The sequence below is a fragment of the Lygodium microphyllum genome, chromosome 18, assembly GCF_053477565.2.
Source record: "Lygodium microphyllum isolate KBCC chromosome 18, Lygodium_microphyllum_v1.1.10, whole genome shotgun sequence".
NCBI classification, from domain to species: domain Eukaryota; kingdom Viridiplantae; phylum Streptophyta; class Polypodiopsida; order Schizaeales; family Lygodiaceae; genus Lygodium; species Lygodium microphyllum.
The window spans coordinates 129,990,426-130,134,604 of NC_141152.1; positions in this window are offsets into that span (position 1 = coordinate 129,990,426).

Here is a 144,179-nt window from a genome sequence, read left to right on the forward strand (position 1 = left end):
TCTTCTTCCTGATCACAACTAGCGAACACCATTCAGTGTGCTGCATAGGGAAGATCAAACAACCCGCTTTCCATAATTTCTGTAACTCCTTGAGCAGTCCATCCCGCAACTCAAATGGCATATGCCTAACTTTATGTCGCATAGGACGGCTTCTTTCCTTCAACTGAATTGTATGGATACTGAGGCTGGGAGGAATGCCCCTAAGTTCATCGTAATTCCAAGCAAAAATATTGTGGAACTCTTGGATTAGAGTAACATAATCCTCCTATTCCTCCGCACTAAGCATAGACCCTAGCTTTATTGGCCGCTCATCATCTGGCATACCAAGGTCTAGCTTGATAACATCTGCATATCTTATTCTATCTTGAGCTTCTAATGGCTTGTTTAACGTTACTTGATAGATGTCTTCTGTGGTCGATCCCTCTTTGGATTCATTAGGCGACGACATCTGTAGAAGATAGGGGAGCTCCCTCACTTTGAGGTGATTCAGGATATGCATCGACTACCACACGTCTAGCACCTCTACCAAATATCAATCTACCAGCATGTATATCTATTTGACAATATTCTTGTAAAATCCAAGGTCAACCAAGCAATACTTGGTAACTCGGACGCCCTGCAATCCGGATTACCCTAAAGTCCAATAGGCATTCTGCGTTGGCAGTTGTCACATGGACTTTAGTAATGCAACCCTCCGGCTATCGCAGACTATCATTAGCCATTCTAAGGATTGTGGAGGCATCTTTCTGAATCGCAAGATCCAACCTATCCATCAATTAAGAACTCATAATATTAACCAAGGATCCTATGTCAACGATAGCACTATCTACTAGAATCCCATCAATATAGGTTACAACCCTTGGGCAGTGCTTTTCGGCATGTTCAAACCAGTCATCCCCTACCCACGCTATTCCCAAAGGTTCTATGATATAACCCATACACAAGATCTTTTTGAATTCTTTACGTACTCCTGGCGACAGCTTGATTAGCTGCAAGAGATTCACATCTAGCTTAACATTGCAAAGGGAGCTAGTTAAATCAAATTCGTGATAATTCGCTAAAGCTCGCTTCTCGCACCAAACCATCCGCTCTTTAGGATGTTGCACCAGCTTTATTACCTCTTTTTTAACTCTCACCTTCTTTCTTGATACCTCTTTATCTCTCTTGGCTCTCTACAGGCTTCAAAGATCCCCCTTCCTTATCAGGATTTATAACTTGCATTCCTTTATCATCCTGCCTAGGGTTTTTGTCGACAGGTTTTACATTATCTTTGTCACCTTCTCTACGTTTTTGGCCTCTTGTTACGGCACGTAGATTAGAAGCTTTAGTGCTATTAACCTACACAGCCTCGATGAGGCTCACCCCACTGCTACCTGGCAGTTCCTCGATAGTAGCCTTACCCCATGTTGCCCACCATACCATTTGCAACTGAATCTAGAGAGTGCACCCTCTTCAGGGTGTCGACTCCCTATCGGATTCTATTCTTTCTTTAAGAAATTAATGTCAACGGCTATTTTTTGATATTGTTCAAAGATCATATCTGTGTAGTGCTTTGTCATGTCCTTGACTTTGCTAAGGACATTTGACAAACTCGACTCATAGCCCTGATCATCTCCCTATCAGTTCCTTGGCCGCACAATTTGATTAGGCATTGGTTGCATCGGTTGTTTGCTGGCCGATAGGAATGACATTAGGGTTCATTTCTTGGCTTCTCACATTTGGAGATATCTAACTAGCCATAGGCATAGTCACACTAGGCAGAGCTGGCAATAAAGGCACATTTGACACCACATTCCCTCTCCCATTAGGATGGCCATCCCCATCCTTTCGCTTCCACTCCCATTGATCAATTGCAAATTATTTCCCGACGCTAAACCCATATTTGGATTGATCCAAGAAACATAGGCCGCTTGTAGACATGACTCTATTTCTTGCGCTCGTCTAATGGTAGTGTCTATATCCGCCAAGGTGACACTACTCAGCTGCACCTGGATATTAAAATCAAGACCATGCAAGAAGTATTATAACTAGGCAGCAGGTGGAATAGGGATAGAGGCATCCAATTTATGGAAAATCTATTTGATCTTCTTGGCATATGCTCGTATATCTTCATGTAGTTCTTAGCGTGTCAAATTCAACACGTGCAGTCAATACTGGCCACCTCTCTTAGGGGCGAACTCCCTTTGGAAGGCTTCATATAATAAATCCATGGTGGTTATGGTTCCTCAAGGCCATGATACCATATAGCTACCCTTCCCTTCAGGGTCATATTGAAGAACATCATTAGATGCCCTTCCTCTTGGATGCGGTAATTAAACATTAGCTTCTAGAACTCCCTTATATGAAGCTTTGCATCCTCTTTCACTAACCCATTAAAAATGGGTAGGGGGAAACCTAAGGCTTGCAAATCCGCTGTTCCCACAGGGATTGCGATAGGTTGCGCCATGGCAATGATCGGATTTGCTAACGGAATCAGGATAGGCAAAGGTGTCACGCCACTCAAAGTGGGTAGATTAATTGGGAGGGGGAAAGTACTAGAAATTCCACCTCCTGATAGACTTTGATTCAAGCTAAGGGTACTAAGACCCCACCCTTGAATAGGTTCAGGGCTACTCCTTGTAGGAGAATAACGCCTATTGATTTCGGCCCTCCATCTAGCCCTCTCGGCTCTCTCCTATTTTTGGAGTTCGGCTTTACGGATCTCTTCAAAGGACATCAACTAACAAATAGGTCCCAAGAGACCCTAGATTCGAAAACCACCACTTTGAGGCGGCTCTCGGCAGATGCATCACTGATGGGACCAAAAATGGGCCAGCATTGTCTATGGCACTAGCCGGACCTCATAGATGCAACAGACACCTCTACCACCACTCGGCCTTGTGTGCCAGGAGCATTTGTGATAACTAAATGCACACTAGATACTTCTAATATTGCATTTGTAACTAGATAAGAGTCCAATGGCACCTTCCCCAAAACCCCTCAAAGGGGGTGTCCCACACATATTGGAAATAAGCACCATGTATCACAGACATAGGAGGCACCCCACCAGCTAATTACCATGGCCCCATTGTGGCTCTTCTACATCTTGGGGATTGGCCCCTAGATGCACTACTTTCACATATAAATACATTCACACAAGAATCCTCTTTTTTTATCGAGATCCAGGAGATACCATGTTTCTTACCAATAAAATTTCCCAAGAAACGAATGACTAACCTACGGCAAGGGGAATCTCACCCTCTCAAGCGTAAGTCAAGTATAACTCAAACAATTGCTATGCATTTCTAGGATTTGATACCACATGTATGATTAATACAATAGTGGATGTCTCATTGTGCACAAACAGTTATGTTTTGAAATCAACCTATGTGCTAGTATGCAAACAATCTTTCCATGAATTTCAACTAATACACATATGCTTCATTGCAAGAATCTAGAACCAAGGCAAACCTTTTGCTACTAGAACCCTAATTTTCAAATAAACTATTTTCTAAATGTTATGCATAGAAAAAACAATCCGAATTTGTATTATATCAGCCCTCAAACTGTTGCACAAAATTCTACTCCTTCGCACCGTTTAAGATTTGCTTCGTTGCATAGGTGTATAGAGGTCGTTTTGTCATGATTTAGTGTATAAATAACAATAAATCACCCAATATAACAAAAATATAGGAAAAACTGAGTCCAAACCTTGTGCTTTGCCCCACCATACATCCACAACCACTTATTATATTTTTTTGTATTTTTCTAAGGAATATTCCTATTTTTTCTCTTATGTTTTTTCATTTTCCTCTATTTTTTCAATTAAAAATTGATATATTTTTATATTTTTGGCTCTTGATTCTTAGAACAATAGAAGTATAGATTCTATTAGCATTTTATCCCATGTGTATTGGTTTATCCCACCCGAAAACACCAAAAACCCTATTTTCCTCATAAATATCGTGTTTAACGGGTTTTTAAAAAATATTTCGAGTATTTAGACTTTATGTTTTCTGATTTTTTCATCATGGAAGCATAGAACAAATAGTGAACATCATTTCTACCAATTTTCACTCCATAAGAATAACATTGACTCAATTAAACGTAAAAAACAAGCAATTTTCCTTTGTAGAATAGAATTACCAGTTTTTTTTCTTCTTTGCAGTTTTAAAATCTTATATGGGACTACAAATCAGCCCTCATTCAATGTTCAGCCCACCGCCAAACAATGAGAGCGGAGTTTTGAGCCCGGGATGTGCCTAAAATTCACCAAAAAATCCGAAATTTAGGGGACAAATATTTAACATCAAAGGCAACGGCTCCAGCTAGGATGATTTTAAGCACCAAGTGAAATACGACTTTTAAAAGGCACCCAAGCGACACTTGTTGATTTTTGATAAATTTTTAGACTATTGTGTAGGATGTCAGGAGTTGCTAGCCAATGCGGGATGTCAAGCCGGACGCCTAGAAATTTACAGCACTCAAATCGGAGCCAGGACGGGGAAATGGCCACAAAATGGTCAAGATATGAAAAGGTGGACACTTGGGAGGCCAAAATTAGGCATGCCTTTTGAGTTTGGACCCCCCCCCTTCAAAATTTTAAGCATACAATATGAAAAAACGTGGAGAGAGAAGATGAAGAAGGAGGAGATGGAGGCGCCAACATCACGCCAAATTTTGCACCCTCTCTCCTCTCTCTCATGATTGGGGGGTTGCATACAACCCATGGAACAGATCTTGGGCCTTGATTCCCCCCTGTGGGCCGAGCATATCGCCGTCCTTCGCTCGCGCAATGATGGCCTGGATGAAGGTATCTGATTTTAGTCTTTCTCTCTCCTCCCTCTCTTTCCCTTAAGGGGCTGTTCTTGTGTGGAAGAAGACAATGAAGAATGATGGAGGAAAGCTTGTCCAGATGAGACCGGATTGCTTCCCGATGGATGAAGACATGAAGAGTGCTGTTCTTGAAGATGTTGAGCATTAAATGCATGCTGGAAATTAGTCCCGTAATCAAGAACAAGAAACCGAGACCTGAAAATAAGCGGTAATGCTATTTTTATAAAGAAAAATGATCTTTTTATGCTATTTGCTTTATGAAACCTTGTTCATATGGGATGAAAGTTCATTATGATATTGTTTCCCATGAGTTTCAATTGTTTGCAACCTGAAAATCAGAAAATATAAAAGCTACATGGTCGGAATTAGTGTCAAAATACATGAAAAACACGCGTTTTAAGGGTAAAATTTGGGATTTTGCTATATAAATGAGAAATATGATATATCACACCAGCTAAATCTGAGTTTTTGCTATTAATGAACCCAAGGGCCAGATCCCACAATCAACTTTCATTTTCAGTCATTATTTATTAAAGAAAATAGGGAAAAATACCCAAAAAATAGAAAAAATGGGTTTAAAATTAGGGAAAAATAGAAAACGGGCTGGGAAAAATTAGGAAAAACTATATCTATGTTTGTGCAATGTATAACGATGGCAAAGCATGAGGTTGCCCTCAGTTTGTCCCCGTTTCTATGTTTTGTGCGTATTTATCGTTCTTTTAAAAGGAAAAAATGCATAAAAACCCTATCTAACTGATCAACGATGCAAAATGTTAAGAGTTGGATGAAGAGGGGCTGAAACATTGAAAGATAAAGAAAAGATTTGATTTATGTATTACACTTGGCATATAGGAAACGATTTGAATAAAGAGGATGGTAGCATGAGCATATGGCTCGGTGCCTCCTTTCAATGGACAGTTTGTCCTTTAGCGTTAGATTGACGTTCCTGGTCCGCGAGGCCGTGAGGGTGTTTGTGTGTCATGAGCATGAGGTTCGGCTAGTACTATAGCCAGTGCCGGCCCATTTTAGGTCACATCAGTGGTGCATCTGCAGGGAGCTGCCTATGCCTATAAGTGGCAGTTTTCGAATCTAGGGTTTCAAGGGACCCTAAATTATCCATAAAATGGGGTTTGTTCAAGGATGGAAAAACTTGGCTTTCCCCATACAAAACTTACAAATGGACTTAGTCAGTTATGTAGAACATGAGTCCTCTGCAGGAGATAATTTATGTGATGAAAAGAGTAGCCAATTAGTGGTTACCCCATCCTCTAATATGATGGCATGGGCCGAGGTTCGCCCCTGTGTGGTCTCTACCCAAGAGAAATCATGTTTAACCACCCATCAACCTAGAGGGCATGAAACAAGCATGTTGGAAACTAGCGTAGTTATGGCATCAACAAGTTATCATGCTAAAGCCATGATGCCATGGGAAAGTGCTGATATACGATGGAATATGCTTGTGGTTAAAACATCCCGTGTAATGGGCCACCATGATGACATAGTAGGCATCACAAGGATGTTAGAAGCCCTAGCTATCAAGGGAAAACCATTGCTTAAAAGGCACGGTTCCCAAGTTTTAAGAAGTGGTAATGATAAATCTGCTTTAGATAAGGACCAAAAGCTCTTATATAAAACCGTTATGGACTTTCCTTTTAAAGGAAAAGGTATGGAAGACCCTCTAAGAGGGGATCAAAAGGACATGTTGAAACTTATAGGACTCCCTAGACCACTTAGTGAGTTAGCAGAAAGGGATGTCAATGAGGATATTAACCCCCCTACACCGGAAAAGGTGGGGATGGAAGAGGTTAAAGATCCTAAGAGGCTGGATTCAGATCATGATGAATATGAAGATTTTAATGACCCGATGTTGATCCCAAAAGGAAGGACTAAATGTCCTCCTCTTTATAGGGATCTCCCAGTGTTTTATGGGTTGCCAAATGAGGATCTGATGATTCATTTAAGAGAATATGACCTAACTTGCATTGCAAGTGGGTTTGACGATATCCATCGAATGCTCGTATTCCCAAGTACTCTGAAGGGAGAGGCAAGGAAATGGTATTGGAGCCTCCCAAGAGGGTCGATCAAATCATTTGAGGAGTCTTGTGATAGATTTCTAGATGAGTATGAAAAGCAGCTCCCTATGATTCAGGTCTTAGGGCAGCTTATGCAGTTTAGACACGAGTCTTATCTTTCTGTTAAAGAGTATGCTAGAGCCTTTGATAGTACTCTTAGGCTTTTAACAGCACCACTACTTATATGGCAACCGTTTTAGAGTAAAGAGTGACCATAGAGTCCTCCAACATTTCCTGACTCAGTCTACTTTAACTCCTAAGCAAAGGAAATGGGTGACAACCTTGCAAAACTATGATTTTGACATCTCTCACACTCGAGGCCAAGATAACATCGTGGCTAATTCACTCTCATGGATGTGGGTATGCAAAGTATACTCTTTTCAAAGTTGCATAGTGTTGGATTGATGAACTTTAGGAAGCTTATTTGTTAGATGGGGACTTTAGTTATGTATTTCGCAATTTACAGCATAAGGTCATGGTTGAAAACTCCCAATATCAGCGCAAACATGGCCTTATTTGGTCCCATAGAAAGATTTTCATCCCCCACACTTATCTCTTCACATAAAAGATCATGGAAGAGATGCATTCTTGCCCTACTACTAGTCACTTGGGTGTTTTCAAAACATATGATAGGATTGCCAAGAGCTTTCACCGGAAAGACTTTTGGAGGAATGTGAAGGATTTTGTGATCAAATGTGTTCCATTCCAGCAAAATAAGGATAGCACTCTTAGACCCACTAACCTCTTGCATCTCCTACCTATTTCTGAAGGGAAATGGACACATATCACCATGGACTTCATCACTGGCCTCCCCATTACCAAGAAAGGATGGAACTATATATAGTTGATTACCTCACCAAGGCTATCTACTTTATCCCCACTAAGACCTAATGCACTACATCTCAAGTGGCCACTGAATTTATGGAGTATGTATTCAAGTTGCATGAATTAATATAAGTCATAGTGCATGATCAGGATACCAAGTTTATGAGCAACTTTTGGCATGTAATTTTCACATCTATGGACACCACTACATACCACCCACAAATAGATGGCCAGACTGAAAATGTAAATAAATGCCTTGAGATATACCTATGGTACTTCTGTCATTATGTAAAACACACAATTGGGATATGTGGCTCCACTTGGCTGAATTTGCATATATCAACTCCACCCACTCTATCATCAGGTTTTCATTTTGAGGCATTATATGGGTATAAGATTCCCATCCCTACAACCATGTTCAATGATAAGATCAAGCCTCAAAGTAAAGACAAGTTGGATAGCATATGCAAGCCCTGCTTCAGCAATGCAAAGTGAATCTTCAAAAGGAAAAAACCCACATGAAGCTTTACACTGATGATGAGAAAAGAAGTCATTTGAAATTCCAAGAAGGAGAGCTGGTCCTCTTGAAAGTGCCTAAGTCACATTACTCCACTCTTAAAGAAGGCAACAGTAAAAAGCTGGCTCATCATTTCTATAATCCCTATCAAATCCTCAAGAGAGTTGGTGACTTGGCTTACTAATTAGAGCTTCACCCTACCATCAAGATTCACGATGTATTTCATGTGAGCCAGCTGAAGCCCTTCATTGGCACCTTAGTGGGCTACATGGAATAGCTTCCCTGGATTGATGAAGAAGATATCACTTAGTAAATCCTTGAGGTAATCATTGGGCAATGAGATAAACACTTAAGATCTCAATCCATTAAGGAATACCTCGTCAAATGTTAATTTCTATCGTTGGAAGAAGCCTCCTAGCACTAGCTACTATTGTGAATGAATTTCCTCACCTCCAAGATGTCCAACATGCTGAAGACTAGCAAGTTATGTCCACTTTTGACCACACCTTGCCTGCAAACTACACATTGTTTTAAAGCAGTTTCATACCTATCTAAATTATAGCCATGTGCTTCCTACATGGGCTGAAAGTACACTTCATAAGCTCTATTTTGACATGTAGTACACTCCATTTGGAGCAACCTATCAAAAGTTATGGAAAATTTACCCTATAGGCTTGTAGTAGACAAAATGTTGTCCATAGTCTTCACCCACCTTTTTGATTGTAATGTGGATCAAAGTAGTCTACGCCCCAGTCCTTGGCCCCTCTATCAAGTACCTCCAATTGTCTTTTGTTTTTAAGGGCAAAAACTCTGAGGGTAGGTATGGAATGTAATGAGTGGAATATACGAAAACTAGGGGTTAGACACCCAATCACATTAACTAGGGTGTATAAGGTGTAAGAGACCCAATTTAGGGCATGCAGATATTATCAAGAAGTGACTCTTCATCTTCATCTCAAGTTTTCATGGCTTCTTCCTTATTTCTCCCCTCTTTCATATCTTTTTATTTCCTCTTCTAGTCTTTATTTTTCTTCTTTTTCCTCTCATTCTCTCTCTTTATCTCATTCTCCTCTCTCCTCTCAGCTTAATTCATTACATACGAAAGTTAAAAAGTGTGTATATGATGCCACAGGAGGCATATTCCACAGTGGATTCCATGAGGTTTTGCGGTGGATTCCGTAAAATTATATTTATTGCTGGGGCTCATACACAAGGTGGATTCCTTGTGCGAAAAGTCGATGGGGACACCTGTCCTTTGTTGAGAATCAGCAGTCACACTCACTAAACAGCCTCTTTGTATGGAGCTTCAAGGCTAAGGATATGCAGGCTTACCTATCCCATATGCACAATGGTGCCTACTGCAGTTTCCTACTTTCCTATAAACCATTGTACTTGCTTCCTTTTCTTAATGCAATGATAGTACTCTTTTCTTTTCAGTGAAGTGTCAATGTCATTGTCCACATACACAAGATTGTGTTTATGAGTCCAAGTCTCAATCTTGGAACCTAATTCACTTGTGTAACAAACAGTGTCTTTGTCTTCTCCATCATGAGTCCACACTTCTCCTTCCATCCACCATAACTCACTGCCATGCTCTAGATCCCGCATGTTTCTCAACATGGTATCAGAGCACAGATGGGCATGGCACTACTCCTTCAGCTCCATTTCACTTTCATCTAGCTCAGCTTGAGCTCAGTCCAGCTCAAGTCTTCATCTTCTACTTTTTTTTCTCACTACCTTGTTTGGCAGCCATAGCCAAATCTGCACCTACCTGCCTTTGAGCTCTTAGATCTCTTGAACCAGGAAATATCTCCTCAAGCTTTCTTCTGGAGGATTGTTCCTGAGCTTCCCTCTGCTGCATAACAATCCAACATTGGGCTCCTATAGCTCCAGCATTGTCATTCTTCTGTGTTTCTGTCCTGTGGCCACCATAGCCAGCCTGGACATATCTCTAATAGAGGGCTGAGATCTCCCTCTACAGGTCAAATCAGCCTATAACCTCTTCTTGGAAGATGTTCCTCAACACTAGGTGCAACTCCCTATCACAATAACTGATGACATTGTTGCTCTCTGGCCCCGGCATTACAGAAATCGATTGCGCCTGGTCCTGAACTGCGCCGAATCTGATCGAGTGCCCTGCATGCTCCGTACAGCCCGCGATCTGGACGATCTCCATGGGGCTTTGATAGCCCATGACATAAGCTTCCTAGACATGTAAATTTTTTTGAAAATGATCAAGTATTGAGGTCACAACAGCTAAAAAACCAGGCCTCTGTCTCAGAAACCCTAATTCCACCATAGCCAAAATCTGCCAAGCTCTTTTTTTCTTTCATTTTCTTACTCCTGCCCCCCACTAAACCAAGCTAAAGCCCACTCCGACCCACTGTTCCAGCATCAAATCAAGGAGGGGAAGGACCTGAGAAGATTGAAGAATGACCGAACGATCCCAAACAAGAAGAATCAAGCTCAACATCAACACTGACATAGTGTGTTTTCACACTGTCATTAACTGTGTCTCTTGACACATTCCAATCTACTCTTCTACTGATAAAATCTCAAAATTTTGGTGTTGATTTGCTGCTGATCTTGCAACCTCAACATGGGAAAAGACTCTCCAAATGCTCGATTCAAAGGAGTCGGGTTCCACACTTGGCAAACCCGCATCAAGCTCATCCTGATGAAGAAGGGTCTTTGGGCCATCACAAATGGCAAAGAGAAGAAACCTCAAGATGCAGACCTTGCAGTTACTTGGCAGAAGAATGATGACAAGGCACAAGCCATCATCAATCTGGAATTGGACGACAGCTACATCCATCATGTGGATGCCTTGACACGTCCCATGACACTTGGGATAAATTGGATACCCTATTTGGTGCACAATCAAAGTCGTCTAAGTATGGTCTATTAATAGAATTTTTCCGACTTGATATGAAGCCTCATACATCTCTGGCATCCCATCTGAACTACATGGAAAGCCTGCTTACTCAACTTGCAGGAATAAAGCTAAAAATGGATGAAGATGTTTGTATTGGTATCTTGCTAAAAAGTTTGCCTCCTGCTTATGATAATGTATCAACCACTCTAACCAACATGCCTGATCCTCAACTTGTTGATATTAAAGCCTCTCTATTAGAAGAAGAAAAGAAACTTAAAAGCAAAGAAGAGCCCAGCACTTCAAAGGATGAACAAATGTTATATGTAAACAACAGATACAAAGGTAAAAAGGAACCGCTCTTCTGTGACTTCTGCAAAAGGACCAGACATACTGAGAAGTTCTGTCATGCTAGAAAGAGGTCCCAAAAGGCCTATCTTGCAGCTGTGAAAGAAGAAGAAGACCATGGACCAAAAGATGAAGAAGAAGATGAAGATGAAGACTACCAGGATCGGAAGGACAAGACTCATCAGTCCTTCTACTCTCATTACTCTGATAGACTGTTTTAAAAGCCTTGTATTTCCTTGCCCTAATGCTTCTTGCCATAAGCTTTGTAAACTCCTCATGTAACTTGGCATTACAGTCCCTGTACACTTTGTGAGGCCCCTGTTACAGCCTCTGGATGTCCATCATGTTTTGGTGCCCACACTTAGCCTTTTCTGCGAGACAGCCTCTGGTGTCTACCATGTTTGTGGTGTGCCCACACTTTGCAGGTGGTTCTCATTACAGCCTCTACACACTTTGTGCATTTCTAGTTGTGATTGAGGAGGGGTGTTGAGAATCAGCAATCACACTCACTAAACAACCTCTTTGTATGGAGCTTCAAGGCTAAGGATATGCAGGCTTACCTATCCCATATGCACAGTGGTGCCTACTGCAGTTTCCTACTTTCCTATAAAGCATTATACTTGCTTCCTTTTCTTAATGCAATGATAGTACTCTTTTCTTTTCAGTGAAGTGTCAATGTCATTGTCCACATACACAAGATTGTGTTTATGAGTCCAAGTCTCAATCTTGGAACCTAATTCACTTGTGTAACAAACAGTGTCTTTGTCTTCTCCATCATGAGTCCACACTTCTCCTTCCATCCACCATAACTCACTGCCATGCTCTAGATCCCGCGTGTTTCTCAACATCCTTTTCGGGCGTCTTGTTAATTTAATGTGCAAGTGGGTGATTCCATAGCGGGTGATTCCACAAAATACATATTTAAATTAATGCACATTTATGAGTTTAGAGTGCGCATTCGTAGTAAATTAAGGTTAGGATTGAGTTCTAACCAATTTATTTACTTTGTAGCTAAAGATTGCTAAGTATTACAGTTTAAATTTATTATTTTCTATCAATTGTGAATGCTTCACTTGATGTGTAGAGCAGGCAGTGGTGGCGTTGGGAAGCATTAGGCGATAGCATGTATTCAAGTTATTTAGAAGAAATTATCATTTTGATGGGCGTACATCTTAGGCATGGCACTAATATTTATTTTGACACACTTAATTATTGAAGCTCTTAACATTTATTTATTATTTTGTATGTGCATGGGTGCACAATTTAAATATTTGTTATTGGACATTGTATTTGGGCACATCCCAACTCTTTGGGCACCCAATTGCTTTACTTCTTTAGTTGGACAAAAGCAAACACAAAAGCTAAAGCATGCTAATTGTAAACTGGGCTATTTTTTGAGCTTAGAGATGAATAATATATCAAATATATGCTTTGTGGAGCGCTCACACAAGGCATGGGGGGAGATTGTACCCAATTGGTCTTTTGCTTTACGTCGTGCAAGTCTTCTCTCTTTTTTTGTGTGCAAAAGTAGAGTTCTTTTATTCTTGGGGACATTCCAACACTCGCTACATATGCATACAACATCTAATCTGTGCACCAGTGGTATTGGAGCAAAGCTGAGATTGAGGTCTTCCAATCGCTTACCATCTTGTGCAAAGGCAAAGCTCTTGGAATGATCAAGCTCTATAGTCAATTTCATGGTAATCCGTCAATACCAACGTGTTCCTGGAAGTGAAGAACCCCCTGCTACGCACTTGGATTGCGAAGGACTAGCCTTTATAAGCAGAGGACCACCCAGGAAGTTCCTTTGTTAACTCTTCTACTTCCCAGAGAAACAGGTAAGAAATTTGATAAAGATTAAATGTGAAAGATTAAAGAGCTAAAGCTTTAAAAAGCTTTAGCCATAAAATTCCACCATCGGCGGCGGCGGCAGAATGTACTAATCGCCACCGTCGCCATTCAGAAGCTGTCAACATCATAAAAAATCAACGATTTAAGTTAAAACTTTTATTACTTAAATCTTTAAGCTTTTAAGATTTACAAAGGCTCAAAAATTCAATTCCAAACTTACTATAGAGGTTGTTCACACTGCAACACTTCCAAACCAGTTTCGTACTTCTCTACAAGTCCCTATTCACACCTAGGGTCTGACAAAGTTCAATTCCAACAAACAGATTGCTACACACAGTTACACACATGAAGTATCCTCTTGGAAGAAGACCGTGACATCAACTTCAGCATCCGCATGAAGTATCCTCTTGGAAGAAGACCGTGACATCAACTTCAGCATCTGCAAAGAAGAAATACAGTAAAAAGCCTTTTAAAAAAAATAAGTGAAATAAGCCTTGTAAACCCGACTTTGAGCTACGCTCATCCCACTAACCAGATTTTGAGTGTGTGAGGTCTTTTGAAATTTTGCAGGATGTCTGATCAAACCATGTAAGATTTTATGGCTGAAGGTGATTTACTGGAACCAACGATGAAGCAAAAACTGGACCTAATTATGATGCAGCTTCAAGAGGAAATGAAATGCAGATGAAAAATCAATCTTTGTTCCTAAATTTGCAAACAAAGTAACCCAAAAATTATTGCAGAATCTAGAATCAGGGTCAGAAATAATAACTTTTGGCAAACCATGGTTAGTAAAAACAGTTTTCAAAAACAATTGGGCAGCTTGAGATGCAGTTAACGTTTTCTTGCATGGAATGAAATATGCTTGTTTGCTAAACCTATCGACAATAGTCCAAATCATATCATGATTAGCTTTAGCGTTAGGCAAACCAGTGATAAAATCCATTGAAATCTGTTCCCATGGTCGATCTGGAATTGGTAAAGGCATTAATAAACCATATTGTTTACCATGGTGTCGTTTAACTCTTTGGAAAATTAAACATTCAGATACAAAGTTAGATACATTAGATTCCATGTGTGGCCAATAAAAATCTTCAATCAGTGTACGCAAATTAGAAATAATTCCTCTATGGCCTTGATATGGGGGACAATGAATTTCATGTAAGACAAATGATCGAAATGGAACAGTTACACATAATCTTTTTTCATAGAACATAAATCAGCGTAAGACAATGAAGAAATTGGAATCCAGTTATTTGCAACTAATTTATTCCAATCAGTTTGAAAACTAGGGTCTTGGTCATAGGTATCTTTCATAAGAAGAAGAGAGTCAAAAGATATCACAGAGATATTATGAATAGTCGGTCTTCTACTTAAAGCATCGGCAACAACATTCTCTTTTCTAGGTTGATATTGCATGAGTGGATGAAAACTTTGAATAAAAGCAGCCCATTTAATGTGTCGCTAAGATATTTGTGGTTGACTAAGGAGATGTTTAATGCTTTGTTGGTTAGTTTTGATCAGGAATTCAGATCCCATTAAATAGTGTTTCCATTGACATAAAGCTTGTACTACAGCTAGCAATTCCTTATCATAGGTAGAATATTTAAGTTCAAAGGGTTTAAGTTTACAACTAGAGTAGGCCATGGGATAGGAATCTTGCATAAGGATTGCTCCTGTTCCAGATCCGCTAGCGTCGATCAGTGACTACTAGGAAAAATGGTCTATTGAAGTTAGGTAATTGCAATACAGGAGCATGAGTTAAAGCATGTTTTAGTAAATCAAAGGACTTTTGTTGATTGTCGGACCAATGATACACAATGCCTTTCTTTAATAAATTTGTCAAAGGTAATGCAAGCAATGAAAAATTTCTCACAAATTTTCTGTAAAAGCTAGCAAGACCTAAGACACAACGTAATTCGTGCACATTTTTAGGTATCGGCCAATTCAAACTTGCTTCTATCTTTTAAGGGTCAACTTTAATACCTTCAGATGAAACAATATGTCCTAGGTATTCAATTTGTGTTTGGAAAAATTCACCCTTTGCAGAATTAGCATATAATTGATTCTCTTTCAATAATTTGAAAACCAAAGATAAATGTTCATAATGCTCGTTTTCATTCTTACTGAAAACCAATATATCATTAAAAAAAACAATGATACAATGTTGATGCTTCAAAAATATGCGATTCATCATACGATTGAATGTGGCTGGTGCATTAGTTGAATCAAAAGGCATAACAAGGAATTCATAGTGTCCAAATTGTGTTCTAAATGCAGTTTTAAAAATATCAGATGTGTCCAATCGTACTTGATGGTATCCAGATTTAAGGTCTATCTTGCTAAATATTGCAGACCCTTGTAGTTTGTCCATAAGATCGTCTACCCTAGGAATCGGATATCTATTCTTAACAGTGTTCTTATTGAGGGCATGATAATCAATGCACATCCTATAGGTATGGTTTTTCTTCTTCACTAATAAGACAGGTGCACCAAATGGATAACTATTGGGTCTAATGAGTCCTCGGGTTAACAATTGTTCAACTTAGACTTGAATTTATTTCTGTTCAATTTGGTTATGTCTATATGGTGCTTTACATGGTGGTTGTGATCCAGGAATTAGGTCTATTTTGTGATCTTCGGGACGTATAGGTGGTAAGCTAGGTAGTATGTCGGCAGCAAAACAATCTTGAAATTGTGAAAGAAATTGTGTGTGCCTAGGATGCATATGATTTTCTTTAACTTCAATTTATTCACCCATATTAAGTAGGATTTGCTACCTTTTCGTAATGCATGTTTAGCCTGTGTATGACTAAGCAATGGAAATTTATCGAAAGTGTGCATACCATGCAATGTGATTTGTTTTCCATTAGAATGAATCTTCATTGAATGCTTGGAATAATCTATATCAGGATTATACTGATGACACCAAGGAATTCCTAAGATAATGTCACTAGATTGTAAAGGCACAACTAAGAAATTTCTACGTTCAATATAGTCACCAATTTTAATTTCTAAGTCATGCACTTCTTGTGTTCCATTGTATCTAGTGCCTAAGAATGCAGCCTTGATGCGATAATGAGTAGAAACAGTATGTAAATTCAGTTCTTTGACCAGTTTTGTAGAAATAAAATCGTGTGTGCTCCCATCATCATGTAAAATAGTCTTTTCTTTACCATGCACAAGACATTTCATCGTTAATAAAGAATGGGAGTTTGGCATACCTGGTAAAGTATCTGAAGTAGTACCGCTATCGTCATCGTCTTCCGTGAAATCTGGCATTTCTTGATGTTCTTCATCTTCTATCGCTCCCAAATAATTGATGTGAATAGTCGTCTTTTTGGATTGACAATTCGTCGCTATATGTCCAGGTTGATGACATTTGTAATAGACTATGGGTTTGGCCTTGGACACATTATTGGTAATAGTAGGAAGTTTAGGAATGTTGGGAATTGGCTGGAAAGATGACTTAGGGTTTGGATTTGTGTTTGATGGTAAAGCACGGGGTCGTGTCCAAGATTTATGGAATGAAGATAATACCATATTGGGAAATATGAAAATTTCCCATAAGTTTGGGACACGTGGTCAAATCTTTGGATTTGTCATAACTTGAACACTATAACTCCCAATCAAGCGATTTATAGCTCAATAGATTCCATTTTTCAAGCACTTTCTAATGATAGGTCACATCATATGGTTTTGAGAAACTTATGGGTATGTTATCCAGGTGCCACCTTTTTAGTATTCAAAAAATGGGAATTGGGAGATTCCCAAACTCACTAATATTGTGTTACATCGAAGGAAACGGTTTTGATTGAATCTTCAAAAATTTGAATTGAATTGTTTTGAACCAAAGTTACCATTAGTTTGAAATTGTTGTGGTCACTTCTCTCATCCTCGAATTTTGTCTTTAGTATCATAGGCCAAGGAAATTGCGTCTTTGAGAGTTGTTGGCTTGAACATGTTCACCTCTGCATAAAAATGTCCAAGTAAGCCAGACATAAACTTGCGTTTATGGGTTGCCTCAGGTACATCTTCGAGCATTCGAAGTTGCAATAAAGCATTCCAAAAACACTCGGTATATTGTGAAATAGGCTCACTATCCCTCTGTTGCAGAAGATCCCACTGTTTGATTGCTTTTTTGTGGAATTGGGGTGGAAGAAAATTTTACAAAAGATTTCTTTTGGAAAGTCTCCCAAGTAGTAGGACAATCAATGCTTTTGCGGACAACAGTCCACCATAGGGATGCTATGTCCACTAGATGATTAGTGACACACTTAATTTTGTCTTTCTTAGCATACTGTTTTTCATGGAAATAATCATCAAATTGATTGATAAAAGCAAGTATAGTCTTTTCATCGCGTGACCCATTGAAAGTACGAAATTTGAAATTTCTTTTACTTATCTTTGTTTCTTTCCGAATAGATTGCACTTCAAGTGTCGCATCGATCGTATGTCGTATAAGATCTTTAGATTGCAGTCCATCTTGGCTGGCAGTAGATCGTTGCAGACTAGCCAATTGAGCTTGCAAAGTTTGATGTGCTCCAAATGGGCAAAGAGAAGCTACTAACATTACAATTTTAGATCTTTTGCATACATACACAATTTCAAAACCACAAACATGGGACGCACATTTACACTTACTTCAGTTTGCATACAATAACACACCACATACAGCTACACAGATAGCACCATTTGAAATCATTTATGGATATAGATTACCAACACCAGTTACGTCATTGTCAAACAAAGTTCAAACTGTTGATGATATTGCTAATATGCATGCTACTATTTTTTATGAAGTTAAAGATATGATTGTGAAAGCCCAGCAATCATACACAAACAAGCTAACAAGAAAAGAAAAGCTATGAGTTTCAAAGTTGATGATTATGTTTGGTTACACATTGAAAAGCGAAGATTACAAAGTGTTGACAAACACCCTGTTGTAAAGTTAGCTCCTAGATTTTATGAACCTTTCAAGATCATTCACAAAATCAATGACAATGCATTTAAACTTGAATTATCACAACACTGGAAAATCCACAACACTTTTCATATCAGTTTATTACGACCTTTTAGAGGCCAATTACCTGTACATCCTGTCTATGAAAACCCTCCTTTGTTAGAAGAAGAAACTGAAATCCTTGAACCTGAAACTATTCTATATACTGACTTTATGACCACTAGAACTGCTCGTAGATATTCTAGATATTTGGTTAAGTTTAAAAATCATCCTGTTGAAGAGGCCCAATGGATGCATGCTCGAGACCTAAGTGCTTACCCCTCACTGTTGGCTCCACATTGAGCTAATAGCAATTGAGGACAATTGCTATCCCACCCCGGGGATATAATGCCAGGAGGCATATTCCACAATGGATTCTGTGAGGTTTTGCGGTGGATTCCGTAAAATTATATTTATTTCCAGGGCTTATACACTAGGTGGATTCCTTGTGCAAAAAGCCGATGGGGAAGCCTGTCCTTTCTGGGCATCTTGTTAATTTAATGTGCAAGTGGGTGATTCCATAGCGGGTGATTCCGCAAAATACATATTTAAATTAATGAATGTTTAATGAAAGTTGTGGGTATATTTTATGAAGGAAAAGAGTGAAGCATTTGAGTACTTTAGAACTTTCAAGGTTGCAGTTGAAAGAGAAACAGGCTTGAAAGTAAAGTGCTGAGGTCAGATGGAGGGGAGAGTACCACTTGAATGAGTTCAGTGATTTTCTGAGGTCTCATGGGATAAAGAGACAGTTCACATGCAGGTATACCCCACAGTAAAATGGTGTTGCAGAAAGAAAAAACAGGCATATTACAGAAGTTGCACGGGCATTAATGGCTGAAAAGAATATGCCCAAACATTTTTTGTCTGAGGCTGTCCATACTTCTATCTACATTATGAATAGAACTCCCACAGCTGCAGTTCATGGGATGACTCCTGAAGAATGCTTTACTAGCAAGAAGCCTGATGTATCGCACTTGAAGATATTTGGATGTGTTGCATATGTTCATGTGCCAGATGAGCTATGAAAGAAGCTTGATCCAAAGGCAGAAAAATGTGTGTTTATTGGATACTCTTTAGAGCAGAAAGGGTATCATTGTTATAACCCTGTCACATGTAAGTTTAGAGTGAGCAGGGATGTCATCTTTGATGAAATGAGCAGTTGGTATGCATCTAGTGGTAATGCATTGGATGATGATGATGATCATGACACTCATTTGCAAGCTGAAAAGCAAGAATCACGGACACTTAGTGGACCAAAGACATCATCTGGTAGTCCTTGGTCTTAGTCTCAGACTAAGGAGTAGCTCTACATCTTCAAGTGCATCTAGTAGCACTACAAGTAAAGACAAAGGAAAGAATAAAGTGTCAGATGGCATTGATGCAGTTCTTGATGGAGACTCCAGTGGCTCAGAGAGCTTGGATGATGAGCTTGGTATTCCTTCTGTCAGGACACAGGTGTATAGAGAGCTCATAGTAATGTAAAGGCTCCATTTGAGTGATCCGCATGTACGCAGATCTAGCAAGGTCAGATATCTTGTTAAAAGATTTGGTTTTGAAGGTTATGTAGCTCACCATTATGCTTATATGGTGAAAGTGATTGAGGATGTTGAGCCCACATGTTTTGAGGAGGCTGCATTAGAGGCCAATGAGACTTGGGATCTAGTATCATTGTCGAAGGGTAAGAAAGCTATTGGATGTAAGTGGGTTTATAAGATTAAACACAATGCAGATGGTTCTATGAGTAGGTACAAAGCTAGGCTCATTGCAAAAGGCTATGCCCAGACATATGGCATAGATTATGAAGAAACCTTCAGTCCAGTTGCTAGGATGGCAACTATCAGATGTGTGATTGCTTTGGAAGCAGCCAAAGGTTGGAGGTTGCAGCAAATGGATGTGAAGAATGCCTTCTTGCATGGTGATTTGCAGGAAGAAGTATATATGGATCAGCCAGCAGGTTATGAAGATTTAGAGCATCCCACGTATGTGTGCAGGTTGAAGAAGGCACTCTATGGGCTCAAGCAAGCACCTAGAGCATGGTCTGACAAGATCAGAGAGTATCTTGTCAATATTGGCTTTTATGTTTCTGATGCTGATATCTCACTTTATGTGAGAAAGGGAGATGCAAGTTTTGTCATCATAGTCATCTATGTGGATGACTTGATTATTACATGTGATAGTGATAGTGGGATTGCTAAAGTCAAGGACTTTTTGAAGAAGAAGTTTGAGATGAAGGATTTAGGTGAGCTAAGGTACTTCCTTGGCATTGAAGTGATCAAATGTGATGATAGTATATGGCTGTCCCAAAGAGTATGGCTTGGATATGTTGTCCAAGTATGGTATGACAGCATGCAAACCACTTTCAGTCCCGTTGGAGCAGAATGTAAAGTTGAGTGCTGATGCTGGGGATGAGATAGAACTATGTTTAGGAGGATAGTGGGGATTTTGATCTACATGACCATTACAAGGCCAGACTTGAGCTACGCTATTGGTCTTGTGAGTCAGTTTATGCAAGTACCTACATAGCCGCATTTGGATGCAGTCAGATGCATATTGAGATATGTGAAGTCCACATTACATTATGGACTTTTCTATGAGGCAGGTACAGATGTACAGGTGTTTGGATACACAAATGCAAATTGGGCTGGTAGTATGTCTGATAGAAGATCTACCAGCGGATACATGTTCTCTCTTGGTAGTGCAGCAGTTACTTGGAGCAGCAAAAAGCAATCTATAGTTGCTTTGTCGAGTATAGAGGCTGAGTATAGAGGTGCTGCTGTTGCAGCATATGAGGTAGTATGGCTGCAAAAGTTATTGGTTGATTTAGATGTGTAGGTGGAAGGTCCAGTTGTCATTTATTGTGACAGCATGAGCAGTATACACTTGGCTAGGAACCCTGTGTTCCATGCCAAGACAAAACATATTGAGGTATATATTACCACTTTGTGAGAGAGAAGGTACTAGCAGGTGAGATTGACTTGGTGTATGTCACCACACAGGATCAGATAGCTGACATCTTCACGAAGGCATTGGGTACAGAGAAGCTTTAAAATTTTCGAAGCTTACTTGGAGTTGCAGAGATGCAGTTGAGCTTGAGGGGGAGTGTTGAGATGACAAGCTCAACAGATGCGGACATTAATGATGGACCGCCTGGTTAGATGGGTCCACATGTCTACACTTAGCATATTGGTGGTCATTATGACTCTCACATGGCCACTGACTCATTACTTATTATATTCAGGTTGTTACACCTATTTACAGCTAGTATAGTTATAGCGCAGTCGACTAGTGTAGTCAGTTATGCATTGTTTGACTTAGTAGGCCACTTTCCTTTATGTTGTATCTTATCTATACTTTGTGTGCATTGTAAAGTGTGTGGAAGAAGAAGAAGATGAGAAACTGCAAGTAGAGGGAGTTAGTGAGGCCACTCAAATGGGAAGTTAGAAGCTTAATGTCATCTTCTCCTCCATTATTCTCCTCTATTTCTCCAACAGTCCACACACACTAAAATGGTATCCTCAAAAGATAGATACCCCAAACTTAAAGACACTTTACATATGGTTGTACTTTAGATACATACAACCATAGGATTTGACATATTTATCAACACTTCCCCTCAAGCTCAGAATGACTTGCATACATAAGACTCCAAGTGCACTCCTGAAGTACTCAAATTTATCTTTACCTAATGCTTTGGTAAAGATATCAGCAACTTGGTCATTTTTTTTCACATGGACCAAGTCAATCTCTCCATCAATGACTTTTTCTCTAATGAAATGATAGTGCACTTCTATGTGTTTTGTTCTTGCATGGTAGACTGGGTTCTTTGCCAACATAATGCTACTAACATTGTCACAATACATAATGACTCCACCATTAATCTCTATGCCCATGTCATATAAGTTCAATCTTAGCCATGTCTGCTCACATGCTGCCAATGCAATGCCTCTATACTCTGCTTCAGTGCTTGATAAAGCAACTGTAGGTTGCTTCTTACTGCTCCAACTTACCATGGATGATCCAAATGAGAATGCATAACCACTAGTAGATCTTCTATCCATAGAACTACCTGCCCAGTCTGCATCTGAGTATCCATATAATATAGGCTTGATTCCTTTTTCATAAAATAACCCAAATCTAGCTGTCTTATTCACATATCTAAGAACTCTTCTCACTACATCCAAATGTGATTTGCATGGTTTCTGCATAAACTGACTTATCAATCCAACAGCGTAACTCAATTCTGGTCTTGTAATGGTCAAGTAACACAATATTAGTGAGTTTGGGAATCTCCCAATTTCCATTTATTAAATACTAAAAAGGTGGCACTCGGATAACATACCCATAAGTTTCTCAAAAGCATATGATGTGACCTATCATTGGAAAGCGCTTTAAAAATGGAATCTATTGAGCTATAGAGCACTCAATTTGGAGGTATAGTGTTCAAGTTATGACGAATCCAAAGATTTGACCACGTGTCCCAAACTTATGGAAAATTTCCATATTTCCCAATATGGTGTTAAGTAGATAAGACTACCAACCATCTTTCTGAACATAGTAACATCCTCAACATAAGATCCATCATCCATCAACTTAGCATTTTGATCAAATGGTGTATCAATCGGTTTGCATCCTATCATTCCATATTTTTCCAACATCTCCAATGCATATTGCCTTTGTATCAGCCATATACCATGAGGTGTGTCAATAACCTCAATACCCAAGAAGTATCTCAACAAGCCAAGGTCCTTTATATCAAATTCTTTATGTAACCAATGCTTGACTTCAGTAATCTCCTTCTCAAGTGTACCTGTAATAACGAGATCATCAACATAGATGACCACAACAACCATAACATCTTCTATATGCCTCACATAAAGTGAATAATTAGCTTTGCTCTACTGAAATCCCATACTGCATAAGAATTTGCTGATTCTATCACACCATGCTCTTGGTACTTGCTTCAATCCATATAAAGCCTTCTTCAACCTGCATACATAATGTGGGTATTTTGAATCCACATAGCCCTCTGGTTGATTCGTGTACACTTCCTCTTCTAAGTTTCCATTCAAAAATGCATTTTTCACATCCATTTGATAAAGCCTCCAACCATAGATAGAAGCCAAAGCAATTACCGATCTCACAGTCATCATTTTAGCTACTGGACTGAATGTTTCTTCATAGTCCAAACCATAAATTTGTGCATATCCTTTTGCAACGAGCCTTGCTTTATACCTTTCAAGAGAACCATCCGACTTACATTTGACCTTATAAAGCCATTTACATTCAATGGACTTCTTGCCATAAGGTAGTTTCACCAAATCCCAAGTCTTGTTTTTCCTTAGTGCATCCACCTCTTCATCCATTGCTTGTCTCCACTCTTTGCTCTCTACTACTTCTTCAAAGCAAGTAGGCTCCACATGTTGTACATAAGATACCATGTATGCATAATGCATCTTCATGAACCCATTATAAGTCAATCTATCAACTGGATGCCTTACTCTTTCTGACCTTCTCAATTGAGGTGCACTACCGTGTGTCTCATCTGATCTAGCATGTGGTGGCACATACTTTCTTGCACTTCTAGTGCTAGGTGTTTTAACATGTGGAATGCCATACTCATCATCTATAGATTCATCTTCTGAACTTTTAGTCATTGGTCTCTTACCTTTTGCAACTTCTGCACTCCTTTGTGCATTTCTCAATCTACCACTCCATGGACTGTAGCTACCACTGCTTTCCACATTTTCTTGAGGTCCTGAAGCATCTTCCACATGCTGATTTTCAGCCTTGTTGTTTGCTGAAATTTTCCTTCCATAGCCATCATCATCATTGCTTTCATAGGAATCAACATCCACTGCAATTTTGGGCTTGTACCATGATTCATATTCACTGAATCTGACATCCCTGCTTATGTATACTTCCTTACTCACTGGATCATAACATTTGTATCCCTTCTTCTCATCAGGATATCCAAGGAAAATGCATTTTATAGCCTTAGATTCCATCTTCTTTCTCAAATCATCTGAAACATGAACATAACAGACACATCCAAAGACTCTAAGGTATGCAACAGTGGGTTTCATGCCATACATTCTCTCATATGGTGACATATTATGAATCAAGGCTGTAGGTGTTCTATTCATAATGTGAACTGTAGTATGCACTACTTATGCCCAATATGATAATGGCATGTTCATTTGGTTCATCATTGCCCTTGCAACCTCTGCAATAATCGGATTCTTCCTTTCAGCCACACCATTCTACTGAGGTGTATACCTGCATGTCAATTGCCTTTTGATACCATGATCTCTGAAGAAGTCACAAAACTCATATGACATGTACTCTCCACCATTATCTGACCTCGCACATTTTATGTAGCATCCAAACTGCTTTTTAGCCATAGATTTAAATTCCAAGAACTTTTCAAATGCTTCAGTTTTATGCTGCATAAAGTATACCCAAGTCATCTTGCTAAAATCATCAATGAAGGTGATATAGAATCTACATTGTCCGCTCATGGAAACATTCTGACATGGGCCCCAAATATCTGAGTGTATTATTTCCAAAGGATAGCTGCTTATTCTCCCCCTCTTTGGAAATGGGAATCTGGACTGCTTGCCAAATTGACAAGCCTCACATACATGATCAAAATTCACATATCCTAAATGTGGTAGACTAGGGACTATCTGTTTTGATTGCATTTTCTTCAATCTTTGCAAATTAACATGACCAATCCGTCTATGCCATAATTCCACATCCTTATCTTGCCCATGTCCTCTCTCAACGTACATAGAGTTTTGAATCACTAGCGTACGTGCATCCAAAGCAAACAATCTCCCTTTCTTTCTACCATGAGCAATCACCTTGCCAGTTCTCCCATTATGGAACTCTTCAATGAAACATCCAAACTTATTGAATCTCACCTGCAATCCTTGATCATTTGACCAACCAATGCTAGATTCTTAGTTATTTTGGGCACATAAAGTACATCACCAAGCTTGTTCTCAATCCCATCTTTAGTAACAAGTGGCACAGTACCAATATGAGTAATTTTGTGTAAAGTATCATCACCAGTGGCAACATATTCAACATTCTGCATTTGCTCCTTGCTATCAAACCACTCAACATGATGAGTCATGTGGTTTGTAGCTCCTGAATCCAAAAACCAGTCATTCTCACGAAGAGGATGAGTCATGATCCCAAGCACATGCTCCATAGCAAATAGGTGACCTCTAGGCGATCCACCTCTAGGTCCATAACCTGTACCACCATAAGTGCCTGCATAGTGGCCATATTGGGTCCTTCCACGACCCCTAGACATGGCATTCTGTTTCTGATAACAATCCCTCTCAAAGTGACCAAACTGCGCACAATAATGACAAGTGCCATCTCTTTGTGAAGAAGGACTAGACCGTCCTCTACCTCTAGGGAAAGATCTCCCCCTGCCTCTATGCATGAAGTCACCACGACCAAAGTTACCTCTTCCATGAGCAAAACCATAATTACTACGACCAAGTGAAGAGCCTCTAGCTCTAGATGAGCTACCACGACCTCTCTGGTGATAGAAAACACTATCTCCACCTACATTTTTGCCACTGCTAGATGCATTCAATCCCAACTTGATTTCTTCTGTAAGTAGCAATCCAATAAGCTCCTCAAAGTCAAGCATAGAGCCTCCCCTAACGGAAATAGAGGTATCCAAAGATTTGAAGGCTGGTCCAAGCCCATTTAGTGTCACTGACACTAAATCATCATCATCAACAGGTGCATTAATGGATGCAAGATCTTCTAAAATTTGCTTGATTCTGCCACATAGTCACTGATATTGCGATTGCCTCTCCATGCACCATGTAATCTCTGCTTAAGTTGTATCTTACGAGCCTCTATACATGTTCCATACATTTTTTCTATGATTTCCCATGCCTCCTTACAAGTACTTGCCTTTTTTATATGAGAAATCAATGTTTCTGAAATACATATGGAGATCCAATGCAAAACCTTCCTATTCTTCCCACTCCAATCCTTGTACGCTTTTTTTTGCTCTTTAGTTGGATGTTCTGGAACTTCTGGACATTCATCATCACCTGTTATGAGGTCCCATAGACCTCTACCCATAAAAAAATTCTCCATCCTATAAGACCAAACACTATAATTGTCTTTGGTTAGTTTGTCTCCCACGATTTGAGTGATCTGTGCCGTGTCAAACATTATGACTGCTGCAAATTCAAAAGAAAACAACAATACAACTTGTCCAGAAATGGTATTCAGCAATATGATTGTCATACATGTGTCCAAAAACTGTCATATACATCCATCCATGATGCCAATATGTCATACATTCAGTTCCCAACAAGAAACATCCAAATCGGATCCCACACGATGTCTGTATGACCCAAAAAAAGCATCAAAACATGGGTCTAAAGTTGACCACTTTTCATGCAAATTTTATGCAATTTTTTGTGCCAAACTGAAAGTACTTGTCAAGCTGAAGTTGTAGAAGATTTCCAGAATTTTCCAGTTTAGCAAACCAATTCCCACTATCTGTAATAATGTCATTCAAGAGCTGATTGTCCAATAGCACTTGTTGCAATATAACCAGACGTACGAATATGACACTGTTAATTTCTTACAAGCTATCCCAACATGAAGGGGATTTATCACAAACCAAAAAACAAGACTTTAAGTAGCAAAGGCTGCTAAGCTACTGCTCATACTGATCTGCTGTCCCATTTTTCATCATTTGCAACCGCCATCAGTTCATCAAGTCGCTCTGATTTCTTCAAAACAATTTCCATCTTGTATGGAGTTCCATATCCACCATTATGGCCATTCCATAGTCACTATTATCCCCATAACCAGGGGCTGCATAAGGAGAAACACCATATGGTGGAAAGCCACCCATGCCAACAGGCATGGGATGTGGAGGAGCTCCATAAGCATTTCCACGGGCAGCTGGGACATAGCCTGGACCCTGGCTTGCATTGTAAGGCATTCACCGCCGAGCCCCAAAACTAGAACCAAAACCTACACTGCTGGTGCGCCCACCACCTGGCACAGACAGTTCCCTCGGAACTTCCTTCTTAACCTCAACTGTCTTACCTTGCAGCTGATGAAATGCCTGTTGCACAACTTTCTCAACAGCGTCCTCTGAATCGAAGGTGATAAAGCCAAACCCACGGGGCTACCAAGCTCGTCCACCAATAGCTGCTGATTGGCCAGGGGCTTACAATGATGCATATGCAGCAGCAACATCATATGGCGAGTCAACTTGGAAAGCTGATGGAACACACGCAATGTTATCTAGGCCAGGAACTGCTGGTGCATATAATCTAGTTGCTGGTGGTTCTGGAATCAATTATATAAGGCGTTGCTAGTTGATCATGAGGAATGAATCGTGGCGTTGGGAGGCTTCTGATGCAAAGAACATCTTCTGTGGCTCCATCAATCGCTTTTAGCTTGCGCAAATGTTACGATAATCTCCGATTATCGTACAGGAGCCCTACTACGCACTGATGTAGATCTGTCAATGTGATGGCTTCTGCAGATTCGTCCTCGCCTTCCTTGATTGTTCTTCCTTTGCACAATTTTATCAGCACTAAGATGGTAAAATTATCCCCCCTCTAGAGCCAAACACACAAGCTACTATGTTTGCTGTGCTTGGCAAAAACAAAAAAAAGGTCCAGTATATTGGGTTCTCAAAAGATATCAGAAATTCTTTGAGGATTCTAATGGGTAGGAGGCCTGAGCATTGCTATTACTACAAACTATACAATCTCCCTGCTCTGATACCAACTGAGAAAGTGCAAGTAAACGGAGTCAGTGAGGCCACTCAAATGGGAAGTCGGAAGCTCAATGTCATCTTCTCCTCCATTATTCTCCTCTATTTCTCCAACAGTCCACATACACTAAAATGGTATCCTCAAAAGATAGATACCCCAAACTTAAAGACACTTTACATACGGTTGTACTTTAGATACATACAACCATAGGATATGACATATTTATCAATAGAAGAAACCAACAAGAAAACGTTTTGGCCTCCATCTCTCTTCTTGTCTCTTGAATGAGCTTCTCCTTGTGCATTCTGTGTGTGTTCGACGTAGCATCTTGAGCAATTCCCCCCACCACGCGATTCTTGACATGATGCAATGAGGCCTAGATCAGGAATCCTCATTAAGGCTAGCAACTTCTTGGTTTTCACATTGATGTTGAATCGTTTGCATCCAACAATCCAAATGTTCTAACTACCCTTTTTGAGCAAATATTTGGATCTAAGAAGTTCAAGATAGACTATGAAGATCTGGAAAGTTCAAAAATCACATGAAGAGGTCCATAGTAATTGAGAGAAAGCAAATGAAAGAGCAAATAGAGCTCAAAATTCAAGAAAATAATAAAGAGAAAATTGTTTTTACGAAGGATTTGTTACCTTGTGAAAATAAGATAGTAAAGAAAATGGTGAAACTTGACAAAAATCATACTAAAACCTTGAAACTTAAGGAAGAGAGAACGCAAATTATTCAGATTATTATTTTCTCTGAAGACCGTGCTAATTCTTCTCTCAGTACTTGACCTGCTTCTGAACGTATGATATCCATAAACCTTCTGAAATTAATTTGGTTTTGTCAATCGAGCCCTGAAGTAATCATCTGCATCTCCATTAGATTGGTTTAAAAAAATTTGTCAAACATAAGTGATAAGGACCACTCAGCTCACTATAGCTAGTTGAGAATCAACTATACAAGAATATAATCAGATTAAGGAAGAAGTTGGCATCAAAACAGTGAAGGAGGTGCTTGATTGGCAACGAAAAGTAGATGAAGAGGCTCAAAATAATGTCGAGGGAAATCTTCAACAACTTTAGAGAATAGAAAGCAAGAACGTGCTTCTTAAGAGGAGCAAATGCAGCTACAACTGAAAAGAGTAGTATGATAATCTAAAAAGTAAAAGTATATGAAATTGAATTTTAGCTCCATAAAGTATTGACTATGCAAACGACATTATGGAAGGTTGAGGGCATTGTGTAAAGTTGACGTTGGAAAAAGATTTTATAACCAAAAACTTTTTGGAGTTTTGAGGAAAAAGCACTCAATTTTTGTGAACCGCGAACTCCAAATTGGGAAGAGAGGCATGGCCAACGAGTTTAAAAAGGGGGAAAGCACATACCTTGAATGGACCTATCGGCCTATAGTCATGTAGATAACAACAAAGGGGAAGAAGTCCTAGTTGAGCTCTTGATGCTCCTGGCCGGGATTACCATCCTAGGCTGCCATCAAGTGACATTCAATAGGTGATTTCTTTGATTTTCCTGTGGCGTTGATCTGTGAGCACTCAAGTTGTGGTGGAGCTTGCACCTTTGCCACTATTGTATAGCTATTGGTACCATCACCTTCTCAAGCAAGCCTCTCAACATGTTTATATTCGCTATCACCTTCTCTGATAGACCTTTTAGCATGATTATGCTCATAGCACCGAATGAGTCCTACGAACATATGTCGCGTTTGATATAAGCATGACCAACTAGAGCACTATGGTGGAAACAACAAGGTTTTAGGAAATTATTAGGTAGATGACATAGATTTTCGAGCTTCTCATTCTGACACTTTCAAGTAGTATTATAACTACTAAGTAGGATGGCTTTCGCTCGGTCAACAAAAGCATGAGTGTCTGCACATCAAATGAGATTGAATGCTTCTGTTTGAGTCTATCGTATTATCAAATATATTCTCAAAACCACACATGAGTTTTAAAGATGGTTCTATCACAAATATTTTGTTTCTAATTCATATTGGAAAATGCGATTGACATGAGAGATACAATGAGTTTTCAAGATGGATCTATCACAAATTTTTCTTTCTGTAAGTTATATTGCAAGGTGGTGATAGCCTTATCTCTAAAAATGATGTCTTAAAGTAATGATGGCACGAGTATGCTAAGAGATACAATCAATATGTCTATTAGGAAGAGGTCTTTCTCATCCTTTGGAACTTTAATACTTGGAAGTACCATATCAACATGACCAAATACACTTTCAATTTTCCTCTCTTTTCAAACATTTCCATGATTTATTAGTCTCTCTTGTGTCCAAGCTCTGAAGATCTCTTGAGAATAGATACATTGAGCTTAATCTAAACTATGCGTTGAGTGCATCAATTCAAGCATTCTAAGTATTCAATCTTGTGATATGATGTATTGTGAAAATTGAATTCCTTGTATTCCCACTTTGCCTTACTATGCCCACATATGTGAAACCTAATCATAATTCCTTTTACTCCATGAGTTGTGTACTCTTCATCATCTTTTTCTCCCATCTTGCTAAGCATCCCTATGGCGAGCGACTATCACGAATGCCCGAGCATTATCCATGCATTATCTGGTGAACCCGACGTGAAGGCATCGCTTATGATAATTGCGATGGGAGATTATCTATGCAGCAACAACAGCAATTACATCAATAGAAATTGGATCAACAACGAATATTGCATCTGAATAAGAGCATACGCATGGTGCGACAAAGGTGATTGAGGCTGTGGTTAGTGAGCACAAATTATTTTATGGCCAGAATGTTTCAACATACATCAAAGCCTTTGAAAGATAGATGCACTTCTTCAGAGTTCCGAACAATTGGAGAAATTATTTCTTACAGCTTGTTATGCTTGCTTTGTGGGTTAGAGTGACAGATTTGTTTGTGCAAGAATCTAACTCTGGAATGTTTTCAAGAAAGCGCTCAAAGATGAATATTTCTTCGAGGATTATGGTATTGCTACATGGAAGACATTTAGAGAGTGGGTCTATCAACCCAACAAAGGACTTGTTGCTTTTGAGTTGTGGCAGGAAGTTTGAAGAGCGATATAACAAGTTCGATCCACTAGAGAGAAGAGCCCTAACTCGGAGAAAGTGGAGGTATTCTTGCAAGTGGCTAATCCTTCACTTCAGGATGAGTTGGGAGAGCTTCTTGAAGATTGTACGTAGCCTATGGGATTGAAGACGGATAGGCAGGATGTTTTTGATGCGGTCTCTACACTAACAAAGAGGCAGAGATGGAAGGCTCGCCTACAGAACAACATGCAATCACCATCAGTGATGTCTTCTCCTACCACTCCCTCTCCTACTTCTCCTATTGCACCATCCACTACTTCTCATATTTCTCATCCTATGTCTATGCCTATGTATATGCCCATCCTATTCCTACTGCGATTGTTAGACCATCCGCAAAATCGACTCTCGAAGATATGGTGGAATCAAAGAACTTAAAAGATCTACAAATCAAGATGACCAGAATAAAGTAGCCACTTAGTTCAGCTTCAAATTCAGCTCCAACTTCTTCTACTCCTACAAACTCTTCCAGGAATGATCGTGTTTGCCATTGCATGTGATGTGATAGTCCAAATCATGAACAGAAGGACTGTCAAGATTTTCAAGAGGCGAAAAGGCTGAAGTTGGTAGTCTGGAAGGACAAGATTATATGTTTTGGAGATACATAGTAGCCAATTAAACCAAATTTTGATAAGGGTGGCATGAAGAAATTGTTGGAGGAGTCTCATTTACACTCTTCTTATGTGATGTGAGAGGTGGCAAGAGAAGTTGCTGCCTATGGCCTTCAACTGGAGCAGTTGTCAAAGGAAAAATCTCCTTTATGGTCCTATGCATTACACGTAGAGAAAAAGGGAAAAGCTTCATCATCTGAACACTTAGCCATAGGTGATGCGATCGGAAAAGGGACTAGATGGGATGATCGAGTTGATGTCTTTTCTACCTATGCTTCTATGGTGAAATCTCAAGGATTTTAAGTGCTTGTTGAAGAGAAGTGGAAAAGATATAATGATCTGCCTAAAGGATCCAAGAGGGTGACTAGGAGGAGCGATCTAGTTCTTTAGCTTTCTTCTTCAGGCCCAAAGCAGAGTATGGCTGATATTAAAAAGCCAAAAGTACAACAAGATCAGAGAGCCCCAAAGACAAAGGATCCAAAGCCAAAAAAGTGACCTAGATTCAAGCTGCTTTCCGACATTGAGACGACTACCCACTTGTAAAAGGTACTTGAGGATCGGATTCCTAACCACAAAATTGAGTTTACTCTTGGAGAAGTCTTGGGAATTTCCAAAAGAGAATTTCATGATGTTATCATCGACATCATTAAAAGAAAATGAGAGGTTATGGAAGAGACAACCTAGGATATGATCTATTGAGGGCTTTAGCAGTCTTGCTGAGGCTATTATGTATGGGTTACAGATTGAGGAGATTGATTCTGATGAGGAGATTACTGAGGAGTCTACAGATGGAGCTTTATGTATGAAAACAAAGAAGACTCTTCTGTCTTTACTTCAGCCCATATAGGATGCTGAGAGTGATGATGCGCTTAGATTGGTGCCTCCTAGTCATTTTTCTAGTAGTCTCTGGGCTCATGCAACTACAAAGACTGTAGTCAAGCTTGGTGAGACAGATACCCCTTCTGTTACTCTTTTGGATCATGGCTCTAAGATTAATGTCATAGTGTGTGGATTATATCATACTGGTAGATGGCGATTTGATGTGGATCATGGTTGGTGCATGCATACGGCCAACAACACTGCAAGATATTTGTATGCTGCTTGTCCAAAAACACCATATTGGGGAATATGGGAATTTTCCATAAGTTTGGGACACATGGTCAAATCTTTGGATTTATCATAAGTTGAACACTATGACTCCAAATTGAGCGCTCTATAGCTCAATAGATTCCATTTTTCAAGCGCTTTCCAATGATAGGTCACATCATATGGATTTGAGAAACTTATGGGCATGTTATGCAGGTGCCACCTTTTTAGTATTCAAAAAATGGGAATTAGGAGATTCCCAAACTCACTAATATTGTGTTCAAACTTGAAGATTTTTATTGGAGATGTGGATGAGTCTTATTATTTCTTTGTGTAGAATTCTCATTCCAATCAGTTTTTTTTTGGGCAGCCATTTATTACTGATCTCGGATGGAGAGTAAGGTTCTAGACTATGGGTCTGCTTATGCACAGATTAGAAGGATGGAAAGAGGGTTGTCTAGTTCACGACCATTTGTAGCAACCATCAGCGGAATAAGGATTCCTCAAGGGATTCCCTTCTTCGAGTAGGAGAGCCAGATTTTTGTTAGGTATTACTGACTTGCAAGAAAGTGGTACAAGTTAGGGAAGCCTCTCGCCTCAGGCTCTTGCCTCCTAGCAGCATAAGTTTTTCCTCATGTGTTTATAGTGTATCTACTGAAAGTGCAGTGTGTTTTAAGCATATTTCTTATATGCCTAGAATTGCGAGGCAATATGTGAAGAGAAAAGAGAAAGAGTTGAATCTTGCAAGTGTTTTACAAGAAGAAGACAAGGTAGATGGTCTTTATGATGGAATTTCATGCTTAGATACTATGGAGGAAGAACTTTCAATATTGCTAAAAACTGACAAACAAGAGTTGTCATATGTCTTACAGGTCCATTCTCTGGTGATGTATTGTGAAATTGCTGATTTCATGCTTCCATAAAATTTGGGTGTTGAGAATTCTCAGTAAATAGAGTTCCTTGTTGAAATATTTTAGCAAAAAGAGTTGGATGTTGCTGTTTACACACAAAAAAATTTGTGTTTACTAGGTTATTTACAACAAGGTCTGAAATTTATAGTTGTAGCAAAGAATCTAGAGTACATACAAAATATAAGACAATTGACAAGAAGGTTAGACCAGCTATAGACCCACTATCCATTAGGAGAGTTGCTATGCAACCTCCTCTACAAGATCCTACCGAGGTATTGGACACAAGCTTTTAGCTAAGACACTAAAGTAGATGAAGATTGGGACTGAAGATTTTTTGCTTCCAGAAGAGGTGAGATGTTTTGAAGAGATGTTGTGCAGACATGGGAAAGCTTTTGCTTTATACCCACATGAGATTGGATGTGTTGATCCTAGATTTGTGATGCCTATGGTTATTTTTACCATTCCACATGTCCCTTGGAATCTACAGCCTATACATGACTTACAGATGGTTCATAGTTCCTAAGAAGAACAAGACACTCAGCAGATTTATACATGACTTACAGCAAGAGTGAACAGGGTCATTATTCAAAATGTTGGTACAGGACCTATTGTAGATGAGTTTGCAAAGGCTTTTGTTGGATGTGCTATCTATTCACTTGGTGATCTTTATTCTGGATATGACCAGTTTTAGCTTGCTCTTGAGAGCAAATATTTGACTACGATGAAGACACCTTTAGGCCTTTTCCAAATGTGTATGCTTCCACAAGGAGCTATAATTCAATTGCTTATGATGAATGGGATGAACAAGGTCTTATAGGACTTTATTCCGAAGCTTACCATGCCTTTCATTGATGATCTGCCTATTAAAGGTTGTTTGGAAAAAGAGAAACATGAGACTTTAGATGATCATGGATGCATGTTCTTTGTGACCGCATATATTATAAATGTTGAGTGGATTTTTTACAGGCTAGAGAAAGTGAATTTGACCTTGTCAAGGTTGAAGTCTACTTTTGGTCCTAGAGAGGTTTTGATTGTTAGGCATATGTGTGGTTATTATGGCAAGAAGCCTTCCCCTGCAAAGGTTGTTGATGCCATAGAGAAGATTGCGGAGACTTTCTCTTCTACTTCGGAGGCTTGCTAGTTTCTTGGAGCTTTTGTGTTTTATCTTATTTGGATTCCTAATTTTTCTCATATTGCAGATGATCTCTACTAGCTCTTGAGGAAAGGGCAACATTTTTCTTGGGAGATGAGACATACTAAAGCTATGCAGAAACTGAAGAAATTATTGAGATCTGCCTGCGACTCTTCAGAAAGTAGATTATGAGTGTCGGAGACTTATTGTTCTTACTGTTGATACAAGTCCTATTGGCATTGGATGGGCTGTTGGCCAAGACGATGCAGATGGGAATAGGTATGCTATTCGGTTTGGGACGAAAGTCCTAAACGAGCGGCAACGCAGGTATCCACAGATTAAGAAAGAGCTCTTTGGAGTTGCCACGACTCTCAAGAATGATAAAAAGTACTTCATTGGTGCTATTTTGGTGGTCGAGATTGATTGTTTGCCTCTTTTGGGTATGATCACAAGTTCTTCTACTCCAGATATATCCATGCTTAGGTGGATTGGGTACATAAAAGCCATGAATTCTGAGTTCAGGCACATAGCAGGAAAAGATAACCACGTAGCCGTTATGCTTTCATGAGCGAGGTATGATGATATTGTTTTTCTCATTCATTGATGATGCTAATGATGGGGCTTATATTTCAGCCATGCATGCTAATCATATTTGTCATGTGTCTACTTTGGAAAGCTTTGATTAGTCTTTGTATACATAGGAGAGCATTTAAAGATTGGTTGTTATTTGAGTACCATGTCTAGACACGATGGGTGGAATAATGTAGACTTCAAGAAGATTAGGAGAAAAGCTTATGGTTTCTTCTCGCAAAGTGGGCTACTTTGGAAGCATCCAGGAAAGCGAGGAGGACAGCCGTTGAGAGTTGTATGTGACAGAGCTTCACAAGTGCAGATCATGAAAGAATTTCATGAAAGTTTTTGGGCTAGACATCAAGCTATTTGGGCGACCTATAAGAAGATTAAAGAGCACTATTGGTGGAGAGACATGTACAGTGATATCTCACAATTTGTTGAAACGTGCACTGATCAGTTGTTTTCTTCAATGAGGCATAGAGATGAGCTTCATCCTACCTACCTGTTACGTATTCACTAAAAGTGGGTTTTTGATTTGATTACTATGCATGTTGGATCATGGTAGATGCGTTACATTGTTTTGGCACGAGAAGATCTCACAAATCAAACAGAAGGAAGAGCATTGAGGATGAAATCTAATTCAGTGGTTTGTAAGTTTATGTTGGAGGATGTTATTTGCAGGTATGGATGCATCGGAAAAATTATTGCAGATGGAGGTGAGTTGGATGTTGATGAGGCTAGGGAGTCTTTCTCTTGCCTTGGCATTAAATTTGCTTCAACTTCAACATATAATCAAAAAGGCAACATCAAGAGCGAAAGAGGCCATCCACCAATTGTGAATGCCTTGGCCAAAGCATGCGGTGGGCAGGTCACTAGGTTGTTGCCCTATGCCTTATGGCCTGATCACACTACTCACAGTGTGACTACAGGATATATGCCAGTCGAGTTAATGTATGGAGAGAAGCCAATCATGCCCACAGAGATTTGCACACTTACTTGGAGTGCTTTACCATGGTAGCAAGAAGAGATGACTAGAGAGGATATTTCGGCTCTTTGTATTCGTTAGTTTTGGAGAGGAGATTAGAAGATATTGAGAGAGCCATTCAAAAGCTCAAAGAGGCCAGAATTCGCAACAAAGACCGATTTGATAGGAGACACAGATTGAGACTTAGAGAGATTGAGGAGGGAGATTGGGTGTTGATCTATGACAGCAGTCTAGACGATCAATTTAGTACTATCCACAAGGTTTCCAGACGATGGTTTGGGCCTTATTTGGTGTAACATGTCCATGACAATGCTACGTATTCCTTGGCAGTGCTTGATGGCACAACCTTACATATTCCGATTGCAGGGAAGAGAATCAAATTATTCAAGAGAAGAGATGATGCATCCTATGCAGTTGAGGAGTTAGATGATGAGATTTATGATTGACTTGAGCCCACGAGATGATGTTGATGAGGATGTGAAAATTGCATATGATTCTGTGAAAGATGAGGAGATCACATTGACCATTGAGCTTGGCAATGATGATGATGGGTAGTTGTGGCCCATCGGGAGGATGTGCAGGTTTGGAGGGGTTGGATGTCCTGATGTTGTGTGTCCACCACTATAAACCTGAGGGCCAAGATTTTTGCTAAGAATTTGAACATGTTAGTTAGCTTCATTATTAGGAATTAATTTTCCATTGTGTGTGTCTTTCTGTTTTACATGACGTACGAATACATGTAGTTAGGCTAGGCACATTCTCTGTAGTGCATTCATAACTTTTGTGTGGAGCATAGATTGATTGGTTGCATATCATGGATACAACATTTCCTTTCAAGAGTGAATGAGCACAAAGTTTAGTTTAAAATCATATTTTTTGTTAGGGCACAATGCATGGAAACTAAGGTTCTTTGGGATGTGATGAAAGAAGCTGTAAAGAGAATTTGGACCGATGTTGATTTTCCACTGCCAGTTCTTCCTACAACACCTATCTTATGCCAAAAAAATCACTAGTGTGGGCTCAAGTAAGTACAAGATCAACAACAAGTCCGCTACATGGGATGAGTATAATGCTACAATGAGGTCTCTAGTAGGAATCCTCATTAAGGCTAGCAACTTCTTGGTTTTCAGGGTGATGTTGAATCATTTGCATCCAAGAATCCAAAGGAGCTAATTTCCCTTTTTAAGCAAATATGTGGATCTAAGAAGTTCAAGATAGACTATGAAGATTTGGAAAGTTTAGAAATATCACATGAAGAGGAATATAGTAATTGAGAGGAAGCAAATGAAAGAGCAGATAGAGCTCAAAATTACAGAAAACAAGAAAGAGCAAACTATTTTTACGAAGGACTTGTTATCTTGTGAAAAGAAGATAGTAAAGAAAAGGGTGGAACTCGACACTAAAAAAAGCGATAAGGACTGCTCAGCTCACTGTAGCTAGCTGAGAATCGGCTAAACAAGAATATAATCAGATTAAGGAAGAAGTTGGCATCAAAGCAGTGAAGGAGGTGCTTGATCGGCTACGACAGGCAGATGAAGAGGCTCAAAATAATGTTGAGGGAAACGTTCAATAACTTTAGAGAATAGAAAGCAAGAAGAACTTGCTTCTCAAGAGGAGCAAATGCAGCTACGGCTGAAAAGAGTAGTATTGATGATATAGACGGCATTGTGCAAGCTTCTCGGTCTGACAATTTCAAGTAATATTATAACTACCGAGTAGGATAGCTATCCTCGGTCAACAAAAACATGAGTGTCTCCACATCAAACGGGTTAATATATCTAAAGATCGAAGGCTTCTGTTTGAGTCTATCGTATTATCAAAGATATTCCCGAAACCACATATGAGTTTTAAAGATGGTTCTATCACAAATATTTTGTTTCTAAGTCATATTGGCAGCTACGATTGCCATGGGAGATACAATGAGCATTAAAGATGGATCTATCACAAATTTTTCTTTCTCCAAGTTATATTGCAAGGTGGTGACGGCGATAGCCTTATCTCTGAAAATGATATCCTACAGTAATGATGACACAGGTATGCTAAGAGATACAATCAATATCTCTATGATGTATATTTGTGAAGATTGAATTCCTTGTATTCCCGCTTCGCCTTACTATGCCCACATATGTATTCGAACGAATGTGAAACCTCACCATTCCTTTTACTCCATGAGTTGTGTACTCTTCATCATATTTTTCTCCCATCTTCCTAAGCATCCCTGTGGCGAGCGACAATCACGAATGCCTATGCATTATCCGTGTAACATCTATTAAACCCGACGTGAAAGCATCGCTTCTAATCATCAAGATGGGAGACTCTTCAAATAATCCACCTTCATCATCGACCACTTCTTTCTTTTCGACTGATGAGATGAAGACTTTACTGCAAACTATTTCTTCAGTCATTATGATGCAGAATCAACAGTTGCAGTTATCTATGCAACAACAACAGCAGTTACATCAGCAAAAATTGGATCAACAACGAATGTTGCATCAAGAACAAGAGCATACACATGGTTCGACCAAGGTGATCAAGGCTGTGGTTAGTGAGCGCAAATTATTTGATGGCCAGAATATTTCAGCCTATATCAACACCTTTGAAATCCAGATGCGCTTCTTTGGAGTTTCGACCAACTCGAGTAATTATTTCTTACGGCTTTACATGCCTGCTTTGCAGATTAGAGTGAGAGATTTGTTTGTGCAAGACTCTAACTAGAATGTTTTCAAGAAAGTGCTCAAAGATGAATATTTTCTTGAGGATTATGGTATTGCTATGCGGAAGACATTTAGAGAGTGGGTCTAGCCGCCCAACAAAGGACTTGTTGCTTCTGAGTTGTTCCAGGAGTTTGAAGAGCGATATAACTAATTGGATGCACTAGAGAAAAGAACTCTAAACTCAGAGACAGTGGAGTTATTCTTGCAAGTGGCTAATCCTGCACTTCAGGATGAGTTGGGAGAGCTTCTTGAAGATTGTATGCAACCTATAGGATTGCAAATGGATTGGCAAGATATTGTTGATGCGGTCTCTACACTGACAAAGAGGCGGAGATGGAAGGCTCACTTGCAGAATGGCATGCAATCACCATTAGTGATGTCTTCTCCTACCATGACCTCTCCTACTTCTCCTATTGCACCATCTATTACTTCTCCTATTTCTCATCCTATCTCTATGCCTATGCCTATGCCTATTCCTACTATGGTTGTCAAACGGCCATCTGCAAAACCAACTCTCAAAGGTATAGTGGAAGAAATTTCAAAGAACTTAAAAGATCTACAAATCAAGATGACTAGAATGGAGCAGCAACCACATAATCAAGCTTCAATTTTAGCCCCAACTTCTTCTACTCCTACAAATTCTTCTAGGAATGATCGTGTTTGCCATTGCATGTGGTGTGATAGTCCAGATCATGAACGGAAGGACTGTCAAGATTTTGAAGAGGTGAAAAGGCTGAAGTTGGTAGTTTGGAAGGACAAGATGATATGTTTTGGAGATATAAGCAATCAATTAGACCAAATTTTAGTAAGGGTGGTATAAAGAAATTGTTGGAGGAGTCTCGTTTGCGCTATTCTTATATGATGCGAGAGGTGGCAAGAGAAGATGTTGTCTATGGCCTTCAGCTGGAGTAATTGTTGAAGAACAAATCCCCTTTATGATCCTATGCATTGCACACAGAGAAAAAGAGAAACACTTCATCAACTGAACTCTCAGTCATAGGTGATGAGATCAGAAAAGGGACTGGATGGGATGATCGAGTTGATGTCTTTTCCATCTATGCTTATATGGAAAAATCTCAAGGATTTAAAGTGCTTGTTGAAGAGAAGCAAAAAAGAGATAATGATCAGCCTGAAGGATCAGAGAGGGTGACTAGGATGAGTGATCTAGTTCTTCAGCTTTCTTCTTCAGGCCCAGAGCAGAGTATGGCTGATATTCCAAAAGCCAAAAGTACAACAAGATCAGAAAGCCCCAAAGACAAAGGATCCAAAGTCAAAAAAACAACCTAGATTCAAGTTGCTTTCCGACATTGAGACGACTAACAACTTGAAAAAGGTACTTGAGGATTGGATTCTTAACTGCAAAATTGAATTTACTCTTTGAGAAGTCTTGGGAATTGCCAAAAAAGAATTTCATGATATTATCATCCACATCATTAAAAGAAAATGATAGGTTACTGAAGAGTCAACACAGGATACGATCCATTGAGAGGCTTTAGCAGTTGCTGAGGCTATTTTTTATGGGTTACAAATTGAGGAGCTTGACTCTAATGAGGAGATTACTAAGGAGTCAATAGATGGAGCTTTATGTATGTAGTCCAAGAAGACTCTTCAGCCTTTACTGCATCCCATACAGTATGTTGAGAGTAATGATGCGCCTAGATTGGTGTCTCGTAGTCCTTTTTCTCATAGTCACTGGGCTCATGTAACTACGGAGGCTGTAGTCAAGCTTGGTGAGGCAAAGACCCCTTGTGTTTCTCTTTTGAATCATGGGTCCAAGATTAATGTCATACTATATGGATGATATGATACTGGTACATGGCCAATTGATGTGGATCATGGTTGGCACATGCATGCAACCAACAACACTACAAGAGATTTATATGTTTCTTGTCCGAACTTGAAGATTTCTATTGGAGATATGAATGAGTCTTATCATTTCTTTGTGCAAAATTCTTGTTTCTATCCGATTATTTTGGGGCAGTCATTTATTGCTGAGTCTTGAATAGAGACTAAGGTTTCAAACGATGGGTCTGCTTATGCATGGATTAGAAGTAAGGGAAAGAGGGATGTCTAGTTCATGACCGTTCGTATCAACCATCAGTGGAATAAGGATTCTTTAAGAGATTCTCCTCTTCCAATAGGAGAGATGGATTTTTGTAAGGTATCACTCTCTTGCGAGATAGTTGTACAAGTCACGGAAGGCTCTCGCCTCTTGGCAACAGTAGTTTTTCCTCATGTGTTTATAGTGTATCTCCTGAATGTACTTTGTGTTTTCAACATTTCTTATATGCCTAGCGCTACCAAGCAGTATGTGAAGAGAAAAGAGAAAGCATTGAAGGTTGCAGGTGTTTTACAAGAAGAAGACGAGGTAGATGGTCTCTATGATGGGCTTTTATGCTCGGATACTATGGAGGAAGAACTTTCAGTATTGCTCAAAACTAACAAACAAGAGTTGTCATATGTCTTACAAGTCCATTCTCTAGCAATGTATTGTGAAATTATTGATTTCATGCTTCCAGAAAATTTGGGTGCTGAGAATTCTCAGCAAAAAGAGTTCCTTGTTGAAATATTTTTGCAAAAAGAGTTGGATGTTGCTATCTAGACACAACAAAATTTGTATTTACCAGGTTATTTACAACAAGGGCTGAAATTTATAGGTTGTAGCAAAGAATCTAGAGTACATACAAAATATAAGATAGTTGACAAGAAGGTTCGACCAGTTGTAGGACCGCTACCTTTGGACAAAGATGAGATGATTAGGAGAGTTTCTATGCAGCCTCCTTTACAAGATCCTACAAAGGTATTGGACACAAGCTTTTAGCTGAGACACTGAAGTAGATGAAGATTGGGAGTGAAGATTTTTTGCTTCTAGAAGATGTGAGATGTTTTAAAGAGATGTTGTGCAGACATAGGAAAGCTTTTTCTTTTTTCCCACACAAGATTGGATGTGTTGATCCTAGGTTTGTGATGTCTATGTATTTTTTTAACATTCCACATGTCCCTTGGAATCTACTGCCTATTCATGTGCCTAGGGCTCACTTGCCAAAATTGGTGGAGCTTTTGAATGAGCAGATCAGGATGGGGATTCTAGAACCATCTTCAGCTCCATATTCTAATAGATGATTCATAGTTCCTAAGAAGAATGAGACATTTAGATTTATAAAGTACTTATAGCGAGTGAACATGGTCACTATTCGAAATGTTGGTATAGGACCTATTGTGGATGAGTTTGCATAGGCTTTTGCTGGACGTGTTATCTATTCACTTGGTGATCTTTATTCTAGATATGACCAATTCTAGCTTGCTCTTGAGAGCAGAGATTTGACTACGATGAAGAGACCTTTAGGCCTTTTCCAGATGTGTACGCTTCCGCAAGGAGCTACTAATTCAATTGCTTGTATGATGAATGGGATGAACAAGGTCTTATAGGATTTTATTCCAAAGCTTACCATGCCTTTCATTGATGAACTGCCTATTAAAGGTTGTTTGGAAAAAGAGAAGGATGAGACTTTAGATGATCATGGATGCATGTTCTTTGTGGCCACACATATTAGAGATGTTGAGTGGATTTTTTGCATACGAGAGAAAATGAATTTGACCTTGTTATGGTTTAAGTCTATTTTTCGTGTTAGAGAGGTTTTGATTGTTGGGAATATGTGTGATTATTATGGCAAGAAGCCTTTCCTTGCGAAGGATGATGCCGTAGAGAAGATTGCAAAGACTTGCTCTTCTACTTTGGAGGCTTGCTACTTTCTTGGAGCTTGTGTATTTTATCTTATTTGGATTCCTAATTTGGCTCATATTGCAGATGATCTCTACTAGCTCTCGAGGAAAGGGCTGCCTTTTTCTTGGGAGATGAGACATACTAAAGCTATGCAGAAACTGAAGAAATTATTGAGATCTGTTGCGACTCTTCGGAAACCAGATTATGAGTGTTGGAGACCTATAGTTATTAATGTTGATACAAGTCCTATTAGCATTGGATGGGCTGTTGGCCAAGATGATGCAGATGGGAATAGGTATGCTATTTGGTTTGGGATAAAAGTCCTAAACGAGTGGCAATGCAGGCATCCAAAGATTAGGAGGGATCTGTTTAAAGTTGTCATGACTCTAAAGAATGATAAAGTGTGCTTCATTGGTGTTGCTATGTTGGTCAACATTGATTGTTTGCCTCTTCTAGGTATGATCATGAGTTGTTCTACTCTAGATATTGCCATGCTGAGGTGGATTGGGTACATAAAATCCATGTATTAACCCTCAAATAAACAAGGTGAAAATTGGGAGAACCTAAAGTAGAAGATAAGGTCAAGGCAAAAGTGAAATAGGAGAGGAAGGCACGCGAGGAGAAATATGGAGACACAAGAAGTGCAGAAAAGTCTTCAATCAAGGAGAAAGGCGCACAAGAAACATCGCAAGTCAATGCTTTTATAAAAGAATGCAAGGTGCACCACGACTTATTTTAAGAGTGCCAATTGCACAGGCTCTCACCCATGCAAATTCTAAAGATAGATGGATAGTAGGAAGGAAGCTAGGAAGATAGGAGGACAATGGAAAAAGTGGCCTAGGCTATGCCGGGTCATGTAAAAAGAGGATGAATGCCTGAATGAGATTTAGGGCTTTGTATATAAAGTTCAAAAGATGAATGAGAAGCTCATTCTTATGTGTGGCCCAAAGTAGCTCTCTTCTTCTTCTTTTTCTTCTTGCTTGCTTGCTTGAGCTTGTGCTTGAGAGAGGGAGTGTGAGGGTGAGGGACCGTGGTAGAAAAGCTCTCCATCTTCTCCTCTCTTCTCTTCTCTTCTCTTCTCTTCTCTTCTCTTCTCTTCTCTTCTCTTCTCTTCTCTTGCTCATGACAATGGAGCTTGGAACATGGAGCTTGAGGATGGAGCTTGCTTGAAGCTTGCACTTGGATCGTGAAGCTATCGAAGTGCTCAGGAGAGGAGGCAACTTGATCAGGAGTGGAGGTAAGCTCACTGCACTCATATAGATGGATGGTGTGTTGGCTATGTGAGAGGTAGCCATTAATGCTCGGTTTGGAACGCTTGAAACAATAAGTGGCCAGTGGATCTTGGCAGTTTATGGCCTCTACATTTTGGTTCCGTTTGCCAGGACCAATGAATGCAAGCCATGAGTGCTTGCACACTTCGAATCGAGCATTGAAGTAGGGTTTTTCCCAAACCAGTGCTTGAGGTAGATAGGTAGGAAGTGAGGGAGTTTGAAGAGGTATTCGATCTCCTTAGCAAGTAGGTTTTTGGTTTTTCAGATTTGGATAGGTAGGTTGTAGTAGTATAGGTGTTCTCTTTACGATTTTTGTTTACAATTAGGTAGGATAGGAGCAAAATAGTGTGAGCACACAATAGGGTTTCTCCTACCATATAAAGACTGAAACAAGGAAAAGAAGGGGAAAAAAATGAAATTCTGGGTTAAATGCCAATAAGAGGAACAAGACTAAGGTGAGTGCAGACCTGGGCAGGGCAATAAGAGGCCAGGAGTGGCAAGGAAGACCTTATTTTGCATTTGAAAAGGTTAAGGAGAGCTTGAGAGAGAGAGAGAGAGAGCTTGCAAGTCTAGGCCTACACCAGATCGATTGGAGCGTATCGGCACTTTCAGTGAGATTCAAGTATGGAATGCCCTTGGCCCACACCTCTCTTTGATTCCTGGAAGTTTTGGTAGCCACTAGTGACATCTATCCTAGATGTTTTGGGAAAATAAGTGATCGACATGCGTTTGGGCCGACGGAATCGGATGCCGCTCCACAATGTCTGATTTCCAGAGTTGGACCACTTGGACAACCCTATCTAGTCTGATCAGACACCCTGTTTGGTTTCAAAAATCCGACAACCCATAATCGGACACACAACCTGTCCGATCGCACACTCGACCCATCCGATCATGGCACTCAAATCATAGAATCGGACCAACAGCTTTGTCCGGTCGAACATACCCGCTTTGATTTTAAAAATCAAACCATTCTAGAATCAGACACTTGTCAAATCAGACGTCGGATTCCCAAAATCAGACGCACAAAAATTGGACCAACCATCCGATCAAATATCCAACCATCCAATTAGACAACCTTCGCGAATTGAACTACCCATGCAGTCGAGCACCCCATTTGTCTAATCGGACATGCACAACAATCAAACCATTCTATAGTCTAGGATTTTGACCAAAAACTACAATCAGACCACATGAATAGGCAGACCACCTTTCGGGTTTGGACTAGACGAGTCGAACCACCTAGGATCGGTCCTCCGACTCTGAGAGTTGGACCACCTAGGACTGTCCGATTCTGGGAATCATACCAATTAGGCAGAAGACAAAAGAACTAGGAGTAGGACCACTTATTGGGACACATTCCCGAACACCTCAAGTTACCCACCCTGGCTCGCCAAAGCCAAGAACTAGAGGAAAACATAACTATGCCACTTAAAGGTAGACTCTAGGAGCCTGGTGGACTAGGCTTATAGCCCAAGGATTGACCTCTATACTGTAACCCATCCTTGATAGAGCATAGAGGGAGTAGCATAGACCCCGTACTACCCTTAAGAGCAACTAGAGACCACATGTAAAGCCATATTAGGTCGTAGAAATGAAGGGGGGGTAGCTAGAATTGCATAATCATGTCATAGATGCATCCCACACAGTGATGTCTTCCACAAAAATGCACTGCAAAATGATAGAAAGCCTAATTTTGCACCATGCATAACAGAGAACCATCACTGAATATACATAAGTTGAGGACTTTTTTCGATAACAAGGAATACATGCAACCTTAATAACTTGAAGGAACTCACCAGTTGGAGAAGACCCCAAAACATAGTCAGGTGCCTCAGAGCCCCATTAAAAAGACCCGCAAAGATGGTAAGGGGATTGAAAGGACAGAAATATTGAGGGCAAAGTGCTACCAGAGCTATTTGGACTAATCCACAACTTTGTAGAGCAGGAAGCAGGAATGATGTCAAGAGCAAACATAGACTAGGGAGACAATCAACTAGACTTGGGTGAATTCCTGGTCATGGTCCAAGACATGGTCAATGAATATGACTTGCTAACCAGAACAGTAATCAATGGTAGGCTAGTAGAGGAGGTAGTGACAAGCCTAGAGGAAGAAAGGAAAGTAGTTAGGAAAGTGCTGTAGGGCATAGCAACCTACAACCACGAGTAGAGAGTTAGGAAGTTGCAACATGACATAAGTGTGCATGAAGCTCAACGCATGCTAGCCTTAGCCAATAAAATCAAGGCAGGACCAAACGCGTAGAGAGAGTGCACTAGAGGAAGACCTCACGCTGAGCGAGCTTGTGACTAAGCATCTCATGGACAACACAACTGCCAAACAGAGTGGAGTAGCATTAGCAACAACCTCTCTACTCTTAGGCCTAGGAATTACTCAAGGAGTGAAGAGCCAATAAAAAATCCTTAGCTAAGAAAATGGGCAAGTACCGGCTGTCAAGATTGTGGGAGAGAAGGAAGGAGTCTCACTTGTAGCTTTCTTGCTTGCACAATGGGGGAATACACACAAGGGTGGAGGCTGAAAACAGTTTTCCTCTTCTTAGTTGTGTAAGCCAAAAGAACTCAAGTACAAAGAAATAGAAGAACCCTATATATGGGTCTCAAACCAAACTCAACTAACTAAGGTGGCATACTAACTGAGCCACGAACTAGAGTAGATAAGGATAGCTATCATGTAGCTATTATTCATGGGCGGTGTACCAACCGCGTCTGCAACTGATAAGTCGGTGACATAAATACACAACGGTCACCCTGGCGTATCACGAGTGGAGCTCGATATCTCAACACTCCCCCTCGAGCTCAATCCCAATTCCTGCACACCAAGCAGGTCTCTGAACTTGCGCAGCTTCTCTGCGCCCAATGCCTTCGTGAATATGTCAGCTACCTGATCCTCTGTGCTGACATAAACTAGATCAATAAGACCTAGTAAAACCCTCTCTCGCACATAGTGATAATGCACCTCAATATGCTTTGTTCTAGCATGATAGACTGGGTTATTTGCCAAGTGTATACTACTCATGTTGTCACAATAAATGACAACTGGCCCATCTATAGACTGATGCATATCATAAAGTAGCTCATGCAACCAAGCTACCTCACATGCAGCCATTGCTGCACCCCTGTACTCAGCCTCTGTGCTCGACAAGGCAACTGTAGGCTGTTTCTTGCTGCTCCAAGTGACTGCAGCACTCCCAAAAGAGAACACATATCCACTGGTGGATCGTCTATCAGAAATGCTACTAGCCCAATCAACATCAGTGTATCCATGCAACTGTATCTGAACCCCAGTCTCATAAAATAGTCCATACTGCAATGTGGACTTCACATACCTGAGTATGCGTCTAGCCGCATCCAAATGTGGTTTCCTTGGAGCCTGCATAAACTGACTTACCAATCCAACAGCATAGCTCAAATCTGGCCTTGTAATACACATTCTGCTCCAAAGGAACTGAAATAGGCTTACAGCCTGTCATCCCATATTTGGACAGCATGTCCAATCCATATTGCCTCTGCAAGAGCTGTATCCCACTTGGTGATCTAATCACCTCAATGCCCAAGAAATAACGCAGCTCTCCCAAATCCTTCATCTCAAACTTCTGCTTCAATAGCATTTTCACATGAAGGATATCTTCATCACTGTCACCTGTCATAATCAAATCATCAACATAAATGACAAGTAGCATAATACCTTTCTCTGTTTTTCTCACATAAAGTGAGAAATTTGCCTTGAAAATCTGAAAGCCAATAGTGACAAGATACTGTCCTATCTTGTCAGAACATGCTCTAGGTGCTTGCTTCAAGCCATACAAGGCTTTCTTCAACCTACAAACAAACTCAGGATGAACAGCGTGCACATAACCTGGTGGCTGCTCCATATAGACCTCTTCTTGCAAATCACCATGCAAGAAGGCATTCTTTACATCCATCTGATGTAAAGACCATCCCTTTGATGCAGCCATAGCAATGACTGCTCTTACGGTTGCCATCCTTGCAACCGGACTGAATGTTTCTTCATAGTCAATGCCATATGTTTGTGCATACCCCTTGATTACTAATCTTGCCTTGTATCTATTCACAGAACCATCTGCATTGTGCTTCACCTTATAAACCCACTTACAGCCAATTGCATTCTTACCTTTAGGCAAAGGTACCAATTCCCATGTAGCATTTGCTTCCAAGGCATCCATTTCTTCATTACCATTTTGTGCATCTACATCATCAATCACATTTACTGGTTTATACCAGCTACTCATCTCATCAAAAACATCATCTCTGCTCACTGTAAACTTACGAGTAGAAGGGTTATAGCATCTATACCCTTTTTGCTGCAGAGAGTAACCAATAAAGATGCACTTCTCAGCTTTTGGATCCAACTTGGATCTCAACTCATCTGGCACATGTACATAGGCAATGCAACCAAAAATTTTCAAATGAGAAATATCTGGTTTCCTACCAGTATACCTCTCCTCTGGAGTCATTCCATGTATTGCTGCAGTGGGAGTCCTATTCATTATGTAGACTGCTGTAGCAACTGCTTCAGCCCAATAAAAATCTGGCAAGTCTTTTTCATTGAGCATGGCGCGAGATACCTCTCCAATATGCCTGTTTTTCCTTTCTGCAATTCCATTTTGTTGTGGGGTATGACTGCATGAATATTGCTGCTTTATGCCATGCTCCTGCAGGAACCTTGCAAACTCATTTGAGAGGTACTCTCCCCCTCCATCTGACCTTAGGCATTTTATTTGCAGGCCTGTTTCTTTTCCAAACATAGCTTTAAGAGTTTTAAAATGCCCAAAAACTTCACTTTTCTTTTTCATAAAGTACACCTAAACTTTTCTGCTATAGTCATCAATAAAAGTGACAAAATAATGACAGCCTCCAAGAGATGCAGCTTTAGTAGTCCACACATCAGAGTGGATTAATTCCAATGGCTTTTTACTCTCTTGAACATGTCTAGGAAATGGTTTCTTTGCCTGTTTTCCAAATTGACAGGCTTCACATATCTTATGCATTTCTGCAACCTTGAATTTGGGCAATCCTGCAACAATATTTTGGGCCTGCATTGATTTAAGTCGCTGTACATTAACATGACCAATGCGTTTATGCCAGATATCAATATCTGCAACTACACCGGTCCCATGTGCAAACATTGCTGCACTCAATTCAGACATGTCTGCATCCAATGTAAACATTCTGCCCTTCTTATTTCCTTTTGCTATCAAGCGACCTTTATTTTTCATATCCTCAACAAAGCATCCATGAGGATTAAATCTGACCTGCAAGCCCTGCTCAACCATTTGACCAACAGAAACCAGATTCTTGGTGATATTCGGGACATGAAATACATCGGACATGTATTTCTTTTTCCCATCCTGCATAGACAAAGGAATTTTTCCAATCTGCACAATAGGATGTGCAGTATCATCACCAGTCTCCACAAATCCTGGTTTTTCCATTTTCCTTGCATCCTCCATCCATTCTGCATGACCTGTCATGTGGTTTGATGCACCTGAGTCAACATACCACACATCATTGCTTTCTTCTGCACTTGTCACAGAATTGTTCATGTGCTGCACTATAAACAAATGCTCATTTCTGTCATCACCCTGTCTACTGGAAGATGCATAATTTCCTTGTTGCAATTTTCCATTCATGATGTCATTCTGCTTTTTATAGCAGTCTTTAGCCATATGACCCATTTTACCACAGTAGTAGCATTCAACATTACTGTTTGCATTTTGGCCTCTTTGCCATCCACCATGACCTCTTTGGCTCCCCCTGCCTCTAGATTACCACGTCCTCCTCCATAGGACTGGTTTTCTTAAGTTTGCTGCATATTCTGATTTCTACCACGGCCTCCAAATCGGCCTCCTCTACCTCTGCCTCTACCTCTTCCAGCATTTGAGTAGAAGACAACTTCTTTTGAAGTTCCTCCTGAAGAAGATGCACCACCATTTCTCTGCTACTCAGAAATTAGAAGAGCAATCAACTCCTCAAAATCAGGAAATCTTTCACGAACTGAAATGGATGTCCGAAACTGTACATAATCCTTTCCTAGACCATTCAAGGTCACAGAAACTAAATCATCATCTTCCACTGGCGACCCAATGGAAGCAAGTGCATCTGCAATCTTCTTCACCTTCATGTGGTAGTCATTGATGCTCATATTTTCTCTTTGCACATTATGCAACTCTTGCTTGAGCTGCATTTTCCTGGCTTGAGTATTTGTGCTGTACATTTTTGACAAAGTATCCCATGCCTCCTTTGGCGTACTTGCATCCTGAATATGCACAATCATAGAGTCTGAAATACTGATAGACAGCCAATACATAACTTTCCTGGCTCTATCATGCCATGCTTTGAATGCCTGCATTTGCTGTTGATTGGGAACATCAGGAAGAACTGGTTCTTCTTCATTTCCTGCAACAAATTCCCAATATCCTTTTCCCATAAGGAAATTCGTCATTCTAAACTTCCATGCTTGAAAGTTGTTCTTGTCAAGCTTTTCAGTTACAATCTGTGAAAGAGAATCAGACGCCATTACAGAATCCTGCAAAAAATTCTGTCACTGCAGAGAACACAGCTTCAGCCTCACAAAGGCAAATCTGCAAAACTGACGAAAGTGGTATTTGACCACACAGTCACTTCCTAGTGACGATTTTGCATAAACAGGAACCAAGGATGATTTTGAAAATCCCAATGTCTCTGCGCACAAGCATACGATGCAATTTCTACAGTAACTTTTCACCGACCTGTAGAACAGTGGTCGCACATCATAAAATAGGGTCTTTTCCTGAGTGCGTGCAGAAGACTTCCGCCTCCAAAACAGGCCCCAAAATGGCCTCAAATCAAAAAAACAAGGTCGCCAAGGGCTAAAGCCCTTACCCACAGCATATACTGCCCTCTTGCTTCACTGCGAAGGGCGTCTCAACCTGAGACAATGCACTCCTGCACTTTCCGGCTGTGCTACCTGCAGAGATCTGCTCCCAAAACAGAAAATGAAAGCAACAATGCTCCTCTTGCCAGAACACCGCGAGCTTGGCTTGCTTTCTTGAGCTCCTTACCACGAACAAGGCTCTGATACCATGTCAAGATTGTGGGAGAGAAGGAAGGAGTCTCACTTGTAGCTTTCTTGCTTGCACAATGGGAGAATACACACAAGGGTGGAGGCTGAAAACAGTTTTCCTCTTCTTAGTTGTGTAAGCCAAAAGAACTCAAGTACAAAGAAATAGAAGAACCCTATATATGGGTCTCAACCCAAACTCAACTAACTAAGGTGGCATACTAACTGAGCCACGAACTAGAGTAGATAAGGATAGCTATCATGTAGCTATTATTCATGGGCGGTGTACCAACCGCGTCTGCAACTGATAAGTCGATGACATAAATACACAACGGTCACCCTGGCGTATCACGAGTGGAGCTCGATATCTCAACACCGGCCTACTAGTGACCCATATGGCTTTGTAGAGTAGTTCGAGTAATTTTATGAGGCCAAGGTCTCACGGACCTTGCACAATGCTCACAAGTGTTTGGACTCTGATTAAGCAATAAAGGTAGGATGTGGTATACTAGCTTAGACGTGGCAGAGCGAGGGAAATCTACCCAGCTAAAAGATCTAAACTTACTATACAATTGGTCCTTAGTCACCGACAAAGGACAGCAGGCTAGAGACAAGAGTCTAAAGGATGACAAGCAGTCAAGAGGAGCTAATTCTGATGATGAGTAGGACGACTGCCACTCCATTAGTGAAAAAGCATGATGAAAGATGTGGTTCAACAAGCACGTCAAACAACACGAGTTTGAGCAAGGAGACCTTGTTTTGCTCTACTCTGAAAAGGGCCACAAGCAGAAAATAAAATTCCAAGGATTAGGACCTTTTTGAGTGCGCACCATTACTAGGATGGGCAACATAGAACTTGAAACCCTCGAATGTGAGTGCATAGGCTTTTTCAATGGCAGTTGCATGAAGAACTACTACCCTCCCACATATCCACCACATGAGCCCCCTATGCTGGAAGCCCCTGTCAATGCCCATGTAGCCACCATTTCCAAATCAAAGGATGAGAATGAGGAGGTAGTAGCACCAGCATACCTGCACATCACAATGACCACTCCATGCACATATGCAATTGATACCTTGATTGATGAGGGAGTTGGCTTCAATGTCTTGACCTATGCTCATTGGACTCGCATTGGTCAGCCACAGTTACAATCCACCAACGCTAAACTTAGCCCATTCGGGGGAAAGTCATATTCACTCCTAGAGAAGTGCAAGATTGTAATCTCTATTGATTCTGAGAGCCTGCCAGTCATCTTCTATGTATTGCCAAATATGGAGGACACAAGTCAAGAAACGCTTTTAGGACATACCTTCAAGAAGCAAGCACATTGCAACGTGGACTATGATCTGTAGCGGATTCACCTTTCTATTGGCAATGTTCGAATTGTGACAACTTCCAGCAAGGGTAGTAAGGCTTCACCAAAGCCTCCTATGTCACTGATAGAGCCATCTAGGACCAAGCCTAAGGAGGGGCATCGTGAGTTATCACAACCCACCCAAACCACAAAACCACCGCCAACTAAGGCCATTTCGAAGGATGCAGAGCCCACACTTAAATGGGTACCAAGGCACCAAAATGGCCTACACACAGCAAGGAAACACGACCCCGTAGGGCCCATATCTATAATTCAAAATCTACGTGATCGATCTGACGCTAGTCGCACATATGCACAGTCAAGCTGCGATGGATTCCCAAAGATTTGTTGTGAGCTCAAGGATACTACCAAGGCAACACCTAGATATGGGTGCCAAAGATGAGATACCCTAGAAGCATAGACCAACCACAACCATCAACTACCATCCCATCTCTAGGAAGCCCCACTCTTGCTAAGGCAAGGAACACCAAGAAAGCCTGATCTGCAAAGCCCATAGAACCCATGATGGTTGCGGTAAAAAAAACCCAACCAATATATCGACCAAAATGGCAGCTCAATATCCTAGAATCATCTAAGTCTAGAGAACTTGGCACCCCAGTGGCTATGCAAGAGGGAAGTAATGCACCGTCCATGCCATTGGAGCCACCCTTAGTACCCCAAAGTAGCGCTAGCATGGATCGGACTACCAAGTTATCCTTAGATCCAGCATTGCCTAGTGGGGCACCACTCAAACCACTACTAACTAGCTCAATTCCACCCCAACCACCAATAGGTCTTAGGCCTTCCTATGAGTGATGTTCAATTCTATCAGCCGCCAAGGACCTTGTTGAGAATACAGGAGATGACTTGGTGACTTGCATTAAGCTCTTGGATAACACATTTACTAAGTTTGTTAGGAGCTATGAAAGACTTGACCTCAACTTGCTTGATGAACCCCTTGCCTTTGAGGTTCATTCCTTATTCAGCATTTGGGAAGAATACGAGTTATAATCGTAACATCCCCCAAAGTCTCAAAGGAGTTTATCGATAATGGTGAAATCTCAAAGAGCACGCACTAATTAGACAATTAATAACATCCTACCACAAGCCCCAAAGGCATGTAGAAACCATTGATATTGAGGAACTTACTCGCCTCACTGACTCTAAATCCTTGTTCTTACAAAAATGGGGTAACCTACGTCTCCAATGGGAGAAGCGAGGTTTCCAAATAATGACTAATGCTGAGCAACAATGCACCATCAAGACAACTGAGTATGACCCAACTTACGCCTCACCAACCTCATTTAGGGTCTTGGCCACCACTCGCTCCAAACACCTAGATGACCAGGTCTTGACCCATCCTTACATTGATCATATCCTTACAAAAGAAGAGCTACATGTTGCTAGCCACATCAACTCGGGTGACTTTCTAACCGATGTCTTTACTTACATTACCCAAATATACATTAGCCCTCATAATCTCCATTGTCATGCCCAATTGGAATACAACCTTGATCTCTATAATTGGCTGATGCCCAAGTAAATAGCACCCTATGGTGCTCAAATGTCTTGCCCCTCCCATGTCCAATCATGGGAAGGATTCTTCTCATCCCCAAGGTGGTAGGGGGTAAAGGTGAAGAAAGGTGAAATCAAGGAAAAGTGTCATAAGATCTTGGAAGTGAATATTCATTTTGTTGCTTAAAGCATGTTCTTCTTGCCATAAAAGCATGATCAATTCATGTATATTTTCCAACAAGAAAATGTCTTAGGAATACTAATGGTGAACCATGATATATGATAGAAACCTGAAATGGCAGAGCAAGATAAAGGCAACAAGCTTCCATATTCGGAGAAAGAGCAAACTAATTATGGCTTGACGATAGAAACGAGGGGCTACAGCTAGTTCACATTCAAGCATGTCGTGAATCTAGAGGACGTCATCATGGAAGAGCCACCCATAAAACAACTCCTGGACCAGTGTAACCTGCAAAAATACCTAGAAAAGGTTGGGCAAGTGGTCAATTAAAAAAATGGGTAGAGTTTCTTAGGAGCTTCAATGCCGAAAGGAACTGTGGCATGGTGACAATTAGGGGAAGAAGCCTACCAAGTAGAGGTGAAATTAAACCCTGAGGTGGTGGAGAAGGCCCTAGGCTTAACTAGCAGGACCAAGCGACGCCCAAAAAGGGAGGTGTACAACATGCTAGGGATGAACAAGGCTGCCATACACACAGTGGATGGGGTAAGTTTAGCGGATATTCCAAATCCTGAGATCAAGCTGCAGGCAAAGATGGTCCATAATCTCTTCTCCAGTCAAAGGTACAATGCCCTTATGAACAAAATCGGGGTGCCGTTGTTGGAGAGCATCACAACAGGATCCTCAAGCAAAATAGATTGGAATGTCTTTGTGTGAAAAACTATTGAAAGCATGGCAAAATATTTGACCACTAGTAGAATGGTAGCAGGAGGAGAATCCTCGACCTCTATAGCAAGATCAGTTCAAAAGAAGTCCTCCTTCAAATCATCCACCATCAGGTTTGGTGGGATCCTAATGGCCATCATCCAATAAGTCCTCCTTCAAAGCATCCACCATTAGGTTTGGTGGCATCATAATGGCCATCATCCAAGAAGCCTTGAAGGACATAGAGGAAGTTGGAGAGAGAGTAGGGGAAACCCTTGACAAACTGCCTCACCATGAATAGGTGCAATCAAGCGAAATGACTATAAGTGATAAGGAAGAGGAGAAGATGCAATCCACCGACCAAGGAGAGCTGAAGGCACAAACGAAGGGAACCCCACCAAAGCTGCAGAAGGAGACAAAAGAAACAATGACAAGGGAGGAATGGGCCGAGTTGAGGAAGGCCCAAAAAGAGTCCAAGAGGGCCAAACATGAGATCAAGAGAAGAGCTAAGAGAGAGGCAAAAGAGCTAAAAAGAAAGGAGGATGAAGACATGGCAAAGGCCATTCACATGTCTGTGGAGGAGGCCTATGGTTCTAGAGGAATGGCTATAAAATATTACACAGCGCAGCGAATAGAATCTGAGAAAGAGATATAGAGTACACAACAGATAAGAGGAGAGTCAATAAATTCTTTAACTCCAAACAACTGATACAAAGATGGCTCTTTCCACCCGTGTGCTTCCACTGTGTGAAGCTTAGATGGCAATCTAGACAGAAGATAGGTGAAGAGCTTAAGGCTAGCTGGAACAACAACTCTGACTAGGTGAAAGATGAGTGATGGATGGATGTGAAGGGGTTTATCTTTTATAGCCTGTGAAGGTCGTTAAGTCGCCGACCTACCATATGAGCCTCCACTAGTCGGCCACGGAATATTCCCTTTACCCCGCAACTCCCTTTTAACTCCCTTACCTCGCAACTCGATGCAATGCGCCTCGAGTTGCTACCAGCTTAACCACTCCATCTAACCCAAAGATTAGACCCACAACGGTCACTTTTTTGCCATCCGGTCACATAGACCTCATCTGATATACAAGTGAGGACTCAAACAATGTCCGGGCTCACATTTGGATTCTCCTCATAATGGGGGCCTTATAACTTTGAGCACCATGGATCATTGGTAGCACCTAAAGAGGGTGCGGCATTGATCATATCTAACACCCCCCCTCAATGTCTACCCATAGGTGAACTATCTCCTCGGCCCAATGCCGAGTCTCTGAAAATGAACTTGAAGCAGATCCTTCGTAAGTGCTTTGGTGAATATATCTGCTCCATTCTCCTCTATTGGATAGTAGACCAGTTCCACTATCCCATCCTCCATCAAATCACGCACATAGTGATACTCGATCTCTATACATTTCGTGCATGCATGAAACACTGGATTTTTGGCAATGGCGATGCAACTCTGATTGTCACATCTCAGCACAATTGGTTCTTCATCTTGCACTCCCATATGCCATAGAATCCTTCTCAACCATATGGCTTCACATGCAGCAAAACAAGCTGCCTTGTACTCTGCTTTGGTAGAAGACAATGCCACTGTTGGCTGCTTCTTACTAATCCAAGAGAAAATTCCTGAACCCAAAGAGAAACAATAACCAGAAACTGACTTCCTGGAATCAATGTCTCCTGCCCAATCTGAGTCACAGTTCCCCACAAGAGAAGTTCCGAAACTGTATGTGATACCATAGTCAAGAGTTCCCTTCAAGTGTCTGAGCACCCGCATCCCAGCCTTCCAATGACTCTCATGAGGTTTGTTTGAGAACCTGCTCAAAACACCAACAACAAAACTAATATCTGGTCTGGTGTTACACAAGTAGATCAGACTGCCGACCAACCTCCTATACCTCCCAATGTCTGCTAGTGCTGATGTATCCTCGACGGATAACTTTGCATTCACCTCCATAGGTGTAGCTATCTCCTTGCACTCGGTCATGCCAAATGCCTTCAAGATCTCCCATGCATACTTCTTTTGAGAGATGAAGATCTTTCCTGGCTCTTGCCAGACTTCAATCCCCAAACAATAGTGCAGCAAGCCCAAGTCTGTCATTTCAAACTCAGAACTCAAAGCCTTTCGAGTTTAGTTGATCATATCTTCATAGTTACCTATAATAAGAAGGTCGTCCACATATAGGACAATCACTACAGACTTTTTACCATCCTTGTAAACATACAAGTTAGCATCTGAGGCACATCTTTTGAAGTTTAGGTTTAAAAAGAACTTATCTATCCGCTGGTACCATGCTCTAGGGGCTTGTTTCAGCCCATACAATGCCTTCTTCAGCTTACACACTTTGTTCTCTGAATGGGGGGCCTCAAACCCTGGTGGCTGAGCCATGTACACCTCCTCCTTGAGGTCACCATTTAAGAACGCTAACTTAACATCCATTTGGTACACTGGCCACTTCTTGTGGGCAGCCACTGCAAGTACCGTGCGAATAGTGGTCATTCTGGTAGTTGGGGCAAATGACTCTTGAAAATCAAACCCTTCAACTTGTGAAAATCCTTGGGCAACCAATCTAGCTTTGTACTTTTCTAAGGTACCATCAGCCTTGTAGTTTACCTTCCAGATCCACTTGGTGCCAATAACCTTCTGCTTTGCTGGTCGATCCACTAGCTCCCAAGCGTCATTCTTCATTATGCTGTCATACTCTGCTTGCATAGCAGCCTTCCATGATGGATCTGCAAGTGCTTCTTCTAAGTCAGCTGGCTCCTTTACTTCTCTCATAATCTCAACCATCAAGTCCATATTGACTATGTGAGCAGAAGCCCTCCTTTGCTCCTCTATTCTCTGAGACCTCCTTGGTCCGTCTGCCTTCTCCTCAACAGATGCAGGCATAGGATTATTGTGGTCACAGAGCTGCTTCACCTAGCGCGGCAATGGCTTTTCTGGTGGGATGATATCAGGTTGGTGAACTTTTTCCTCATCATCTGAAGATGATGCTTCCTCTTCCTTAAGGATAGTGATAGCTCTCGGGACACGTTCGTATTGGACTACTTCTTCGCTTGATGATAAAGTGGAAGAACTTGCCTTCTCCTCCTCCACTGTATGCGGCTCCTCCTTGAACACCACATCACGACTCGTGATGATCTTCTTTGCCTCTTGGTCATATAATTTGTAAGCCTTCTGCTCATCATTATAACCCAAGAAGATACATTTTCTGCTTTTTGGTTTTAACTTGTTTCTCTTCTCATCCGGAACATGTGCATAACATTCACATCCAAAGATTCTGAAATGTGAGACAGATGGTTTCTTTCCAGTGTAAGCCTCATGAGGTGTTTTTCCCTTGAGTGCCTTTGTGTAGCTCCGATTTAGAATGTAGACTGCAGTATTAACAGCTTCAGCCCAAAAATGGTTAGGCAATCCCTTGCCCTTTAGCATGCATCTTGCCATCTCCACAATGGTGCGATTCCTGCGTTCCACAACACCGTTCTGCTGAGGTGTGTGAGGTGTCGTCAATTGACGCTTGATCCCTTTGCTCTTGCAAAAGCCTTCAAACTCCTTTGAGTTGAACTCACCACCACCATCTGTTCTAAATTTCTTCACACTTTCCCTGTTTCATTCTCAATAAGTTTTAGCCATTCTTTAAACTTACCAAAAGCTTGAGCCTTATCACGAAGGAAGTACACCCACATCTTCCTACTGTAGTCGTCGACAATCAACATAAAATAAGAAGATCCCCCAAAGGCCTATGTAGGCATCTTACCACACAAGTCAGCATGCACCAACTCTAGAGGAGCCTATGCTCTATTCTTGCTTTCTTGTGGAAATGCCTTTCTCTGTTGCTTGCCCATCATACAAGCTTCACATGGTTCCTTCAATTCAGTTATTGTAGGTAGGTGAGCAACCATACCTTGCTTTTGCATCTCCTTCAACACTGCAAATCCGATGTGTCCAAACCTTTCATGCCAAAGCTTACTTGTACCCACTCCAGCGGTGGCTGTAAGAGCACTTAGCTCATACAGGTTGTTCCTTCTTTGTCCTTTGCCAATAATTGTGCCAGCACTATCAAGAATTTCTGCACCTGTCTTCTTGAACCTCACTTCATGACCAAGATCAGTTATGGCAGCAATTGATAATAACAGATTTCTCTTGATTTCGGGAACATACAACACATTTGAAAGCTTTTTGACTTCACCATTTGCAGCAAAAAAAGAAATAGTACCTGTGCCCGCAGCAGGGCATTTAGCATCATTTCCAACCGTCACAGTGATGGATTCTTGTAGAGGCTGCATAGAACTGTATAGATCTTTCTTGTTGGTCATGTGAGGGGAGGCCCCACTATCCAACACACATGAGTTAGTGGTAGATTCTTCTTACGCCAAGGAGCACACTTCCTCAATGGTCGCCATGAATAATTCCAGCTCTGCTTCAGTTGTATTGGCTGTCTTTTTCCCTTTACTTTTAAGGGTACCATTCTTTTCATTTGCCTTCTTGACATGACAATCTGCAATTGCATGTCCTTTCTTCTTGCAGTAGAAACACTCTCCTTGAAACTTCTTCTTTCCGCCCTTCTTCTTTTTGTCACCGTCATTTTTGGTGGAGGAACCACCTTTGCCTTTTGCATTGGCAGAGAATGCAGCATCTCCATTGTTGCTTCCTTCTCGGGCTTTTAGCCTCAACTCCTCCATTAATAATGCACAAAACTCCTCAAAAGTCAAAGCTTGAGGTCTCACCTGAGTATTAAGGGCAGTTACTAGTCCATCAAACTTTTGTGGACAAATCCGAAGACACCTCCGAGCTAGCTCTTCGCTAGTCTTTTGTATCCCAATGCCAGCCATCTGGTCCCGCAGATTCTTAATCCGAGTGATGAATGCTTCAACCGTCTCTCCTTCAGCAAACTTCTCCACTGCTAGTTGATTCTCCAAGTTTTGAATCCTTGTTTGGTTTCATGTTTCATACTGACTCCTTAGTACATTCCAAGCCTCTGACACTTTGGTTGTATGCTGAATCAAAGTCAGAACACTTTCAGAACAGCTTGTAACTAAGGCACACAATGCATCTGCATTCCTTCGTTTCCAAGTTCGTAGAAGATCTGCATTCGGAGGAATCATCACACTAGGATTTGATGGGTCAGGGGTAGGCTGTGGTTCTGCGTCAGTCCCCAGCACACTCTCCAGAAGCTCATAAGAATCAAGGATAGTTGTAATTTTGAATTTCCATAAGGTGTAGTTTGTACCATCTAACTTGCCTTCGCTGAAGGTTGGTGGACGAATCCTTAGTGTTTGAATAGCCGGTACAGCAACACCACCTCCTGCACCGCTTCCTGATGCGCCCGAACTGCTTCTGGAAGTCGACATAGTTTCTCTTTGCTGTTGAAGCCTTTGCCTCTTGCATACTCTCCGATCTCTAGAGCCCCCTAGGCTCTGATACCATGTAAAATATTACACGACGCAACGAACAGAATCTGAGAAAGAGATAGAGAGTACACAAAAGATAAGAGGAGAATCAGTAAATTCTTTAACTCCAAATAACTGATACAAAGATGGCTCTGTCCACCCGTGCGCTTCCACTGTGTGAAGCTTAGATGGCGATCTAAACAGAAGATAGGTGAAGAGCTTAAGGCTAGCTGGAACATCAACTCTGACTGGATGAAAGATGAGTGATGGATGGCTGTGAAGGGGTTTATCTTTTATAGCCCGCGAAGGTCGTTAGGTCGGCATGCTGACCTACCATATGAGGCTCATATGGTAGGTCGGCCTGCCGACCTACCATATGAGCCTCCACTAGTTGGCCAGGGAATATTTCTTTTACCCCACAACTCCCTTTTAACTCCCTTACCCCGCAACTCGATGCAATGCGCCTCGAGTTGCTACCAGCTTAACCACTCCGTCTAACCCAAAGATTAGACCCACAACGGTCACCTTTTTGCCATCCGGTCACATAGACCTCATCTGATATACAAGTCAGGACTCAACCAATGTCCGGGCTCACATTTGGCTTCTCCTCATAATGGGGGCCTTACAACTTTGAGCACATGGATCATTGGTAGCACCTAATGAGGATGGGGCATTGATCATATCTAACAATGGCCACCTTGAGCCCACGACATGAAGGCGAACCAAGCAGTAGCACTGAAGTAGCCCCAATCCTAGCGGGAAAGGGCAAGGCCTTGTTGTACCCTCTCCCTTTGACTCTCACGTCTCAAACTTCCACTACCACCTCCACCACACAGGAGCCAACATCTGCCATGGACGCCACTCAGCTCATATCCATGGTGCAGTTTTTAGTCACAAAAGTACAAGAGATGGTACCAGGGACAGGAGCCAAAAGGTTGTGTGCGGCGAACGCTGAGGATCCAAGCATGACCCAATGTGGAAAAAGCAGGAAGCATCCACCACAACACTGCCAACGATGCCCCCAACCAAGGACTGCGACACCTATGTGGCTAAACTCCTAGCCCAACTAGAGAGGGCCAAGGAAGAGAAGAAGGCCACTGCTGTGGAGCTAGAGATCAAAAGAGAGGTTGCACTAGCCCTACTACTAGAGAAGACACGGCAAGCCTTTGAGCATCAAAAAGAAATTTATAGCTTGAAAGATAAACTTAGTACCCAAGAAACAAAGGCTCAAAAAAATAAAGATTGCCTAAGGGGCAGAGACTAGAGGATGAAGCCCAAGACTTGGTAGTGGAGTAGTAGGACCACAAGTGGCTCATCCAACAATATGCTGAGCTTTAGCAGCGAATGGTACAGGTGGAAGATATGCATGTAGAACTACAAGGAAGCCCGCAAGAAGGAGACTAGGCACCAAAAGAACGACGCCAAGAACAGGAGGATGCCCTGGTACTCCAGCTGTGGCCAATAATAAAAGAGTGAGAAAGGTTGGAGAGAGAAATAGAAGCCATGTCAGAAATGAGGAACAAGGCCATCAACAAAGCCATAGGGAGCCTATATGCCAAGAGGAGGTGGAGGCACTAATGGCCATGGTCATGACACCAAAAGGAAGCTGCACCGATGGGGGGCAGAGCTTGAAAGTTGTGTGCAAACCATTGAAGATCTATCAGAATGGATTGCAGAAGCCCACCAATAGTACTTTGTGGCTGAGCAAGGTAGGAGGATAACTGAGGAGTAGCTAAACCATCAGGATAAGGAGAAGACCCAGATGATGGAAATCTGGAGCAAGCAGCAACAAGTGGTGATGATGTTGTCTCAAGAGATGGAGAGGGATAAGGAAGACATGGAAGAAAAGGCAAAGTAGTGGGAGGAACTCAACCTCAAAAGAGTGTGGGGATTGACAGAGCAAAATGTGAGAGGGTGCTCATAGAGTCTAGAGCTAAGGCCACTAAAGTGTGCTCCAACACATAGAGGCAAGCCTTTTTGAGCACCATGCTTCATGTCACACAAGTTGAAGGCAAGGACTCAGTGGAGAGAATGAGGAGGAAGCTGGAACTGACAACCAGAGATTTACCATATGGCCTGCAAGAGCACACACTTCCAATTGACATATGCATAACCAAGGAGCAACAATGTAGCTACTTGCGACAAGCTAGTCTCTCCACCGATAAGCTTAGGAACTTGGATTCAAGGAACAAGAGCACCCCCACCCACCCCCAATTTGAGTCTCTATGGAACAAGATGCCAAGGAAGGGCCTTACCCCGAGCAAGCATTCTAAGAAGAACTACAAATCAGGGAGGCCAGAGTCCGCCCTTACCTAATCCAACCCCAAAAGAGCTGGAGGGTACCGAGGTTCCCGAGCGTGTTATTTTTGCAAGAAGAAAAAGATGGGAATCTGTGGAGAAAGCCTAGTAGAGGGCATAGGCATGGCCACAGTAGCTTCTTGACAAGCCCATGCTGCCACACAAGGATCACCACCCCATTGACTGGCCGAAGGAGATGACTATCTCGCAACAACAAGAGCTCCAATCCCGACCCTTCAAGTTCTCCTTCCTCTACCCATGGGCCTTAAACAATTGAGTCTTACCCTTGGAAGTAGTGGAAGGAATCATTTGATTGGGCAATACTCTAGTGAGTTGATGGGTCGAGGAGTGGAGCATCATCATCACACAATGGAGGAGGGAGCCAATAGGCTACTGGTAGGACAAGGTCCATTAGGTTCCTAAAACCACCCAAGGCTACGAGGCGTAGCCAAAGTGGCGGAGGAAGATTTTGGACACCGATTTTGGTGCATGGATGGCCTTCAATAGCACAGTACATGAATAATAGAATGATCGTGCCTACATGCCCTACCCTCACATACACGGAGTGGATTATGATAGGGGGATGCATGGGAGGTATGACTTTTCGAAGATCTACAGTGTCAATGCAGCAACTCCTGAGGAATGCATGATCTTTAGAATAGGGGGCTTGCATCCTTCTATTAACCACTTCCTCAAGGACTTCTCTTCATGCCCAGACCCAAGCTTTATAACCACTTGTAATTACCTTATGATCATTAGGTTTCTGCTTAAATAAAAGCCAGTAGTAGCTGAGGAAGCCCACCTCCCCCCACTCTTTTTTGATATTAACCTAGGAATAGATAGCTCTGCTATGGCTAAGCTCATGATGAGGGCAACCCTGCTTCTCTCCTTTTGCATGAGGATCCTTGAAGACATGAATGATAGCCACTTCACGAGGTGCAACCACCCTTTTTTGTCAACCACACCTCTCAATGCGAGGGCTAACATCAAGGAATACCTACAGAGCCATGCCTTCTTAACTAGATCCCTAAGACAACATCTGAGGAAGATTGGGGTAGAATCTGAGAGCACCCTGGGTATCAGACAAAAAAAGTACTTTACACGCCACAAATCACTACACCTAGCATTTTCATACCTAGCCCCACCCCCCACAACACATGCTTAGGTCACAACAAGGGCAGAACACACCTAGGGAGGTACCATTCTAGACCTATCACCCTGAGCTCCATGCACCACACGCTTCGTCTACACCAATTGGGTCCTCAAGTATGGGACACCACCAAGGGCTTGCCCAAGGCAGACCCATCTCCCAGTTCCACAAGCAGCGACACCACACATTCCACGGTCAGGCAAACACTCCCCAAGTGGTGCACCTTCTTTTCTTTCTAGGTGCAAGCAAAGGCCCCACCATCAGCTCCAAAGACCCCATCATCCATGCAATGCACTCCTCATCTCCCACACCTCATGCCATTTGGAAATTTGCACCCAAGAAAGGGGCATATGCGATAGCCCCAATCCGAATGTGAATGAAGAAGCTCATTTGGAATACCACCGACAAACTCAGCTACCACAGAGTGTTAAATCACGGATCCATCTAACACCATCTTAAATTTTAACCAAGCCTCCAAGCGCGGATCCATCTAACACCATTTTGAATTTCAAAGATGGACCCGCCCCTCAACATCCCTCCAACACCAAGGATCATACCCAATGCTAGGGCCTTTCAGTTCCATAAATCCCTCCAACAACTCCATGAATCCTTCCAATACTAGGGCTTATTCTAAAATCAAGAGCCTCCTAGTTTCAGAAATCCCTCCAACACACTCTCAACACGATATGTCCACAACCTCAAGGCGCCCCTGGCTGCCGAGCACCACTGTCCCCCTTCCCAACTACAAGTGCCATGGGATTGGCACTCGTCTAGGAGGGGGTAATGTTAACCCTCAAACAAACAAGGTGGAAAATTGGGAAAACCTAAAGCAAAAGATAAGGTCAAGGAAAAAGTGAAACGGGAGACGAAGGCGTGCCAAGAGAAATATGGAAACACAATAAGTGAAAAAAAGTTTTGAATCAAGGAGAAAGGTGTACAAGAAAAAGCGCAAGTCAATGCTTTTGTAAAAGAATGCAAGGTGCACCATGATTTATTTCAATAGTGTTGAGCTCTCACCCGTGCAAATTTTCAAGGTAGATGGACGGTAGGAAGGAAGCTAGGAAGATAGGAGGACAATGGAAAAAAGGGCCTAGGCTATGGACAGCCATGTAAAAAGGGGATGACCACCCAAATAGAATTTAGGGCTTTGTATATAAAGTTCAAAAGATAAATGAGAAGCTCATTCTTGTGTTTGGCAAAAAGTAGATCTCTTCTTCTTCTTCTTCTTCTTCTCACTTTCTTGAGCTTGTGCTTGAGAGAGGGAGTGTGAGAGTGTGAGGGAGTGAGTGTGTGAGGGTGAGGGACCGTGATGGAGAAGCTCTCCATCTCCTCCTCTCTTCTTCTCTTCTCTTCTCTTCTCTTCTCTTCTCTTCTCTTCTCTTCTCTTCTCTTCTCTTGCTCACGGTGATGGAGGTTGGAGAGTGGAGCTTGAGGATGGAGCTTTCTTGAAGCTTGCACTTGGATCATGGAGCTTTCGGAGTGCTCAGGAGAGGAGGCAACTCGATCGGGCACGGAGGTAAGATCACTACACTCATAGAGATGGATGGTGCATTGGCTATGTGAGAGGTAGCCATTAGTGCTTAGCTTGGAATGCTTGAAACAATAAGCGGTCTGTGGGTCTTGGCGGTTGATTGCCTTTACACCATGAATCATGAGTTCACGCACATAGCAAGAAATGACAACCCAGTAGTCGATATGCTTTCACGAGCAAGGTATAATGATATGGATTTTTCTTTCATTGATCATGCTAATGATGGGGCTGATCTTTTAGGCATGCATGTTGATCATATTTGACATGTGTCTGCTTTGGAAAGCTTTGATGAGTCTTTGTATACACATGAGAGTATTTAGAGATTGGTCATTATTTGAGTACCATGTCTAGATACGATGGGTGGACTGATGTGGACTTCAAGAAGATCAAGAAAAAAGCTGCTAAGTGGGCTACTTTGGAAGCCTCCACGAAAGCGAGGAGGATAGCCATTGAGAGTTGTGATAGAGCTTCACATGTGCGGATCATAAAAGAATTTCATGAAAGTCTTTGGACTGGACATCGAGATATTTGGGAAATTTATGATAAGATTAAAGAGAGCTATTGGTGGAGAGGCATGTACAGAGATATCTCACAATTTGTTGAAACATGCATTGATTGTCAGTTGTTTTCTTTAGTGAGGCATAGAGATGAGCTTCATCCTACCTACCCCCTATGTATTCACTACAAGTGGATTCTTGATTTAATTATTATGCCTGTTGGATTATGGTAGTTGTGTTACATTATTTTGGCACGAGAAGATCTCACAAATCAAGTGGAAAGAAGAGCATTGAGTATGAAATCTATTTCAATGGTTTGTAAGTTTCTGTTGGAGGATGTTATTTGCAGGTATGGATGCATTGGAAAAATTACTACAATAGAGGTGAGTTGGATGCTGATAAGGCTAGGGAGTTTTTCTCTCGCCTTAGCATTAAACTTGCTTTGACTTCACCATATAATATAGAAGGCAATAGTAAGAGCGAAAGAGGCCATCCACCGATTGTGAAAGCCTTGGCTAGTCTTGGCCAAAGCATGCTATGGGGAGTGGCCTAGGTTGTTGCACTACGCCTTATGGGCTGATCACACTACTTATAGTGTGACTACAGGATATATGCCAACCAAGTTAATGTATGTGTAGAAGCCAGTCATGCCTATAGAGATTTGCACACTTACTTTACCATGTTAGCAATAAGAGATGACTAAAGAGGATCTTTTGGCTCTTTGTATTCGTCAGTTGGAGAGGGATATCAGAAGATATTGAGAGAGCCGTTCAAAAGATCAAAGAGGCCAAAATTCACAACAAAGACCGATTTGATAGTTAGCAAACATAGATTGAGACCTAGAGAGATTGAAGAGGGAGATTGGGTCTTGATCTATGACAACAGTCTAGACAATCAGTTTAGTGCTATCTACAAGGTTGTGATACTATGGTTTGGGCCTTATTTGGTGCAACATGTCCATGACAATGCTACATATTCCTTGGCAACGCTTGATTGCATGGCCTTATAGATTTCGATTGCAGGGAAGAGAATCAAATTATTCAAGAGAAGAAATGATACACCCTATTCAATTGAGGAGTTGGTTGATGAGATTTATGATAGACTTGAGCCAAGAGATTATGTTGATGAGGATGTGAAAATTGCATATGATTTTGTATAATATGAGAAGATCACATTGACCATCGAGCTTGGCAGTGATGATGATGGGTATGTTGGAAGAGAGGGAGAGAGACAAAGTGGAGCAGAAGATGAGCCTCACCTCATTGTTGTTCTTCTTCCATTATTTTTCCATCATACAAAAAAAAGAGACTTACACACATAGGTATGACTAACTAAGACTAATTGTGGTTAAATCACTGACTACACTGACTTATTGAATGTCACACATGTGTACAACTGTATCCAGCTAATGTCAATCACATACATAAAGATAGACTAATTGAAGAGTAATGGGATCTTGATATTCTAACACTCCCTCTCAAGCTCAAACCATCTGATAAACTCCAAGTAGTTGTTTGAAGTATATGAACTTTTCTTTACTAAGAGACTTGGTGAATATGTCTGCTACCTCGTCTTCAGTCTTCACATGAATCAAGTCAATCTACCCTGTAAGAACCATTTCTCTAATGAAATGCTAGTGAACCTAAATATGTTTGGACCTAGCATGGTAGACAGGATTGCTAGCCAACATAACACTGCTGAGGTTATCACAATGCAATCTCACTCTACTTTCCAGCTGCATTTCCATTACTTTGAGAAGTTTCATCAACCAAACTTCTTTGCAAACCGCTAAGGCATCTCCTCTATACTTAGCTTTTATACTAGAAAATGCAACAAAGCCAACTAGTCATACTATTACCCAATCCAAATGCATAGCCACTAGTTGACCTCTTGTCATAGGCACAACCAACCCCATCAGCATCAATAAACCCTGTCAAGTCAAGAGATTTTCCATATGCATAAAACAGCCCATAACCTGTAGTACCCTTTACATATCTCATGATCCTCCTGATTGCATCTAAATGTGGTTTGCGAGGCTTTTGCATGAACTAGCTAATCAGCCCCACTGCATAACATAAGTCAGGACGCGAGTAACACTCAAGTATATCAAGTTGTCCACCATTTTTTAAGACATGGTCACATTCTCTATGTCATTCCCAACATCAATTTACAACTTGACATTCTGATCAAGAGGTGTCTCCACAGGCTTGCATTCAGCCATGCAATACTTTTCTAACAAGTCATGAGCATACTTCTTCTGTAGCAGCCATATACCTTAAGGCGTAGAGACTACCTCAATCCCAAGAAAATACTTTAGTTCACCAAGGTCTTTGACTCTGAATTCAGCCTTTAAACATGATTTAATTTCAGCAATGCCCTCTTCATCATCTCTAGTGATGTTAAGATCATTTATATAAACCACTAGAAACACATATCCATGATCTGTCTTCTTCATGAACAGACTGTGATCTGCATCACCCAATCTAAATCCATGTTGCTATAAATAACTAATGATCCGAGCATCCATGCTCTAGGTGCATATTTTAGTCCATATAAAGCCTTTTTCATCTTACATACATGTGTAGGAAAGTCCAGGTGAACATTACCTTTAGGCTGCTCCATATATACTTCCTCAACCAAATCACCATTCAAGAAAGAATTCTTGACCTCCATTTGCCATAATTTTGAGCCTTTGCATGCTACTAAAGCAATGACAGTTTTGATTGTTGCCATTTTAGCCACTGGTTTGAAAGTCTCCTCATAGTCAAGGCCATATTGTTGTGCATGCCCTTTTGCAACCAGCCTGGCCTTATAGCGTTCTAACAAACCATCTGACTTGCACTTGACCTTCTACACCCATTTGCAGCCAATGGGGACTTTGCCTTTAGGTAACTCAACCAATTCCCATGTCTCATTTTCAGCGAGGGTTGTATACTCCTCATCCATTGCAATACACCAGTTATCATCTGTAATTGCATCATCAAACTTTGTAGTTTCTTTATAACCTATCAACAGCCATATATGCATAATGGTGGGCTGAATGCCAGCTCATAAAAAACAACATCTCTGCTAATCAATGTCTCATGTGTAGACGGTACATAACACTCGTAAGATTTCGAATCTTGTGCATTACCAAGGAACACACTCTTGACAGCTTTAGGATTCAATTTTTTCCTCTTTTCATCAACAACATGGACATATGCAATGCTGCCAAATACCTTCAAGTGTGAAATATCAGGATTATGACCATACAACCTCTCATATGGAGTTACATCATGAATCTCTGCTATAGGGGTTCTATTTAGCACATAGACAGTAGTCATTACTGCCTCTCAGCATAACTCTTGTTGATTCCATCAATACCCTATTTTTCCTTTTTTCTACACCATTTTTCTGCGATGTATAGCTGCAAGCTAACTGTCTTCTGATCCCATGTTTAGCAAGGTACATGTCAAAGTAATTAGAGACATATTCTCTACCTCCATCTGATCTAAGACATGAAATTTTACAGCTCAACTCTTTTTCAGCATGCTTCAAACACATCATCCTTATGTTTCAGTATGTAAAGCCAAGTATACCTGCTGAAATCATCAATGAAGGATGCATAATAATGAGCACCACTAAATGAAGCATTATGAGACGGACCCCATACATCTAGATGTATCAATTGCAAGGGTCGTGAGCTATTCCGTACATGTCTCATAAATGGAAACCATGCTTGCTTTCCAAACTGACATGCATCATATACATGTCCAAAGTCATGATACTTGAACTTATGCAGTCCAAGCACAATCTCCTTCTGCTGCATAGATTTTAGCTTTTGTACATTCACATGGCCAATCCTCTTATGCCATATCTCAACATCCCGTATAGCACCATCATCATGTGCAAACATGGCTACTTTCAATTCTGGAATTGACGCATCAAGAGTAAACATTCTGCCATCTCTTCGGCCTCTAGCAATCAATTTGCAGCCATTACCATATTCTTCAACAAAGCATCCATCTCTATTAAATCTCACATGTAGATTCTATTCTGCCATCTGTCTAACTGACAAAATATTCTTGGTTATTGTAGGCACATGTAGTACATCATGCAAACTCTTTTTCTTGCCATCAGGCATCAAAAAAGATACAACTCTATGCTGAATAGTATGTTGGGTGTCATCCCCAGTACAAACATGTCCATGCAAACCTACAACCATCTCATCAAACCATTCTCCATGGGGTGTCATATGATTTGAAGCTCATGAATCAATGTACCATCTCTCATCTTTGTTCTACCTAGATGCATACTTAGACACATGCTGCATGGCAAACAATATATCAACCTGCTCATCATGAGCACCGCTAGAAGATGCATAGTGCCCATGCTATTTGCCCTTTGCCTTCATATCTCCCTGCTTCTTGTAACAATCCTTTGCAATGTGTCCATATCTGCCGCAATAATAATAGTCCTTATCTCTGTTTGACTGATCATTTGACTGCCATGAACTAGCTCCACCACCTCTACCATTGGGTGATCTCCCCCTACCTCTAAAGCTGCCAAATCCACGCTGGCCCTATGTATTTGTGACATGCCAAGCATTCTGTTGATGCTATCCATAAGAATTTCGAGTGTCTCCTCGACCTTGAAAAGAGTCACCAACTTTGCCGCCTCTACTACGCTCGCTAGAGTAAAGAATAGTGTCTCTACTTTGAGACATACTAGAATCTGTATTCATCCCAAGTTTAACTTCCTCATACCACCAAAGCAATCAGCTCATCCCAATCAGGGGATTTAGCTCTCACAGAAATAGACGTATCAAATGCTTTATACTCTTTGCCAAGTCCATTCAATGTCAGTGCAATCATATCATCCTCAAACACTGAAGATCCAATGGTGGCAAGTTGATCTGTTCTTGATCTCTGTAGTGTAGGCCTGAATGCTTCTGTCATTCCTAGACATGTTATTGAATTGTTGCTTTAGTTGAATCTTTCTTTCATGTGTTACATTTCCATAATTCTTCATGATTATGTCACATGCATCCTTTGGAGAACTGCATCCAGTAATCTGTATAACCATAGCATCTGATATACATAAGGAAAACCAATGTAACAACTTGCATGCTCTCTCAATCTATAGCTTATGAGCCCTTTTCTGATCATTTTTTAGATTCCTTTCATGCATTTCAAGTTCAACCTCATCACCTGTACATAAGTCCCAATAACCTCTACCAACCAAAAAATTCTTCATATGAAACTTCCATAAAGCAAAATTTTTATTGTCCAGCTTTTCTCCCGCAATTTGAGTGATATTGTCAGTGCCTTGAGCATTTGCCATAGTTGCAGCTTAGGTACAGTGATGTATACAACCTGTAAGTATCTAACTCCTTTTCCTACAGTTCAGGACCAGTTTCTTGCTAGTCATGACAGTTTCTTGCTAATTTAGGACAGCTTTCCTAACAACGTACTTGCTGTAAACTGTATTCCAATAATGAAAAAACACAGTCAACTGAGAATAAACTAAGCTCAAATTAGTTCAAAAAATTCTATGGTGGTGGCAAAGCATCCCTGCAACAAACTATGTCCATATAAGTATCAATGTTTCTATTGTATGCAAGTAGCAGTACCAAATATAGCCAGCCCATTGCTATAACTAGCAGTTTTTATTTGTTAAAACAAGAGTATTCAAACCTCAAAATAGCCCCAAAACATCTCATTCAATTGCCACTCTATGCAGGAGTTGATACATGTCCAACCGATCAGAATATATTGCATGTATATCAAGTGAAGATGATAGATATCCTTCCTGTAGACAATAACCAGTCAATACTTTGGTATAACCAGCAATAAATCTATCCAAACTTTGGACTTTCAGCACTCACAATATCCCAAAAAGCATCTACCACTCAAGCGGTATGATCCAAGCATTTGTTAGTAGCAAATAAGCATTACTGATACTTCAACCTTGTAGGTATATTGTTTCCAAATTCAAAACAACAACGAGTTCACTATTTACATCCAACAAATAAGCTCCAAAATTGAGCATTTAACACTCCAATATCATGCTCAAATGCATGATAATAAGGGCATATACATTGTTAGGATGAAATCCACCAGTGCCCTAGAATCACCTATTGTTTACTACAATAAATAGATAGTCTGCACAGGTCTGTACTGAATATCTCAAAATATGTGAGAAATTTCGGAAAACTTTCTTCTGCAAAGTTGCAGACCACGTCGAAACAGTCATGATTAGCATGTTGTTTCTCCAAAAACCCATTTTTGTACCAAGATGTAGCTTCTGCAAAAAAAACGGGCTGCATGCACTGTCTCCTTTGATGACGTTTTCTACAGATATGATGTCTTGATGTCGAATGGCCACTGCCAAGCCTTCAGGCTTCAAGTGTTCATGCTTTGATACCATGTTGGAAGAGAGGGAGAGAGACAGAGTGGAGCAGAAGATGAGCCTCAGCTCATTGTTATTATTCTTCCATTATTCCTTCATCATACTAACTGAAAGAGACTTACACACATAGGTATGACTAACCAAGACTAATTGTGGTTAAATCACTGACTGCACTGACCTATTGAATGTCACACATGTGTACAGCTGTATCCAGCTAATGTCAGTCACACACATAAAGATAGACTGATTGAAGAGTAACGGGAGCTTGATATTTTAACAGGGTAGTTGTGGCCCCCTTCCAGAGGATGTGCAGGTTTGGAGGGGATGGATGTCGTGCCATTGTGCATCCACCACTGTAAACCCGAGGGTGGATATTTTCACCAATAATTTGAATACATTAGTCAGTGTCATTAGGAATTTATTTTCCATTGAGTGTGTCTTTTTGTTTTGCATGATGCACTAAACACATGTAGTTAGGCTAGGCACATTCTCTTCAATGCATTCATAATTTTTGTGTGGAGCGTGGATTGATTGGTTGCATATCATGGATACAACAGTTTGTATGAAGAGTGAATGTGCACGAAGTTTAGTTTGAAAGCATATTTCTTGTTAGGGAACAATGCATGGAAAATAAGGTTCTTTGGAATGTGAAGAAATAAGTTGTGAAGAAAATTTGGACCAATGTTGATTTTCCACTCCGAGTTCTTTCTACAACACCTATCTTGTGCCCATTAGCTATTGCTAGACTTCCTTTCAGAATTCTGAGAGGCTAATTCTACAGCTCCTCAAGCAATTTCTACTATGTGAAGCTCGTGTATCTGATTGGATCTAGTGTCAAGAGCTCCTTTTTACCAGAATAATCACTAGTGCGGACTCAAGTAATTATAAAATCAACAACAAGTCCGCTACATGGGATGAGTATAATGCTACAATGAGGCCTCTAGGCATCCTCATTAAGGCTAGCAACTTCTTGGTTTTCTAGGTGATGTTGAATAATTTGCGTCCAAGAATCCAAAGGAGCTAACTGCCCTTTTTTAGCAAATATTTGGATCTAAGAAGTTTAAGATAGACTAGGAAGATTTGGAAAGTTGAGAAATCACATGAAGAGGTCTATAGTAATTGAGAGCAAGAAAATGAAAGAGCAAATAGAGCTCAAATTTCAAGAAAAGAAGAAAGAGTGAATTGTTTTTATGAAGGTTTTGTTACTTGATGGAAAGAAGAAAGTAAAGAAAAGGGTGGAACAAGACAAAAAGCATCCTAAAACCTTGAAACTTAAGGAAGAGAGAATGAGAATAACTCAGAATATAAGAATCTGCGAGACGAATCTCGAGAAGTGGCCATGGAATCAAACCCATCAAGAGCCTGTGGAGAGATAGTAGATATTATTTTCTCTGAAGACCATGCTAATTCTTCTCTTAGTACTTGACCTTCTTCTGAATGTATGATATCCATAAACCGTGTGAAATTATTTTGGTTTTGTCAATCGAGCCATGAAGTATCCATAAACGTCAATCGAGCCATGAAGTAAGTTTTACATCATCAACGAGTATTTCTTGAAGAAAAAGAGGACATGTGTGTTGAAAGTGTGTGCAATTACAAGAACAATAGGCCAAGGAAGGTTGGTACATGAACATGTCTATTTTGGATCTCATAAGCTCCAGTTCGTGTGAACTTTAAAGCACACAAGGGAAGCAAGATTGGTTTACTAAAATAGTCTAGAATATCTAGTATCATGTTTAGATAACTTAATTCTCACTTTAGATAGATCCAAATATATACTATGACTTATTTTGAAGGGAATAAGTCGTCCACGACAAAGGATGGAGAAAAATAATGTGATTTACAAATATTGACATTTTCACATTTTTTAATGAAATTTTGCAATCTTTCCCGTGCTAGCTTGTCGACCCGATGCATTTTGATCATTTTGAGTACATGGATTACTATATTCGAAGTTCATATGACAAAGTTATGATCCAAATAAGTTGTAAACAGGCACAAGGCAGAAAAAACAAATGTACTGAAAAGGAATTAAAAAATCATAAGCCTTAAAACTAAATGCCTTAATCTTTTATGAGTAAAAGGGAGTGGAGAAAAACTATAAAAGGGAGGAAAAGGAGAGAAGAAGGGCCATCAAATCAAGGGAGAGAGGCTAGAGGTTGAGCTTGTATCCCTCGCCTTCTTCGAAGACAATCATCGAATTTTGGAGAGAAGGATTGAGTCCCGCCTAAACGCCCATGTATTAGTACAGTGACAATACCCGCCACTGCACACTATAGGTGGCGGCTGCTCGTCACAGTCACTTATTCTTTATTCTTTTAGTGACAGTTTGAATAAAGGAAGGCCTGGCCACACATTGTGGTTGTTAGAGTTCCCACTTTTGAGTCTCTCTCTCTCTTGGCTCTTGCTCTCCATCCACCATAGCTCTCACCGCCAAGCTTCTTTCTCCTAGGTTCCACTTCCCTTTCAGCTAGCTGGGTCCACACGTCTACACTTAGAAAGTTATTGGTCATTATGATACTCACATAGCCACTAACTTAGAACTTATTATATTTATTTTGTTACACCTACCTACAGCTAGTAAAGATACAGTGTCAGTTGATTAGTATAGTCTGTTATGCACTGTTTGACTTAGTAGGCCACTTTCCTTTATGTTGTATCTTATATATACTTTGTGTACATTGTATAGTGCATGGAAGAAGAAGAAGAAATCTACAAGGAAACGTTTCAGCCTCCATCTCTCTTCTTATGTTCTTGAGTAAGCTTCCTTTTGTGTATACAATGCGTGTTGGGTGCAGTAGCTCAAGCAAGTCCCCCCACCACACGATTTTTGCATGGTATTAGAGCGGCACCATTGAGAGGGGCTGATTTGAAGGCTAAAATGAAGGAAAAGAAGCAAGGTTCAAGCAAGGAAGCAATCGGTAAGAAGCTCTTCCATCCTTTCACTATTTCTCTTGGATAGTGCTTGTGGAGGCACTGGAAGTAGGGGGTAGGGTGAAAATCTCAGATTGCTGTAAGATTTGGTGTGCGAGCAAAGCACCTGAGGCTATTTTAGGCCCTGTTTTAGAGCCACAAGGTTGTGGATAGCAGTTTGAGGGTACACTATGATTTCGACTGTATTGATCGAAAGTGGATGTACATGTTACAAAATTTAAATCTATAAATTTTTAGGTGTTTACTAGAAGCAAACATGAGGTTTATCTGCAAACAGGTTGCAAATTAAATTTAATGTTGAGCAATCAGTGAAAAAGATTGCTTAGTGTTTTGCTATGCACTTATTCTGAAAGGTTGCAGAAGACTAGCTTGCTGTGTTGTATCTTTTTTTTTTAATAATGGCAGAGAACAATGGAAAACCCATTATTGAGAAGCTCAATAAGAGCAACTACCGTTCATGGAAGTTCAGTGTGATGAACTTCCTCATTGGAAAGGGCCTTTATGAGTTTGTTTTAGGTGAAGAAAAGAAGGCACAGCTGGGTATCCCTCCGACTACAGATGAATTAAAGTCATGGAAAGAATGGAATGCAAAAGACAAAAAGGTGATGTATTGGCTATCTATAATCATTAATAATACTATGCTAGGACATATTAGGAATGCAAAAACTTCACATGCAACTTGGACAATTTTTGAGAACATGTTTTCAATAAATACAAAGGCATAAAATGGTAGTGAACCTCAATATGTTTGGACCTAGCATGGTAGACAAGATTGCTAGCCAATATAACACTGCTGAGGTTATCACAATGCAATCTCACTCTCCTTTCCAGATGTATTCCCAAGTCTTTCAGTATTTTCATCAGCCAAACTACTTCGCAAGCTGCTAAGATAGCTCCTCTATACTCAGCTTTTGTACTCGACAATGCAATAATAGGCTATTTCTAACTCTGCTAACTAATCATATTGTTGCCCAACCCAAATGCATAACCACTGGTTGATCTCCCCTCAAGCATCTTTTCTTTTCCCTTATCCAATCTCCCCCTCTCACTAACATATCCGTGTCAGTGGATGTAGGAGTACGACTCCGCAAGCGTCTTGACCAAGGACTTACTGTAGATGACCCATCACCTATTGGACCACTCATAGATGTACTCACTATAGGTGTATTTTCAGCATTACTAGTGCTGGTGGCTGATCCATCAGTAGCCACTGCAACAAGATTACCATACCACCATTCCAACTCATTAAAAAAAACATCTCTGCTAATCAATGTCTCATGTGTAGATGGTACATAATACTTGTAGGTTTGCAGTCTTGTGCATAACCAAGGAACACACTCTTGATAGCTTTAGGATCTAATTTCTTCCTGTTTTCATCAAGAATATGCACATATGCAATGCTGCCAAATACCTTCAAGTGTGAATTGTCGGGTTTATGGCCATACAACCTCTCATATGGAGTTACATCATGAATCCCTGTTGTAGGAGTTCTATTTAGCACAACTACTACTTTAGCCCAATAACCGTTTCGCAAACTCTTTTCATTCAACATAGCTATTACCGATTCCATCAGTACCATATTTTTCCTTTCTACTACACCATTTTGTTGTGGTGTATAGTTGCAAGTTAGCTGTCTTCTGATCCCATGTTTAACAAGGTACCTGTCAAAGTAATTAGAGACATATTCTACACCTCCATCTGATCTAAGACAGGAAATATTACCACTCAACTCATTTTCAACATGCTTCTTGAAGTCCTTGAATGGATCAAACAAATCATCCTTATGTTTCAGTATGTAAAGCCAAGTATATCTATTGCTGAAATCATCAATGAAGGATATCTAGTAATGAGCACCACCAAATGAAGCATTATGAGATGGACCCCATACAACTGAATGTACCGACTGCAAGGGTGTGCTTGCTTTCCAAACTGACATGCATCACATACATGTCCAAAGCCATGATACTTGAACTTAGGCAGTCCAAGCACAATCTCCTTTTGCTGCATAGATTTAAGCTTTTGTACATTCACATGGCCAATCCGCTTATGCCATATCTCAACATCCCGTATAGCACCATCATCATGTGCAAAGATGACTGCTTTCAATTTTGGAATTGACGCATCAAGAGTAAACATTCTGCCATCTCTTCGGCCTCTAGCAATCAATTTGCAGCCATTACCATATTCTTCAACAAAGTATCCATCTCTATTAAATCTCACTTGCAGATTCTGTTATGCCATCTGTCCAAATGACAAAAGATTCTTCTGTTAGAAGAGAGGGAGAGAGATATATTGGAGCAGGAGATGAGCCTCATCTCATTGTTGTTCTTCTTTCAATATTCTTCCATCATAGTAACTGAATGTAACGAGTCCGTTTGTCCGCTTGCGGGACACGTCTTAGCAGCCCATCGAGAGGAGGGTCTAGAAGGCTTCACCTGGCACTCACAGGGAATGACATAGGGTTTGCTATCTAGGTCTTCCCGAGTCTTCCCCAAGTAGAAGTGTCCAGTCATTCCCACTTGGGATCGACCTGAGGTCAGGGTTCCTTTCTTATCAGCAAAGTCTCTAGGAAGGAGCTCGCATCGAGCTCCAGTTGTACCACTTTGTGTAGGAACAACACAGTCGATGCGGTTCATGCTGTACTTGGTTCATGGAGAATGGGAAACGAGAGGGTTGCGAAGCTCAACCTCTCTGTCGAACGGCATAGTCCCATTCCTTTCCCCTAAAACAGAATAAACTTGAAATTCTATATCTACTGATACTAGGTCTTCGTTGTCTTATTATCTCATCATTTGAGAAAAGTTCCCAGCTAACCAAGACCACCCTTCCGTAGGACAAATCTAAGTCATGTCCACCGCACTTTCCTCAGTTTGCTTTAGTTATCTAATTACCTAACACATTACGTTTTGACATGCAAAATCAGCTTCCTTAATTATGCGTACTTCTTATGTGACAGTTAGAGGTGATGCTTCTGCATATGGAGTCCAGATTGAGAAGGGATCAGAGACTTAGTCAGCACTATGGACTTATGCTATGGAGACTGCAAACAAGGGAAAAATTCAGCAAATTGTTTTGACTAGTGCAGGCAGGCTCTAGCATCAGATCAGAGACAGGTTGGGATTCGCCTGTTGACAGGTACTCTATTTATGCTTATTTGGCTAAGTCTCAGGGTGCAGATGTACTTGTTGAGGAGAAGCGTAAGAGGGATGAAGAAAATCCAAGTGCAGCTAAGAAGACTAGAGGGGGTGAGTTTGCTACTCCACCTACTGCAGGACCGTCTTCAAGACCAGGGCCAGATCGACATATGGAAGATGCTCAAAAGAGAGAAAAGAGGCAAGAACCTAGAGAGAGAAAGCAGCCAGGGTTTAGATTGATGTCCGATATTGAGACATCTACAAACATGAAGAAAATATTTAATGACAAGATACTTGGCAGTGAGGTGACTTTCACTATTTCTGAGATTTTGGGCATCTCGAAAAGAGAGTTTCAGGATCAGTTTCAGGAGGTTTTGAAGAGGAAAAGACATGCATTGTCTACCACTGATACACAAGGAGTTTTGATTGGGGAGTTGGATGAGGATGAGGATGAGGTTATGGTTGATAATGCTTCTATTTTTCCGCAGGTAGAGAAGAGGGTTCAGCCTATGCATTATGCTGAAATTGATGAGCCTGTCTTGATACCGCGTAGTCACTTTTCATGGAGCAATTGGGCTAGGGCAACTACAGAGACGATGGTAAAGATTGGAGAGAAACATGTGCCTTATGTTGCATTGGTGGATCATGGTTCAGAGATTAATCTCATAGTTCGTGGAGTTTATGAGAGTAACAGATGGCCTATGGATGTAGAGCATGGGTGGCGTATGAGAGCTGCCAATAACACTACAGGTGATTTGTATGCTGCCTGTCCTAGTGTCAGGGTTTCTATTGGTGATGTAGAGGAGGATTTTCATTTCTTTGTGCAGGATTCATGCTCTTATCCCATAATTCTTGGACAGCCATTCATCACAGAGGTGGGCATGGAAACAAAGGTCATGGATGATGGATCTGCTTATGCACGGATTCGCAGTAAAGATGGTATGAGAGCAGTTCAGTTTATGACTGTGTGTGTGAACCATGTTAGAAACAGGGATACTCTCAGAGATGCACCTTTGCCCACTGTGAGGGATTCGGGTTTTCATTAGGTACCGCCGTTTCGCGAGACGACGGTGGTACAGAGCAGAGGAGATTGGAGTTCTCACCTCCTGGCAGCAGTGTTTTCTCCTCCCGTTTTGTTGGGATTTCAGCAAACAGTTCGATGAGCTATCAGAAGACTTCTAGGTTGCCTAGAGCTGCCAGGCAGTATATATGCAGGAAGGAGCAAATTTTGAAAAATGCAGGAATTTTGGAGGATGATGAGCACATAGATGGGATGTATGACAGTATGACTTGTGCAGATACAATGGAAGAGATGAAAGATATGCTGAAAACTGTTATGCAGAGTTGTCATAGTAATGTATTAGTGCAGTCCCTGGACATGTTTCATAAAATTGCAGATTTTGTGTCACAGATTGAGTCAGAGGCTGAGGTAACTCAGCAAAGAGTGTTGAGTGCTGAAGAAATTCGGCAAACAAAGTTTCCAGCTAGTTATGATCAGCTTTCAGAGACACAGAGGGCTGAAAACTTTCAGCCAACAGAGTTTACTGCTGAAATATTTCAGCATCCAGAGTTTAGGGTTGTTTCTATGCAGTCCATAGAGCAGAGGGCTGAGGATATTCAGCCATTGGAGTGCAGAATTGCTGATTTACAGCAAGATTTGAATAATGCAGAAGAGCATAATGAAGCCAGGGTTGACAGAAATGCAAAACTATGGATAAAAAGGTGAAGCCGGTTGCTGTACCGCTTCCACCTGACAGTGATCAGCAAATAGAGAGGGCTGCTAAACAGCAAATTTTGAGGAATCCGGAGCATATTGGTCATAAATTTTCAGCAGAGACTCTTGCTGAATTGAAAATTGGAACCCATAGAGAAGCAATGCTTTCAGGAGATGCTTGAGTGACATGGAAGGGGATTTGCTTTTTTCCCACATGAGATTGGATGTGTGAATCCTGATATTGTTGCTCCTATGGTCATTTTTACTATTTCTCATATTCCATGGAATCTCCGACCTATTCCAGTGCCTAAGGCACACCTGCCAAAGCTGATTGATTTATTGAATGAGAAAATCAGGATGGGAATCCTTGAGCCTTCATCTGCACCATACTCAAACAGGTGGTTTACAGTTCCAAAGAAGAATGGTACTCTCCGATTTATTCAGGATATGCAGCCAGTGAACAGAGTTACTATCAAGAATGTTGGTATAGGTCCAGTTGTGGATGAGTTTGCAGAAGCATTTGCTGGACGTGCCATCTATTCTTTAGGCGATTTGTATTCAGGGTATGATCAGTTTCAGCTGGCTTTGGAAAGCAGGGACATAACCACCATGAGAACTCCTATTGGGCTTGTCAGGATGTGTACCTTGCCTCAAGGTGCCACTAATTCTGTTGCGCATATGATGAATGCCATGCATAAGGTCCTTCGTGATTACATACCTCAGCTTACCATGCCTTTCTTGGATGATGTGCCCATTAAGGGGTGTGCAGAAGAAGAGAAGAATGAGAGTCTAAATGAGTAGGGATGCATATATTTTGTGGCTGATCATATTTCAGCATGTGAGAAGATTTTGGCCAGGTTAGAAGAAGTGAACTTGACACTTTCAGGGCAAAAATCTGTTTTTGGAGTGAATGAGGTTGTCATTGTCGGACATATGTGTGGATATTATGGCAAGAAACCCTCACCTGATAAGGTGAATGCTATAGGCAAGATTGCGGAGTATTGTTCTACCACTTTAGAGGTACGGAGATTCATTGGAGCTTGTGTGTTTTATATGATTTGGATACCTCATTTTGCACACATAGTAGATTGTTTGTATCAGCTGCTTCGAAAGGGGCAGAAATTCTATTGGGATGAGAGCCACACTAGAGCCATGCGGAAATTGAAGAAGTTATTGCAGAATGCTCCTACTCTCAGGAAAGCGGATTATAATTGTGGAAGGCCTATTGTATAGACAGTTGACACTAGTCCAATTGGCATAGGTTGGGCTGTGGGTCAAGATGATGCAGATGGAAATAGGTATGCCATTCGGTTTGGGGCGAAAGTCCTAAACGAAAGACAGAGGAGATATCCGCAAATCAAAAGGGAGCTACTGGGAATTGTCACGGCTCTCAAATGTGACAAGGAGTACTTTATTGGAGCTTCAGTTGTGGTAGAGACAGATTGTTTGCCATTGATTGGTATGATCACGAGTTGCTCTACTCCGGATATAGCTATGCTGAGATGGATTGCATACATCAAGTCATTAAATCCGGAATTTAAACACATAGAAGGGAAGGATAATCCAGTGGCAGATATGTTGTCTAGAGCTAGATATGATGATGAGGAGACTCTACTTGCAGAAGAGGATGATGCAAAAATTTCAGCCACTATGGTTGATCATGTTTGTCATGTCTATGATATTGTGACTTTTATAGAAGATCTCTATGATGGAGATTGGTTGCAGATTGGCAGGTACCTTAGTACACTAAGCAAAAGAGATGAATGGACAGATGAAGAGTTCAAGAAGATCAGAAGGAAAGCCTATGGTTATTTTCTCAAGGACGGATTTCTTTGGAAGCATCCGAAGAAAAGAGGCGGATTACCTTTGCGGGTTGTCTGTGATAGAGAGACACAGTTACAGGTGATGAGGGAGTTTCATGAGAGTCCTTGGGCTGGTCATAGAGGAGTGTGGGCTACTTATGAGAAAATTAAGGAGAAATATTGGTGGAAAGGCATGTATAGAGATGTTTCTCACTTTGTTGAGACTTGCAGAGATTGTCAGATGTATTCAGTAGTGCATCATCGAGATGAGCTTCATCCGACCTATCCGCTATGCATTCATTATAAGTGGGTAGTTGATTTGGTTACCATGCCTATGGGTCTATGGCAGATGAGATACATTGTTTTGGCTAGAGAGGATCTTACCAATCATGTTGAGGGCAGACCTTTGAGAACGAAGACCACTAGTGCAGTGTGTAAGTTCTTATTGGAGGAAATTTTCTGCAGGTATGGTTGTGTGGGTAAGATCACTGCGGATCGTGGTGAATTGGATGTAGATGAAGCTAGGGAGTTTTTCTCTCAGCTAGGAATCAAGTTGGCTCTAACCACAGCATACAATCCAGAGGGAAATGGGAAGAGTGAAAGAGGGCATCCGTCGATAGTGAAAGCATTAGCCAAAGCATGCAGAGGACGGATTGGAGAATGGCCGAGACTTCTACCATTTGCTTTGTGGGCTGATCGTACGACTCATAGTGTTACCACAGGATACATGCCTGCAGAGTTGATGTATGGTCAGAAACCTGTTATGCCGACTGAGACTTGTGCTTTGACTTGGTCAGTTTTACCTTGGCAGGAGGATTTGCGAGAGAAGAGCTCTTAGCTCTTCGGATTCGATAGTTGGAGAGGAGACGAGAGGATATTCAACTAGCTATTGACAGGTTGAAGGTTGCTAGACTAAGGAATAAGGACAGGTTTGACAACAGGCATCGCTTGCGGCCTAGAGCAATAGAAGAGGGAGATTGGGTATTGGTCTTTGATAGCAGCCTTGAAAATCAGCATACTGCACTTCGGAAGATGGTGAAACGATGGTTTGGGCCGTACATAGTCAGACATGTCTTTGATAATGCAACATATGAGCTGACAGAATTGGATGGGACAATGCTTAGAGTGCCTATTGCTGGAAAAAGAATCAAGATTTTCAAGAAAAGAGATGATGAAGATTATGCATTGGAAGAATTTGCAAGAGAAAAACGAGAAGAAACTCCAATGGAAGAGACAGATGATATGACAGATAATCTTGTTGATCTACCGGAAATGCATAATGAAGAGATTGATCTGTTTGTGGATCTTGATGATAACGATCATGGGTAGTTGGCCCATCCGGAGGATGTGCAGGATTAGAGGGGGTGGATGTCATATTGCTGCGCATTCGAGGTGTGAAAACCACCCGAAAGTTGTGTGTGTGATTTGATACTTTGTACATACTTACTTGTTATGTTTGCTCTTTCATTCTATGCGGAAAATATAGTGAAGAGGGTTTGGAGCAAAAGGAATTAATCAACAATGCTCTGGTTGACATGTATGCTAAATGTGACATGCTTGTAGAAGAACAGGGAGTTTTTGATGGATTGGTAACTCGAGATGTAATCTCATGGGCTACACTTATTTCAAGATATGCCGATAATGGGCTTTGTGAGGAAGTACTAAACTAATTCCAAGAGATGCAAATCGAAGTACATTAGTGGATATGTATGTCAAATGTGGGAGTTTGCTTGATGTTTAGCACACCTCAGAATGGTTCAATACAGCTGGTAAATCAAGATAGGCTTGATTGCGAGTGTCATTGTATCACAGTGGACTTGGGCAGCTACTATTTTGCAAAGCTCTAATGTTGCATGGGAGTATGGTGTTAATGGCCCTTTCTGGTATGCGAGTGGGACGACAATTTAGGTGCTCCTTTTTGGAGTACTTGCCATTGAAATCAAACGGAAGGCATCATCAGCACATACAGTTGATGAGATTGTGCATGCGAGGTGGGGTTTTTCGGTGCACATTGTTGTTGCTGGTGTTTGTTTTGCCCACTTCGCCGAGATGGTCACGCACAGTAGTAGCATGCTTTGGCTTCTATAGGCCTCATCATCTTGATTGCTTTGGTGGACCCTCCCCCCAAGACAAGTGATAGTGCTACTTCAGGTGGCAGTACAACACTGTTTAATGCAAATTTCCACTCTATTCTGCTAGCTGATACCCCTTGAAGAAGTGCAAGTTCATTGAAAAAAAGGCTGTTGAGTTCATCTTGAAGTGCCAAAAAGCCTAATGGAGAACAAGCAAGGGAATCATTTGTCTTTGACAAGCATGCTGTGTTGTTTCTTGCCCTAGAACTTATGATTGCACTTTGAAGTGCAGTGTGTCTAGTTGGTTGTAAAAGGTTATGATTGGACATGTTAACATTTTAACCTTCACACTTCTCATGTCCTTTCTTATATCTGGATCTGGAAACGAATGGTGTTTTTTTAGCATCAAGGGCTGGCCCAAAAGTTCATTCTTACAACGTTCTTGAAGGGAAACTTTTATCGGAACACATCAGGCCTTATGAGGGCTGATGTATTTTTGGTTTCCTTTTCGATTATGAAAATGAGTTGTATATCCAATTATAATAGTAGCAGACTAAGAAGTTGGTTGATTATGTCCTGGGTGCGTCTTGATTTCTTATTTCACATGCAGGATCCAAGCTTCTGCCTTGAAGGGGCAAGTTGTGTATCTCTCTCGGCAAAACAGCTTTCGAGTTCTATCTTTGCAGGATCTTAAGAGGGCAAGGATTGTGGTAGATTGAGGAGTGCCGGTAACAATACTCACAGAAGCCTTCGAAGCGTTTACTTCCCTTCTTTGTATATTCCTGTGCATTGCAGTCTGCTGGGGATTTGAGGAAAACTTTCTAGAAACACTCTACAGAGGTATCTTCACACTCTTTCTGTACATGGTATGCTAAACTTTGAATGGAGATCCTGTTGTAAGATTTCTGTTTAAAAAAGGTTTAGCCTGCCATGCTGTCTATTCCTTCGCACCCCTGCGATTGTCGCATTGAGGACTGCAGCTTCCCCACATTCACAGTGCGGGAGAGTTATGCACAAGCAGTAAATGGAAGGTACTAACCACTGGCAACCAGGTGAAGCTATCCTTGTCGCTCTCCATTTATATTGGCTAAAGGTGGAGGCCGCTTTTCGATAGGTAAACGCTGTGTGTGTATGAGAGAAAAGTGTGGCTAAAAAAGGGGCTTTTTCTGGTTCAAGAGGGGGAACAGAAGAAAAAGCACGAGGGAGAAAGGCAGCAGAGAGGAGGCATCGAGAAGAGAGGTCGAAGATTGACGAAGAAGATGGAAGTGACAAGGAATTAGAAGCCGCAGTTGAGGAAGGACTGGGAATCGGATGACGAAGGAAACGCTGAAGAAGAATCTACTGTCGAAGGAAAATCGCTAGTCATCATCGAGACAACGAAATTGAGAAGAAGACCTGAAGTTGCCGATGGTGTAGAGTATAAAAAAAGGAAAGCCGACGATGATCGATGCTGCTGTGACCGAAGTGACGGAGGACGAGGAGTGACGATGATGCTGGACTTCCTTCAGATCTTCATCTTGTTCCTCCGTCAGCGATCGATGAATTTCCTTCAGAGCTACCTTGTCTAATTGGATAACGAGATTCGCATAGGAGTCCTTAAAGCGCTTACCAGCACTCTACACATCACATTGATCATACCATACCGACTGTCGTTCCTGTTTTGTTTTTGAATTCTGGTGACATATAGTCAACATGGACGTGCATCAAACAGTGTTTGTTCAGCGCCTTGAAGTACCAACATTACTGTCACTGACCAGAGTATAGTGGCCAAGTTTTTTTATCCTTAACAGCAGCACATCATCAGAATTGGTTCTTGAACTTTGCTCCCTTGATCCTGAAGACCCAGCTACTATCAGCCTTTAATGAAGACACAGAGTGTATTACAGAAACTGAGCCAGTTTTGACCGCTTTCCATCTCTATCATGATGAGCTGAAGATGAATATATGGAAGCAAATAATATAGATCTACCAAAATTATGGAGAGTTATGAGAAATAAAATTCCCCACATATCATCAGGAAAGTAAGAGCTTAATCCTTACTGTTATGACTGCTGGATGTTTGTTCCTTCAGCCAATAGAGTACAAAGAGCCTTACTCGACTCTCTTTATAAAACAACTTCTTGTACTCTGTGTTTCGTTAGACTTCATCAATTCTAGACTTTATGATCTCTTTTACAAGCACATGATGAAGTAATCAATAAGCTTCAGGTTCTTTTACAGTGACAGAAATTGACATGCTAGTCTATTTTGAAGAGTAAAGCCACATCCTCTCTTGAAAGTAACGACCAATAAAAGAGTTCTACCACAAAAGGCTGCAGAAAAAGGTTAAGGACATGTCCTGAAATTATTTAAGGTCCTCTGTGGTTGCGACATTGCTTTTACAAACCCTTCGACAGCGTAGTGCTGTGCATGTGTTCTGAAAGATTGCAGAAGACTAGCTTGTTGTGTTACATCCTTCTTTGTGATAATGGCAGACAATAGTGGAAATCCCATTATTGAGAAGCTCGACAAGAACAACTACCCTTCATGGAAGTTTCGTGTGACGAACTTACTCATAGGAAAGGGCCTTTATGAATTTGTTTCAGGTGACGAAAAGGAGCTAGAGTTGGGTATCCCTCCGACTGCAGATGAGTTAAAAGCATGGAAAGAGTGGAATGCGAAAGACAAAAAGGTGATGTACTGGCTATCTGCATTTATTGATAATAATATGCTGGGACATATCAAGAATGTAGAAACTTCACATGCAGCTTGGACAATTTTTGAGAGCATGTTTTCAGTAAATACAAAGGCACGAAAGATTCAACTCAAGCAAGAGTTGAATGCCTTGAAGAAAGGGAAAATGTCTATCAATGAGTATGTGCTGAAGGTGAGGAGAATTGCAGATGCTTTAGCAGTGATTGATGCAATGCCGGATGATGATGATTTGGTTTCATCCACTCTAAGTGGCCATAACAATGAGAAGGCATGGAAATCATTTGTTACTTCAGTATATGTACGGAAGCCATTTCCAGATTTTGATGAGTTGATCTCTCTCATGATTACTGAAGAGATCAATATGCAAGGTGATTCCTCTGAAAGAAATGGTGAACAGGTCCAAGCATTTTATTCGAGTTTAGGAAGGGGACATGGTAGATCTTCTTTGAGAGGCCGTGGTATGGGACACACTGGCGATAACCAACAAAACAGGTTCAATCAACAGTTTGGTGAAATGCAGGTTTCTGGAGGTAGAGGAAACTTTAGAGGTAGGGGGAGCTCTAGAGGAAGAGGTGGATGGCAGAACAGAGGTTCTGGAAATTTTGCTATTATTTGCCATTATTATGGCAAAACAAGCCATATTTCAGCCCATTGCTATGCAAAGAAGGATGATATTCGTAGTGGTAAATTGCAGCAAGGAAACTATGCATCGTCTTAAGACAGAATGAAGACAAAAATGAGCGTTTGTTTGTTATGTAGCATATGATGAATGTAGTTACAGGAAAGGGGACACATGATGATGTATGGTATGTCAATTTAGGTGTATCTAATCATATGACCAGTCATGTTGAATGGTTTGGAGAGATGCAGGACTTACAAAACCCAGGTTATGTACAGACCGTTGATGATACATGCCACCCAATTTCACACATTAGAAAGGTTCCCTTGTCCTTGTATGATGGCCAAACAAAGAGTCTAACAGATGTATTACATGTGCCATCAATTACAAAGAATCTAGTATCTGTTGGCCAAATGGTACAGTAGGGGTTGCAGGTCCGATTCAATGCAAAAGGTTGTTTTGTAGAAGACTTTAATGATAAGTGCAGGTTGGTCGCAAAAGGAAGTAGAGTTGGTCGGATATTTACTTTGGATGTTGGAATTCCTGCAATAGATGCTGCTATGTATGCTAAAGAAAAAGGAGTAGTTGCAGATATTGAAATATGGCTGACTGCGAATTTTAGGCATCGAAACGTGCCTAAAAATAGCGGAAAAATGTGAAAAAGCTGGGAAAAATATTTGATCGCGAAGGCGGCGGCTCGATCCAGGACGATTTTAAGTGTCAAGTGCTTGACGGGCGCCCGTGAGACGCTCTGTGAATTTTTGTAATTTTTTTCGAGTTCTTGTGGTGGTCACTGAAGATGCCAGGCAGTGCGGGACGCGAAGAGGAAGCCACAGAAATTTTCGGAACGCAGTTCGGAGTTCGCACGCGAGAGTTGGCCCAAAACCGGCCGGCCGGGACCTAATATGGCCAAATATGAAAAGGCATGAAGTAGGGGGGCCATTGGGGGTGCCCTTTGGCTCCCCCCAAAACAAATTTTTTCGTGCCATCCAAGGTAGTGCGATGACGGCAGTGCGCAGGGAAAAAAACGGCCGCCCCCCCCCCCCCCCCCAAATGCCAAATCCACGATGAGAGAGACAGGAAGAGATGAAGACACAGCCCGACTTCTGATTTCTTTCGCCTCCAATCGCTTGTCTTCACGCACGCAATGGCTGCCCGTGGAAGAAGAGGGGAAACCAGTCTTTCTCTCTCCTCCCTCTCTCTCCTCTTAAGCCTAGTTCGCGTATGCAAGAAGGAGATGGAGAATGCTTGATGGATGACGGCCCGGATGAAGGGGGATCGCTCCAACACCCATGATGAAGATAATTTACTGATTTCGGGCTGAAGGCATGGCTGGAAATCAGTCTCGGTGTGCGCAATTGAAAACCCGCAACCCGAAAAAAAACCGGTAATAAGAATTTTATGAAGAAAATGATGGTTTTTTTTGCAAAATGCTTTGCCAAAATGTGTTCCTATGGAGTATGATTAGGAGATAAATTTGGTTCTTGCTGTTTTCTTGTTGTTCATAAAAGGAAAAGGAAAAAAATCAGAGAAATACGCATTTTATGGTCGTAAATATTCAAACAATACACGCAAAAGCATAGAAAAATGGGAAAAATGGGATTTTTTGAGCATATAAATGGGGAAAACCGTCGATACACATCAACTAATCTTTCAATTTTGTTGCAAATGAACTAAGGGCCACAGCCCACAAACTGGTTTTCATTTTCAGCAATTTAAAAAATACAAGAGAATGAAGAAAATGGCGGGAAAATGATTAAAAAACCATGAAAAATAGGGGAAAAATACATTTGGGGCTACGAAAAATATAGAAAAATAGGATTTATGTTTGTTGATGTATAGCAAGGCTGGGGCATGAAGTTATGCTTCAGTTCAGCCTTGTTTATATGTTTTAGTGCGTGTTTCCTTCCTTTCTCCACATAAAATGACAAGGAAACCCTAAAAGAAATGAATGCAATGATGCACTATCAAAACGGGGAAGGGTAGAGTTGTGGAAAAACTGGTTAAATGCCGCTGAGCATGAGGGATAATTTGCTGATTTTATATGCATCGCATCTAGGACGGAATAATAATGATAAAAATTAAAACCTAGTAGCACGAAGATCACTTCGGTGCTAGGTGTTGCAGCGAAGCACAAAGCGGTTAGAAAGAAAAGCATGAAATAGATGTTTTGCACTTGCACGCTGCTGGTTTTTTTTAAAATGTTTGAGCACTAGGCATCCACCTCTTTGCATGATCATTTAGAGGAAATTAAAAGTATCAGAGTCAGCTCCTGGATACGCATAGCAATTGTTTTCAGTAGGCCCTTGACCCACCGTTGAGAGCGTGAGGTTCCTATGCTGTAGGCTAGTCGTGGGATCCTAAAGGGGAGATCAAGTAAGGACAATGGTACATTCCTGGATACGCTTATTTGGTACCTTGAGCGACGTTTGTGCGAAATGTCTAAATGTTGAGCGACGCATCGAGGGGCCAATCCCCAAGGTGTAGGAGAGTCGCAGAGGGTTGACGGCATTCAGCCGTAGGAGGAACCCCATGTGTATGTGATTCGAGCCTTTTGGCTATGTGAAAGGGACTCCCTCTAAGGAGTAATATTGGGTTAGGATCAGTTGGACTACAACGTATTACAAACGCAATGTTTAGGAAGGCAGAGATTTTGATAGACGCTCCTGGCCGCGAGGCCGAGGGGTTGTCTTGTGCGCAGTGACGAGGCCCGGCTAGTGTATGAGCCAGTGCCGGCCCGTTTTTAGGTCCATCAATGGCATAAACGTATTGGACATGCAAATGTGCAAAGGCTAAAATTAATACAGTCCAGAGGATTGGTTACAGGGTTGCCTTCTTTTAGAGTTGCAGAATTGCATAAAGTCTGTGAAGCATGCCAGTTTAGTAAAAGCAGGCAAGACAACCCTTCTCGCATGATAGAGAAGTGAGTAGAAAAATACTTGATGTAGTGCATATAGATTTTTGGAGGTCTACACAGAATGTATCTCTTGGTGGCAGCCAATACTTCGTCACATTTATTGATGATTGTTCAAGGAAGTTATGGGTATACTTCATGAAGGAAAAAAGTGATGTGTTTGAGCACTTCAAATCTTTTAAGGTAGCTTTTGAAATAGAGACAGGCTTAAAAATAAAGTGCTTGAGATCAGATGGAGGGGGAGAGTACCCCTCTAATGAGTTCAGTGGCTTCTTGAGGACTCATGGGATAAAGAGGCAATTTACTTGTAGGCATACCCCACAGCAAAATGGTGTTGCAGAAAGAGAAAACAGGCATATTGCAGAAGTTGCACGGGAATTAATGGCTAAAAAGAATATGCCCAAACATTTTTGGTCTGAGGCTGTCCATACTGCTGTTTACATTATGAACAGAACTCCCATAGCTGCAGTTCATGGGATGACTCCTGAAGAATGCTTTACTGGCAAGAAGCCTGATGTATCACACTTGAAGGTATTTGGCTGTGTTGCATATGTTCATGTGCTAGATGAGCTATAGAAGAAGCTTGATCCAAAGGCAGAAAAATATGTTTTTGTTGGATACTCTTTAGAGCAGAAAGGGTATCGCTGTTATAACCCTGTCATAGGTGAGTTCAGAGTGAGCAGGGATGTTATCTTTGATGAGATGGGAAGTTGGTTTACACCTGCTGGTGATGTTTTGGATGATGATAATGATCAGGAAAGCTATGTGCAGAAAGATAAACAAGAATCACGGAGTCTTAGTGGACCAGAAACATCATCTGGTACTACACCTACAGGGAGCCCTTGGTCTGGGAGACTAAGGAGTAGCCCCACATCTTCAGGTGAATCTATAAGTGTTGCAGGGAAGAGCAAAGGAAAGAAGAAAGTGTTGGATGGTAATGATACATCTACTAGTCATTTGGGATTGGATGGAGATTATAGTGGTTCAGAGAGCTTGGATGATGAGCTTGGTATTCCTTCTGTCAGGACACCAGGTGTACAAAGAGCTCATAGTAATGTAAAGGATCCATTGAGTGATCCGGTGGTACACAAATCTAGCAGGGTGAGATACCCTGTTAAAAGATTTGGTTTTAAAGGTTATGTAGCTCACCATTATGCTTATATGGTGAAACTAGTTGAGGATGTTGAGCCCACTTATTTTGAGGATGGTGTTGGTCATGCTCATTGGGATGTAGCAATGGATGAGGAGATGGCTGCATTAGAAGCCAATAAGACTTGGGATTTGGTAACCTTACCTAAGGGCAAGAAAGCTATTGTCTGTAAGTGGGTTTACAAAGTCAAGCATAATGCAGATGGTTCAGTTTGTAGGTATAAAGCTAGGCTGGTTGCAAAAGGCTATGCTTAAACATATGGCATAGATTATGAAGAGACATTCAGTCTAGTTGCTAGGATGGCAACTGTTAGATGTGTGATTACCTTGGAAGTATCCAAAGGTTGGAGTTTGCAGAAAATGGATGTTAAGAATGTCTTCTTGCATGGTGAATTGCAAGAAGAAGCATACATGGAGCAGCCAGCAGGTTATGAGGATTTAGAGCAGCCCATATATGTGTGTAGGTTAAAGAAGGCACTCTATGGGTTGAAGCAAGCACCTAGAGCATGGTCTGACAAGATTGGAGAGTATCTTGTCAATATTGGATTTTGTATTTCTGATGCTGATCACTCACTTTATGTGAGAAAGGGAAATGCAGGGTTGGTCATCATAGTCATCTATGTGGATGACTTGATTATTACAGGTGGCAGTGATAATGGGATTGCTGAAGTTAAGGACTTCTTAAATAAAAATTTTGAGATGAAAGATTTGGGTGAGCTAAGATACTTTTTTGGTATTGAGATGATCAGATGTGATGATGATATATGGCTATCCCAAAGGCAGTATGGCTTGGATATGTTATCCAAGTATGGTATGACAGCATGTAAGCCCCTTTCAGTACCATTGGAGCAAAATGTGAAGTTGAGTGTTGATGTTGGAGATGTGATAGAAGATCCTACTATGTTCAGGAGGATAGTAGGGAGTTTGATCTACATGACTATCACAAGGCCAGACTTAAGCTATGCTATTGGCCTTGCCAGTCAGTTTATGTAGATGCCTAGAAAGCCTCATTTGGATGCCGTTAGACATATATTGAGGTATGTGAAGTCCACTTTATATTATGGAATTTTTTATGAGGTAGGTAAGGACGTACAGGTCTTTGGATACACAGATACAGATTGGGCTCATAGCATATCAGACAGAAGATCTACAAGTGGATTCATGTTTTCCCTTGGTAGTGCAGCAATTACATGGAGTAGCAAAAAGCAACCTACAGTTGCTTTATCGAGTACACAGGCTGAGTATAGAGGTGGTGCTATGGCAACATGTGAGGTGGTATGGTTGTAAAAGTTATTAGGTGATTTGGATGTGCAGGGAGATGGTCCAATTGTCATTCATTGTGACAACATGAGTATCGTACAGTGGTGTGCAGATCGGATGCTGTATGCTCACGTAGTGAATGCCGGAAGGTTCGCAAGAACAATGGAACTCTACTTTTTGCACAAATTACAAGGTAAAAAGCATGACCGACAAGAGCAAGAGACCAATTGGGTGCAATCTCCCCCCATGCCTTGTGTGAGCGCTCCACAAAGCATGTATTTTATGTATTATTCATCTTCAAGCTCAAATAATAGCCCAAATTACAAAATAGCAAGCTTTTAGCTTTTGAGTTTGCTTTAACACAAAATAAGAATAAAGCTAATGGACGGTGCCCAAAGAGTCTGGCACGCCCAATACAATGTCCAAATAGAAATAACATAATCGTGCGCCCATGCGCATACAAAATAATAATAAATATCCGACGCCTTAATAAATAGGCATGACAAAATATAGACGTAGCGCCTATCAAAATATAATCCATAACTCGAATACTCGCTATCCTCCGATGCTTTCCTCCGCCACTGCTTCTATCTCTACACATCAAATGAAGCATTCACAATCGTTAGTAAAATAATACAATTAAACAGACAAAAGTGAATACCTAGTAGTCTTCAGCTACATAAATAAATCAACTGGTTAGAAATAAATACTAACCTTAATTTATTACGAGTGCGCACTCTAAACTCATAAATGTTTATTAATTTAATATGCATTTTGCGGAATCACCCGCTATGGAATCACCCATGTACACACTAAATTAATGAAACGCCCGAAAAGGACAGGCGTCCCCATCAACTTCTCGCACAAAGAATCCACTTTGTGTATGAGCCCCGGTCATCAAAGTTTACGGAATCCACCGTAAAACCTCACAGAATCCACCGTGGCACGGAATCCACCGTGAAATATGCCTCCTAGCATCATACCCCCGAGGTGGGATAGCAATTGACCTCAATTGCTATTAGCTCAATGTGGAGCTAACAGAGTGGGGAAAGCATTTAAGTCTCTATCGTGCATCCATTGTGCTTCCTCTACAGGATGGTTCTTAAATTTAACTAGATATCTAGAATATCTTCGGCCAGTTCTAGTGGTCATAAAGTCAGTGTCTATGATAGCTTCTGGTTCAAGTATTTCAGTCTCTTCCTCTAACAAAGGTGGGTTTTCATAAACAGGGTATACAGGTAATTGGCCTCTAAATGGTCTTAATAAACTAATGTGAAATGTGTTGTGAATTTTTCAATGAGGTGGTAATTCTAACTTGAATGCATTGTCGTTAATTTTTATGAATGATCCTAAATGGTCCATAGAATCTAGGGGCTAATTTCACAACTGGGTGTCTATCTACACTTTGTAGTCTACGTTTTTCTATTCTCAACCAAACATAGTCATCAACTTTAAAATTCATTGCTTGTCTTTTCTTATTGGCTTGTTTGGTATATGATTGCTGGGCTTTACCAATCATGTCTTTTACCTCATCAAAAATAGTATTATGCATACTAGCAATATCATCAGCACTCTGAATTCTATTTGACAAAGATGCAACAGGTGTAGATAATCTATATCCATAAATCACTTCAAACGGTGCTTTCTTTGTAGATGTGTGTGGTGTATTGTTATATGCAAACTATAATAAATGCAAATGTGTGCCCCATGTCTGAGGTTTAGAGATAGTATATGCACATAAGAGATCTAGAATAGTGCTATTAGTGGCTTCTGTTTGTCCATTAGTTTCTGGATGAAATGCAGATGAGAAATCAATCTTTGTGCCTAGGTTAGCAAACAGAGTAATCCAAAAGTTGTTACAAAATCTAGAATCACGGTCTGAAATAATAACTTTTGGCAATCCATGGTTAGTAAAAACAGTTTTCAAAAACAATTATGCTGCTTGTGATACTATTAAAGTTTTCTTACATGGAATGAAATATGCTTGTTTACTAAATCTATCTACTACTGTCCAAATCATATCATGGTTAGATTTAGTATGAGGTAAACCAGTAATAAAATCCATAGAAATTTGTTCCCAAGATTTAGATGGAATAGACAAAGGCATAAGTAATCCATACTGTTTACCATGATGTCTCTTAACTCTTTGACAAATCAAACATTCAAAAACAAAGTTAGATACATCAATGTCCATATGCGGCCAATAAAAATCTTCAGTTAATGTACGTAAAGTAGATATGATACCTCTACGACCTTGATATGGGGGACAGTGAATCTCATTCAAAACAAAAGATCGGAATGGAATTGTAACACACAATCTGTTTTCATAAAATATAAATCCATCATTATAAGATAGTGAATCAATAGGAATCAAGTTATTTTGAACTAATTTATTCCAATCAGCATGAAAAGTAATATCTAGATGATAAGTATCTTTCATAGCAATCAAAGAATCAAAAGATATAACAAAAATATTATGAATGGCATGTCTTCTACTTAATGCATCAGCCACTACATTTTCTTTTCCGGGTTGATATTGAATGATAGGATGAAAACTTTGAATAAAGGATGCCCATTTGATATGTCGGTCAGAGATTTGGGGTTGGCTAAGTAAATGTCTAATACTTTGCTGATTGGTCTTAATCATAAATTCTGAACCCATTAAGTAGTGTTTCCACTGTCTTAATGCTTGTACAACTGCTAATAGTTCTTTGTCATATGTGGAATATTTCAGTTCAGAGGATTTCAGCTTACAACTAGAATAGGCTATGGGATGATTGTCTTGCATAAGTACAGCTCCTATTCCTGATCCACTAGCATCGGTCACTACTAGAAAGAATGGTCTATTAAAATCAGGCAACTGTAGGACAGGGGCATGGGTTAATGCATGTTTCAATAAGTCAAAGGATTTCTGTTGATTCTCAGACCAATGATAAACAATTCCTTTCTTCAGAAGTTTGGTTAATGGTAAAGCAAGTAAGGAAAAATTACGTACAAACTTCCTATAGAAACTAGCAAGACCAAGGAATGAGCGTAACTCATGCACATTTTTAGGTACAGGCCAATTCAATATTGCATCTATTTTCTTAGGGTCAACTTTAATTCCATCAGATGATACAATATGACCTAAATACTCAATTTCTGTTTTAAAGAATTCACTCTTTTCAAGATTTTCATACAATTGATTATCTTTTAATAACTGGAAAACCAATGACAAATGCTCATAATGTTCTTTCTCATTTTGACTAAACACCAAAATATCATCAAAGAAGACAATTACACAATACTGATATTTCAAAAATATAGGGTTCATCATTCTACTAAACGTAGCAGGTGCATTAGTCAATCCAAATGGCATCACTAAAAATTCATAATGACCAAACTGTGTTCTAAATGCAGTTTTGAATATGTCTGACGTATCTAGTCTCACCTGATGATAACCAGACTTAAGGTCTATTTTACTAAATATAGCAGATCCTTGTAGTTTGTCCATAAGGTCATCAACTCTAGGAATGGGATACCTATTCTTTACAGTGATCTTATTTAAAGCTTGATAGTCAATGCACATACGATAGGTATTATTCTTTTTCTTGACTAACAGAACAGGTGCACCAAATGGAGAACTACTAGGTCTAATCAATCCTCTATTTAGTAATTCCTCAACTTGACTCTGAATTTCTTTTTGCTCTATCTGGTTATGCCTATATGGTGCTTTGCAAGGTGGTTGTGTGCCAGGAATCAAATCTATTTTATGGTCTTCTGGACGTGAAGGAGGTAAACCAGGTGGTAGGTCTTCGGCAAAACAGTCCTTAAAATGTGTAAGAAATTCTTTATGCCTAGGGTGCATATGATTTTCTTGTACTTGCAATTCATTCACCCAAATGAGATAGGATTTACTACTCTTGCGTAATGCACGTTTAGCTTGAGTATGCGAAAGCAGTGGAAAAATATTAGATGCATGCATACCATACAATGTAATAGATTTTCCTTGAAAAGTAATATTCATTGAATGTGTGGAGTAATCTATATTTGGGTTATGCTGATGACGCCAAGGCATACCTAAAATAATGTCACTCGACTGTAATGGAACAACTAGAAAATTTCTTCTTTCAATGTATTGACCAATTTGAATCTCTAAGTCATGCACTTCCTGTGTACCATTATACCTAGTGCCTAAGAATGCTGCTTTAATACGATAATGCGTAGGTACAGTCTGTAACTTCAATTCTTTTACTAGCTTTGCTGAAATAAAATCATGAGTGCTACCGTCATCATGCAAAATAATCTTTTCCTTTCCATGCACCAAACATTTCATAGTCAATAAAGAATGTGGAGTTGGCATACTTGGTAAAGTATCCGAAGGAGTAGTAGTGTCGTCCTCATCTTCCGTGAAATCGGGCATATCTTCATGTTCTTCATCGTCCATTGCTCCAAGATAGTTGATATGGATAGGTGGCTTCTTTGAATGGCAATTTGCTGCTAGATGTCCAGGCTGGTGGCATTTATAGCATACTATTGGCTTGGCTTTGGTTACATTGTTTGCAATGGTAGGAAGTCTAGGGACATTAGGATTTGGCTATGGAATAGGCTTAGAATTTTGATTGACATTGGATGGTAAAGGAGGTGGTTTTACCCAATTTTTACGGAAAGATGATGAAGAGAAACAACCTGGATTAAATCTTCTAAAATTAGAATTGAATTGCTTAGATCCATAGTTACCATTGGCTTGGAATTGCTGTGGACGTCTGTCTCTACCTCGCAGCTTGTCTTCAGTGTCGTGAGCTAGTGAAATGGCATCTTCAAGAGTAGCAGGCTTGAACATGTTAACTTCAGTGTAGTAATGCCCAAGAAGTCCAGAGATATACTTGTGCTTGTGTGTCACTTCAGGTACGTCTTCAAGCATGCGTAGCTGGAGTAGTGCATTCCAAAAACGCTCTGTATACTGAGGAATAGGCTCATGATCCCGTTGCTGAAGAAGATCCCATTGCTTAATAGCTTTCTCATGAAATTGTGGAGGAAGGAAATTCTACATGAACTTCTTCTTGAAATTCTCCCAAGTAGCAGGACAATCTATACTCTTGCATACTACAGTCCACCAAAGAGATGCTCTGCCCACTAAATGATTAGTGACACACTTGATTTTATCTTTTTCTGCATAGGTTTTCTCATGAAAGTAGTCATCAAACTGACTAATGAATGCAAGAACAGTTTTTCCTTCTCGTATGCCACTGAAAGTACGGAATTTGAAACTTCTTTTACTTATCTTTGATTCCTTACGGATGGTTTGAGCTTCGAGATTTGCGTCGATGGTACGTCGGATAAGATCTTCAACTTGAGGTTCTTCTTTGTCGGTAGACGCTCTTTGTAGATTTGCCAGTTGAACTTGCAATACTTGCCTAGCCCTTCGTTCTTCTTCCAATTGCATCATGATTAAGTCCAGCTTTTGCTCCATCGTAGGTTCAGGTAGGTCGCCTTCAGCCATAAGATCATCCATATGTGGTTCTGTCATCCTGCAAAACTCAAAAGACCTTTCTCACTCAAAATCAAGTTAGCGGGATGAGCGTAGCTCAAGTTCGGGAATACAAGGCTTATGTGTTTTTGGGTATAGCTTTCACAATCTTCGGAAAATCTGTGTTTTATCCTTCTTTGTATGCTGAAAATGCTTAAGCAAACTTGTGTATGGGTAGAGTACCTTCCAATGAACAACTTTGCAGTTCGGAGTTTCTGCGCAGGATAGCCCTTCTAGGAGTTTTGAGCACAAGTCAGTTCTGACTCCAGTTGACTTGTCTGACTTGCAGAGTTGCAGACTTATGTGACTTGTAGAGTTACAGACTTGCAGACTTGCAGAACTTAGTCAATTTATCTGACTTGCAGGATTTAGACTTGAGAGACTTGCTGAACTTGACTGGTTGGGTGTGACCTGGAGTTAGTTGTGACTTGCAAGATTGAAGAGCTTGTGTGACTATGGCTTAATTGATTAAGCTTGAATGGGCAGCAAACGGCGCAATTCGTGGGGGGGGGCCGTTTTCTGACACCGCCGAAAAATCCGCGACGTCTTCTGATACCTCGATGAGATTTTTAGGAGTTTAAAGCTTCTTAAAGCTTATTAAGCTTTAATAATAAGCTTATTAAAAGTAAAAGCTTTTAAGCTTGTGAGCTATGGAGTTTTATCTCACTGGTTTTTGACGACTTGTATGTGAGGATGTAGGAGTGGTCCTCCACCTCTGCAGACCGGTCCTTCACGATCCGATGATGGAAACAGGGGTTCTTGATTGCCAGAAATCTGCCTGTATCGACGGTTCGTGATGACATTGACCGTAGAGCCCGATCGTTCCAGGAGCTCCGCCTTCGCACGAGATGGGTAGCGATTGGAAGCTCTTGATCTCAGCTTCGCTCTAATACCACTGGTGCGCAGATCGGATGCTGTATGCTCGCGTAGTAAATGCCGGAAGGTTCCCAAGAACAATGGAACTCTACTTTCTGCACAAATTACAAGGTAAAAAGCATGAACGACAAGAGCAAGAGACCAATTGGGTGCAATCTCCCCCCATGCCTTGTGTGAGTGCTCCACAAAGCATGTATTTTATGTATTATTCATCTTCAAGCTCAAATAATAGCCCAAATTACAAAATAGCAAGCTTTTAGCTTTTGAGTTTGCTTTAACACAAAATAAGAATAAAGCTAATGGACGGTGCCCAAAGAGTCTGGCACGCCCAATACAATGTCCAAATAGAAATAACATAATCGTGCGCCCATGTGCATACAAAATAATAATAAATATCCGACGTCTTAATAAATAGGCATGACAAAATATAGGCGTGGCTCCTATCAAAATATAATCCATAACTCGAAAACTCGCTATCCTCCAATGCTTTCCTCCGCCACTATAGGTGGCACCCCTATGGTTGCTACACCGATAGATACTACCTCGATCGGTACACCGGATATACAGGGGTCTCTTGGATATGCCCGGGAGCATGGATACAGGTGGAAGAGGACCCATCTTAGGCATACCCCAGAGGGATATGCCTATCTTTTCGATCATAGGTCAGGAGCCATCATCATGAATGATGAGGGAAGGAGAGTGATGGCTCGCATGAGAGAGTTGTGCCAAGAAGTTTTTCAGCACAACATCTTAGATCATTGGAAAAATATACTGGAGGGGAGCAAGGACTACATAATAGCATCCTTGCATGAGGAGTTTCCGGTTCTAGCCATAGCATATAGATTTTCTACGAGCTGGATGATGGACTGCATGCGTGCATATATGTCACATAGACGATTGGACGCAATCAAGGCACTCAAGAATGGGCCTGTAAAGCTTGAGTGGCTAGATGCGGACGACTGGCACCGACTGAGGGAGGAGGCTACAGATTCTCTAGGACGTTGGATTCATCAACGCGAGGCGGCAAGGGCACGACTAGAGGCCGGAGTGGTCCATCATCTTGGGAGTGGAGGCCACAAGACATATCTGGAGGACTTTGTAAGTTTTTCTTTTGTTTTTCTTGCTTATTTGTTTGCAATATTCTTTGTACTCACAATCATGTTTCTAATAGTTAGTATTTTGTTTTCTTTACAGGACTCCATTACAAATCATGATCTGACTAGCCTTAAGACTCAATATGCAAAGATGCATGGTCTCACTGCATTGATCGACCGATTGTATAGACGTAGTGGCCCTGTAAGTCACTCATCTTTCTTGTCCATAGTTACCATGTTTAATTATAATGCATTATTGTATGGTGGACTTATGACAAAGAAAGTTTTCACTGAATGGGTCGAAAGGCCCAATAAGGGTTTATTAACTGCCACTACTCTTCACCGCGAGCCCTTGGATCTCTGGAGCTCACACACCCTTTCTTTTTGGTCGCCTGATCTGTGCAGACATTTTCTATGTAGTAGTGATATCTTGCCATGATTGTACCAATTGCTTTCATTATGCGATCATGTATTTATTTTATGTATCACTGTTATGATTTAAGTACACTTTGTTTTTGTTTACACGAGCATTGTACACAGTGCAGAAACTATTTTGTATGGCCCAAATAAAGCACACAGTGCTATATGTGGCAGGGCCACAAATTTTTTTCCTGTTATCGTCTCCATTAGCGTCACAAATTTACTACACGCATCATTATTGGTGTCGTTATTAGCGTCGCAGAGCGTCGTTATTTGCATCGATATCAGCATCGCAAATGCGACACTGATACCGATGCAAATAGCGATGTTGATACTGACTGTTCTATGGCGTCGCCAATAACGACACTTTTTGCGATAACGGGGGCAAATTTTGTTATTTACATTTTCGTCACTTTTAACGTTGGTATAAGGCCTATAACTTGTAGTGCTCTCCCTCGCTTTCTCTCTCTCCCTATCATGTTTAATGTTTTTTCCTTCCTCTCCCTCTCTCATTTCCTCTCCCTCCCTCTCTTTCCCTATTATGTTGAATGTTTCCCTCTCTTTCCTCTCCCTTCCTCTCCCTTCCTCTCTCTCTCGCATTTCCTCTCCCTCCCTCCCCCTCTCCCTCTCTTTCTCCCTTTCCCTATTATGTTTAATGTTTTTTCTCTCTTCCTCTCCCTCTCTCAAATCCTCTCCCTCCCCTCTCTTTCTCTCTCCCTCCCTCTCCCTCTCCCTCTCTTTCTCTCTTTCCCTATTATGTTTAATGTTTCCCTCTCCCTCTCCCTCTCCCTCTCTCATTTCCTCTCCCTCTCTCATTTCACTATTATGCTTAATGTCTCCCTCTCCCTCTCCCTTTCCCTCTCTCATTTCCTCTCCCTCCCCCTCTCTTTGTCTCTCCCTCCCTCTCCCTCTCCCTCTCCCTCTCTTTATCTCTTTCCCTATTATGTTTAATGTTTTCCTCTCTCCCTCTCTCTCTCTCTTTCTCTCTCCCTCTCCCTCTCCCTCTCCCTCTCCCTCTCAGCTCAGGGTATCATCACATCAGCTTATGATTGAGAGTGGCAGAGCCAGTGGCATCCCACGGGAGGAGAGGATATGCCCCCTTTGCAGATCAGAGGTGGAGAGTGAGGGGCATTTTGTTCTCAGATGCCCGGCATACTTAGAGTTGAGATCTAGATACACATTGAGCAGCTCACTTCAGGGATGTATGATTGATATGGACCAGAGATCATTTGGCCATTTTCTGGGAGAGGCATGGCACATCAGAGAGCAGAGCACACAGCGGGTCCCAGTCAGAGAGGGGCCCACCCAGACGACTATTACACAGTTCTTTTAGATAGACAGAGTGAGAGCTACTGTACCAGCCTCCAGCCAGACCTCCGGGCTCACACTACAGCAGGCTGAGGACCAGCGTACCCAACGCCGCACGAGGATCCGTGGGTTTTGGACCTTACAGCCACACCGACAGGAGATCCGGAGGATTCTTGATCTACATCAACAGCAGACTGAGATCCGATGACACTCGACACATTGGATCTCACATCTTCAGTTTGCTCTTTCTCCACCGCTGATGTACCACATCCTGCATCCAGGAGGGATCACCTGCTATTAGCGACTTCGACGACTGCTACTACATCCCAGGATAGTATATCTCCTTGCATCTGTTACATATACACATCGCACCACTTTATCACAGCCGACAGTTGTTCCCCTATCACAGCCGACATTTGTTCCCCTTTCGTAGCCATTATCTGGAGTACCAGAGCTACATACACACATACACATACACGACACTTATCACACTCACAGCACCGTATTTTCAGTTTCCAGTTTTTAGCTTTTCATTCAACACTTTTATTTTGGATAGCTGGACCTCATCAGTTGTATCATAGTTTGTCTCATAGGCCAGTTTTGGTCTTTAGAAGACGTTAATATAACTTTCTTTCTTTCTTTTCTTTCTCTCCCTCCCTCTCCCTCTCTCATTTTCTCTCCCTCCCTCTCCCTCTCCCTCTCTTTCTGTCTCATTTCCTCTCCCTCTCTCTATACACACGAATTATACCAAAAACAAGTAAAAGAGAGAGAGAAAACACAAAAGCAAAGCAAGGATGGGAAATGCACTCACCGTAAAGGCTCGAAGAAGGATTTGGCAGCTTCTCTTTGTGACGATGGCTCCTCTTCGCCCTCCGTACACCTTCTCCTCTTCTTTGCGAACGGCGGTGGCAGAAGCCTTCTTTCTCCCTCTTTCTCTCTCTCTCCCTCTCAAATGCAAGATGTTCACTATCCCTCTTGCTCTCCCTTTCGTTTTCTCTTTTGTGAATGCGTGCAAAATGAAGCGCTCGGGTTTCGGCCTGCATTTTTTTTCGTCTGGGTATAATTGCTATTAGTGTCGCAAATGCGATGCTAATAGCGACGCAAGTAGCGACGCCGCTATTTCTCGTCGCAAATGGCCGTCGCTATACCCTCATATCCTTGTAGTGAGCGTTGCAAATTTACTACATGCATTGCTATTAGTGTCGTAGTTTGCATCGCAAACCATTGCTATAGGCACTGTTATTTGCATTGCTATCAGTGTCGCAAATTACGACGTTGATAGCAATGCAAATAGCGATGGTTCTATGGCATTACTAATACCGATGCTTTTAGTGATGACGGGGAAAAAAAATTTTATGAACATTTTCATCGCTTTGAATGTCGGTATGAGGCCTGTATCTTGTAGTGGGCCAAGGCATTTAGCATATCCAAAAAGATAGCTTCTCCCTTTGTCTCTCCTTGTGTTCTTCCTATTTCCTCGATCCATGTCTTTTGTGATTACCTCTTCATAGAGGCAAAATGCCTAGTCCACATGTCGGCTAGCATAAAATCAATGAAGTGATGTGCAGCCAACATTCTACTCTACTTTTTTCCCCACTTTCTCTCATCGATCTCCCCTAATAGCTTCTAGTACCTACCTCGCAAATGCTGCTCATGAGGGACGCCACTCAGTCTCACCTTCGGGCTGGTACTTTTGGAGGAGCCCAGCCAGTCCAAACCCTAATCTAGACTCGATGGTGTAGTGCACTGAAGACCAAGTTCTCAAAAAAGAGGATGAGATATATCAAGACTCTACTAAGCCTACACTAGTACATAATCACTCGCCCTAGGAAAGCCAACCTCCTAGCTCATCCAAGAAGTCTGCATTTTCCACCACTAGCCTCTCCGCCAAACTCGTCCTCCTCAACCCGACGTGAAGGTCCGCTGTGGAAGAAGAAGTCCAATAGGAGAATCATCAAGTTCGGGAGGAGATGCCTTGCAACAGTTGGTTCGTCTAATGCAAGAAAGCCAACAACAACAATTGTAATTTCAGTAGCAGTTGCAATTGCAACAACAATGGAGACAAGAAGAAGAGCGGATTGATGCTACTGCCATTAAAGCCTTAGAAGCAGTTGGACAAGAGCTCAAGCAATTTAATGGGAAAAATGTATCCTCTTTTATCCGCCTTTATACTGACAAGATGGTCTTCTTTGGAGTCCCTCAACATGCATGGAGCCGTTATTTTGCCCATCTGGCTGTGCATGGTCTCCAGGACCGGATTCATGGTCTTTTCCAAAAAGATGCGGGATGGACTGTGTTCAAGAAGGCTCTTTGAGAAGAAATTTTCCTTGAAGATTCTGGCCTTATGATAAAGAAAGTCTTCATTGAATGGGTCGAAAGGCCCAATAAGGGTCTAACCGCCATTGCTCTTCATCGAGAATTTGAAAGCAAATTTGCCCAACTAGATCCTGACGACCAACAAGGTATGGAAAGTCAAAAGATTGAATTATTTCTAAAGGCTGCAGATTCTTCTCTTCAGGAGAAATTAACTGATCGACTTGAAGACCTTGACTCTGAGACTGGATTGAAGACTACTTTGAGTGATGTCACTGAAGCAATTAATATGATTTCTCGAAGAGAGCGATTGCGCCTAAGATGGGGATCAACCCCTGGAACAACTGAATCTATGAAGGAGCCTGTTCCAGTTTCTCGATCTCCTATCTCTATGGCCGAGCAACCAAGAAATTCTGCTGTTCCATCTCCAAAGAAGGATGTCATGGACGAGCTAATTAAAAGCATGCGGGATCTCCATCTTAATCTAACAGAGATTAATTCTAAAGTGGAAAGGCTTGATGTAAAGGTAGAAGAAAGGGGTCGGTAAACTGCCCAAAGGCCTATACGAGAAGGCTTCAAAAGACGCTCTATTTGGTGTGATAGCCTTTAGCATGACAAGAGGGAGTGCGGTGCATTCCATGAAGCTGAAGCACAAAAATTAGTCTTTTGGAAGGATGGTAAAATTCATGCAACCGAAACCGGGCTTCCTCTTGAGCCAAACTTTGGCAACGGTGGCATGAAGAAAAGATTGGAGGATTTGGCAACAAGAACGGCCTATGCAGCTGTTGATGTTGCAACCTATGGGCTGCAAATTGAGCCAACTAATGAAATTGTTAAAGCATGTAAAACTAATGCAAAATCTAAAGTGTGGATGCAGGCCTTGGATTGCATGGAGCAAGGCAAGGCAACTAAAGATGATTTAACCATTGCCAGTCAATGTATTCGAGGAAGAACCGGTTGGACCGAGCCTGCGGATTCATTTTCAGCTTTTGCCCGGTTAGCTGAAATTAATAAGCAAGAAGCCATGATAGAAGAAAAGAGAAGAAGAGAAGAAGATGTTGCCGGCCCTTCTTCTTCAGGATCGACTAAACGCATAACAAGAAGTAAACCAGACCAACAGAAGGCTGCTGAAAATCCACCACCGCCAGAGTTTGACATGGGAGATCCCCCTCAAGCAAAGAAGACAGAAGGAAAAATAAAAAGCAAACATCCCAGTTACAAGTTGTAGTCTGACATAGAGATCGCAACGGATCTTAAACGGATCCTAGAAGAAAGGATTCTTGGAAGTAGAATTGAATTTACATTAGGTGAAATTCTTGGTATTGCAAAATGAGGATTTCATGATGTAATAATTGATGTAATTAAACGAAAAAGACAATATGTTGGTGAGGAAACTGAAGAATCTGTGCATGCTTTTTTGCAAGTACTTCATGTGTATTTGCAAGATGAAGAGAAGCTGAAAACTCAAAGGATTCGATTGGAGGCAATCAAAGAATTGATTGTAGCCATAGAAGCCAAAGATGAAGACATTTATGAAGCAGAAACTGAAGAAGCCATTATGGTGGGGACTTCTCAATCTAAAGTGCAGCCCATGTGTAAGGAAAAGGCTCTTCTTCACAACATGCAAGAAGAAAGTGAAGCTCACTTTATTCCTAGTAGTCACTACTCCCGTACCCATTGGGCAAGGGTGACTATTGAAATTGTTGTTAAAATTGGTGAAAAAGAAACTCCATGCATTGACCTTATAGACCATGGTTCGAAAATTAATGTTATGTCAATAAGTCTCTATGAGGATGGCGGATGGACCATTGATGTGGACCCAGGATGGCGCATAAAGGCAGCCAATAACTCTTCTGGCGATCTTTATGCAGCATGTCCTTATATACAAGTTACTATTGGTAATGTAAAAGATGAATTTCATTTCTTTGTTCAAGATTCGTGCAGCTATCCTATCATTCTTGGACAACCATTTATTTCCAAGTCTAGTTTAGAGACAAAGGCTCTTGATGATGGTTCATCATATGCTCGGATAAGAAGTAAGGATAATGACAAAGCTGTCCAATTCCTGACCGTCTGTGTTAATCACCACTAGAATAGGGATCGATGGAGAGATCATCCTATTCCTCCTAATGCCCGAGAATTTAAGGGTTTTCGGGTAGCGCTGCTATAAGTGGAGGCTATGGTAGTGCATCATGTCACAAAAAAATGCCTCCACATATAAAGGAGGCAAGGCCAAAATCTGATTTGCAGGTTTTTACAGCCAATAGTGTGGGCTGTTATAAATAGTTTTCAGCCATGAACAGGGCTGAAAGAAAGTATTTGTGTCATATGGAACAAGAGCTTAAGCAAATTGATGTTTTACCTAAAGATGAAGAAATTTCAGGACTATTTTATGGGCTGAATTATAATGATACAATGGCTGAAATTTATAGAACCGTTCATGCAAAAAATCAGGCTGAAAATCAGTCCATACAGGTATGTACATTGGATATATATGACATAATTCAAGAATTTGCAGATTATGAAGCTTTTGGACAGCCAAACAAGGATGAAGTAAGAGTAGAAACAAAGTATAAAACAATTGATAAAAAGGTCAAGCTGGTAGCTACTCCTCTACCGCCTGAAAGCGAAGGACTGGCAGAAAAGGTATCCAAACAGCCAAGCCTTCATGATCCTAAAGATATTGGTCACCAATTTACGACAGAAAGTCTACAAAAGCTGAAAATTGGTAGACTCTTTCCTCTTGCCAACTGAAAAGCAAATCTTCATGCAAATGTTAAAGAATCATGGCAAAGACTTTTCATTTCAGCCACATGAAATTGGTTGTGTGGATCCAAGCATTGTGGCACCAATGGTGATTTTTACAATCCCACATGTTCCTTGGAATCTTAAACCAATTCCGGTTCCAAGGGCTCATTTGCCTAAGTTATTGGAACTTCTAAATGAAAAGATAAAAATGCGAATATTGGAGCCATCTTCAGCTCCATATTCAAACCGATGGTTTACCGTACCTAAGAAGAATGGATCTTTGCGATTCATTCAAGATTTACAACCCGTCAATAAAGTCACTATTAGAAATGTTGTTGATGATTTTGCTGAAGCTTTTTCAGGTAGGGCAATCTATTCCATGGGAGATTTATACTCAGGCTATGACCAATTTCAGCTTGCTTTGGAAAGCCAAGACATTACCATAATGAAGACGCCTCTTGGCCTAGTCCGCATGTGTACTCTACCTCAAGGGGCTACGAATTCAGTAGCTCACATGATGAATGATATGCATAAAGTATTGAGGGATTATATTCCTCAATTAACTCTTCCTTTTCTTGATGATATTCCAATCAAAGGATGTGAAGTTCATGAGAAAAATGAAGAACTCAATGAACTTGGATGTCAAAAGTTTGTTTCTGATCATATTAATGATTGTGCTCAAATCTTATCTAAATTAGAATAAGTCCATCTTACTCTTTCAGGAGCTAAATCTGTTTTTGGATTCAAAGAAGTCCTTGTGGTCAGATATATGTGTGGTCCATATGGCCGAAAGCCTTCTCCATCCAAAATAGATGCTATCAGCAAAATGCAAGAAGAATGTATGAATATTTCAAAGGTGAGAAGATTTCTTGGTGCATGTGTCTTCTACCTTATTTGGATACCATATTTTTCTCATGTTGCTGAAAGTCTTTATCAGCTGCTAAGAAAGGGCCAAAGGTTTATATGGGAAAAAGAACATACTCAGGCTATTCGGAAACTCAAGAAAATGTTGATTTCAGCCTCCACTTTAAAGAGGGCTAATTACTCTAATGGACAGCCCATTATACTCACAGTGGACACAAGTCCTATTGGAATAGGATGGGCAGTTGGTCAAGACGGCCTTGAAGGCAACAGATATGTAATCCGCTTTGGAGCGAAGGTTCTTAATGAACGACAAAGAAGGTATGCTCAAATTAAAAGAGAACTTTGGGGAGTAGTAACTGCATTAAAATATGACAGGGAGTACTTCATGGGCGCACACGTTATAGTTGAAACAGATTGCCTTCCACTCTTGGGTATGATCGCCAAAAACTAGTCCACTCCTGACATAGTCATGCTAAGATGGATAGCCTATATTAAATCCTTAAATCCTAACTTGAAACATATTGCAGGTAGAGATAATCCAATTGTTGCTGACATGCTTTCGCATGCCAGATATAGGGATAAAGAAGAAATGATGGATGAAGAAGAATCAGAGTTTATAAATGATGCTGTAAATGTAGGTACAAATCTGAAAACAGCAAGTATAGCTGAATCTAATGTTGATTCAGCAGTCAAAAATGCAGGTACAACAAAAATTACAGCAAGTACAACAGGCTCAGCTACTAAAACAAATTTTACATCAGCAAGGAAGGATGAATCAACCAAAGAAGGACAATGGACAGCTAGTAATCAGCATGTTCAATTTTTGTTATGGTTTATTCACACTTTAAAGAAGAATATTATGCAGACGATTGGCTAAAAATTGGCCAATTTTTGAGCACTATGATAAAGAAGGAAGATTAAACTAATGAAGAGTTCATGAGAATTAAGAGAAAAGCTTATGGTTTTTTTCTTAAAGATGGTTACCTTTGGAGGCATGCGAAAAAGAAAGGAAGGGCGCCTGTTCGTGTCTTAGGAGACAAAAAGACTCAAAGACAGGTCATGCAAGAATTTCATGAAAGCCTATTGGCTGGTCATAGAGGCATATGGGGCACTTTTGCCAAAATAAAAGAGAAATTTTGGTGGAAAAACATGTGTAAAGACATTGAGCATTTTGTTGAGTCTTGTCATGTTTGTCAAATGTACTCTATGGTAAAGCATAGAGATGGGCTTCAGCCTACCTATCCTTTATCCATTCACTATAGATGGGTTATTGATTTAGTAACCATGCCTACAGGAATTTGGAACATGAGATATTTAGTACTTGCTAGAGAAATTCTCACAAATCAAGTGGAAGGAAAAGCCTTGACAACAAAGTCTACTCATGCTGTTTGTAGATTTTTACTTGAAGAAGTATTTTGCAGGTATGGATGTATTGCTAAAGTAATTGCTGATAGAGGAGAATTGGATGTTGATGAGGCTCGCCATTTCTTTGCTCAATTGGAAATTAAGCTATCTCCTACTTCAGCCTACAACCTTGAAGGCAATGGTAAGAGGGAAAGATGTCATCAACCAATTCTTAAAGCTTTAGCAAAATCATGCAAAGGAAAGATGACGAAATGGCCTAAAATGCTACCATTCGCATTATGGGCTGATAGAACTACCCATAGTGCAGTGGTGACAGGATATATGCCGGCTGAACTTATATATGGACAGCCACCTGTTATGCCTATTGAGGAATCCATTGTCACATGGAGTATCTTACCTTGGGATGAAGGCATGAATAGAGAAGAGTTGCTGTCTCTACGCATAAGGCAACTCGAAAGAAGGCCAGAAGATGTCAAAACAGCTGTTGAAAGGCTGAAAAAAGCAAGATTAAAGAATAAAAAGAGGTTTGACAAGCATCATTGACTCCGTCCAAGAGCTATTCAAGAGAATGATTGGGTACTTGTCTATGATAGCAGCCTGGACAATCAATATAGTGCTCATAGGAAGTTAGCCAAGCGATGGTTTGGACCAAATGTTGTAAAAGTAGTACATAATAATGCTACTTACTCTTTGGCTGAAATGGATGGGACCATGATTAAGATATCAATAGCCGAGAAACGAATCAAACTCTTCAAACGAAGAGAATCTTCAACTTATAAACTTGATGACTTAGATATGAACCCTCTACTTGAAGACATGCAGGAAGAAAAAGACTTAGAGAATGAAGATGAAGATATATCAAAAGAAGACCCTCCTTGACCTGTAATCTTATGAAATGGCACACGCCGGAGGATGTGCTGGTTAGGAGGGGGTGAATGTCAAAGAGTTTACTGTTCATAATATAAATCATGGGATTCTTATGAACACAGAAGAACTTCATTGGGAGTTATATGATGAATTTGCATACAAAATTCAGACATTGTTATCCAATAACCAACTTAGTTACATAAGTTCTTTTGTATTTAGCATATAATTTTCAGTTATACCATGTATATTGATGAAAAATAAGTCTATGGAAACCTATAACTTGGTCAATTAGAAGTAATTGACAGTCTGCAGGATAAATCACATTGATTCAGGTAAAAAAATATAGTCAGAACTCAAGAAAAATGCCAAAAGTTGCCAAAAGTCCACTAAGTTCACAGGGGACCTGAAGTAATAAACTTAATTGACCAGCAAGTGACCTAGGTAGGTCAAAAAGTGACCTAGGCCTGAGCAAGGAGCAGCCCGCATTTTTCAGCGCAAAATGCGGGCTGCACAATCTGAGCACAACTGGAGAAAGCTGAAGCTATGGTGCATGCTTTGGAGCATGCAAACTGAAGATCAACAGGCCGAGAAGCTGAAGATGTAAACACGGTGAGAGCTCCACTTCTCTGCCCATTTGGTTTGACGAAAATGCATGTTGAAACAGTCTATAAAAGGGGGAAATCTAAGAGAAAATTATTTAGCCTGCTCTTATGCACGACTTCTCTCATTTTGTCTACCTTATTCTTGGTCCAATGAAGCCCGACTTGTACCCAAGTACTTGAGTGACTTTGGGGCAAGCAAAGGATGAGGATTTTGAAGGTATATGGGCTGTTCTAGGCTGAAATAACCAGTCATAAACAGGGCAGCCCACTGTTATTGTCCATTTTTATGAGCATACAAGAGATTTATGTGGTTGCAATGGAAGGAAATGACCTCTTTTCATCAGGACTTTGTTCATTAAAGATTAGAAGAGCTTCTTCATGAGTTTATGCACTCATTTTGAGCTTGATTATGGGCTGGAATTTTCTGTTTTAAAACAGGGCTGAAGCTAAAAGTATGCTTCTTCAATTCATTTCATGTATCTTTGGCCCAAATCTTGAATGTATTTGAGTCTATCAACATAATACTTGTTCCAAAGGGTTGAAATCCATCTATGTACTTGAAATAAAAGCCATTAGAACTTGCATTTGATATTCATAATTGAATTGAGAATCTGAAAATATCCTTTATGATATGATGTATGTATCCAGAGGCATTTGATGTAATCAAGATAGAGTTATTTCTTCCGTTCATGTATGCTAAATACATGGAGAAGAAACTTGAATTCTTCTTCCATACCTAAATCATTTCTAAATCCCGGATCTTATTAAACCCTAATCTATTTCCCCTTCTTGAACTTTGAATCCTAAACTCCTCTTCTGCACTAAAACCCCGGTGGTAGATCTTCAGCCCTTAACATGACGACAACGTTTTAATCCAATGATACTGAGATTGGCTTATAATCAATCATACCATACTTTGTCAACATATCCAAGATGTACTCCTTTGTGGGAGCCATATTCCCATTGATATTCTTATTACCTCAATGCCAAGAAAGTACTTCATCTCTCCTAGAATCTTTCATGTTAAATTTTTTCTTGAGAAGACTCTTCACATGCTCCACCACTTGCACACTATCATCCCTAACTATCAAAACCTCCACATACAACATAATAAAAAAAAATACCCCTATCACTCTGACACCCATAAAGTGAGTGATCTACATTTTCAACATGGAAACCAATAGAGAAAATGCATTGTTCTATCTTGTCATGCCATGCTCTTCGTGCCTATTTTAGCCTACACACTTAATTGGAGTGAAATATGCGCTTGTAACCATTTGGACACACACACACACACACACACATATCTTCTTGCAACTCACCATGTAAGAATACACTCTTTACATCTATTTGATACAAAATCCAACCATTTGCTACAACGAGTGGAATGATAGCTCTTTTAGTTGCCATTTTTTCTACTAGAGCAAATGTCTCCTCATAATCAATCCCATAAGTTTGTGCATAAGCTTTCGGAATCTAGTCTTGCTTTATACTTGTACATACTTCCATTTGCATTGCATTTTACTTTGTAAACCCACTTGTAGCCTAAAGCTTTCTTTCCCTCAGAAAGTGGCATCAAATTCAAGTCTAATTTACATCCAATGCAACCATTTTTTCATCTAGACTTACTTCCAATGAACATGACCACTAGCTCCCTCAAAATAAGTGGGCTCAATTGTTTTTATAGCTTTTGCCATATATGTATAATGGAGAGTAACATAGCCATCATATGTCAACATGTTTATGGGATATCTTACTCTTGTTGGCTTTGGTACTTGCAGAGCACTCTATTATCCCTTTGCATCAAACCTAGTTTTTCTTACATTGAGTATAGAGACAATTGAAATGCCAAACTTCTCATCCATAGTCTAATCTAAACCATGAGACTCACCATCTACATATGAATAGATTGTAGAAACATTTGGCACACCAAGTGACTCAACCATGTTTTCTTTTTACTTTTGTGATGCATTTCTTGCACTTGTAGAAGTGCTATTCATACGCAATATGCCACTCTATAGTCTCTCAATAGACCTACTAGAAGAGGACTCTTTTCAACCACCCAATGTCTATAATTGTGGACCCACATTTTCTACAATAACCTTTCCTTTTACATAATCTATAACAATCATTTTTTTAGCAACATATCAACTGGTCATATCATCAAACACAACATCTCCACTGACTTGTAACTTGTGTGTAACTAGATTATAACAGATGTAACCCTTTTGCTTAAGGGAATAGCCAACAAATATTGGTGCACAAATCGGATGCTATATACGAACGTAGCGAGTGTCGGAAGGTCTAGTGACACACAATACCAAAGTTGTTAGAACTTTGTTCTGCCATCCACCTCTTCCTCTAAAGCTCCCTCTGCCTCTAAAGTTACCATGACCTCCTGAAACCTACATATCGCCAAATTGCTGATTCAATCTGTTTTGTTGGTTGTCACTACCACGTCCTGTACCACAGCCTCTTGAAGAGGACCTACCACGTCCCCTTCCTGAACTGGAGTAGAAAGCTTGGACCTGTTCACCACTTTTTTCAGATGTCTCACTCTGCATGTTGATCTCTTCAGTGATCATAAGGGAGACCAACTCATCGAAATCACGAAATGGCTTGCTGACATATACGGAAGTTACAAAAGACTTCCAAGCCTTTTCATTGTTAAGTCGACCCAAGGTAGATGACATCAAATCATCATCATCGGGCATTGCATCAATCGCTGCCAAGGCATTTGCAATGCTTTTTACCTTCAGTGCATACTCATTGATAGACATCTTTCCTTTCTTCAATGTATTCAACTCTTGCTTGAGTTGAATCTTTCGTGCCTTTGTATTTACGAAAAACATACTTTCAATTATGGTCCAAGCTGCATATGAATTCTTTGCATTTCTAATATGTCCTAGCATATTATTGTCAATTACTACAGACAGCCAATACATGATCTTTTTGTCTTTTGCATTCCATTCCTTTCGTGCCTTTGTCTCTTCTGCAGTTGGAGGATCACTCACCTCCGGCTTCTTTTCTTCACCTGAAACAAACTCGTAGAGGCCTTTTCCAATAAGAAAGTTCATGATACGGAACTTCCATGAAGGGTAGTTGTTCTTGTCTAGCTTCTCAATGATGGGGTTTCCACCGTTCTCTACCATTATCACAAAACTAATACCAAACAGCAAGCAAATCTTCTGCAACCCTCAACCTGTAGTACACAGCAATATACCAGACAGTATTTTTCACTATCTGCTCACAATACATGCAATATGCAACCAATTTGCAGATAAACCTTGTGTTTATTCGCTGATAAACACCTTTGAACTTACATATCTGAAATCTGTAACTTGTGCACCTGTATACGGCAGACACAGCTGAAATTGCACGATACCTCGAACTGCTGTCTGCAACCTTGCGAGTCTAAAACGGGGCCTGAAATGACCTTGAATGGCCAAAATAGCAGCGAATAGTCCTAACGGGCCGATCTGCAAAAAACACAGCGCTCTTCGCGCACACCAAATCTCATTGCAATCTGAGATTTTTGCTCTGCCCTGCTTCCGATGCCTCCACAGGCACTGTCCAAGAGAAGAAGTAGAGAATGGAAGAGCTTCTTACCCGTTGCTTGCTTGATCGAATCCTTGGCTCCTCTCCTTCGCTTTAGCCTTCAAATCTAGCCTCAATTAGTGGTGCAGCTCTGATATCATGTCACAAATCACGTTGTGGGGGGACTTGCTCAAGATGCTATGCTGAACACACACAAAATGCACAAGGAGAAGCTCACTCAAGAGACAAGAAGAGAGATGGAAGCCAAAACGTTTTCTTCCTAGTTTCTTCTTCTTCTTCCACACACTTTACAATGTACACAAAGTATAGATAAGATACAACATAAAGGAAAGTGGCCTACTAAGTCAAACAACGCATAACCGACTACACTAGTTGACTGGCGCTATAACTATGCCAGTTGTAAATAGGTGTAACAACCTGAATATAATAAGTAATGAGTCAGTGGCCATGTGAGAGTCATAATGACCACTGATGTGCTAAGTGTAGACGTGTGGACCCATCTAACCAAGCGGTCCATCATTAATGTCTGCATGTGTTGAGCTTGTCATCTCAACATAGCATTATACTCATCCCATATAGCGGACTTGTTGTTGATCTTGTAGTCACTTGAGCCCGCAGTAGTGATTATTATGGCAAAATGAAGCTCCTGACCAGATCTAGCCAAATACACAAGCTTCACAGAGTAGAAATTGCTTGAGGATCTGTCAAGTTGGCCTCTCAGAATTCTGAAAGGAAGTTTGGCAATAGCTGATGGGCATAAGATAGGTATTGTAGGAAGAATTGGGAGTGGAAAATCAACATTGGTCCAAATTTTCTTTACAACTTCTTTCGTCACATTGCAAAGAACCTTATTTTCCATGCATTGTGCCCTAACAAGAAATATTCTTTTAAACAAAACTACTTGCTCATTCACTCTTGATACGAAATGTTGTATCCATGATATGCAACCAATCAATCGATGCTACATACAAAAATTATGAATGCACTGAAGAGAATGTGTCTAGCCTAACTACATGTGTTCGTGTGTCATGGAAAACAAAAGGCACACACAATGGAAAATAAATTCCTAATGACGTTGACTAATGTGTTCAAATTCTTGATAAAAGTCTTTGCCCTCAAGTTTACAGTGGTGGACACACAACGTCACGATAACACTTTTTGATTATAGTGGGTGTTTTGTATCCGAGAGAAGTAGATGATGTTTAGCGCCAATGTGTATTACCCGATGAGGTACCATTCATTCTTGAGGATTGCCATGACTTAGCATGTGGGGGACATTTTGTTGGATGGCTTACCACCCAAAAAGCCCTCCGTGTTGCTGGATATTGGTGGCCATCGATTTTCCAAGATGCTTTTAGCTATGTTAAGCACCATGATGTATGCCAAAGACATGATGCGAGGGAAAATTGTAAGCGGCCTCTAAACCCCATTTTGGTTATGTTACCCTTTGAGAAATGGGGTATTGATTTTGTGGGACCAATATACCCTTCATCAACTATACAAAAGCGATATATTATTGTAGTGACAAACTACTTTACAAAGTGGTTTGAGGCTTGAGCAATGGTGAAAGATAATGCTAAGGAGACGACCAGTTTCATTATGGAGAAAATTGTTTGCTATTTTGGTCCACCGAAGGAGATTATGTCTGATTCAGGGACACACTTCTTGAATAAGGTTATCATAGCTTTGATTGAAGCTTTGAAGATTAAACACAACAAGACTACCTCGTATAATCCTCAAGAAAATGGTCAAGTTGAGAGTACAAATAAACATTTAGTTAGAATCTTATCCAAGATCATATCGAAAAGTAAGTACAATTGAGATAAGAAATTATATGTGGCAATGTGGGCTTACAACACGACATTCAAGAGAGCCATAGGCCACGCCTTGTTCAAGCTAGTGTATGGGGAGGAGTGTGTTTTGCCGTTGGAAATAGAGCTCCCCACTATGTGTTTTCCCCTCAATCATTTGTTGGGAGAGGAAAAAGCATTATAAGAAATGTATAGTTCTTTGGCACATCTTGAAATGATGAGATTCGAATGTAGGATTTACTATATCAAGAAGTAGGGAAGCGGAGATTGAAAGCCCTTCATGATCTTCGAGAAGTACAAATTTGCGAAATGCCAATTAGTGATGTATTATGATGCTCCTCGGTAGTTCTTTCTAGGAAAATTAGAACCTAAATGGGATGGACCATATAAGATTATACGTCTAGGAAAGAATGGCTCTACGGCCCTTCTAGTAGATTTGCAGGGGATAGAGTTTAAGATTAAAATTAATTTTAATAAGTTAAAGCCTTACTATATATAAGGGCTAACATGGGGCTTGGTGCATGTGTAGGTCCTTCAAGATTTAGCTTTAATGTGTAGTAGATACCAAGACGAGCAGATGGGACCAATCATTCCATATCTTGAGCAACGTTACCACCAAGGTCAAGTGATCTGGTGGAGCAAAGGGTATAAGGTTGTTGAGTGGCAAGATGAATCTTTTACGTGGGAGTTAAGGTCTACTACCACCATTATCAAGTGAGTTATGACTAGCATTTCTATCGAGTTTAGTGAGGAAGGGGGGATTGAGCCTATTATACATCCTCTCTCTCAACTTGATTTTTATTATCATAAGTACAAGTGAGTTGATTAGTATGGTGTGGCATGTCAATGAAACCTAGGTTTATACTCTGTATTTTGACAGTCTAGCTTTGAAAGGGCTTGCTAAACATGTGAGCATTGGTGTGGTCATTAAAGACCCTCGACATTGGGTTGTTATGAAGACGAGAGTCTATTTAGGATCCTCTTTTACTAATAATATGGCAGAATATAGGGCCTTGATCATGGGGCTAAATGTAGCACACTGATTTGGAGGTATCCATCGATTATTGGTGAAAGATAACTCTCAATTAGTGATCAATTAGCTGAATGGGACCTATAGTGTGTGTGATCCCATCTTATGGATTTACCATTGTGCAGCATTGGATACGTTGCATATTTTTGAGATGGTGACTTGTTAGTTAGTTCCTCGCCAATTATGCTTTTGTTGAAGATGTCTTTTTCATTTTTGGTCTAGGGGAGCCTTTGTAATTAACTCCTAACATTAGCCTTGGCCTACTTTGGGATCTTCCGGCTGACATGTCCCATTTTAGCTGCCGATGGTTAGTTTGGGTAATGAGTTAGGTAGCCATTGAGCACCTTCCTACTTTGTCATGGATGCACAGGATTGTGTATCATTATATTTATCAATCACCCCTTGCAATTTATGTAGGGCTTAGCTAATAACCTGATGCACTTAATGTAGGGCCTGAGAAGCCCATATCCTTGGTCGGTTTTGTGCTTTAGTAGACTTACGAGTAGGACCAAGGGTTTGTTTCAGCAATACGTTGCTCAATGGTAGTAAAGTGTTTTATTTTGTAAGGCCAAGACCTATCTCTATTAGGTTCTAATGTTTTATTTCATAAGGCCAAGAGGGCCCTATGTTTGCTTGGTGTAGGTGTATTTAATGATTTTTTTGTTTTAGTGATTGCATCAAACAAGTTGGATGAAGTGCTTGGAGGGAGCCTTTGCTACGTGGGAGTTTCTTGTGGCCATTCTAAGTGGTGTTGTCACCTTTCCGAGTTTGAAACCTGCCAACAAAGAATAAAGAAGAGGAAAAGCTAAATATGCTCTTGAAAAATATGAACAAATCACTATTCTAGAAAATGATATTTCTAGAAGTATTCCCAAGTCAACTATTTCAACTTTTACATTCAACTCATTGAAAGATTTCATGACCTTTCAAATCAAGAACATTAGTTCATCACCTTGCATTGTGTCTAGTGTTTGTTTTCTTCAATACCAATCTTAAAAGTACAAAGGCAAAATAGATTCTATCTATTTTTCTTTTTAGCATGGTCAAATCAAGATAGTTCACGTCTCTTCATATGGTCTAACCTTACAAGTAGAGCATGTTAGCACACACTGGTTCTCAAGTGGTAATCGACACTTTCAAGTTTAGTCAGCATTACCATGTCGAATTTTTAAACACATTCAAAGTCTTGAGGTTTTGTATACAATTATTATACGACTAATTTTTATGGTTCTTTCAACATGATTGATCAGGCAATCAGTGTAAATGGAGGTTCTAACTCATTAACCTAGCAGGGAAAATAAAAGAAAGGATAAATATTCTGAGCAGTTTATTATTGCCTTGTGAAGACCTAGTAGGTTCTTAGGGATGAGAGACCCGAGGCTGATGCCTTGTCTTCTTAGGGGTAGGAGATAGCTGAAATAAAGAAATAAGAAAGTTGGAGTGAAAACAAAAGTGAGCGTCAAAAAAGAATTAAGTGCTACCTAGCAATAGCTTGGTAGGTTCTTGGGTACCGAGTCAGGACTGAGGCGGATGCCCTATTCTCCTTGGGTCACTCTATGCTCAACTCCCTTCTTTTTACATGCCCAAGTATGGAACCTTAAAAGAAAAGTGTGTTAAAAGACAATATCTGATGATCAAGCTATAAGAGTCCTCGTTTAGTAGGAGTTCCTAGTCCAGTTGTCCTTAGTTAGGTAGGTAGTTTAGACCACCACTAGGATGACCTCTTTGATAGTTCTTTAAGCCAATCCATGTTGGAGCAGTTGGTTAGCGACTTGCTCTGGCTTTTTGTCAGATTATGCCGAGCCTATCCCTTCAAGATTTTTATGCCTTGATCTTGTCAAGAGGAAGGGTGAGAGCTATGCTTGCACTTTGTTGAATATATTTTTTGTGGCAGCTTGGTGCTTTTTATGGTTGTTATTGGTGCAGATCAATTTGTGGGATTCAACAAGCTGAGTCGCCCTATCCCGTGCTGGAGTTTTCCTAGATGGAGTTCCAAGCTAGGAAGCCAACACACGTCTCAGTTCATTGATCGGAGTCTGTTTGACCCCCATTTAATCTCTACAAGATCTCATGTTATGAAGCAGCTATATGATTTGGAAGCTCGAAAGTGTGTGGCGGGTGTGCCCCGTTTACAAATTTCGATGTCATGAAGCTAGTTGTCCAGACGGATCTCAATTCTGAGCACGTTTGCCCCTCTGAAAGTGAAAAATATAGTCTTTTTCTTCCTCCCTCCTCTCTCCTCTTGTGGACTATTCTTATGGATTAATGTAAAAGAGAGGGGATGGGTTGAGATGGACGTTTTTTGTCAAACGATGAAGTAGAGAGACACATGAATCGGAGTTGGATGGATAATCAACGACTGTGGAAGAGTGTCAACGAGCCTCCAACATGGAAATACACGCTTCATAATGAGCAATTTTATGAGAAAATGTATATTTTATCGTTTTATGATGGATTCTTATTTGAAATGGTTAGTAATGCAAAACTTGAGACTAGGTGGTTTAAGGAAAAATATGTGGTTTTTGGGTTTTTGATGTGCATTTGCCGTTCCCATGAAATGAAATATACTAAGAAAATCATTTTCTATAAGAGTAATTAGTCTACATCTGAAAATTAGGAATTTTCTATAAATAAATGGAGAAAACTAAAAAAATTAAATAATTAGGATTTTTGTGTTAGAAAAATAAGAAAAAATAAGATTAATATGTGTGCTCGTATAATGGAGCTAAAGCATGAGGTTTAGCCTCATTTCAGCTCCATCTCTTTGTTAGAGAGAGTTTTTACTACTTTTAATAAAGAAAAACACATGGTCTGCAAATCCAAGTGAGCTTCAAAACTTCCAAAGCTTCTATGCACCCAATGCCTTTGTGAAAATGTCAGCTATCTGATCCTGTGTGCTGACATATACCAAGTCAATCTCTCTTGTAAGTACCTTCTCTCTCACAAAGTGGTAGTGCATCTCAATGTGTTTTATCCTAGCATGGAACACTGGATTCCTAGCTAGCTGTATGCTGCTCATGTTGTCACAATGAATGACAACTGGACCATCTCCCTGCATGTCCAAATCACCTAATAACTTTTGCAGCCATACCATATACAAAACCCTAAATCCCTTTTGGGCGGTCATCCCCTTTTTCCCCTTTTTACATGGCCGGCCATAGCCTAGGCCCTTTTTCCCATTGTCCTTCTATCTTCCTAGCTTCCTTTCCACCGCCCGGCGCTCTTTTACAAGATTTCAGGGTGCGCCTTTTTATTTTAAAATGCGCCTTTCCCCTTTTACCTTTGCCTTGGACTTTTAAGGTTGCCCTTGCGCTTTTGGCCTTTTCTCCTTTTCTTCCTTCAGTCGGGCTACCTTTTTTCTGCCTTTGCCCTGCGTCTTTTCCACTTCCTTTTGCTTTCTTCGTGTTTTTTCCACTTCCTTTTGCTTTCTTCGTGTTGGGGTTAACATTACCCCCCTCCTAGACGAGTGCCAATCCCATGGCACTCACCGTCGTAGGTAGCAGGCTGTAGCATGCACCGAAGACGTGGGTGACAAGGACGCCTGTGGTTTCCGTGGAGGAGTGTTGGTGGTGGTGTGGCAGAAGGTCCTGGGGGCCTGTCGGTGGCCAAGGTGGCTGGTGGAAGGTTGTTGGAGTTGGTGGTAGGGCTATGCTGTGTTGGGGATTGCATTGATGGCCGGCACAAGTGTTGGTTTGTTGGGGATTCTGCACATGACGATTCTTTGCAGGCTTGTTGGATGGTAAGGGACAAGTATCAAAGTTGAGTGTTGATGAAGAGCAAACAACACCTTATACCTGCAATTGGAAAACCTCACCTGTGATCTCTCCTTAAGGGGTAGTGCTAGGCTTCTCATCGTGCACAAGACATATTTTGATTAGTTTGGGAGACAGGTCGAACGCTAAGCAAGCCTAGAGTATTGTCCTGCACTTGAGGACCCAACCTGTGGATATACTTTGGTGCAAATATTATGTGAGTGCTTGTGCATACTTAGATATTACATACTTAGAAGACCGTGGGCTAGCTTCTCATAACAATTCGTGGATGAAGCAAAGTTGTCCATGGGGAGAAGGAGTACGCGTGAAGGCATATGAGACATCCTTTGCACTGTGACTGCACGATGGAGCATAATGGAATACAACGACACCGCACTTTCAGTAGCTGGAAACTATTGGACTTGCTTGATGAGTACAGTGTACTTTTCATGGCCAATCGTGCGGTGCTTATCACCACTGATTGCAATGGTACTAAGGCAGAGTGCAAAAGAAAATGTGTAAGTGGGTCAGGGTGACAGGTCTAACCCTAGGCGAGACAAGCTCCCCAGGTATGTCCTGCCCTTGATGTGCCCTGAACAATTGTGGGTGATTGTAAGGGGCTAGGGGACTAGGGACGAAGCCGGTCGACCAAGGTCACCAGACGTACCTAATTTGAGGACCCCTAGGTGCTGTGCTGTGATCGTGGGTGCTTCTTGTTTTTCCATTCACTTCTTTTTCTTTGCTTTTCTTTTTCTTTTCTTTTCTTTTCTTTTCTTTCTTTTTTTTTTTTTTTTGCCTGAGTACAACCATTACAATATGTTGAGGCTATCAGCCTTTCAATGGGTTGGAAAATGTCAAGCTTCGAAGGCTCAGAAAATGAATAGTACAATGATGATGGTGCCCTAGCCTCGCTATTAGAGAAGTAGTTGGCGAAAGGGGGAGATACACTTGAGATATTGCAACCCTCCTTGCGGCTCATGCGATGTTGATACAATTGAGGTAACGACTGCCGTGAGCCAACTATAGAGCCTGACCCAGAAAGGGGGCGTGGCCCAGGAATGTTTTGTGGGCCATGCAATGTGGGCGATTGGCAAGGGTGCTTTCGGCAGCATGGCTTTGCCGCGGCTCGTTGTGGGGTTGTGGGTGTTGCGGTGATTTGGGCATTGAACATTTTCGCACAAGGACCTGTATTATCCTGCATCCACTTGTCGCTTCATGAGAGCATATGCATTGTGTATGCCGCAACTATAATAAACCAGTGCAATGCAAGGAGACATCACTTATTTGAATTCTATGGTGTTGACTAGACATTTATCACCTGCGCTTGATTAGCTTTTTTCTTTTGCTAAAGACGTAGCATATATTAAACGCAGATATGATAAGTTCATATAAGTCAAGAACATGTCAACACTTAACAAGTCGGGAACACTTAATCATTTAAAAACAAAAAATCCTGGCCAGTCATCATGTGATAAGCCCTTCATGCATTATGGGCTACTCGATCTGTACGAGGCGGGGCGATTCTGGATGGCCGGGTGACTCGGGCTCTGCTGGTGTGGGGCTCCCATGGGGGTGAGCATGGAACATGTCGGCCAGGATATGAATGGTGTAATCCCGGCTCGCTACCGTCTCCAGAATTTCTTTAAATAATTCATTAAATTCTTCTTTTTCCTGAGCTGCCCTTTCTGCCTTTGAGCGTCTGGGGCCCGAGCAGGAGCTGGGAGTGCGTACTACTAGTGCTGCGGCCTGTTGTGGGTTTCGAGTCTCAACTTTCTTGACTCGAGGGTTCTTCGGCCTTCGCCCTGGGCAATGTCGCTTAGGGCCCCGCTTCTTGGCATACCTCTTGATGGTGGGCACATAGCGCTCTGGTGGAGGGGTGCGTGCCACATGCTCCCGCCTTCTGCGAAGAGCGTCTTTGCAAGCCAACTTTCCATGATTCTCCATGCGTTCCGCCAAAAAAGGAACCCTGCAAGGTGCGAACCAAGGGTTAGACCTTGATACAGGATACAACTGTTTGCATGGAAGGGATTTTAGTGTGGTTTATCAAGCGCATGTGACAAGAAGGGGAGGGGTGAGGCATGCAGTGTTTTGTCATAACGGGATGGCCCCCATGATGATGTTCGTTTTGCCTCCAGCCATTAGCCAATATTGGCTTATGCTAAGTTGTGTGGACTGGTTGTCATGGAGTGGGATAGGGCACATCCTTGGAAGGATAGACCAAAAAGGGAAGAAGGTGTATAGAGAGGGGCTGCACCCTGTCTACACCATCAGTGTTGTTGGTCAAGGCTTCCTATGGTGGTAACGTGGGTTGCATGCCCTTCACTTGGAGATGGGAGTGGTCACACGGCTTTTAAATGTGTGATGAGAAGAGGACTTGAGGAGTTAGCCTGTTAGAACCAACTCTTCTCCCTGCGCTTGACTATCATTACTTGTGTGTTGATATTGTTTATACAAGGTGACACAAAAATTAGTGTTTATTTATATACATATCTATGAATCCATTGTCAAGATTGTGGGAGAGAAGGAAGGAGTCTCACTTGTAGCTTTCTTGCTTGCACAATGGGGGAATACACACAAGGGTGGAGGCTGAAAACAGTTTTCCTCTTCTTAGTTGTGTAAGCCAAAAGAACTCTAATACAAAGAAATAGAAGAACCCTCTATATGGGTCTCAAACCAAACTCAAGTAACTAAGGTGGCATACTAACTGAGCCACGAACTAGAGTAGATAAGGATAGCTATCATGTAGCTATTATTCATGGGCGGTATACCAACCGTGTCTGCAACTAACAAGTCGGTGACATAAATACACAACGGTCACCCTGGCGTATCACGAGTGGAGCTCGATATCTCAACACTCCCCCTCGAGCTCAATCCCAATTCCTGCACACCAAGCAGGTCTCTGAACTTGCGCAGCTTCTCTGCGCCCAATGCCTTCGTAAATATGTCAGCTACCTGATCCTCTGTGCTGACATAAACTAGATCAATAAGACCTAGTAAAACCCACTCCCGCACATAGTGATAATGCACCTCAATGTGCTTTGTTCTAGCATGATAGACTGGGTTATTTGCCAAGTGTATACTACTCATGTTGTCACAATAAATGACAACTGGCCCATCTGTAGACTGATGCATATCATAAAGTAGCTTATGCAACCAAGCTACCTCACATGCAGCCATTGCTGCACCCCTGTACTCAGCCTCTGTGCTCGACAAGGCAACTGTAGGCTGTTTCTTGCTGCTCCAAGTGACTGCAGCACTCCCAAAAAAGAACACATATCCACTGGTAGATCGTCTGTCAGAAGTACTACCAGCCCAATCAGCATCAGTGTATCCATGCAGCTGTATCTGAACCCCAGTCTCATAAAATAGTCCATACTGCAATGTGGACTTCACATACCTGAGTATGCGTCTAGCCGCATCCAAATGCGGTTTCCTTGGAGCCTGCATAAACTGACTTACCAGTCCAACAGCATAGCTCAAATCTGGCCTGGTAATAGTCATATAAATCAAACTTCCTACTATGCGTCTGTACATAGTAGGGTCTTCTAGAAGCTCACCTGCATCTGTGCTCAGCTTCACATTCTGCTCCAAAGGAACTGAAATAGGCTTACAGCCTGTCATCCCATATTTGGACAGCATGTCCAATCCATACTGCCTCTGCAAGAGCTGTATCCCACTTGGTGATCTAATCACCTCAATGCCCAAGAAATAACGCAGCTCTCCCAAATCCTTCATCTCAAACTTCTGCTTCAATAGCATTTTCACATGAAGGATATCTTCATCACTGTCACCTGTCATAATCAAATCATCAACATAAATGACAAGTAGCATAATACCTTTCTCTGTTTTTCTCACATAAAGTGAGAAATCTGCCTTGGAAATCTGAAAGCCAATAGTGACAAGATACTGTCCTATCTTGTCAGACCATGCTCTAGGTGCTTGCTTCAAGCCATACAAGGCTTTCTTCAACCTGCAAACAAACTGAGGATGAACATCATGCACATAACCTGGTGGCTGCTCCATATAGACCTCTTCTTGCAAATCACCATGCAAGAAGGCATTCTTTACATCCATCTGATGTAAAGACCATCCCTTTGATGCAGCCATAGCAATGACTGCTCTTATGGTTGCCATCCTTGCAACCGGACTGAATGTTTCTTCATAGTCAATGCCATATGTTTGTGCATACCCCTTGACTACTAATCTTGCCTTGTATCTGTTTACAGAACCATCTGCATTGTGCTTCACCTTATAAACCTACTTACAGCCAATTGAATTCTTACCTTTAGGCAAAGGTACCAATTCCCATGTAGCATTTGCTTCCAAGGCATCCATTTCTTCATCCATGGCTTTCTCCCATTTTTCTTTTCCCATGGCTTCCTCAAAAGAAGTGGGTTCTGGTTCCTGTATCACTTTAACCATATATGCATAGTGAATGGCTGTAAATCCATCATATTTCAGCCTATCCACAGGATACCTAACTCTGGTAGACCTGCGCAAAGTGGGTTCACTCCCAGGTTCTCTCAAAACATCCCTGGTCTTCCTTACTCCAGGTGTAACAATAGAAGGAATACCCAACTCATCATCAATGCTCTGTTCTGAGCCACTGGATTCACCATCCACATAAGAGTGACCTGCATTCACATCAAACATGGGCTGATCAACCTTCTCTTTTCCTTTTCGTGATACCTGCATACCACTATCTGCATTACTTTGAGAAGATTCTCCTGATCTCAATTTGCCTGTCCATGGCGAAGAATGTGAACCACTGGTAGAGGACGCTCCAGGTCCACTAATATTTTGTGACTGCTGCTGTGAATTCAGTACAGCATTACCATTTTGTGCATCTACATCATCAATCACATTTACTGGTTTATACCAGCTACTCATCTCATCAAAAACAACATCTCTGCTCACTGTAAACTTACGAATAGAAGGGTTATAGCATCTATACCCTTTTTGCTGCAGAGAGTAACCAATAAAGATGCACTTCTCAGCTTTTGGATCCAACTTGGATCTCAGCTCATCTGGCACATGTACATAGGCAATGCAACCAAAAATTTTCAAATGAGAAATATCTGGTTTCCTACCAGTATACCTCTCCTCTGGAGTCATTCCATGTATTGCTGCAGTGGGAGTCCTGTTCATTATGTAGACTGCTGTAGCAACTGCTTCAGCCCAATAAAAATCTGGCAAGTCTTTTTCATTGAGCATGGCACGAGATACCTCTCCAATATGCCTGTTTTTCCTTTCTGCAATTCCATTTTGTTGTGGGGTATAACTGCATGAATATTGCTGCTTTATGCCATGCTCCTGCAAGAACTTTGCAAACTCATTTGAGAGGTACTCTCCCCCTCCATCTGACCTTAGGCATTTTATTTGCAGACCTGTTTCTTTTTCAACCATAGCTTTAAGAGTTTTGAAATGCCCAAAAACTTCACTTTTCTTTTTCATAAAATACACCCAAACTTTTCTGCTATAGTCATCAATAAAAGTAACAAAATAATGACAGCCTCCTAGAGATGCAGCTTTAGTAGTCCACACATCAGAGTGGATTAATTCCAATGGGTTCTTGCTCTCTTGAACATGTCTAGGAAATGGTTTCCTTGCCTGTTTTCCAAACTGACAGGCTTCACATACCTTATGCATTTCTGCAACCTTGAATCTAGGCAATCCTGCAACAATATTTTGGGCCTGCATTGATTTAAGTCGCTGTACATTAACATGACCAATGCGTTTATGCCAGATATCAATATCTGCAACTACACCGGTCCCATGTGCAAACATTGCTGCACTCAATTCAGACATGTCTGCATCCAACGTAAACATTCTGCCCTTCTTCTTTCCTTTTGCTATCAAGCGACCTTTATTTTTCATATCCTCAACAAAGCATCCATGAGGATTAAATCTGACCTGCAAGCCCTGTTCAACCATTTGACCAACAGAAACCAGATTCTTGGTGATATTGGGGACATGAAATACATCGGACAGGTATTTCTTTTTCCCATCCTGCATAGACAAAGGAATTTTTCCAATCTGCACAATCGGATGTGCAGTATCATCACCAGTCTCCACAAATCCTGGTTTTTCCATTTTCCTTGCATCCTCCATCCATTCTGCATGACCTGTCATGTGGTTTGATGCACCTGAGTCAACATACCACACATCGTTGCTTTCTTCTACATTTGTCACAGAATTGTTCATGTGCTGCACCATAAACAAATGCTCATTTCTGTCATCACCCTGTCTACTAGAAGATGCATAATTTCCTTGTTGCAGTTTTCCATTCATGATGTCATTCTGCTTTTTATAGCAGTCTTTAGCCATATGACCCATTTTACCACAATAGTAGCATTCAACATTACTGTTTGCATTTTGACCTCTTTGCCATCCACCACGACCTCTTTGGCTCCCCCTGCCTCTAGAGTTACCACGTCCTCCTCCATAGGACTGGTTTTCTTGAGTTTGCTGCATATTCTGATTTCTACCACGGCCTCCAAATCGGCCTCCTCTACCTCTGCCTCTACCTCTTCCAGCATTTGAGTAGAAGACAGCTTCTTTTGAAGTTCCTCCTAAGGAAGATGCACCACCATTTCTCTGCTCCTCAGAAATTAGAAGAGCAATCAACTCCTCAAAATCAGGAAATCTTTCACGGACGGAAATGGATGTCCGAAACTGCGCATAATCCTTTCCTAGACCATTCAAGGTCACAGAAACTAAATCATCATCTTCCACTGGTGACCCAATGGAAGCAAGTGCATCTGCAATCTTCTTCACCTTCATATGGTAGTCGTTGATGCTCATATTTTCTCTTTGCACATTGTGCAACTCTTGCTTGAGCTGCATTTTCCTGGCTTGCGTATTTGTGCTATACATTTTTGACAAAGTATCCCATGCCTCCTTTGGCGTACTTGCATCCTGAATATGCACAATCATAGAGTCTGAAATGCTGATAGACAGCCAATACATAACTTTCCTGGCTCTCTCATGCCATGCTTTAAATGCCTGCATTTGCTGTTGATTGGGAACATCAGGAAGAACTGGTTCTTCTTCATTTCCTGCAACAAATTCCCAATATCCTTTTCCCATAAGGAAATTCGTCATTCTAAACTTCCATGCTTGGAAGTTGTTCTTGTCAAGCTTTTCAGTGACAATCTGTGAAAGAGAATCAGATGCCATTACAGAAGACTCCAAAAAATTCTGTCACTGCAAAAACCACAGCTTCACCCTCACAAGGGAAAATCTGCAAAACTGGCGAAAGTGGTATTTGACCACACAGTCACTTCCTAGTGACGATTTTGCATCAACAGGAAACAGGGATGATTCTGTAACTCCCAATGTCTCTGCACACAAGCATACAATGCAATTTTTACAGTAACTATTCACCGACCTGTAGAACAGTGGCTGCACAGCATAAAACTAGGCCTTTTCCTGAGTGCGTGCAGAAAACTTCCGCCTCCAAAACAGGCCCCGAAATGGCCTCAAATCAAAAAAACAAGGTCGCTTCTTGCTTCACCACGAAGGGCGTCTCAACCTGAGACAATGCACTCTTGCACTTTCCGGCTGTGCTACCTGCAGAGATCTGCTCCCAAAACAGAAAATGAAAGCAACACTACTCCTCTTACCAGAACACCGCGAGCTTGGCTTGCTTTCTTGAGCTCCTTACCACGAACAAGGCTCTGATACCATGTCAAGATTGTGGGAGAGAAGGAAGGAGTCTCACTTGTAGCTTTCTTGCTTGCACAATGGGGGAATACACACAAGGGTGGAGGCTGAAAACAGTTTTCCTCTTCTTAGTTGTGTAAGCCAAAAGAACTCTAATACAAAGAAATAGAAGAACCCTCTATATGGGTCTCAAACCAAACTCAAGTAACTAAGGTGGTATACTAACTGAGCCACGAACTAGAGTAGATAAGGATAGCTATCATGTAGCTATTATTCATGGGCGGTGTACCAACCGCGTCTGCAACTAACAAGTCGGTGACATAAATACACAATGGTCACCCTGGCGTATCACGAGTGGAGCTCGATATCTCAACATCCATGTCACATCACGAGGATAAGAACCAAGTGTAGAACTCGGGGTTGTACCCGAGCATGGCACACGCATCTAGTATTCGTGGCAGTTGCTTAATACTGATAGATATTTTGCCATGTCGAGTAGCATGGAACCTTGACCGAGTCTACTGGCAATATGTAACTCCTCCTCAGTGAGAACCTTATCAATCAAAGGGCCCTGAAGCCTAGTCCCAGCTAAGTCCGTACCCCGAATGTCAGTGAGTACTCGAAGGGACGTTGGTGCCACATAGGTTGGGTCCCTTTGGGATCGCCATTTGGCCAATTGCTCCTCAGAGACTGTCATGATCTGAGCCCCTAGTTCGGCCATTACAACGCGGCTTTCGCACCAACGCTGCTCAAATTGACTCTGGCCTGCTGACAGTCTCTTTAGTAGCTCTATGTCTACGAGATTCGGTCGGCATAGCACTTCATTGAACGTGACGGTTAAGCGTAGTTCGTCAGCCTCCTCGTTAGGGATGAGTCGCATCTGTTCATGCAGGAGCCTATCGTAGTGCCCGTTAAGATGTTCTTGTTCTTCCCATGATAGAGGAAAGGTCAAGTAATTTCCAAGATGCTCCTTGGGGATCGTGCCCACGTCTGCAAGGACGTAGACACGCGCGACCACTTTGAGCTTAGCCTCCAACTCAGTTAAGCATTCTGCGACACTTCTATGTTCAATGAGGGCTTGCTCGATTGCTATCTCATGCAAAGTTCTAAGAGTTTCCTTAGGCTTTAGCATGGTTGGGGGCTCAGGCCTAGATAAGCAAGATTGGTCCACGCTAGGCTTTCTTATGCTCTTGGGGTTCTCACATTTCTCCTGAGGTTTTGCTGTTATTTCGTCATGGTTCTTCTCGGATGTGACTGGTATAGATTTGTCACCCTGTTGTGAAGCGTTGTATCCACTCTTGATTGATCAATGTGAGTTCTATTGTCAGTGGATAGAGTGTTGCAAGCAACTGTTGATGGCAACAGTTGCTTTGGTTTCTCAGAACACACGGATGTGTCTGGGGTTTCACTGCTATTAGGAGAGGCATCAGTGGATTCATTGGTGGGTGGACTCGATGCTTTTTTCATCAGCTCTCCAGCGCCCTTCATCTCAATGTTCTTGGGGTCCACAACCACCTCCATCTGTTGCTGTTTTCTCTGCTTTCTCCTCCTTTTCTTGGTCAATGAAGGTGCCTCCCTCAATGACTCAGGACCCTGGGCTATATCGATCGTTGATGTGCTTGGTCGGGCCTTAGCATTTCCCTTCTCTAGTGTGTCCTTATGGGACATATCCGTGGTTTGTTGAATAGCCTTGCCCGGTTGTGAGGGCACAACTGCCACCCTTTTCGGAGAGTCTAGCTTTTCAAGCAACTCCCTTGCGTTTGACTCCTCCATCCTAGGCTTTAGGCACTTTGAAAGTGCTGGAGTTGCCAAGGGATTTGGTTGTGACACCTCCTCCACAGGTGAACTTCTAAGGACACGTTCCACATAGGGTATTGTTACAGCCAAGGGCTGTGACTGCTGTGGTCCCTGGTTGGAAGTAGTAGCAGCTAGTTTAGTGGGCTGGCTACCCTTGGTGGATTGCGGTGTCAAGTTCCTAGGGCGATCAGAGGTGGTCATGTCTTTTGTTGGTCTTTGAGCACTCAGCTGTGTAGATCGAACATGAGCTGATCTAGTCGCATTAGGTGGCTCAGGCATATCCTTGGGTTGAGGGCTACAGATGGCATCATGTCCCACCTCTTTGACGGTTGGAAGCTTAGATGGAGATAGAGATTGGAATTGAGCAGTCGCCCTTGACAACTGCTGTAGTGCTTCCTGCGTCTGTTTGGGAGAAGAGGGCGTAGGAGATCTAGGGCTCCTAGGTGGATGTGGCACTAGCTGAATGATTTTCTCAAGGCTATTAGATGATTGTGCCATTTGCTTTGTCGAGTGAGTAGCCTTGCCATGAGCAATGTTGTGCCTATGATGTTTGTTCTTCCCTTGGGAAATCAAAGGCTTATTGGGCACTAATGATTTTTGTGCACGCTCAATGGCTGCATCTGATGTCCGCTTGTCAAGCACACTAGGCTGAGGATCTACTTTTTGATAGGCCATGTTTGGTTTCTTGATTTCAGTAGTGCTGGGCTCAATCATTCCAATATTTTTGGTTTGAAACTTGGCCTTTCGTTTAGTTTCCCTCCTGCACCTCTTTGCTTTGGACATAGTTTGGGCTTCTGATAGAGGTGGCCTAGCAGGGAGTTTGGGCACCCAAATCCAATGATTGCCTGCATAATACCCTTGAGCACGAAGCAACGCCTTGGATATCCACCGCGGTGTTGTGCTGACTCTCCATTGACGCCTCCGTCTATAAGGCTTGGACTTCTTTTGGGGTCTTCTACGATATTTGTAAGTCCAGAGCCCGTCCTTGGCATTGTCTCGACCTTCTTTTTTCAGGTCTGGCCTCACACACTGGTCCTCGTTGTTCGACCTGTGCTTGTATCAACTCTTCCAACAAGTCCTTGCCCTTGTTAGTAGGCTTGACTGTTACGTCAACACCTTCCTTGCCTTTCCCTTGAGGTTTGATGAGGCCACCCTTGCTAAAGGTTGTGACTATCCTCACACCCGGTAGTGTCAGGTGTATCCTTTGTGCTACATAGTCAGCCTCACACTTGGTCGCCCTTTTGAAGGGTCTTCCTAGGAGGGTTTCTTTCCCACAGCTAGCACTTTTTGAAGGAACATGAAATAGGATAGGCAAGCTTTCCGTTTTAATTGTCGCAAGGATTTTGCACTTCCCTATGAGTGCTTGTGGGTGTCCCCCATAAGGGCTAAGAGTTGCACTAGTCGGTGTGAGCTCTAGTTGGCCTAGTAGGGTCCATGATTCATAGGTCAAGATGTTAAAATCTGCTCCTTCATCAATTAGAGCATCGATAGTATGCTCTCTTTTCGCGGTGAGTTTGACCCTAAGATAAGCAGGTGGTACTATGTCTTCATCTTCCGGGTCTTGGCTTGTAAATTTAAGCCTTCTGACCGATGCCCTTGAGTTCTCGACTGCACGACCAAATGTGGATTCTCCACTGCTGTCTTGGGTTGTCTGTGCAGTGTTGCTCATGGTACATCTCTCATCCAGAGTGTCATGTCTAGTCATCTTCGCATTTGTAGCTTGCTGAAGTTGCATTTTGCTCTGAGTAGACACGGTTTGAACACAATGTCTTTGTGTTCTCATGGTGTGGCCTTTTTGCCCTTGATGGCTAGATTGGCCCATTGAGGTTCTAGGGTCTCTATTTGTCTCTATTCGGGTATGGGCTTTTGGTTGCTCTATTGCAAGTGAGACTCCATACTGGTATAGAGCCATTACTTCACTAGGGTCCAATTTGGAAGACCTGTCACGGCGCACATTTTCTCTCCAACCTACTCGGGGGAGGTGTGGAGGGGGCAGAGCCCCCTCTACGGGGGTCCGGGGGGGCAGTCCCCCCCGGCCCGCAGGGCCGTTACGGTAAAAGCCATGCACAATTTGGAGGACCGTATATAGCCAAATTTTGAACTACGTGCTCTAAATTTTAGCCCGGTCATGGACCTATGATGTGCCTTTGGCTCTATGTAGCCTTTGGGGTCAATTTCGGGGTTTAGATGTGTCAAAATTTGTGTCCTAGATACCTGTCCGATTTTGACAATTTTCTATCCGATTCTCAGACGTCCGATTTTCAGGAGTCCGATTATCAAAATCGGACGTCCGATTTTTGGGTTGGTCCAATCGGCCCAGTGGTCCGATTTTGGTCACGTCCGATTCTGGGAGTCGGATCAAAAAAGTGGTCCGATTTTGGTCACGTCCGATTCTGGGAGTTGGATCGAAAAAGTGGTCCGATTTTTAGATTGGTCCGATTCTGGGAATCGGATCGGACAGGGTGGTCCGATTCTGGACTGGTCCGATCGGACCGGATGGTCCGATCGGATGAGCGTCCGAGTCCGAGTGGTCCGATCGGACGGGGTTGGTCCGAGTGGTCCGATTTCCAAGATCAGACGGGTTGGTCCGATCCGACAATTGTTCGAACATCTGATTCTCAAAATCGGACGTCCGATTCTGAGACTCGGACGGCCTGGTCCAACGGCGCGGACGACGGCCCGCGACTTGCACGCGATGCCTCTAGGCTGACGTCTACTACACCGAATCGTCCAACGCCTTCCAAATAGGTGCAAGACACTACAAGGGAATGCCAGACATGCCTGGAACCACTGTGGTGCTCGAATCGAATGGCACTCCAAGGATCTGTGCCCCTATTTCCCTTTTTAGCCTGTTATACAGCAAACAGAGAACCCTACTGTTTGTTTCTTTTTCTTTGTTTTTTCCTATCCTAATGCATCCAATCACAAAGTAAATACCTACACTACTTCATTCCAAAACATAAATCTCAAGAAAGCAAAACACCTACTTGCCAAGGAGATCGAATACCATCTTCAACCCCCTCGCTTCCTACCTATCTACCTCAAGCACCGGTTCGGGGAAAACCCTACTCCAATGCTCGATTCGAAGCGCGCAAGCGCTCAAGGCTTGAATCCGTTGGTCCCGGCAACGGAACCAAAATGTGGGAGCTTTCGCTCGACCGCCAAGACCCACGGACCGCTTATTGTTTCAAGCATTCCAAGCCGAGCACTAATGGCTACCTCTCACATAGCCGATGCGCCATCCATATCTACGGGTGTAGTGAGCTTACCTTGATGCCGTTCGAGTTACCTCCTCTCCCGCGCACTCCGGTAGCTCCACGATCCAAGTGCAAGCTCCATCCTCAAGCTCCACGCTCCAAGCTCCATTGCCACGAGCAAGAGAAGAGAAGAGAAGAGAAGAGAAGAAGACAGGAGAAGATGGAGAGCTTCTCCTCCTCGGTCCCTCACCCTCACACACTCGCTCCCTCACACACTCACACTCCCTCTCTCAAGCACAAGCAAGAACAAGAAGAAGAAGAAGAAGAAGAAGAGAGCTACTTTTGGCCACACACAAGAATGAGCTTCTCATTCACTTTTCAACTTTATATACAAAACCCTAAATCCCTTTTGGGCGGTCATCCCCTTTTTCCCCTTTTTACATGGCCGGCCATAGCCTAGGCCCTTTTTCCCATTGTCCTTCTAGCTTCCTAGCTTCCTTTCCACCGCCCGTCTACATTTACAAATTGCACGGGTGAGAGCCCGGTGCTCTTTTACAAGATTTCAGGGTGCGCCTTTTTATTTTAAAATGCGCCTTTCCCCTTTTGCCTTTGCCTTGGACTTTTAAGGTTGCCCTTGCGCTTTTGGCCTTTTCTCCTTTTCTTCCTTCAGTCGGGCTACCTTTTTTCCGCCTTTGCCCTGCGTCTTTTCCACTTCCTTTTGCTTTCTTCATGTTGTTTCCACTTCCTTTTGCTTTCTTCGTGTTGGGGTTAACACATGTGAGTATCATAATGACCACCAATGTGCTAAGTGTAGATGTGCGGACTCATCTAGCCAGGCGGTCCATCATCAATGTCCGCATGTATTGAGCTTGCCATTTCAACATGAGGGTCTTAGATCCTCACACAGTGAGTTGATTGGGAGTGCTCGGGTGCTCCAAGTGTGGATTGATCATGGTGATTGGATCTTTGTGAATGGAACTCAAGTGGTGGAGCTATGGGATGAATGATGCCCCATAATCACCATGAAGGTGAACTTCAAGGAGGTGCATGAACCTATGAAGCCCACTTATGCAATCAAGGCCAATCCAATCTTTGGGTCAAAGGGATGCAATCTACTTAGGGAAGTCAAGGTGGTCAAATGGCTACAAGATCAAACCAAGGTAGAGGCAAGAAGGCTTCACCATCAAGGCTAGTCCAAGTGGATCTAGCTTACACGAAGCAAGATAAGAAGGAGAGGGAAAAGTATGAAGGCCTAGACCTGAGCAATGCAATCAAGTTAGACGCGGGCATGATGAGGTCCATGATTGAAGCAAAGCAAGGCATAGTGACCCCTCCACTCAAGTTGCTTAAAATCTTGGGTGCCCTCTTATTCAATCAGGCCATTGTGGGCCAGTTCAAAGTAACTACGATGGGGGACATGGCCCTTGTGATGGAAGCTAGAAGGTTCGAGGCTATGAATAACACTGATCTAGCTTTAGCATGGACTATAATGTTTGATCTGGACACCAAGGGCCTCAAAATTCAAGTGGATGTGGCATGCATGGATAGATCTACAACCCACCTTTTCTTCTTGTACGTATCAAGGATAGATCTAGGCAATATAGGCCCAAAAGTGATTGTTGTCAAGAAAATGGCCCTCACTCTATAGGCACAATGGTTTGATGCCCCTTATCAAGTTGTGGTATGCTATCCATGCACTCCAGCCTGCGAGCCCACAACTAGAGTTAGTACTCTTATCCTATCTCTCAAAAGGTGTGCGATACAAAGAGGGTGAGGGTACTTGATGTGAGAGATGGATCTCACATGGCAGGCCAAATGGTATGCAACTTCTGGGCATGTTATATGGTTTGCTCTTGCTCCACATGCTCCTTGTGCAACCCAATTAAGTAGAAGACTCCCCCGCACTGCTTTAAACTTATGTGGTTCAAAACCATGGAGGATAATGTGGATGTGAGTGAAATGGACCTCGCAAGAAGAGTAATGCATCACACTGCTATGTAGTGTGATGTTGAGTAGCCAAAAGTCAGGAGCTCAACAAGCTAGATCTATTTCACCAAGGGTATTAAGAATAAGAAAAATAAGAAACACAATAAGGGCACCACTAGGAAGATCGAAGCTTCAAGTCAAATCCTTGCATTTAAGGGCACCAAGACAATGGGAGGTGCTACATCATGGGATTGCACCTTTCATGCAAGGTGACATGTGGCTTCACTTTGGAGATGTTGTGCCACCTTTAACTCGTTCCCTCGCATGTGTGCTCAACATAAGACTTGGGAGACTCAGGCCCACAACTCTTTTCAAGGGGAGATGTGTCTAAACCAAAACATGCCTCTTAGATCAAGAAGCATGCGGCTACCCCGCAGTGCCCTCATGTTTCCTTCTTCTTTGGATTGGGATTGACAAATGCAGCTAGAAAAGGCCATTCATCCCTGAGGCGTCTCAAGATGGACCCTTGCCTTCTGGGTTTGGCATTCAGAGTGAAAGCTAGGTGTCAAGTCCAAGTCCATAGGGAGTTTTGCATGCTCAAGCTGTTTGGCCCAACATTGGAGCATCGATGCATAATGTGCTTTAACAAGGTTACCTTCCACTCTATTCTTGTAAATATGGTCAGTAGCAAGTGGATGGTTGATTGCTTAATAAAGTCTTAGTCTTGGACCTGCAAGTAGTCCAATAATAGCTTTTAGATATAGTGCAGTTAAATGGGTGTCAAATGAACTCTGATTGACAAATAGACACTTATGTTGGATTTCCAACATCGAAATGTACCTAGGAAAACTCTAGCTCCTTGATCGCTAATCCAAATAGACACTTGTGTTGGATTCCTAGCATCGAAATGCACCTATAAAAACTCCATCTCCTTGATCCATGATCAATACATTTTCTACCAAAAATGCTACTTTTATGGCTCTCAAGCCATTTTTGCACTTTAAATTCCACATTAAAATCATCTCTCATTGGCAACCATGGGATATGACAACTCAACCCATCAAATTCACGAACGGATTTGCACATACACAACATAAAGAGTAGTAAGTTGTTTCAAATTAAATACACAATATAATATAGAATACAACTCTTACCCCATCCCTTGAAAAAAATTAAGGCATGAATTCCAAGAGGGATAGAGGCTAAGTATAATCTGACAAAGAGATCAAGAGCTAGCTGAAAACCAATTGTTCCAACATAGACTACCGGCTAAAAGAACAATCAAAGAAGTCATCCAAAGTGGTGATCTAACCTACCACCTTACCTACGAAAACTAGACCAAGAACTTCTACTAGGTAAGTATTCCTATAGCCTATCTCATTTAGATTTTTTTTTCCTTTTGCTCAATCTCTTTTCTTTATTATTTTGTACTCATATGTGTAAAATAGAGGGAGCTGGGAGTATTTAGACCCAAGAAGAATATGGTATCGGGGCCTTAGGTCTAGTCTTAGTATCCAAGAATCTACCAAGTTCTTGTGAGGTAACACGATTTTCCTTTTTCTTCCCGCTCACTTTTATTTTCACTCCAACCATTCTCATGCCACCCCTAGGAATTCAGGTCATTGACTCCACTAACTCGTCCCTAGGAACCTACCAAGCCTTCACAAGGCAATGAACATAAACTCTTTTAAATTTTTATTTCTTTTTATTTTCGTATTTTACAGGCTAGAATCCCTTTTTACACACCTTTGTATTATATATATTTTAGATATATTTATCACTTTTCTCATTTATTTATCAAGCTTCTCTAATAGCCTCACCACTAACATGGATTTCTAGTACTAGCTTACTAGTAAGCTAGACTCTCTCTTTGTGATCTTCATAGCTATCATGCACTATGCAATTCTTCTCTCTCATGAGGCAACACATACCTCAACTTAACACAATGTATAAGAATTGCATGTATTACAAACTCACTATCCAAACTATCAATGGAAATATAGTCCTAAATCCGCAAACATGTTGCATCATCAAGTGCCTTCTCTTTGCCTTTATCCATGTCCAATCTCCCCCCATTGACATATCCATGTCAGTGGAATGAGATCCATGACTGCATAGTCTACCTATCCAAGGACTAACATTGGTAGATACATCATGCATAGGTCCCCTAGCAGTAGTAGTGTCCTACATTCCCTTTCGGCATATGTGCCCCTTCTATCCTGATCAAATAGTGTCTACTCCAATTTTAATACATTGCTTGGTCGAGCATCAAAGTAGATAAAGAAAATATCATAAGGTTTAATTTTTTGCATAATTCTCTTTTGAAAGTCATCATGAATTGTTACTTGATTAGCATCATACTAGGATGCTAGCTCATCAAATACCACATCATGCCTGATCAGAGTCTCATGAGTATAGGTAACATAGCAACTTGGCTTTGTATCTTTCAAGTGAATCATCCCATTTTCATTTGACTTTGGAAACCCACTTTCATGCATCAGACACCTTAACTACATCCCAAGTTCTATTTTTCAAAAAGCATCATATGCTTCATCCATTGCTCTACACCAATTCTCATTCTTAATTTCTTTTGCAAATGTTGTGCCAGGATCTTTGTAGCTATGGTGCACTATGCGATTCTCCACTCTCATAAGGCAGTAGACACCTCTGCTTAACATTAGGTGTAACAACTTCTTGTATTCCAAACTCACTATCCAAACTATCAATGGAATTATAACTCAAAGTCAACACACCTATTACATCATAAAGTGCTTTCTCTTTGCCTTTATCCATGTCCAATCCCCCCGTCATTGACATATCCATGTCACTAGAATGAGATCCATGAGTGCATAGTCTACCTATCCAAGGACTCACATTGGAAGATACATAATGCGCATGTCTACCAGTAGTAGTAGTGTCCTACATTCTATTTTTGGCATATTTTTCCCTTCTTTTTCCATCAAAGGGTGTCTACTCGAATGTTAATACATTGCTTGGTCGAGGGTTAGTAGATAAATAAAAAGATCAGAAGGTCATATTTTTCACCTAGTAACGCTATTTCGGAAGTCATCATGAATTGTTACATTCTTAGCATCATACGAGGATGCTAGCTTATCAAATACCACATCACAGCTCATCAAAGTCTCATGACTAGACGGAACATAGCAACTTGGCTTTGTATCTTTCAGGTGAGTCATCTAATTTGCATTTGACTTTGGAAACCCACTTGCATGCAATAAACATCTTGCCTTTAGACACCTTAACTAAATCCCAAGATTTATTTTTCGACAAAGCATCATATTCTTCATCCATTGCTTTGCACAAGTTCTCATCCTTAATTGCTTCTACAAATGACGTGGGTTCTTTGTACTTCCTTCTATTGTGTATGCATAGTGTTTACCTGGGTATCCACTATAAGTAAAATTTTCAATAGGTATTATTTTGCCTTCTAATATATTTATAGCTATGGTGCGTTATGCGATTCTACTCCCTCATGAGGTAGTAGATTCCTCTTCGCTTAACACTAGGTGTAACAACTGCACATATTCCAAACTCACTATCCAAACTATCAATGGTATTATAACTCAAAGTCAACAGACCTATTACATCATCAAGTGCATTCTCTTTGCCTTTATCCATGTCCAATATCCCCGTCATTGACATATCCATGTCACTGGAATGAGATCCATGAATGCATAGTCTACCTATCCAGAGACTCACACTGGAACATACATCATGCATAGGTCCACTAGGAGTAGTGGTGTCCTACATTCCATTTTTGGTATATTTGGCTCTTCTTTTCCGATAAAAGGTTTTCTACTCAAATGTCAATACATCACTTGCTCGAGTGTTAGCAGATAAAGAGAAATATCATAAGATTGTATTATTTCATGTAACACTCTTTTAGAAGTCATCATGAACTATTACTTGCTTAGCACCAAAGCACGATGCTAGCTCATCAAATACCACATCACGGCTAATCAAAGTCTCATGAGTAGATGGAACGTAGCAACTTGGCTTTGTATCTTTCAAGCGAGTCATCTGATTTGCATTCGACTTTGGAAACCCACTTCCATGCAATAGACACCCCCTTCAGACACCTTAACTAAATCCCGCAAAGCATCATATTCTTCATCCATTGCTTTGTGTTAGTTCATATCCTTCATTGCTTCTGCAAATGATGTGGGTTTTTGGTACTTCCTTACTTCTATTGTGTATGCATAGTGTTTAGCCAAGTATCCACTACAAGTAAATTTGTGAATAGGTTTTCTCTCTCTCTATGGCTTCATATCTATCATGCACTATGCCATTCCTCTCTCTCATGAGGTGATACATACCTTTGCTTAACATGAGGTGTAACAATTGCACGTATTCCAATCTCACTATCCAAACTATCAATGGAATTATAACCCAAATTCAGCAGAATGTTACATCATCAAGTGTCTTCTCTTTGCCTTTATTCATGTCCAATCTCCCCCTCATTGAAATATCCATGTCAATGGAATGAGATCTATGACTGCATAGTCTACCTATCTAAGGACTCACACTGGTAGATACATCATGCATAGGTCACCTAGTAGTAGTAGTGTGCTACATTCCATTTTAGACATATTTTTCCTTTCTTTTTTCTGATCAAATTGTGTATATTCGAAGGTCAATACATTGCTTGCTCGATTATCTATTACCATAATTTTGCTGTAATGCTCTTTCGAAACTCATCATGAACTATTACGTGCTTAGCATTATACAGGGCTACTACCTCATCAAATAGCAGATCACAGCTAATTAGAGTCTCATGAGTATATGTAACAAAGCAACTTGGCTTTGTATCTTTCAAATGAGTCATCTTATTCACATTTGACTTTGAAAACCCACTTGCATGCAATAGACAACTTTCCATTAGACACCTTAACTAAATCCCAAGTTTTATTTTTCCATAAAGTATGATGTTCTTCATCCATTGCTCTGCACTAGTTCTCACCCTTAACTACATCTACAAATGACATGGGTTCTTTGTACTACCTCATTATTTATGTCATCCTTAATTTCTTTTGCAAATTTCGTGGGTTCATTGTACTTCATTATTATTGTCATGTATGCATAGTGTTTAGTTGAGTGTCCACTGTAAGTAAATTTGTTAAAAAGTTATCTCTCTCTTTCTAGTATGATCTTTGTAGCTATGGTGCATTATGCAATTCTTCTCTCTCATGAGGCAATAGATATCTCTGCTTAACACTAGGTGTAACAACTAGACATATTCCAAACTCACTATTCAAACTATTAAGGGAATGATAACTCAAAGTCAACAAACCTATTACATCATCAAGTGCATTCTCTTTTCCTTTATCCATGTCCAATCTCCCCATCATTGACATATCCATGTCACTAGAATGATATCCATGATTGCATAGTCTACCTATCTGAGGACTCACACTAGCAGATACACTATGCATGGGTCCACTAGTAGTAGTGGTGTCCTACATTCCATTTTCAACATCTTTCACCCTTCTTTTTTGATCAAAGGGTGTCTACTCAAATTTTAATACATTTCTTGGTAGAGTGTCTTGCATTTGACTTTGGAAACCCACTTGCATGCAATAGATATCTTGCGTTTAGACATCTTAACTAAATACGAAGTTTTATTTTTCAACAAACCATCATATTCTTCATCCATTTATTTTCACTAGTTCTCATCCTTAACTACACTTGAAAATGTTGTGGATTCTTTGTACTTCATTGCTTCTGTCATATTTGCATAATGTTTAGCTGAGTATCTACTACAAGTAAATTTGTCAATAGGTTTTCTTTCTCATGAGTAGATGGAACCTAGCAATTTGGATTTGCATCTTTCAAGTGAGTCATGTGATTGCATTCAACTTTGGAAACCCACTTGCATGCAATGGACATCTTGCCTTCAGATACCTTGCTCGAGCTTATATCAACTCTCTACCTATGAGGAAGAGCTTGATAATATTTTTTTCCATCTATCTTTGAGGGCATGGAAAAATAGTACCTCCTCTCTATTAAAAATCTTAGATCTAGAGTATGCAGGAGCTATGGAGGTTGGAAGATGAAGACTAAATTCATGTTGACATAAACAATGAGTAGATAACTGTTACACAAGTGAATTAGGTTCCAAGATGGAAGCTTGGACTCATAAAGACAATATTTTGTATTGGATTGAAAATGACACTAACTAAAAGAGGAAAGCATCATGATATTGTATTCATCATTATGAAAGTGATAGTCAAGTACAATGCTTTATAGATTCAGGACATCTCTTCCTAGAGCATACATCATTTGTCTATTTATCAACACCTCCCCTTAAATGATGGGTCCCTACACCTGCTAGCTTTTGCCCCCCCTACATGGTGACATGGCCCGGGAGACTAGCTCATAGGTAGCCTAGTTAAGTTAGAGCTTGAAACTTTACATCTTTGGTAAGGGTTTTTACAGAACAAATCCACTAAGGGAAAAATAGAGATCCACTACAGGAAAAACATATGAAGATACAATGAAAATTCTTTAGAACTATCTGTCAGAGTTGTTGATGGTAGCGGAAGCATCTTCTTCTTCTTCTTCCTCTTCATTCATGAACTGGTTTCGGTGGTCATCATTATCCATCTGATATGCTCTTTTCTTGTGAAAGCGTTCACTAGTTGTATGGCTAGTCTTGCCTTAGTAATGACATATAATACGATCCTTTTTGTTGTTGGTGTTGAGTCCTTGACCATTGCCTATTACTCCATAAGTGCCCTTGGTGTACAAGAGATTGCTGTTGGTGGTGTGTTCCTTTGCATCCTTGCTTTTAACTTTTTTTTCTCCATCAAGTAGTGAGTGCTCAATATCTTTAAGTGAGAGACTTGGAACATTACTTAGGGTGGACACAAGATTCTCATATGGATCCTTATTTACATTTGCAAGTAGTATGGCTATTGCTTTGTCTTCATCAATATTCTTCTTAAGAGTTGCAAGATGGCTTTTTAGGCTCTTGAACTTGTTAATGTGTATGCTCATAGAAGAATTATCTTTTATATCCAATTTATAAAACTTCATGATTAATTTTACCTTTTAATTATTTGCTCAGGTAGTACGAAAGATCGTGTCAAGTTCCTCCCAAGTAGTTCTAGCATCTCTGATGCCAAAGATATGATGTAGCACATCATCACTTAGTCCCTAGGAAATGATGCCTAGTGCCTTGTCATATTCTTCCATTCTTTGGTTTTTTGTGGAGCTACTACAAGGATCCCACTTTTTTCGGAATCTTCTTTCCCGCCATATGCATCACCTTCATCATCTTCAAAGAGATCCTTCAAAGAGATCCTAGAGGTCTTTCCTCATGAGGTGATACATGGTCTTTTCCTTCTAGGCATGGAAGCCTTCTCCATTGAACTTTGCTATTTTTTTTATCTTTTCCATTTTTGATTAGCAATAAATCAGCTAGCAAAAGAGTTGTACTTCAATATGTCAAGAGACACAAGATGATTAGTGTTTAACAACAATGCATGAGTATTAAAAAGATACTATATTCACTACAAGATATAGACCTTATAGCGACGTTTAAAGCGACGAAAATACAAACAACAAAATTTGCCCCCGTCGTCGCAAAAAGCGTCGTTATTGACGACGCCATGGAATCGTCGCTATTTGCGTCGCTATATGCGTCGCTATTTGCGTCGCTATATGCGTCGCAAATGCGACGCATATAGCGACGCACATAGCGACGCATATAGCGACGGTTACAGAGAATTTGCGACGCTGATAGCGACGACAATAGCGACGCCTGCAGTAAATTTGCAACGCAAATAGCGATGGTAACAGAGGAAAAAAAAATTTTGTGGCAGGGCAGCAAGCTGCCCTGCCACATATAGCACTGTGTGCTGTATGAGAGCCATACAAAATAGTTTCTGCACTGCTGCATACAAAGCGTTTGCAAACAAAAAGAATCTATACTGAAATCATAAAACTGATAGATGAAATAAATACATGATATCGCATAAAATGCGATTGGTACAATCATAAAACAATATCACTAATACATAGAAAATGTCTACATAGATCGGGCGACTAAAAACTAAAGGTATGTGAGCGCTAAGGATCCGAGGGCGAGCTACAAATCGTCGTCCCCCGAAAGCTCGTCCCTCTGCAAAGGAGCATCAAACGGATTCTGCAGAAAAAGAAACAACATATCAATCCACCATACAATAATGCATTCAAATATCTCATGGTAACTACGGACATGAAAGATGAGAGACTTACTGGGCCGCCGCGTCTGTACAATCGGTCGATCAATGATCTGAGACCGTGCCTCTCTGCATATTGAGTCTCAAGGCCTTGCGGATCACGATTTGTAATGGAGTGCTGCAAAGAAAACAAAATGCTAACTGTTAGAAATATGATTGTCAGTACAAATAATATCTCAAAAAAACAAATAAGCAAAACAAAAGAGAAACTTACAAAGTCCTCCAAATATGTCCTGTGGCCGCCACTCCCAAGATGATGTACCGATCCGGCCTCGATTCGTGCCCTCGCCGCCTCCCGCTGCTGACTCCAACGTCCTGGCGAATTTGTAGCCTCCTCCCTCAGTCGGCGCCAGTCCTCTGCATCTAACCACTCGGGCTTTGGAGCCCCACTCTTGATTGCCTTGCGTGCGTCGGATCGTCTATGTGACATGTATGCACGCATGCAATCCATCATCCAGCCCATAGAGAATCTATCCACTGCGGCTGGCACCGGGAACTCCTCATGCAAGGATGCTACTATGTACTCCTTGCTCCCCTCCGGTATGTTCCTCCAATGATCCAGGACGTTGTGCCGAAAAACTTGTTGGCACAACTCCCTCATGCGAGCTATCACCCTCCTCCCCTCATCATTCATGATGATAGCTCCTGACCTGCCATCCACTAGGTA